Source organism: Rhipicephalus sanguineus, chromosome 1, assembly GCF_013339695.2.
Source record: "Rhipicephalus sanguineus isolate Rsan-2018 chromosome 1, BIME_Rsan_1.4, whole genome shotgun sequence".
NCBI classification, from domain to species: domain Eukaryota; kingdom Metazoa; phylum Arthropoda; class Arachnida; order Ixodida; family Ixodidae; genus Rhipicephalus; species Rhipicephalus sanguineus.
In genome coordinates, this window is record NC_051176.1 from 130,738,454 (window position 1) to 130,882,632 (window position 144,179).

The 144,179-nt window shown below is 47.5% G+C and overlaps 1 protein-coding gene across 1 annotated transcript; it reads left to right on the forward strand.

Annotated features, from left to right (window-relative positions):
* The first annotated feature begins 22,209 nt into the window (after positions 1-22,209).
* LOC119398057 (uncharacterized) lies at positions 22,210-95,898 on the forward strand. Its single transcript, XM_037665317.2, has 3 exons — positions 22,210-22,937; positions 84,212-84,373; positions 87,816-95,898. Exons 1-3 carry the CDS (start codon positions 22,865-22,867, stop codon positions 88,025-88,027), a joined length of 447 nt encoding a protein of 148 aa, XP_037521245.1. The 5' UTR covers positions 22,210-22,864; the 3' UTR covers positions 88,028-95,898.
* Positions 95,899-144,179: the final 48,281 nt, after the last annotated feature.

Genomic DNA, 144,179 nt, shown 5'->3' on the forward strand with positions numbered 1-144,179 from the left:
GATCCTGGTGGTGTACCTTTCGGTGAGTGCAAGCGTTGGCATAGGTGGCAAGGTCACCGTAGACTCCCCAGAGCATGGCTGCAACTCTTCTTCTGCCAGCTTGGTGCAGTCGCTGCTTTGTAAGAGAGTGACTTTGACCGGTACGGTCGGCATTGTGGAGCTGTTCGGGAAGCCCCCAGTCGTCTGAGGTGGAACCCTTTCTTTATTAAAGCTGCTGGCTCTTCACTCAACTCTTTGATTTCTGGTGGAAGGCGCGGCACGTCTCCTTCTGTTGTTCTTGTTGTAACCTTTGTCATGACTCATACCCACTCTGGGGGTTTGGCCAAGAATTGATTATATGATTTTTTTAGGCATTTTGAGTATTGGATATTGACAACAAAAAAAAAAAAGAGAGAGAGAGGGAAACGTACGTAAAAAGTAGAGTGCAATAATTGTTTTTCAGACGTTCTTCTTCTACTACTTCTTCTTCTTCTAGATCTCAGTAAGGGTGGCTTACCCATTACGGTCACTTAGCAAAAGCATGGGTGTATCATTCAATTTGTTAAAAGCTGTCAAACTTGCTGGGCTGTGACTCGTTTTCTCCTGATAAAAAAGTGACCAGAGAAGGTATGCCACCAAGCCTGACCTGTGCAACAGAAAATTTAGGAAGGGAAAACAGCAACGGAATTTCGTGATGGCGACCTCCATAATCTCTGAGGTGCAGAAATCGTTAAGCCACAGGAATAGAGGCTGCGTATAATCTGGATAAGCAGTAAGTACTGCGATTGGGCAGCCCCTTTTTTAATGCAAGAAAGCTAAATCTCGCTTACCGTGACATATGTGTTTGATGGGATCACACGAATGATTGTGTGTAAAGCGACGTCAATGCCAGTGAATCGGCAGTGTTGCTTAAAAACTAAAATTTCTGGCCAGGTATACTGATTAAATGAACACATTGTGGGTGAGGATGAACTATAGTAATATAACCAGCATTGGCGTAGGCAAATCACCAGATGAGTAAAGTGATGAGCACACATGTAAGGGGTTGCATGGTAAGAACAGCAGCTACTGTAATTGAAGCGTTTATATGCGTAGATCTCAATCTAGTATGACAAGCTCAGGAAGAAAAACACGAACGAAATCAGGCAACAGCAATGGAAAGGACCAGTCGAGTTCACTGCAGATTATTCCAATACCAGGCCTTTCATCGTAGTGCGATGCATCTGTTGAAATAACAACATTTGTTGGTGATGTAATTAGATGCTCCTGCAACAACACATTTAAAATGCCGTAAGGTAGTATTCTCGCGTGGTTTGGAAAAAATATACATCGCGCACTTGTACAGTCAGTTAATCAACCGTAATGTTTGAACAAATATAATTTGCGGCAGTATCTTGTTGCGGCAGTATCGCCTTAACTTTGCGTCTCGTGCTTAGTGCTTATCTCTTTGTTTCACCCAGTGAGAAATAAAAAAAAACGCAATTTCAGCATTTTTTTTTCACTGTACACCGCAGATCTCGGGAGCGGCCACTGCGGGTCCCCTTAAGAATTGTAGGAGCACAAACAATAGCTTGCGTTCCTTCAATCTTTGACATATCTGTAGGAACTAGTCCAGTTGTCGACACCGCGGCTCTCCATGCATATTGTGCGACCAGCGAAATAGTCCTTTGCTCCTATTTATAGTGTAAGAAACACATAAGCACCACGCATTACGTGCAGAGATTAAGCGGTCCACCGATGTATTAGATAGGATTTCATGTATTCCTGTCAAAGTCTACGCGCCGTTGTTCAAAGTTCGTCACTGCCTCGTTACGGGAAGTTCCATTCTGACGTAACAGAGGATCGCCTTTCCTGCGCGCCCGCAGCGCTCGGTTTCAATATCTCCATTGAAATTTCAAGATGAATATTTCAAATTACTTGGAATCTTTTGGATTTTTCATAAATGTGTATGCCATAAATTGAGACTCGCTAGGGATTTTCCCAAATAAGCAACGGCCCTCGGGTTGATAATGGAAAACGTCGTGCGATTCTTAATGCATTCGTTTAAAACGAGTCTAAGGCGAAAGCCATCTTCTTTCTCTTCTTTTTCTCATCAGTCTTTTGTGCTGGTACCCCACCCTGTCTTACCCAACCTTTCTGCATCTCATGTGATTTTTCACTGGCTCCCGGATCCGCTCACTCTTGACCAAGCCACGATATCGCATGATGAACTCATGTGACATTGAGGCCATGCCACTTTTGATATGACGACGGCACACATTCAGTTGAATATCGCGGGACTTTCGATCGGCCTTTATTACCTCGCTTCATTTTGTGATCACTCACGAAGTCTCGTGAACTATCGTGAGGTCTCGCTAAATCTCGAACTGCCTCAGAAGGTCTCGCAAAGTCTCGCACTCATGAGACATGTAAGGCTCTCGCCTTAAATGTTTTTGTGAAGTATTATCAAGGGAACTTTCGCAGCGGCAAAGAATTTCCGCTTCGTTCGCGTGCGAAGACGATTGGCGCTTTACTTTCACAGCTTTTTAGCAAAACAGCCATTGCCAGGACCTGCATGGAAGTCCGTCAGCCGACGAAGACGAAGCCGCCGCATAGGGTGAAATACAATTAGTATCATCATTATTCAGCATTAATTTTTCCAAGTAAAAAAGAAAACAATCATGTATTAGAACTATTGCTTCTTATTCATTAAAAATCTTCTTTATTCCATTATTTAGTTAGTTTTTCCGTATCACAAAAAATTACCATATTCTATTGGGAAAAATGCACTTTTACCTTTCCTTGCCTTTTACTTAATCTTTGAATTTACATTAATCACCGGCTTCTTGGCCAAATCCCCGTAGTGGTTACGAGCCAGATATAAGGAACAAACACGCAAGCAAGCAAGCAAGCAAGCAAGCAAGCAAGCAAGCTGCACTTACTGAGAAGAGGAAGAAGAAGAAGGTGCGCCACGCCTTCCGCCAGGAGCGAGAGATTTGAGAGAAGGGCCAGCACCTTTTCCCAAAGAAAAATCTGCACCTCAGACACCTGAAGGCTTCTCCAATTGAGGCCATAATGTCCACCGGACCGGTGGAAGCCGCTGTCCTGCAAGGCGACGACGGCACCGAGCGGGCACAAGATGCGTCGATGCCATGCTATGAGAAGTCTTCGGTGACTGTGCCTCCTACGCGAAGACTTTCGGTCATCGAAAGGCGCACTACACCAACGAAGGTCAGAGTGGTCGTGGTCGAGACCACCTCCTCCGAAAGTGATGCGTCACGGCCCTGCTCTGGGATGTCTGCAATGCTCCTTCGGCAGCCAGCATTTGCAGCTTCCAAGGGACATGCCGTCACAGCGGGAGCCAGACCTACTGAAGAGCTGGTCGTTATAAGCGCCTCCGAAGCCTCTGAAGCTGAGGAAGAGAAGGACGGCGACATTTTTGTCGTGTCGGACGCCTTTTCAGATGTGCTTCCAGAAGTGTTTCCTAGTTGCGTCGAACGTTCCGAGGATAGCTGGTCACGGAGCTGCGGCGAAACCACCTCGGAGAAGGGTGACGTGGTGCTAACAGATCTGTCCAGCGTGCCCTCTGCGCAGCTCACTGATCCCCTCGAAATGCAACGGGAATGGTCGGCGAGGCCGAAGATGACAGCACTCGACATGGAGGATGTGCGGTTCGAGCAGTTATATCCGAGCTACGCCGTCCGCCCTTCGGAAGAGGAGAGTTCATTGCCAAAGTCAGAAGACCATCTCCGGGCACCGGACACACCGGCAACTCCGGGGCGATCGGAAAGCAGGGCCGTCTTGGAATCTTACGGCTTCGTTCCTGCAGTAGACAGCCCACCTGTGATAGCTCGAGGACGCCATGTCGGATATGCTTTCCCAGGGCCAGAGGTGTCGTCACCCGGCACAATTACATCCTCTTTTTCTGTCATCACTTCCTCTAAGCAACCACCACTGCAGGCTCCCGCAGGTATTGATGCAGAGTGTGGTGCATAGCTCTTTGTAAAGCCACCTTTACCTGCGGCAACTACGGAGCACTGCCTTTCCAAAGGTGGCCAACACGAGACTGGGCACTGTAGCACTGCAGAAGAGACTCCAAGGGCACCCGAGCACAAGGCTGAGGTTGATAAGAGCCCTGGAAAAATGGTTGTGACTTCCTCCTACAACTTGAGGGAGAAACCAAGGGCTACGTCGAAGTATATAGGAAGAGCTATACGTTATCGCGCCCGCGATCACGTCAACTTGATTTCTCGTTCTCAGCCACTGCGGATGCAATCTGCTCATTAATAATCTTGATTAAATATTTCTGATATTATGTAATTTCCAATGGTTGTATGAGCCAATTATTAATTAATTAATTAATATCATTGATTCAGTCGTTTTTTGTTTGTGCGTGTTTCTTTGCTTGCTTCTTTGTGATTTAACAAGCCAGAACGGCATACGGGATGCGAGGGACGCACACTTTAGTTCTTTAAAGGGAAGCTGAAGTGGTTTTAGTATTCGGTAAAACTTCGTGCTTAATAAGGATCAAGATTATTGTCGACGATGTCGTAATTAATTCCAAGGTTGTTGCAGCAGGAGCTTTAAAATACGCGAAAGAAAAGTTTGTCTTGCTCCGCCCACGCGAGCGCGCCGAAAGTGTTGGCGTGGAAACGAACTACGTCATCTTCGGAACCTCTGCCGGAGCCGCACTGCACTCCGACGGTTCCGAACTGCGAGAGCGCTGTTTATGTACCCGAGGCTGAAGTAAGTATAGACACACTGAAAGTTCTGCAGTTGGATAACAATATGTGTCATAACGACAAGCAGCCGAGCGAAATGGGAACAAGCGTCAGGTATATTCAGCCGTGGCTTCCCCGACAAGCTGCGCCTGTGCGTCGTTGCCGGAGGCCACGCTTAAACAGTGCAGATGACGCACCATACCGAAGATGACGTCACCACGTTCGTTCAACATCTCAAGAAGCCCTGCGGCTGCAGCCGCAGTTTTTTGCCAAAAAAAAATGCTATTTGCGTTCATTTTTTAGAACTCTAATATCGGTTTTAGAATTCAGCAGCGATCGAACCGTGAATACCCACTCCAAATTAATTTTTTTTTCAAAAGTGATTCAGATTCCCTGGGCGCTTTTGAACCACAAAAAACTACGATTATTGCTTACTCCCTACTTGGAATGCCGCGGCCGGACAGGGAGTCGAACTCGTGGCTTTAAGCTCTGCAGCCCATCGCTATGACCACGTAGCCACCACCGGTCATGCGTGAAAAGGCTCCTAATGAGATTTAAATACATGAATTGTGCAAATTTTTAGCTCGGAATCCATAGCATGCGTGATTCTGCTTATAATTGATATACCCACCTTTGTAAGGTCCTATATCTGGTCCCGAAGGGCAACTTCTAGTGCCTTTCTTAATAGACCCTCACCAATAGAAATTTTCTCGTATGCTCAATGTTGACGATAATCTTGGCGCTCTCTAATTTTAACGCATCTTATCGGTTTTCCGCGGCTTTGTTCCGTGAAACTTGCGCCCGAATAAATGCGGCTGTACTTAATTTTTGTAATTCCTTCAATTACCCCGCAATTTTGAACGCTTCCGTTACGTGCTGCAAGGTACCTGCTGCATATGTCATTCCATTAAGTTTCGACTTGTACTTCTGTTTCAATCATTTCAAAGGTCCCGGTAAGTGTTAACGAAAATTAGCGATACTTTGATTAATTTTTTCGACACCCACATATAGTTTTCTTTTCTGCAGATGACGTTAATCGTTCCCGGCATTCCTTTAGTTTGAATGCGAACCGACTTTCAATTAATTCGCGATCGGTGCGGAAGCTTTGCTTGCGAACGATTCATGGTTTCTTTCTGCTTTGTTTACTTCCTTTGTAATTTTTTAACATTTATTCCACTTTCGAAAAGCAATTCAAATCGCATCAACAGATTCGATGTAAAAAAGAACTTGCAATTATCATGTGCGCCTCTGAGTGTGAGACTGGCCCTTCGGGCGCCTGCACATGTGCCTGTCGACTATGCAATTCCCCCACAGTAATCCGAATAACCTTACAGTAAACTATGCGCTGTTCTCTTCGTATTCCATGTAAATGGGAGGTACCGGATTCGCGGAAAAGTGGCTCGAAATTTATTTCCGTCTGCCTGTTTGAACACGTCCAAAAATTATGTCCCACCCGAAAAGATGAAGGCAGGGATCGATGTGGTCACGTTCGACGGAAAACCCAACAACTCTATATATAAGCTCCGGAGGACACAAACCCGCAAAAGGAACGACGTCGGCGTCGGGCTAGTCATGGTAGCGTATTTTAAGAAGTGAACCAAAACCGCGGACAACACGGAAAAAGTAAGAAAGACACCACGTGCGCTGACCACAGTTTTGTCTTTATTGCAGCAAGGCACAACCTGCCAAGAATAAGCAAAACGCAAGGTGTGCGCAGGGTTCCACATTTGGCAGGGCAGAGTTTCATCGCAGTGCCCCTCTCCCCACCCCCTCCTCCGTTGGTTGAGTTCAAAACACAAAGTTCTTCGCAATGGATGAAAAAAATGAAACTGAAGCGATGAGATGGCTCTCACAATCGCCTGCATGTGGTCCGTGGCTTTGCTGAGTAAATATCAGAAGTAAACAGTTTTTGAAATTTAAAGGGGCACTAATACAAAAATTTTCTTCTGGTGTTTTATTTTTTATTATCATTTCGTTTTTGCTGCAATATGTTACTGGGGTCCTATTAGTCATAACACGGCACATTGCTTGCTTCAGAGCGCGACAGATAATTAATTACAGAGTGTTTATTACCGACCAGTCTCAGTTCCGGTTCGGCAGAATTCCGAGAACGCAAGGAGCCGTGTGCGAGTAACGCAATCTAGCGTGTGAAACGGTACACAGAACTGTGATGCCCTTCCGCGATACCTGTATCGTCTGCTCGCGTTCTTTCGCTACCGCATCTGCTGCGTGAAGTCGTTGCCATCATCGTCGTCGTCACCCTAATCATCGTCTTATGGTGGCAACGACTTTCTTGAGGCTTCCACATGTTCGCCGCGAGCAGGGACTCGAGAGCAGCCACCGAAGAGTAGCCTGCTGGCAGAAGCGCGGCCAAAGCGCTACGTCGGCTATGACGTTTTCATTCTAGCTGCGCCAGCTCGGAGCTCGGCCGCACTGAGGACGTCTCGGAAGTTGGGGGTCACCTTCAGGTCACATTAGATGATGTGAATGCCGCGAGGTGCGGCGTATAGCGCTGGATCGCGCATGCGAACTTCAAAATTCATGTAAATTACCTTCGCTGTTGAGATTTGGTGGATGACGTACGCTTGTTCCCGGGAATCCATCCCGCAGGCTATCGCAGCCGCGAAATTTTGTGTCAGTACCTCTTTAATATGAAGGGTCTTCAAGCGCCATTAGCCTCACAAGCCTGCGTGGTCATTACCCTAATCTGCAAACAATGACGGGGCAGGTCCGACTGATTAACGACATGGGGCAGACTTCGCGTAACCCCCCCCCCCCCCCGTGCCACCTTCGTCCCCATAAGGAACAGGGATGAAATGTTGTTTGTCAGTTCGTGTCTTCACTTCGTCCCCGCCCTTTGTGCGCTACACCTATTTTTCTCAAGTAATGAACCAACTAGCTCAGCAACAAACTCTATTGAGGTCATTTCTAAGCAAAGTTCATAAAGCTGTATTCAAAACGCAACGGAAACGGTCAGCTCGTTATTTAAAATCGTGGTTAAGCTCACGAAGGGCCTGTAAAAAGCTCCTTATGAAGACATGACTTCTTTTTTGGTAAGAGATATTGGCGCCGTACTAAAAAACGAATTACCGTTTTAGGGAATTTTGTGTGCTTCCGTTACCACCGCACGTGAACTTAGTGGTATCTGCCTGAAATTATGCATGCTCTAAAGTCTGGTGGGTATACCCGCAATTTTCACAGTATAACGCGCAATTCTCGCTTCCTTCTTGCTACGTAGTGCCAGCAGATGACTGGCCACTTCAAGGTGAGCAACGAAGACGGCCTTTCTAGGTTTTCCTTTGATATAAAGGACTTGTATTAGTCCTTGCCACACGTCATGTCGTTCCAAATCGTTGGAGAAGTTATTGACGACGTAAGAAGCTTGAATTTCCGGAATTCGGTGAGCATCCTCATCGACTGTGCCATCTACATTCTGCAGTGATCACTTTGAACGATGAAGTGTCTGTGAAGAAAAAAAAAATCAGGGCAGCTACACACTAGTCGTGCCAAGTCTGAAGGAAGTGCGGAGCGGAGTGAACTTCTTTGTTCCTCTCTATTTTTTCCCTCTCTTTTTTGTCTTCCTTTCATTTTCTCTCTTCTCTCTATTTTTTTCTGTCATTGTTGTCTCTGTCTCTTTCTAATTCTTTCTTTCACTTTCTATATATATTTCTTTCTCTTTCTCTTTCTTTCTCTGTTTTCCAATCCCCCTCCCCCCCTCTCTCTCTATTTTTTGCGTCCGCTTTCTTTGTATCTCTTTCCCTTTCTGTCTATATCTTTCTCTCTCTTTCTTTGATTTTCTCTTCTGTTTTCTTTCCTTTCTTTCTCTCTAGTTCTCTTTCTTTATATGCCACGCTTCCCTTTCTCCCCTCCCCTTTCCCTCCTCCTTTACCTCGCTTCCCTTTCCCACCACCCTTGCTATTCTGTACTATACAACGCTATGTTTTGCTCTGCTAGCGTGCCTGGATTGCCGAGTGGTGCGCGGGTTCGAATACCGCCTCAAGAAATTTTGTTGCCAAGAATTTTTCTCTTTCTCTTCATTTCCATCTCTCTCTTTCTCTCTCTCTGTACTCGTCCTCTCACCCGTTCGAGCTATTGCATCCCACGCCAGACTATTCGGCGCAGCGGGAGAGCGCGCTCCGGGCGCGCATGTTCAGGGAGTGAAGCAGGGGATGAAGAAGAGGACGAAGAGAGCACGCACCGCCGAGTTATTCTGTTGCACGCGCTCGAAAGGTAGAGGCTTATCATGATGATGATAGTTTTTGCAAACGCGTAGCGAGATAAAGAAAAGCATAACAGTTCCGCTGTAACAAGGAATATAACTTGGCTTTTGTGTTGAGCCAGTACTTAGTGACCTCCTCCGGGCGAGCCCGGACAGGCGCCTAGAACAGGGGCCTCAAACTCACCTCAGCTATAGCGGGCCGCAGACAGACAGACAGAGGAACTTTATTGTGTCCTGGGACGAGGGTTCCTAAAAACCCGCGGAGAGCGTCGCCCGCGAAGGGGTCGGCAGCCAAAGGCTCCCGATCGCTTCACAGGCTCCCTGGACCGCCCGGACTGCGGCCCGCTATATGCATCGCAAGTCCGGATCTTGCGTATAACGGGCCGCAGTCGCGAAATTTTAATCTCCCGATGGGCCGCATAGTGAAGAAGGTTGAAGTGGGGGGATGGGAAGGAGTTTGAACAAAATGACAGCTAACGTTTCCATTTGAAAGGTCTTTCCTATATCTCGCACATGGGTCATTTCTGCACGGGACTTCGGATTTTGAGAAGCATATCGAAACTGATCTCCGGTTCCACGGTTATGTTTAACGCATGGTGAGCGGATGGGATGTCTCATGAAAAAATGCTTGAGGCCAGTCACGTCTGTGTAACTCATGAACATACTTATTTTAAAAAATACAAAAAAGATATGGTACGAAGACATTAATGTGCGGGCCGGGCCGCTAGCGAAAGGTTCGCGGGCCACGTGTTTGAGACCCCTGGCCTAGAGGCTGAATTTTCCGAATGTAACGTTTGTTGCGTGTTCGGATACTTAGATGACATTTTTATGACTTAATATGTGCATGTTAATAATCATATTTATGACATTCGCATAGATATCCGAAGAAAAGACACCATCTCATGGCTTTGCGAGTAAAAAGCACTAACTCACACTTATCGAGAAGACAGATGTCATATCCCATCTGACTGATAACGGACACCAAGTAGTTTTTCAGTGTGGCTATCGAGTCATTGTGACGATGAGCGCGGCGATCAAGATTTCCATCTAGCCCACGCAGAATACCGCCAATTTGTCAAACCCGTATTCTAGGACAGGCGCTGCGAGAAAGCTCCGCGTGCTCACACGCGAATGCCTTTCACGCGAATAGAAAAAGCCACACTTCATGCATACCCGCTTATATTCTCTGGGTTCGCCTTCAATTTTCTTCAAGACTTTCACGAAGAGACTGCGACTTTTTTTTCGTAGGCTGTGACTGAACGTCACGTTTTAACACTGTCAACCCGTTCCGCATCGGTAAGGCCGCATGGCTGCATGTAAACATTGCTTCGGCCGAAGAATAAACAGTCCGGCATATTTTCTGCCTTTTATTGCAGTAAAGGGTGAAAAAGAAAACAACAGATATTCATCATGTGCATCCTGTTAGAGAGACCGGCCTATGTAGGAAACGTTAAGCAGTATTGATGTCACTTACGACTGCACCAGGAAGACGGGCAAATCTCTACTACTATTCTTTTTATTGCTGCTAACATTTTTTTTTGCCCACAGTTTTCGCCGTACAGTCATCTTGCTACCTTGCCTAGTTTTCCTCACAGAAATTCCGGAACGCTTGTGCCAAAGTGTTACAGCGGCACACTTACAAAAATATATATCCCATGACTGAGCGCAACGTCATGCATTGGTTGTTTGGAATGTAATGACCCCATCATTTCCTCTTAAGGAGTGTTGTCTTTGTGCATAATGCACGCTCGCTTCGCTATAGAAGCGTCATGGAGCTTCGACAGCGCCACTACGTCTAACGTCTATCGTAATGACTCCAGAAACATCAGGAATCCTCCTCGAGCTATACTACGGCGTTTAATGGCGTACGCAGCGTTGCTCTAAGGAGTTTTTGACGACCAATTACATAAATATTGTGCCTGCAAGGAATGGCAGGCTGAATTGATTGGCACTTCATCCTCGAGGTGCCCCATTTTCGTGCTCTGCTTATGGAAGGCAAGCGACCTACTTTTTAGCTGATGGCCTCGTAAATCTGCGCCAGTGCTCCGTGCAGACCACACTTTTTGTGTGTATATATATATATATATATATATATATATATATATATATATATATATATATATATATATATATATATATACACAACACACACACACACACACACACACACACACACTTGATGGATTTACTCAGGAGTAACAGAAAAAAAAGGATTGCTTTTCATCTATATTTTACAAAGCACTTAATATGACAATTTCTCATTTTTACTTAAAAATTTCTGACACAGACATCAAACAGTGTATTACATAAAAAGAAATACGCGTTTTCTAACTAGCGCGTCGCGCTTCTTTATAAGTGTAGTGCGAAAAACTTGTTTTACTTGTTGAATATTTTGTTTTGTTTAATTGGGTTTCTGTTGCAGTCAAGTGAGAGTTCTGAACCGCGTGTACATACTGCCCATTAACAACTATAGTGCCTCTAAAAGTGGTCCAAAGGAAACATGCACTGTTGCTCGGGAATATTTAATCTCAGAAGAAACTAGCTACAATTTCAATTCAGGAGAAAGTAGATTCTCTCATAAGCCTATACGTCAAATATGGCAAACGGGATCTCCGGGAATTTCCCTCGAAGTGGAAGAAGAATCGGGAAATCGAAACTTTGGCATGCACACGAGCGCAGCACGAAGCTGTATGCAAATACGGGTTTCTCAGAAATATTCATCAGCAGTGCTTCCTTTGTCAGAAACCGGTCTGAAGGTTTCCGTTGCAAAGTGCGTGCTTATACTCTCGGATTCATTAGAATATCTTTTTTTCCTTATACATCAAGCTGTATATTCTTACAAATTGTGAGATCTTCCGCAAGAACGGATTATTTCTGGGCCAATTAATTTCTTAAGTATCCTTATTGCTTTTTGCAGTTGGGGTTCAGCTTTTATTTCAGTCAAACAGCGTGTCTTCAAAGTCCCCGTGATGTTCTTTTCGCGCGCTGCACTTTTGATGAATACCAAACTCTGCATGCCAGAAGTATTGATGTCAACCGGCCTGTAACTAACCTCCTATCTATTCGGCCGTAGTGAAGTGTCCTGTTGAACGACATGTTGAATTTTGAGGTGCTGACCAAGTCCTTGTTCTATCCAATTGGCCCAACGCTGTCATTGGTCCAAGTCGCCAGATGATCCAACGCTGTCATCTACGTCGCTGTTGGGGGCGATTGTAGGAATCTTTCATTATGAAACTTTAGTTTATTGGTCGTGTATATCACGGTGCGCAGTGTGTAGGCGGAGGCCGCGAACCTTGACAAAATACTTCAAATTTCTGTGAACGCGTCTGGCGACAGAGAAATCTAGACCTGTCCTCGGAAAATAAAAAGAAGAAGAAAAGAAAAAAACAGCTCTGTGCCCTAAAGCAGTTCCGTGAACTGGCATATGCCTATCGTGATAGCTTAGGCCTGCTCATTTCGGATCGGAATGGCCAGCAGCTCGACTCGTAATAGCTGTAGCTGCGAGAAAACAATCACCCATCGTCTCTGTGAATATCTCCGCTTCAGTGCGCCAAGAAAAGAACTTTCAAAAGTGTTAGATGGACTTGACAATCGCCCATTGTCGGAGGAAAGGGTGTTGGGACACTGGCCGAGATCGTCCTCAGCACAGAAGGCTTCGAGACCGTTGTTGCGTTGCTTGCGGACAGCTGTTCTCAGAGACAAACTTTAAGCAGTGTCGTATATCGTATTCTTCTCTCATCGCACCCCCCCTCCCCTTTTTTTCTCCTTCTTCTTGTTCTTTTTACTATTCTTTCCTTTTTTTGTAACATCTCCATGCTATCATCTTTTACTCCCCTTACCCCCTTCCCCAGCACAGGGTAGCCAGCCGGTCTGAGAAGTGGCTAACCTCCCTGTCTTTCCGTCTATTTCTTCCTCCTCCTAAGGCGGTTATCAAAGTACCAAACGGCCACGGGTGTTATCACGAATGAAAATATTACCTACGCCACGCGGCCATAGTTCGGCTGGGCGCAAAAATTCGATTTCGTTATACGTTATCGTTCCAAGTTCTTTTTGCGCCGTTACTACATGAAGGTCCTGAATGTGCAAGTTGCCCTCACCGTAGGTAAAACATTTATATTACTGGGATAACTACACGACCTTGCTCAGGTGTAGATGTACTATTGCCCTAGATATATTGTCAAGGTATCTTTAATTGTGATGCGTCTTTTTTTTTTTTCTTCAGCGAGGTGTGCGTGACAGCACTGTGAATTAGACTACGCCGAAGATTCCCTCCGTGTAGTAGGGTATGAAAAAGCGAAGTAAAGTATTAGTTTTCCATAGCAAAAAGAGATAAAGAAACAAACAAACATGTGATTCGCAGATGTCCACGTTGCTCCAATAAGCAATCTAAGACTATCATCATTCTAATTTTGCGCATGCCTACCTGAGGGCTTACAGAACATCGAAACATCGTGTCCAGGCTTCATGCCAGCCTTTTTCATCAAATCATCAGTAATTAAGGTGCAATTTTAGCTTTCAGGCGACCATAATTGTCGATTCCGTACACTGTACTTACTCTTCAATGTCATAAAGCCGCTTCCGAAAAGCTGTCTACGAAACATCTCTCGGAGGAGACGAACGTGTATAATTCGGAAAGGTGTGTGTATGGTAAAGGCCTTCAGAGTACATAAGTGATAATCATGCACATGTAGTCAGAGCTCTCTCTCTCTCTCTCTCACACACACACACACGCACACACACACACACACACACGCACACACACACACACACACACACACACACACACACACACACACACACACACACACACACACACACACACACACACACACACACACACACACACACACACACCCGCCCAACATCATCCAGGCTTTTCTACCGAGGAAGAACACTCATAAAGGCGATTTACTGCTCGCCTCTGAGCATGCCTTTGCTGCTCAAGCTCATGACCACTCAGGGGAGACTAGAAGCGTTTTAGTTTTACTATAATTACACATTCATGAGATTAAGTGGCTTGTCACTGTTCTTGCTCAAGTAAGTATTCTTTACACAATGAAGTTCAGCTCGGCTTCTTGGCCCCTCTTTGTTGGAAAAAACCTCAAAGAGTGTAAAAATACGCGAATGAATGTAGAAAAACAATTAGATGGAGCCGCGGCGGCATGGGAAACAAGATGAGGTAAACAGCCGCCGCAAATCAATAAGTATTGATCTCCTTGCAATAGAACACGATGTTATCTTCGCCGCATCAACCATCCGGTAATATTTTCCAATCTGTTATAAACGAAAGAAAATGAATGCGAAATTTTGGTGTAGCTATGAACGCGCGACTCCTCGGAGGAGAGCGCAGGTAAGGCGCACAGATGGTAACGTTCCCGCTGACGATAACACCGCTCGAGGGGCCCGCTAGGACCTCTGCTGGCGCGCGCGTCGAAAGCGTCGCACGCGTTGGGATGGCATGTTTGGTATCCCCCTGAACGAACCATCTGTCTGAGAGAAAGAGGAGACGAAGGAAAAGAACGAAAGACAGGAAATTCAACGAGACCTGTGTCCGGTTTGCTACCCTACACTTGGGGGAAGGGTATTAGATGATAAAAAGATAGAAAGAAAGATCGAAAGGAGTGGTGAGAATACGAAAAATCCGCGTGAGGTTAAACAATAATGCTGCGTTCCATGCTCGTTAAAAAATCCTGCGCTAATGTCGTTCGTTTGTAGGTCGGTATAATTCTAAATACTGCGCTTAATGCAGCTCCACAACCGTGAAACTTGAGGAAATGCTTAGAACGGGCAACCCAGCGATTCCATAGGCGCTTGCCACGGCCTCGCCAATCACGCGCTTGCCGAAGTGGTGGCGCCCTCTCTCGCGCGGTGCGGGTATCAGCCGCATGTTTCAGAAGCGTTTTTCGTGATTTTAGGTAAACTAATGCGATTATTCTTGGATTTCTTTAGCTTATATTATTTTAGACATTGCTGACTTATTTTGCACTGGTATTGACCATTGTTAGCCTTGTTTTAGGCCTGTATTGACCACTGCGTGACCATGGGACATGAGACGATGGATGGACGACAAGCCGTGCCTCTAAAGGGCTACGCACTTAAAGAAAGAAAAAAAAAAGATTGGTTCGTATCTTCTCAATTTGACAGTATTAGATGAATACCCGCCGCGGTGGAATAGTGGTTACGGTGCTCGACTGCTTACCCGAAGGTCGCGGAATCGATTCCCGGCCGCGGCGACCGCATTTCGATGGAGGCTAAATGCTAGAGGCTCGTGTACTTAGGCTTAGGCGCACGTTAAGGAACCCCAGGTGGTCGAAATTTCCGGAGCCCTCCACTACGGCGTCTCTCAATCATATCGTAGTTTTTGAATGTAAGACCCCAACAATTATTGTTTTTATAGTATTAGATGCAGGCCATCATGCGTTTCACATTCCACTCTAGAAGTTGACAGATGTATTACCTCATTACTAAATGACGGTAGCAGATAGGTCATGGTGCCTACTGAAGCCTTGCAAGTACTGGAGCAAATGCATCAAGTACCTTTTGTGCAAACCGAGCGTATGCGGTGATTTGAGCTTGCCGATGAACACGCGAAGTGTCTGTAGCAATGATTGAAGCACTATGATGAGTGCTTTGTCCTTTTCAGTCAGCTTGTCAGTCGAAGGTTCAGAGAGCAGCTGCGAAGAAGGTAGTAGCCTGAGTATGAGCATTACTTTACTGAGGCCACAACTTGTTCGTTGTGCAAATGTTCGTGCGAATCAGTTTTCTGAGCAGAATTAGTCGTGAAAAACATAGCCCGTGACTGAGTTAGAGTTTAAACACTGAATTACTGTCGGGCTTAGAAGGCTGTTCCTAGTATGCTCGGTACTTAATCGTCGGGTGTGTGTCGTAGTGTCTTGTGCATCCGAACAAATTGTTTCGAACTATTTACATCGCAGGTCATCACAGCAAAGAGGGATCTGGATGCGTTGTCACCTTTCTCAAGGGTTAACTGTACGAGTGACTCAAGCTCTTACTCGCATTGACTGTTATCCTGTGCTGTGAAGTTTGAATAGTGATTATGTGGTCATGCGCACGTATACCCCCCTCCCGCCTTCCCTATGATGGCGAAAGCCTTATATGGATCATGAGTAAAAAATTCGGCGTCCGGCGTTGACAACACGACTGGTACCAAAAGTCATGTGTGGCGCTTACCCACATTCCCTGGTGAGAATTAAAGTTACTTTTAAAGGCAAATCAAGTGTGAATTAAAGGTGATTGAAGTGGCGATAAATTCCAAGTGATTAGAAGTGATCATTAAAGTGCACAAGGTGACTGAAATGTGAATTAAAGTGGACTAAAAGCGAATCACATATCAATCAGTTAATTGCAAATGGGAATGAAATGTGAATTAACAGCGAATAAAATATTAAAGTGATTTAAAATGAATTAAACGTGACTCGTACGTAAGGGCATAGGCTTTCGTCTGCGCGCTTCATAACTGTAGCTAAAGAGATTGTCATTTTTTTTTCTTATTGAGGCGAAAGCCTTAGATGCCTCATGAAAAGCGAAAATTGATCGTCCCCTTCAGCGGCGTCGACACGAGCGACGCGAAAGATCAGCACGTGATGACGACAACATATTACGTCATCGTGACGTCACAGATCGCTAAAATTTGTGACGTCATCATGAAGTCTCTATGAAGTCACATAACGTGACTTCACATGATCACGTCTTAACCTGACATTGTCGCTTAGTCAAAGGTGGGCCGATCACGGAGGCAGTGCAAAACCAGGAGAAGTGCGGAAAGCTCGCAATGCCTCCGATCCTGGAGGCAGGACAAAGCCACGTTAGGTGCAGAAAGCTTTCGGAGGGGGGTGGGGGAGGATCAATACATCGACTGAGAACAAAAAGAAGGAGAAAATGGCTTTCTCCTTCGATTCGTCTTAGGCGAATGCATAAGGGACCCTGTGTGTTTTATATCTTCACATCCCCCTTTCCCTCTTTGTCGGGTAACAAACCGTATCAATATTGTTCTGGTCAACCCTCCACCCTCCCACCCCTCACTTTTCTGCTTTGTTTCGGCTCGCTCTGTCTGTTTCTTCCAACTGGAGATAAGGCTAGTCGACAGAACGTCACTTTACACACTTCTGATAAAGACTATTCGGTGAGTGCCTGTGTGGGCGACTGGATTCCGTATAGCAATGTTTCATTCACAAGCAGCGGGAACGTACTTCACGTAGTTTTCGCATTCGGAATTTGTAAGCAACACCGGAAAATACCTAGTATAGGCGCAAATTAGTGCACCAACAGACTAAATAAACGAGAGCACGTCACGTTATACTGAGCATAAATTACGCGTACGTTTTCTTTAGTATTTACTGTTTCGTTTACTTAGATGCATTTTTTGACAGATCATTACAGTGACCTATACGGACGGGAAGTGCATGCGGTGCATTCGGTTCGCGTAGTTTGCTCTGCACGAACACACACTGAGAGGCTCACGTTATGCGTCTTCTGCATACACTGAAACCTTTTAGCGCAAAAATATGTGATCAGTATAATCACACTTACAGCAATTACGTAATGCCTTACTGACGATGTAGGTATTTCGCAAATAAATAAATAAATAAAAAAATAAATAAATAAAAAATAAATAAATAAATAAATAAATAAATGTAAATTACTGATTGCCGCACTAAACAGACTATAGCGCAGTCTGCTGACCTTTGAATGGTGCGTCCGGAAGTTGTAAAGGTTGCAGAGTAAGTATTGTGACATGGGGGAGAAGACGGATACTGTTTTCATATGTACGATCACCTATAGAAGGATTATAAGTAAGAGTGACCTCATGGAGAGTTTGTCGTGCAGCCTCGCATCGTAGATACACCATTTAGTCTGCCAGAATTGTTTCGTGTATACGTGAAAGCCACAGTGTGTCTCTTCGGCGTCTCCACTCGTCCGGCTCCATGCATCGTTCAAACGGTGTCGTAAAAGTGCACAAAAACCAAACAAGCCTTACAGAGTGTGTACACTCGCCTTTGAAATGGATCGCGGTTTGGCTGATAGACGTGTGCAGTCAGCGACTGTGGAAAGACGGCGCGTAGCCGTTATCTTTCCGAGAAGAGCTCCAGACCGCGCCGCTGTGTACTTGAACCTAAAACTCTTTGACTATGGTGTTTCAGCCATGGCCTCAATACTTGCTTACGCGCCCTTCGCGATCCTCGTCCCGCGCTCATGTGATGTCGCAAGGCGACACTCGATGTCATTTCGCAAAAAAAAAAGGAAAAAGAAAGAAACAATCTCGCGTTTTGTTATTATGGGAGCATCTCTCAAAGCAATAAGCTCTTGCAGTAAGAAAACCCGATAATAGCTTATCTGCAATAAAAAATAAAGGGGTAACGTATACAGGGACAAACGGAACGTTACCGTTGAAACCCGCTTTATCTTTAGCAAACGCAAGATGTTTGCCCGAACTTCAGGATATACGAGACAAATTACATCTCTAACGCTAAGCCTCCAAATTGATTTACGTCCATATCAAATTTCGACCGTTCACTCATTCTCCGCAACAACGTTGGTGCCTCCGCCTACACAGTTAAACTCTTAGGTTACGAAGTTCACAAATGGCGGCAAGTTATATAGGCATCTAATTGCGCAGCGATGTCCTCTGGCGTATTTGATGATTGTACTATCTTAACTAACGATAATGCGTCATACTATCATAGCGTCATAACTAACATAACCACGCGTTATATGTGCGCTAATTTGTTTCCTTCTTTATGACTTTCATTTTCTTCTTCTTGGGAGAGCGTACATTTTCGGTCCTTCAAAAGAAATATTAAAGATCGTACCACCTGTGCGGTCACCAGGTACAGGGCCTCAATTTAAGTATTATTAATGAATTATTATTATTTTTATTATTATTATTAATATTATTATTATTATTATTATTATTATTATTATTATTATTATTATTATTATTATTATTATTATTATTATTATTATTATTATTATTATTATTTTATATGCATATGATACACAAAGACACAGAGAAAAGAGGGAGAGAGCGAGGTGGCAACTGCCGCCTAGAGGGGCACAACGCCTGCCTAGTTTTTCGGGAGGAGGGAAGAGATAATGGAAAGGAAGATAGGAGGAGAGAAAGAGGAAAGAAGTTAGGAAAGTAAAGAAAAAAATGACGCAGACCTGTACAAAAATAAATAAAAACACGAAAAAGAAAACTTCTCTAACGGGTGGCCAGATCCTCTCCCGTTCATAAAAGTCAGCAGGGCTCGATGAGCCTGCTCGCGTCGAGAAGCACACCCTCTCAGAAAGAGGTAAATCGTCAAGGGTCGCACACTAAAATCCAAAGAATCTATATTACTTAACCAGCAAGGCCCGCTGCGTAACGAATGGCAAGAAACAATAACTTGAGCGTTAAGTATACCACTCAACTTTGACTGAATGAGACTGTGCATTCTGTGTTTTGACTGTAATAAGAGCAACTGACTTCTTGGATTTTACAGCTTTTCTTTATAGCCTGAAGTTGATTTTTTTTTAAATTGTTCGAGTTTCCGTTCTGAAAGGTGAAGTCCTTGTCTTGATGAATAGTCACCAAGGCTTCAACGTTGCGCGATGACGCGCTCATTCCTTTATTATACGCGATCATGCAGCTTTTGACATGCCTCAGCATCACCGAAAAAAAAAATAACAAGAAAAAAAAAACGGTAGCAATTGGCCGACACAGTTGTTTACGACACTTGATCTATAGATAACTTTTTTTTGCCGTCTGTGGCAGCCTGTCATCATATATCTGCCGATATTACGGTGCCTCTTCAGCAGAGTAATACGTTGTTATTCCCCGTCCAGTAAACGGTTGCGGGTCTACGACTCATGCTGAGCCCCGAGCGCTGATGGCATGTTGTCATCGGCGTCGTTTCTGTTCAGAAACGGTAAACGGTAACCTCGAGATCTTTGTGTTGTTTGACTTTCCTGTATACGGGGGCACATCTGACCGATTATTAGTGACGAACGTTGCCTTTAAGATATCTTAATTTGGTTTTAAAGTAAGCGTGAGTGCTCACTTGACTTGGCTGCACCTTGCGACATCCTGGTATGACGTAGATAGAGGCCCCGTGTGACGTTCCACGAGTAAAGCAAGTATTGTGGACGTCACAGAAGGTTTGCGGGGCGCACGTGCACAATACGACGACTCCCATACCGAGGCACCCACATACTTTCAATCTCTACCGCGCGCGGGGCCCCGATTTGAAAACCGCGCTGTCAACGTCACCACAGCTTGAGTGCACGTGGTCTTTGACGCTCCCCCGCATGGGGCGCCAGTTTCTTGTGGTTTTTAGGCGGGCGTTTTGAAGTGATGCTAAAATGGTCACAATTAACTACGCTAGAATTAATTGTACGATACGCTAGAGCATTTACGATTTAATTTAGAGATTACCAGACACAAAGCTACAAATTACAGCAAAAAAGTCACCAACAAAAATTTCGCTGTCAGGGGTCCTTTAACGTCTTCTGCTGTCATCGTCACGCCTCTGTCGTTCGCTGTACTACACCTGGAAGAAATTTTTTCAGCGCATCAGAAACGCACGGACGAAAAAAGGAGGGACACAGCACGTGCGCTATGTTCTGTCCCTCCTTTTTTTTCACCTCTGTGTTTCTTAAGCGCTGAAAAAGTTCTTGATAACATGCGTTACCGACAAGGTCGAATTCCTACCCTTGTCCAGCAATGGGCTGTCCAGCAGGCCTATGAAGCGGCCGCCAGGTATTCTCTGTCGGTCCCTACGTGGGATACGCCCGCTACGCGCTAAACGCGTCCTGCAGGATGCAAATAAAGTTTTTCCAATCCAATCCACTAAGTGGACTGTCCGTTTGAGCGCGCGCTGATTGGACAAAGCTCGAGAGCTGGCGAGCCAACGCCACAAGTCGCAGCGACTATCCAGCCCACTCGAATCAGCATGCACTCGAATAGACTGCCCATCTATAATAACTCTTAGGAATAACTCCCCTGTTATAGACGTGTGATAGAAACTGCCAGATCGTTTTTGCATTAAGTGAAGGGGCACTTAAGGTTTTTTTTATTGATCTTTCACGGCCATAATATCACTCGTTTCTCCTCATCAGGGAGATTTGAGAGAACAGGAACTCGCTTACGTTTTGATTCCTTCATTCCCATCTACATATTGATAGGCCTTAGGAAGTCTCCATCCCATAGTTCGTCTGTTTGCACGGTATTTACCGCCAACAACAACAACAACAACAACAACAACAAACGTGATCGTGCACGGCAGTTCAACATATATTAAGGCACTAAGCATTTTTATACTAGTCAGCACACGCTATAATGTCGCTGCAGGCAATCTCGATCTGATGTTGGATATAGGTCACTTCAGAGTAAGCTGCGCAACCGTTTTACGCAATAGACGAACGTTGAGGGGTGACGCAAGGGTAACGCACCACTATTACTGATGTAAAGAAAAGTAAGTAATTTAAACGACGGCACATATAATTGCGAATGTCAGCACGAGAACTTGTGTACAGAAGTAATAACGCATTATCCTTGTTTATTGCAATGCACTAGGGGACCCGTTGATCATCGTACAAAGCGTGGGGGAGGGAGTGATTGATGTGAACATATACACATGCACATATGTTGCAAACATGAGAAACGGGAAAGAAAGAGAAAGCGAGGGAAAAAAATCCCTACTGGAGGGACAGCTGTGCTGGAAGGACAACATCGTCATGCTGTCGATTCAGTATTAACTGTTCCTGTCACCACATGTTGCCTTGAGATAGGCTCCCGTTTCATGAGAGGGTGAGGGTACGTAAAGGATCAATCTAGAATTCTTAGGATGCAGTGCTAGCTCGTCACGTTTTTGGGAAATTCTACGGAAAATCTTTGTAGCTCTTTGAATGCTCTCAACGTCGGCCGCGTTCAGAGCGCTAACAGGTGTATCCCATTGAATGATACACGTCACTCCATCGACATCGCGTCGGCCTTAGCCTGCTTGCAAAAGGGGGAAAACGAGAAAGCTGCGCCAGGCTGGCTAAGCGTTTTGCTAAAGACGGGACTCCTGAGGCAAGGCAGGAGTCCTGAGGCAGTCGCTCGTCAAGCAAGGTAGGAATACGCTACAGCCAATCAGCGTGAAACTAGCTACGAACAGAAGCGCCCCATCGTTTCTAGATGCCATCACCAGTCTTTTGAGCAGCGCTTGCGTCGAGAACGATGCACATCGATCGCCAGTGGGTGGGCTTCACTGCCGCGCTCGCACTTCCTTTGCCAGGGTCTCGTACAAAGCGCCGCGCGTGCCCGCCGCTGCGGGCCGTGAACGCTATCTGCGCTCGAGCTGCCGCCACAGAGTCGTCGACGTTGCCGGTTGATCAATCGATCAACATCCGGGCTCGCGCGGGAAGGCCCGCCCCGGCTCGCGCGTGCGCACCACGAACGCGCCGCCGCCGCTCGGACCCCGTATCGACCCCAGCGCGAGCGTCCCAGGTTTCGTTAGTTGACGCGGTCACGAAGGACGAGCAGCCGCCTACTTGGACCGGGAGGGAAAGCCAGCCGACGCTGCCGCCACTGTGCCATGTCCGATCTCGCCGAGCGCTCTTGCGGTTAAAACGCGCGCGCGCGCCCCCGAAGAGCTAAGTGCGTCTGCATCTGCCGGTGTACGAGCGGTACGGAGCTCACCTTCGGTACACCTCGGCCCCCTTTGGCGCTCGAAGTCACGTTGTAAGGCTCGCGCTTCCCGGCTTCGCTAGACCGCTCGTACTTTCGGGCTGCTCGCAAGCAAGGCGTCTCTTGCAGCGCACATACAACCCAAGCCGCACTGTGCACGCCTCGAGTGCGTGCGCGCGCTTCGCTGAAGGCCGTGCTCGAGAGACTGACCTGTGACTGCCTTCGTCGTCTGCTCGACAAGGAAAGACAAAAAAACATTTTTTTCCTTTGCCCTCCACCACCTGTGATCCTACAACGATGGCCGTCGCCAGCAGTACGCAAGTATCCCTCGTAGGAGTTGTTCTCTTCACGCTGGTGTTTGTGCACAAAGGTAAGCAACGTTTTGGATGTACCGCTATTTGAGACGATCTTCTTTTGAATTCCTTTCCTCGGTGTGCATTCTTTGACCGGCGAGACACTCCCACTGCGCGTAGCGGTGTTGCAACTTTGGGAAAAGGTCACCGCCTATATGTCGGTCGCCGGGGATATAGGTCAAAAGTCGAGGCGGAGAGGAAGGAAAAGGAAGAAGCGCGGTCTTTGCAGGGGCATAGCCGTATGTGGCCGGGCTGGAGCGCGTAATTCAAGTTTAGTAGAGACCGCGGTCGCTAAGGCAACAAAACGCGCAGCGTTCCGCTCGCAGAAGACGGCGGAACTTATCGAGACAGGCGAGGGGGGAACTCCGGGGGAGAAAAAAGAAAAATAAACGCAGCAAACAATCGCGCTTGTTTTCATTGAGGAAAACTTTCTGGCGCAGCGATGCCGGAAAGTCTTGCGCCGTTTTTCTGACTCGAGGACAGCGGCTGTGTGTACAACTCTATGACACTAATCGTAGCCAGAATGTAAACTATCATTTTGTGCTTTGTCCATGCATCAAAATGAGAAAACAAAAGAAAAGAAACAGACTGTGCACATCGAATCCCCGGGAATGGTTCCTTCGTTAGGCCTAGATGTGACCTTTAAGGCCCTGGCCCCAGTAAGCCGCTTCGATCAGCCTACATACGCCAGTCATATACATTACAGCGGTCCATATATACGACGTGCCAGGATCCTTCCGGACTCCTCGAAGTGGGCTACTTCCTTTTCGCTTTTTTTTATTCCCTTTTTTCCAGAGTAGCTCTATCGATTTTGTTTTCGCTCGCGCTTGTCGGTGTTAAAGGGCTTTACGACTGTCGCATGATATCCGTCGTTGATGTTTTACGGTCTTAAATAGGCAGGTTCCTAGACAGCCAGCTCATCAGGCGGCTCAGTAAGTGCGCTGAAGTTGTTTGCTATCCCATCTGGCTATTTGTCTCTGGGCTGCGAGGAACTGTTCGCTCGCTTGCACGTACAGCACGTTCGCTCTGCAAGAAGAGGGCATTCCTGTACGAGCTTCTGACACGCCTCATAAAATAAAAACAAAGCTAGGAAAGTGAAGCGCCTCATAACCCAAGAGTTTTGCGAATTCTTGTCGCCGTTAATGTATCGATGTTCGTTGCACGCTTGATTTTTTTTTAATTTCCGTATGAACTTATGACTCACTACTTGTCGGCCTACAGTGTAAGAGACGGTATTTAATACATTAGTTGCAATTCTAGAACGGGACTTTACCTTATAAGGGCCGGGAGGATTTCAAAGAAGAATCTCTAGCCTTGGAGGTTTCCTTGGGCTGATCAAACCAAAGAAGCCTTAAAAGCTGGACTCATGTGAGCAGATAAGTACGCAACCTTTTCAGCTGTGAAATCCACCTGTTAGCTGTTCTATATTACACTGAACGCGCTGTAATATCGGGAGACATTACTCTGTTTATATATGTATAAAAAAATGCAGCCCCGGTTGAACGCGACCGTCCAAGAAAAAAGAAAAAGAAAATTAATCGCTGTACGTCCCGTATTATCTCTTTCTCTCTTTTTTTTCTGAACACCCTTTAAGGAGTGAAACGTCCTGAATACTGTCGCCTCTCGAGGAACAGACTCTTTGAAGCCGAGGTACGTGCGTCGGTGAGATGTTATATTATAAAGGTATTTGAAGAAAACGATGTCCTGTTGTTCACAGCCGTATGGTCACTAGACTTTCTCACCCCGCGCACATCTGTATTTCACGTATCGGCAGTAAAACTTGTAAGTAGAGTTCTTCCAGTGGAACAAAGCCTTGGTGACCGAAATCATACTGAGCAGGTAAGTTGTCCTTGTGCGAGTACACTGGGCACCGCGTTCAAGCACAACCGCTGTTTCGAACACACCGCGAATAACTTTCTTGGTGAAAGCTCAGTGCGAACTTCGTGAGAGGAAATTGCCAGATGTACGTTTAAGTTCCAAAAGATTACTTTATTATATTTATTAATGCGTATAACCGCCATAATTTTTGCGATTGAAAGATTTAGACAAAGATAAATGACCGAGGACTGTGCAAGTTTGCGTGTATCACGTGCCATATCGGGAATGTTTTGACTCTCTTCCGCCCAGTAAGTGGTGCTACGACACTGCGGTAACGCGTCCCCGGAGAAAGGAACAACTGGGGTAATAGGACGCTGTCATGGCAACAACGCTGCAAGCGTCTGTGTCAGCTCGGTTGTTATGGCAGCGGCCATATATTGCACTACTTTGGGATTAACGTCTCTTCAAACGCCCATCTAATCTAAGCTAAGGATTCTTGCGACACCAAAATTTCGGAACAGAGTCGTAGCAGTTGCTGTAAGACACAGTTATAGTAATGAAACCGAATATGTTTGTGACATGTTTCTGTACATGAAAAAAAAAGGCGGAGCCTATTTCAGTTGCTACGTGGGGTGTATATGTGGATACAACGTGTAGCACTGTTGAATCGATAATCTCACGCATTACTAATTCTCTAGGTAATATAACGTAATAGGTTCCGCACATACGTGAAGGGTTTGAGCCGCTTAACCACCCATTTGTCTAACACTTCAAGTCGCTTCATGTGTAAAAGCAGATGTGTAAGCTATCGACTTGTTTCCAGCGGTAAAATGTAACCCGCTATCCTCCGCCCGCCTTGGCGCTTTCCATCTCGAGCAGTTTGGTCACTTGTGCCTTTTAAGTCGTTGAGAAAAGGCTCGACATGGGGAAGCGAACTAAAGAATTATGGGAAAAAAGCTGAAATCAAAGGTTAAATGCTCATTGTGACAGAAAAACACCGATTGCTGCATTGTCTCAAACAGTACTGCACACCAATCCCTGCAAGGTGACCTTGCAAAGGCTGCCATTGTATGGCGGCCGGAGCAAGCCTCATTGGAGGATGTGGGACTCTTCATCTTGCAGCTATTGCACGCTCTCTTCGTATAACCTGCCGCACTAATCGCTTCTCTTGCTGCGATAGACGACACTAACTGCCTCCTGAAACAATGCTCCTGATGGACGGAGAGAGATAAAGGTTATGCGGAAGGCAGGGAGGTTAACCGGAAGATAAATATCTAGTTTTCTACTCTTCACTAGGGAAAGGGATACGGAAAGGTAAGAAAAAAAAAGAATGAGAGAGAGAGGGAGGTAAAAAAAAGGCACAATGCTTGTGAATTGAGCAAAATGGTAGGGATCCGTGCTGCAAACACAACTTAGCAGTTATCTTTATTAACCAAGTTTTCGACCGTTGGAACGGACTTCACCAGGGTTTGCATAGAAAAAAAAAACCTTGATAAACGCTGGTCCACAGGTCGAAACTGCTTCGAAGAAACCATAAACACTAAGTTGTGTTTTTGCTCCATGATGATGATGATGATGATGCAAACTTTATTATCATCTCTGTCTTTCTCTCACGATATATAGAACTCGACGTGTTCTTGTTATCCTGTTTGTTCCTATTATACTTGTACTTATGTTTTCAGCTACCGTTCTCTTTTTTTTTGTCTGGCATTGAGGCGGCAAATGCACAACGGCACGTGACATCAAGCATGGCTATCTATCTATCTATCTATCTATCTATCTATCTATCTATCTATCTATCTATCTATCTATCTATCTATCTATCTATCTATCTATCTATCTATCTATCTATCTATCTATCTATCTATCTATCTATCTATCTATCTATCTATCTATCCTATCTATCTATCTATCTATCTATCTATCTATCTATCTATCTATCTATCTATCTATCTATCTATCTATCTATCTATCTATCTATAAAAATTAATATGCAGAAAACTAAAGTAACAGTAAACCGTCTCGAAGAGATTAGCGGTTTGCGATAGGTAGCGAAGATGTAGATATGATAAGGAAATATGTCTACAAAGGGCAGGTAGTAACCTCAAATTCGAACCATGAGACTGAAGTAACTAGAAGAATAAGTATATAACAGCTGCATCTTACCGGTACCTACCTACGGGGCAGAAACCTGGAGGCTTACGGAAAGGTTTCAACTTGAGGACGGCGTAGCGAGCCATGGAAAGGAAAATGATAGGTGTACCTTTAAGGGACAACAAGAGAGCAGAGTGGGTCAGAAAGCAAAAGGGTGTTAAGGACATATCAGTCGAAATCAAGAAGAAATGGGCATGGTCAGGGCATGTAGCGAGAATTCAAGGTGGCAGCTAGTCATTAAACGCAACTGACTGGAATCCAAGAGAAAGCAAGCGCGCCAGGGGGAGGCAGAAAGTAGGGCGGGCAGATGAGATTAAGAAGTTTGCGGTGATAACGTGATCGCAGCACGCACAGGACCGGGTTTATTGGAGAAACATGGGAGAGGCCTTTGCCCTGCAGTGGGCGTAGTCAGCACGATGATGGTGGTGATGATGATGATGATATCACAGAAAATGATATTCGGCATGCGATGCCCCGAATTCGATGCTTTATATTGACTGGCGTTACGTGCTACACGCAAGAATCTGCCAGGTCACGGTATCCTGACGCGGGGCAGCTAACAGTCTTGGACCGCATTACGTTGCGCAACGTTGTAGTTCACACCGATTATTCCAGGGCGATTAAAAAGCTGAAATTCATCTAGCACTAGGAAATACAGGACACCTTGTGCAAGAAGTAATGAATACACTGTTATTAGATGATCGCTAAGCATATTCTTATGAGAACACTAAAGCGTTTCTTTTGGCGTGGCAAAATCACTACTCACGCTGCTGCGACGCTGCGTCCACAGAAATCGAACGTTATCTGATACGGCGTAAAGCCTCTGAATCTTCGAAGTTTCAGGGGCTTCAATACGGCGGAGAACGGCGCGCTCCCTTTATAGGTGCTACGTCGGTGGTCACGTGTTGCAGACGTCGGCTACGCATTGCGCGGATTATTCCTATGCGCCTTCCTTCTCTCCCCATTGAGTCGGGACTTCACCTTGTGCTGCGGGGATTCCCCTTAGAGGTGTGCACGGGCTCCGGGTAGCCCGAAAGCCCGAGCCCAACCCGGCCCGCGGGCCGGGCTCGGGCGGGCCGACGTATTTTCACCTCGGGCCCGGGCCGGGCTCAGGCTACTTGCAGGTTTATCGGGCCGGGCTCGGGCCCGGCGCAAAGCCCGACTCAAGCCCGAAATATAGATAATGAGCGGGAATTGTTTTCTAGTACGCATGCAGCGCCTTTTCCGCGACCGCCCTTTACCGCTTTTCTTTTCTATTCGCTGCTTTAAACAAAAGGGGAGCAGGTAAAGCACTGCCTCTGTTGCACTCCGACGAACAGAAAGTAACACCACCTGAGCTAGGGACGGCGCCACCCGACTGTTCGCGATAGATTTAAGGCCAAATCCGATATGAGTGAAAATGCACGCGACAGTGACGAGCGACCCGATGTAGATCGCCTTCGTGCAAGCTGACGCTTGCATGGGCATACCCCATACAACACCGTGCCCCATACTTTTGATGGCTTTGGCGAGTGAACTCCATTGTTGCTGGCATGAGGCCGTCTACTTGTAATCAAAAGTGCCGCGCTGTCGCAGGTATGCAATGCAAATGAAATATTTCTTGCATGTTAGTACGTAAAACGTTTACCGTTGCCTCGCAGTACTTTTTATATGCACGTGGATAATTATTACATTATTTGTTGGTGTACAGCTGATGTGCTTAGTACATTGCTTAGTACGTCGCTGATGTACATCCGGTTCAGGTGTTTTGTGACTTCCGGGTGATGAGCTATGGTTTCCAAATGTGAAAAAACCGAGCGATCGCCCGATTTCGAGCACGCGATCCATCGCGCGAACTGCCCGTTTCGTCGCTCGTCGCTGTCGCGTGCATTTTGGCGCATATGGGGTTTGGCCTTTACTCGTAACTACTCTACGCGAACTCTGGCAGCACGCAGGAAGAGTGGATGTGACTCGCCGGCTGTCTCGCGTTCCGTTTTTCCTCTGCCAGCCAAGCCCGGTAAAAAGGACAATAAAAAAAATTGCCTTCGTTCTGTGAAAAAATCGCTCGATATAGAAATGCATTACCTGCTCGTTCAAATGTCGTTCAAAAAGCCGGGCCGGGCCCGGAATTGTGTTTTCGTACGTCGGGCCGGGCCGGGCGGGCTCGCAGCCCTTTGCCGTCGGGCTCGGGCGGGCCTTCGACAAAGTCAGCGGGCCCGGGCCGGGCTCGGGCTCGGAAATACGGCCCGTGCACACCTCTAATTCCCCTCTCTTATGCTGCGTCTGCAGGTGGTTGCCGCGCCAGTCGCTGGCGCCGGCGTCAGTTCCGTGAAGAGATGTCACGTGCTTTCCGGACGCGGATTTTGCGGACGCCTTTCGAACGCGCTTTCGCCAGTAGTCAAGAAACGCTTTCGCGTTAAAAGGAAGAGTGAACGAAAGACAGAGGGGTACCATTTACTGCGTTGGCTCGGTGGCAGTAACGTTCTGCTGCTGAGCGTGTAGTCGCGGGTTTGATTAATTCCCGGCTGTGGAGGCCATATTTCGACTTCGGCGCGCAATGCAGCGATGCTGCGCTTTCGGCGCGGGTTAAAGAATGCTAGTTGTTAAGAACCAAACCGGAGCTCTACACTATACTGTACTGGTTATGCGCCGTGCAGCTTCGGAATGTTACACTCAACCCGGATTCCTAACGCACGTGTGTTATAGATGTATGTGAGTTGTGTCGCATGACGAAGAGGTTGTACGGATACATCTGTAGTACACATTGACGCTCGACAACGTACACAGGTTGACGCACACAGTTGAGCGCGCATGACTTCTTCCGTAGTAAATGTAAACCGATCTCTTCGATCTGGGTACACGTTTGCCTCGTGAATTCGTGCGTCTTTCCCAGTGGGTCGGTAGTGTTCTTTTTTTATGCGAGAGGTGGAGAAACCATCCAGCGCTCATTGCGTCCTTTTGCGCCTTTGACCCTGACTCTCTAACGCTGCTTGGGGCTGCCGTGAAAAGTGAGAAAAAAAGAAAGCTTTTACATCCATTAGGAAGCTTCACGTAGGCGATGTTACGTGAACGGCACCGTGCATCATGGCCTTCTGCCTTCGTCGTGAGCTGGCATCGCGTTCTCGCAAAGGGTGGGTCAGCAGCAGCGGCCACGCCCCATTTGGCGTAGGGCAGCCTGCACGTCCGCCCCGCGGTCCATTAGGTCCACGTGAGACGGCCCCAGGCCCGACACGATGGTGTGCGTGTATATATATATATATCCCACTGGAGATGGACGGGCGTCTTATTCACTCGCAGTTCACTCGTTCTCGCACTCTCGCGATTGGAGCGACTTGTAGAATATTCTAGTATGGTGGCTCGCGTGTGGCTTTTGAGAACCGACGAGAAAGCGAAGACACCAGTGCTATCCCATTTTCTTTTTCATTCCTTTCCTAATCTATCTATCTATCTATCTATCTATCTATCTATCTATCTATCTATCTATCTATCTATCTATCTATCTATCTATCTATCTATCTATCTATCTATCTATCTATCTATCTATCTATCTATCTATCTATCTATCTATCTATCTATCTATCTATCTATCTATCTATCTATCTATCTATCTATCTATCTATCTATCTATCTATCTATCTATCTATCTATCTATCTATCTATCTATCTATCTATCTATCTATCTATCTATCTATCTATCTATCTATCTATCGTAGGGAGATTTCCCAGCTTATTTATTATCTAGATGTAACCTAAAATTTTGCTCTGTAAGCATTGCTGCTGTTGACGGTGGCGGTGGTGGTAGTGGTTTGAAGAGGAAAAGGCACCTAATTTCTGCAGCCCGGTCGGGAGCACGGCGCAGCGCCTGCGGGATAGGGAGATGGGATGACAGTGGATAGGAGAGAGAAGGTTAGAGGTGTGGTGGCGCAGAGGTCACCAGTACGAACAGCAGCAGGCCGGCAGCAAGGATAGGGGTGGCAAGGGCCCCGATCTCAGTGGTAGCTGTTGACGGTATCGCCGCAGCTCGTATACATTGGGTTTCCCATAAAATTCTTTCCCCTGTGCAGTGTAGCGTACCAGCTATGGTAAACTGGTTAACATCCCTGCCTTTCCTCTTGTTTTCCTTCCTGCAAGTGGGTTCGGCCGCACTGCAGGGCTTATGAGCTCCACACGGCGTTGGTGGGTTACAGGCCGCCGACATGAAGTTTTAGACAAGGGTCCGTTACGTCATATTGCCTCCTGACTGCTGCACTCGAAGCTCTCAGATATATTCCTGCGTATTCTGAAGTTTTATATTGGGCACCAAAGGAACAGGTGTTGCATAAGGTATCATCCACATTGAGGAACTTTTGCGAACGGCGCTCGGTTCTTCGGGTCTCTTAGCAGCCACTTTTACACGTGTATGTAGGATAATGCGTCGAGGATGCGGGGAAATAAGTAAGACGTATAGAGCGCTTTTTTGAGAAGTGGCGCGTAAACCAGGGCGCCTTTATTACTCCAGCGTCGCGATCGCTTCGAACTTGCGGGTGCTGTCAAGTGCAGGTCTAAGGTATAACGATCGGACGCGCGTTGCACCGCGTAAGCACAGCTTCGTTCGCATTTCTGCGCACGCACGCACTTCTTTTCCTCCTCTGATCTTTCTGTGCCTCTGTGTTCCGCGGAAACGTCGTATGTTGCCGACATGACTTATGCCCTGCGTTAGCAATACCGTGCAGTAGTGTGGAGGCTGCGTAGACATGGTGCTGAATAATCAGGAGTCTCAACTCAGAAAACGCTGTTCACCCCGTAAAAACCATCCGCAATTCGTTGGTGGCTTGTTTGTATCCCTGCTACATTGAGAAGAAAAAAAGGGTGAGTTTAGGAACGCGTTTAAGTATCGTCACAGCACTCACCGAAATTTTAGAAATCAAAATGAAAGCTAACATGTCATGAGCACATTGATGGTGCCTCCGAAATTTAGCCTTGGCTTCCCTTAAATACAAAGCGCGTGCGCTTGTGTTTGAGCCATGGTATGTGGAGTGACAGCGCGACAGCAGTCAGAGGCGGAACTGCAACAGTCTAGCAGTGCCGCTAATCGTATTCGTGCTATTATGACGCCATGCTTGGCAAATGCAACACAAGACTATACTTAAGCGACGTTGTACCTCCAAACAAGTATACACAACAGAGGGCCGGAGTTCCTTGAAATGCAGCGTAATTTGTGAAACGATGGACGTGGTTGTTCGCATTTACATATGACGTTTACTCTCAGACTGCTCCAACGTACAGTAATATCCAGGCGTATATCTAAACAAGTGCTGCTGTGGTATCGAGATACAGGTGTGTCGCTGTCAATCATAAATGACCAGCGCATGCTTATGCGCTCGCGAGTCACGGTTGAAACCTACTTCATGCTTCGGCGCCAAGATGAGTTGTTGCATCTGTTCTGTATAGATTCGGCAGTTGTGCACAGATTTAACGGTGAAGCCTTGTGTGTACGTTGTGTGCGGCGGTGTGCCGTGTGTGCGCGGCCGCGGCTGCACTGCGTGTTTATGTATAGCGTGGCGTTGCCCGTACACTATCGGCGTATACGCGCTGCCTGGAAGCCCTAGATTACAAGCGCGCCTGCTGCATGCAGATGGGGCTTCTGTGGACGCGATTCTGGGACACGTACCTGCAGCTTCCGTGCTCGAGCGACATTACGGTGCAGCACGGCCGTGAAAGGACCGTCGCGGTAGCGTGAGCGCGGCGGGGCTCAGTGGTTTTGATGCGCGCTAACGAATGACGCCAATGACGCGTGCTGGCTGGGATTTCTGGTCCGCTTCGCTTGTGATTCGGCTCATATAGAGTACCGTGGATCTTATTTGGCTACACGGGAAATCTGTAAAGCTTTTAGATACAGCAGGTGAGGAAGCGAGTAAGCCACTATAAACGTCTTCAGTGAATAAGCATTCTTTGCCCAGTTATGGAGCGCGCCCTCATGTGTGTGTGTGTGTGTGTGTGTGTGTGTGTGTGTGTGTGTGTGTGTGTGTGTGTGTGTCCCTTGGTATAAAAATAACTAAAAGGAAAATGGGGGTTGCCCGCACCACCAGGAAGTATAACGGGCTCGAGCCAATTTAATCTAAATGAATAGGAGAACTATCACCAACTAATCTTTGAAAAAAAAAACAACTTTGTTAAAAAACAAACATCAAGGGAATCACCTAGTGTGTGTGTGTGTGTGTGTGTGTGTGTGTGTGTGTGTGTGTGTGTGTGTGTGTGTGTGTGTGTGTGTGTGTGTGTGTGTGTGTGTGTGTGTGTGTGTGTGTGTGTGTGTGTGTGTGTGTGTGTGTGTGTGTGTGTGTGTGTGTGTGTGTGTGTGTGTGTGTGTGTGTTTCCGTGCGTGATAGACTAACAAAAACAGTCGGAACAGAAAGAAAGTAGGCCACTACAGGCGCCGCAACAAGAAACCATATCACACGGTTGGTTCAAAAAGACAACAGAACAGTAGTTGCCGCAACAACTGTATACCATATGTATAGTCGGTGCAGAAAGTAAGCGGGACCGTCGTACAGTTGCGTCAACAAGCAGTTATGCCATGTGCAAGAGCATAGCTTAGCGTGTCCCCACGCCACTCGAATCCTAGAACAACGCCCCTCGGAAACACACATACACGTCCCTTTCGAGGTGCAGATTTAGCAAATTCTGTATATACCGAAGTACGCGAATATGTATGCGTGCAACGTGTCTCTATATTTCCGTGGTCGATGTTGCAAGAAATAAAGGAGCTTAGCTTTAGCTCCTAGACCTTATAAGGGCACTAATTTACCCATAAGAACAACGAAAAGCACGCGATAAAGTGCTTCCAGAGCACCGAACGTTTTGCACTTTTTGGCACCTAGTTAATGAAGATCGTAAGTGACGCCTGTACAGGGTCGTGGAGTAGTAGACTCGCAACTCCTGAAGGCATACAGAGAAATGAGGAGCATAGAAGATGTCAGCGCCACGACTGTGCTCTGTGAATGAGGCAGGACAGCACCGTAGCGTTGGCAGTATATCATTAAGAAAGAAAAAGTGGGTCACTCAGAACAACGTCAATTCGATGCTCGATGACGCAAACAAATATGGGGCTTATCTGCGTGTACTCTCGCTGCGAGATTCTCTTTTTGCCTCCTTTCTTCCCACAGTATTTCGAGCGTTCCAAGCGGGAACCTTTATCTTGGAAAGGCGCACGAATAACACGCAGAAAATAGACCGTGATCGATGACGCCGTCGAGAGTTTCAAAACCGCAGCGCCGCGTCGTCTCGCGCCAAGGGCAGTTTGGGGTCGACGAGTTCCTTTGCGCTGAACGATGTTATCTTTCCCAACAGAAAATTGCCGTCCGGCTCGTAGAGTTTAGAATGTGGTTTCGACATCGATCTCTTCTCTCTAGAAAGAAAAGTGAAAATGCGATGAGAACGTTTCAGCGCGGCTGTATATACCACCGGCCTATTTTTCTTGTCCTTTATTTCGAAGAGATAAAGACGCAGAAAAGAAGTACCGCCTGTGACGGCGCTGTTCCGCCCTATGTGTAGGTTTAACTCTGAAAGGGGCAGGAGTTATGTGCGTGAGAAATTGCAATACCTAGACAGCTAATTAAGAGAATAAGAAACCAAGCTTTAGTTATTCTTTTTTCGAGCATGTTGCAATTGCGAAAGTGAAGTCGATCAGTATAAAGTAAGGTCACGCCTGCTTATAGACCAGAATTTTCAGGGGCGGGGGGGGGGAGGGGGGCTCAAAGTCAACCACGATGTAACGAACGACCACAATATAGCGCCATGCCTGTCCTTATCGCATACTTGCCGCCCGTGTTAGCTCGTCGTCAGCCGTGACGTAACCAAACCCGCAGCCCCTGTGCTGAGCGCGCCGACAGGCGATAACTATGTTCAGTATTATCTATGCTTGCTCTCAGCGTGGGTGCGAGAGTAAACGAATCCTCATATATATATATATATATATATATATATATATATATATATATATATATATATATATACAGTAAAACCTCGGTGATACGAATCTCGCGGGGTGACCAAAAATATTCGTATCACCAGAAAACATGGAAAACTTGTATGCGACAAAAGAAAGCTGGCATACGTTTTGATTCAGTGTTTCTCAGGGCCGCAGCGACGTCATGAACAGCTCTGAATGATTGCCACTAAAGTTTTTAAACGTGAACAATCATACCTGTACTCGTGACTATACGGTGCACACGCGTGTGTAATTAATGAACCAGATGTGTTGTGACCGCTAGTAGCCCCTTCCTAATCTTATTACGCTTTTCTGCATGACACCAAAGTACCGCGGCGAAAGTGACTCAAGAAGCGGTTTGCACGCGATAGATGAAGGATATTAATAATATCTGGGGTTTAACGTCCCAAAACCACCATATGATTATGAGAGACGCCGTAGTGAAGGGCTCCGGAAATTTCGACCACCTGGGATTCTTTAACGTGCACCTAAATCTAAGTACACGGGCCTCAAACATTTTCGCCTCCATAGAAAATGCAGCCGCCGCGGCCGGGATTCGATCCCGCGACCTTCGAGTCAGCAGTCGAGTGCCATAACCACTAGACCACCGCGCCGGGGCGATGTAGGAAAGAAAATTTTAGAATCGCTGTCCTTTGACGCTGTTATTTTCTTATCGCGGTGGTGTTGGGGGTGCTTCTTGTGAGATTTACGGCCATGCCCACACAATCGGGAGGTTTGCTCAAAATTCGGGAGTCTCCCGTGCATATCGGAGAGTTGGCAGGTGTGCTCTTTCGCCAAGACCGTCCGCTTCGTGTCTTGGGGTCTTCGTCCACCTTTCATGGGACTTCATGACGGACCCGCAACCCAAGTTTCAGTCTTATTTCATAGAACGTCTGATTCCGTGGACATCGCATGCATCGACGTGGCAGACAAGTGTTAATACATTGCAATGACGCTGCTGCCTCGAGCACAGGAGCACGCGTCAACGCGCCGGAGGATAAAAAAAAAAAAGGCGACCTCAACGTCTTTTGGAATCTAAACGCGAAGCCCCACAAAAGCCTCCAAGATTCGCGTGCGCTATCTCGCATGCAACGACGCACCGCTGATGGTCGCGCAGCGCGCATGCCCGCTCGTGACTGCCGCGCCTTCCACGACAGCGCGGCGAGCACCTGTTCGTACCTGTGCGCTAGCGTACGTTCGTATCAAACGTCGCGTAGTGAAAATCGGTTCGCAACAACCGTACTCCAATAGATTGCAGGCTAATGGGCCTTAGCCGGGACCAGCGAAAAATTCGTATCACCCCGAAATTCGTACGAGCCGTGATCGTATCACCGAGGTTTTACTATATACACACACAGCAGGAATCCTGTACTCTGTTATCAGGTGCAACACTGTAGAGGCTAGCGAAACTTCTTGCAGTAAATGCGTTCGCACCACCAAATAGTTCGATGTTTTTACCGCCCAGAATGTCGTTTTTTTCTTTTTTAGGCTGAGCAATAGGTGAAGATATCTTGTGCCTTACACAAAAAAAATCAGTTTCGCCGCTAGGGCGAAGCAATGAATGCGATAGCAAGAAACTAATGCTATACGAAGTGAGGCTCGCCAATGGATACTCTCAGTTTGAACAGCGCTCCTGTTGCAAAGGCGGCCGAAGCAGCGAAGGAAACTAGCGTGCTTCAAGTGTCGAGCTGTGACACTTGATAGTTCGCGCTCATCTTCTGTTTGTTCGTTTAGCGGCGTCTCTTGAGCTCGAGTGACTTTCGTACGCTCCGTAACATGAGCGCGGACATCACGGTGAAAGCTTGAAACACCCCTCTTCCCCTCACCACGAGAAAACCGCGCGAGCAGACAGCGGAAGGCCAAGGTTCTCCCTGCGCAAATATAGGGAGCTCGCGAGCTCGCCGACGACTTTTAAAGGCACCCGTCGCGCTCCTCGCGTCATCTCGCTGGTAATGAAGAAACGCTTATAAGCGCTGGCCGTCTCTGAGTCCGTCCAGCCGTAAAGGGTGTGTATATAACGCTCGCCGTTAGCTACGTGGAGGACCTGCGTTCCGTGGCGTAGTGGTTAGCGCCACTCGCTGCTGAGCAAGAGGTCCCTGGTTCGATTCCGCGCTTCGGCAGCATTTTTCGGAATCATTTTTCGTTGGAGCTTTTATATATATATATATATATATATATATATATATATATATATATATATATATATATATATATACGTACTTATACATATACGGTGCATGACGGCGACGGCAAAATCCAGCCGAGACTGTCCACATAATTGCTATCGCAATAAAAAAAAACACATTACACGGCTATCAATATGTTGTTCCGCACTACGTAGGGTTTCGTTGTTTTTTTTTTTGTGGTATCGCACTTGAAGCCGGTCGCGACGGCTCACGTGCAGGCTCGTGCTTAGCTCGCACGAGCACTTACATCCACGAAAGCCGATTACGAGACGTGCGGACCTATACATTTTGCTGACCGCACTTCTCGCATAGCTACAACAGCGTTGCACTTGATGTGCGAGTCGGAGTGTAATACTATCGCTGTTGTCGAGATAGAGATCCCGGAATGTTGATAAATGGTTCACTGTTGTTCCATTAAGTTTGTTGCCAACTGCTAGGTCAAGTGTTTTTACGAGGCTGCGTATTTCGTACCACATTTTAAAGGGAAGGGGATAGGAGAGTTCAGGGAAGCGATTCGTGTTTCGCTGTTTCTGTAGCTGTCCATGTTCACAGCAATCATTTTAAAGGAAATAACACCCTAGCCAAAAATTACACCATCTCCCACTCAAGAGAACCATGAGGGTATGCAATGCAGCATTGGGGGCGCACACCAAGTTTCCGTTACGTTCACTCGGCGTTTCCGTTAGTGTGTGATGTTTTTATTAAGTGTTTGTGTTATCATTACGTTGTGTTTGTGCGTTGCTTTCCGTTAGCGCCGAGTGAACGAGTGGCGCCGACGTTGACGTTACAACTCATCTGAACGGGAGCGAAGCGAGAATGACGGAAGCCGACCGAGCGCACGCGCTTATATACACATGAAATGGGGGAGGGAGAGGAGAGAGTGGGTTACAGGCTGTATTTGGCTGCGCGCGGCCGCTTCACGTGGGAGGAGAGGCTGCGCCGCGGGTGTAACGCGGGGGAGGAGAGGAGAGAAGGCGACCGAACAGCTGCGTAAAACAGGAGAATGGGAGAGAGAGAGTAGGCGCATGCGCAGTGGAGCGCGGACGCCACCACCGCCGCCGGACACAGCCCCGAGCAAAAGCTGCTTCGCATCTAAAATAATCACCCCCTTTTTTGTGTCTGTGTGAACTGAGAATGTAGCTTCCGTTGGTTTCCATTCCAAGAATAGGGCTACATTTGAAGTTCAAGCGGTGAAGTTTTCGATCGTCGGATGGAAGGAACACGCTCCGCAGCCTAGCGTGCGACAGTCAGTCCGTCATTTGGTGTTCACTGTGCTGCTGCACAGCACTGTGACGCATTTTGCGCTGATCTCGCGTCTGTGCTATCTCTTTTCCTCTCTATTTCTGACCTTTCTACTTCCGTGTATCAATGTGCAGTAGCAAAGCGGATTTTCTACTCTAATTACCGTCCCTACTCTTTCCCTTTACTTCGTAGCTCTATCTATCTTCGAGCTAAAAACGAGCCGAGATTCAGGTTCCGATTATGGCGCTTCGTGTCATAACGTTTTCAAACTAGAACGGTTACAGCTGGAAACGGGATTTCTTTTTTTTTTCTGTCCCTCAGCTTCGCCGCATTGCGAAGAAAAACAAAATTTCGCCCGTGGACAATTGCGAATGGGGATCGAGCTCCCGACCCCGTTGAAACGTGTAGTCGGGAGCTAAACGTATCAACCACTGAGATGTACACACAGCGCGGCATTTGCGCTTGGCAACTTGTTGGATGCTTTCGTGCGGTGCGCTGGCTCCGAGGATATAATAGTAGCGTCATCGAGAACGAACAGCAAGTATTACGGTGAAGGGCTAGTTTTAATTTGTTAGACACAATCTTGATGAAAACTAATCGCGGACTATAGAATTCGTGCGGGCATCATTGTAAAGAAGCTGTTTTCGTGGTGACCGCCATGTTGCGCGGTTCAAGAGGAAAGATGGCGCTATCCTCTTTGAAACTCCGCTGCTGCAGCTCTAAATGTCTTCAAAGCCGGAAATAATAATCGCGACGTCTGCTAACTCTGCCTCGTTTTCTCACTTTTTAAGAAGATTTGCGGCCGTATAAGAAGCTGCGGGTATACAGTAAAGTTCGCAATCTAAAAAGCATGTTCTGCGCGAGAACCATTGTGCAATCGGAGTGTATATGCGACGCGCAAGGCGAACCCGTGTTTGTGTGATGGAACAGGATTAAGTGAGGCTCGTTACGTTTTGTTCTGTGACTAAGAGATTTTGAATGTTTGAACACTCTTCATGGCGACTTGCGAATCCGCCGTGGTTCAGAGATGACGCGGCTTCGCGGCGCAGACCAAACTGAGCCATACCTTGACAAACCGCAGCTATATGGCGGGCAAGTAGCGGAAAACGGGGCCGCGTTTCGTTCGTTTGCTCATTCCTTTTCATCTTTGCTTAGCTGTTGAGCCGATTTATCGTGAGCGCAGGCATACTGTGCCTGGCAACTTTTTGAAGAGCACCGCTGTAAACATTGGCAGATGACGGACAGGACGTGTAAGTTTATCTGCCAGATAAGAACACCGGTGATCCGTATGGGAAGGTATACAGCGCGTAGTCGTGGCGAACGTACAAGATACACAGTAAACGGGACTCGCTACAGAGCTCATGCGCACGTGAAGCCCTTGGTAGGCGGGGCAATATACAGAGGAGACACTTAATTTAGAGACAGGAGGAGTGGCAAAATCAGCCTGAACGATGCGCCTATGACGTAATCCGGCAAAAAATATTGAGAGAGAGAGAAAGAGCAGCAAGGACTGTGTATGACTGATGGTATAAGGTGTTGCATGGGTGAAATTTTTATAAGATGTGGATTAGGCAATTCAGAATAGCATATGAATGTTTAGCGCTGACTATGAGTTGTAGATATTTGACGTTAAAGCAAAAGCGCGACCTTTTTAGGCTTACTTTCTGAAACAAAAAAGTTATTTGCTTTATGTAAAATAAAATAATCTTGTTCCTCTTCATTCATATAAAAGAGCTTAAACCTTCTCGGTAATCTGGTACTGGGTGTCAGAAATGACCGGCAGCATCAGTCACAAGACTACGACTGTTTAACACGAGAAGCAAATGAGAGCCTGCTGAAGTAAGATGTACATAAACAAACAAACAAACAAAAAAATAGCAAACCGGCTTTTTACGCGCTTTTTTTGGCACTTAGTCGAACGGCCCCTTATACTGTAACGAGTACGAACCGTGGCGTGGCGAGGCCGGCACACGACGGTGTGACACAAGTGAGGACAGGAAATAGCGCTCATACCGAGAGGGGTTGGCGAGATACGATATCTAAAAGTGGCTTCAAGTGCCGGCAGAGGTAACGGAGATTGTAACATGTCCACTTTGAGCTAACGCCGCTCTGATGAAACAGACTGCGTTGTAGAATTATTCTTCCAGCACATTTTAGGAAATGCGCCAGGAGGAAAAAAAAAAGAAAGAAAAGAATGGTCACATAATGAAAAGAACCGAATCGATTTTGACCACATCGGACCCTTTAATTGACATGCAGCCATGGAGAGCTACGTGCGCCTTTTTTTTTTTTTTCGTTCCTCTTTGATCTGGATGCGACCACGACTGCAGATAATTGAGCCCGCTAGCCCACAGCACCTCTGCCACTCCAGACATCGCGACGAGTCATATATTAGGGTTTTCGGTTGGCGTGATTAGAGATGATTAACAGGCTTTCAAACCTGTATGGGGAAAGCTGCAGCCAGTGATGCTATACACTACTTGCAGGACGCTCGTAGCCGTGGCACGGTCTTTCACTTCTTTGCTCACAACAGTTTTGAACAGTCTGCTCCAGAAGAACCTGCTGTATGGCAGGCTTTCTTTAGCTTTCTTCTCTACGGAAGATAATAACGAGAGAGAGAGAGAGAGAGAGGGAACAGACACGCGCGAGGCATGCACTTACACCGAAACAAATTGCTAGGATTCTCCGAATCCGCCACGCTTCTCATTCTTGACGAAACTAGACTGAGTCTCAGGGTTATCCACTGAAGCTTATGAAACCTATGGAATACGCGCTCCGAAATATATTAATAGCGTATCTCTCTCGCGGCGCCTTATTATTATTGCCTTGCATTCTTTTACTGTCATTTTTATTTTTATGTCGAAGACCCGCCGAGTGCCATTCTACCCCGTGCTCGCGCAGGCTCTTGCTGCAGCGGACCCGAGCCACGGGGCCACCACGTAGCTGCGGACGGCGCGGAATTCAATTTTCGGGGCGTAAGGCGAGAGGTGCGCGGCAAGGAAGAGCGCGCGGAATCCGAGGACCGCGCTCGGCCAGGGCTGTTTGCCGAAGGTCTCCTCATTGCGCGCGCCAGTGAGCTCGCGGACCGCAGTTAAATAGAGAGCGGAGAAGAGTGAGGTAATAAAGTAAGGGAGAACGGGAAGGGCGGCGAGGAATGGCAGTCGATGTAGTAGACGATGTGCGATGCCGGGCATGCCGCGTGGCAGAAAAGAAAGAGCCCTTCGAGGCGATTCACCCTCGGCAAAGAGGAGCTCGGCCGAAGGGACGATAAAATGGTTTGAAAAAGTAGGCATGCGCGTTTGAGGGATACTAGACGATGACTCTTCACTTAATACCGAGAGAAAATAAGAAAATCGATAGCCTGTTCACGTCCAAGCCTTGAACCGTGGGCGAGATGGTTGTGATACATCGTGGTGGTGCGCAGAACTAAACATCGACATAGAAAAATAAAAGAATGAGCGAACTCTTTTCAACGTCTTCTTTCTTTTCTTGCTAAGCCAATGTTACTATATACGTGCACACGGCCGCAGTGTGCCTATATAGGTTTAGCGTGTATAATGGAGTATGGGACGCAGTAACGTTAAGCATATTTGCTTACGCTGGAATCGATGCCACGGTGTACGGCTATCGCGAAATGGCTCACTCATGCATGCACGAAATGGCACTAACCTGTTCGTTTGTTTGTGGGAGTAATCACATATTAGGGTTCGTGCAGCTTATGCTGAAACTGTATCAATGCTAGAACTACTATGAAACCGTATTGTATATGTAGCGCACTATTGGGTTTCTGCGGCTTTTCGTGCTGTCTCATAACTTTCAGCTGTGACAGCGAGAGGTGCTGTCATTTTCCGCACGCTAAGGAAAGTAACACACTCGTAAGTGCGTTGGATAGGGAAGCACCTATATTGAACTCTTACTTTTCTTGTGTACTCTTGAAAATCCGGTCCCCGGTCGAAACGCGTCAAATAAATGTATTTTTTGTTGTTGTGAGACGTGTATATATATATATATATATATATATATATATATATATATATATATATATATATATATATATATATATATATATATATATATATATATATATATATATATATATATATATGTTGGCGAACGTGGCCGTAGGAGTAGTAAACAGTGAAGTAGGTCCTCCGCGAGAACAGTCACAACGGCGGTGTTTATTTGTATAAAAAAAGAAAGGAATTAGTTTGATATATCGGATATATCGGACATAAAGCTTTTATGAAATTATTGTATTTGCGATGAGAATGTCAGTGCGCAAGTCGGCTTCACGGCGCCGCCTCCTGATAATGTAAAAAAGATGCCTTCACGACAATAGTTTTTTTTTTTAACTTTGCATTTTTCCGCTGTCTTTATGTAGTTGGTAATGAGGGGCTATATGCAGGAGCAGGTTATACTCGAGAAAACACGGTATGGATGTAAATAGCGCCTCAAAACCTTCATACTGAGCTCCGCGTACCCGTCGGGCGCCGGAAGCATCTACTCGGCCTTGTTTTTCAATATCTCTCTGAGCGTGCGTCTCGGGATGCTGTACGCAGCCGTGACGTAAGGCTCCTTTTCCCCAAAGTTCTACGGTATTGATTACCGTCAGCTTTGCGGAGGATAGCAGATTCTCATGTTTTACGGCATATGTCGCGTTAAAAAACGACTGGAGAAGCGAACGGCAACTGCTAGAGCCGGGCCGGAGGCGCAACAACGAGTAATCATCGGAGCTGGCATACGAGCGCGATGCCAAGCGGTAGTTTCTGCTCGCTCCGCGCAGCGTCCACCTAATCACAGCACTCGGTCTTTCAAGTACGTACATGCGGGAAAGACCCCTTCCGTGAGGAAAACCCAAAACTTTGTGAGGGAAAGCCAACTTCCCGGGACATTTCCCGCTGCCTGATGTTCAGTATATCAAGTGTTCCGGCTCTTTTTGTTCGATGTAGCCGTAGATTTTCTTATGCATTGTCGCGATCGAAAATATTTTGGTATGAAGGATAATTCTATTAAACCGAGTTCGATATATAGTCGGGTTTGACTGTATAAATATAGTCTCGCACTGTTTTGCGAGAGATATCCTGCCAATAAGGATAAGAACGCATTTGTTACGGTGTTAGCGCGTCTCGGCTGCAATGCAGAACCACAGCTACATAGTCCTTCTCTCCCCGTGCCTGTCTTTCATAGCTAACGCGGCTAGGTTTGTTTAAGAAGTTTTATATGTCCGTGTCAGGCTGATGATGATATCTCCCTGCAATGGTTTAGAAATATGCTGAAGAACACGACGCCAGCCTATCATAGCAGCCAGAGAGAATGCCACGTTCTCCAGGCGTTTATTAGTACATGTGACGTCGGCAGAGTGGCACAGAAATTAAGGATTCAGACTGCTCATTAGAAGGTCCGAACTTTTTCTTCTTGATAAGCCTTTCGTAAGAGGCATTGGGTTTGCACCGACGGACATCAACACCGCTGCCAGGCATCAAAATAATTAGCTGAAAGACCAAAGCGGACATTACTTTAGAAAAAGGCAAACGTAGTTTATTCGAAGCAGTCTTTTAGTATCTGGCGTCAAAATTCGCTATACTCCCCTTTTCTATGAATGTAAGGGGTTGAGTTTATGGAGGAAGGAAGTGTCAGGGAAACCCAAGCCAACCACACTGCGTTGGAAAGTGTATGGCGGTAGTGACCTCTGTTTCTTTTTTTTTCGCAGAGGATTACTAAGACTGCTGGGTCAAAAATGCGCGGTCCAAGAACTACGGAGCCCGAGAAGCTCTCGCTACTCGAGGCTTCCAGAATACCGGGATTTCCTCTCGCAGCACATTCCGCTCGCGACACAAGCTGTGTTCGCAGTGTGGTGTGCGAACTTGCAAATTGTGTTTTTGTGTATGCGAACTGCAAATGTGAGTGTCAGCGAGCCAGCGAGCAACACATGCTCTCTTTCATGCAAAAATGGCGTGGGTCTTCTTCGTCTTCTTTAGCGGGCAAGAGAAAGACGCAATGGCGCGTCTGCTTGATTAAAACCTTCGCAGAAGTTTCGTACGTGTCGTTCTGGTGCGCGTCAGCAGAGCTTGAGTGGCTCGCCGCAGTGAAAGTTTGAAGCTCGCGCCCATCTGCTACGGGCGAGATGATTGGATTGGCCCACCAAGATGGCTACACTACTGGCGTCACTAAATTATAATTGTTGGGGTTTTACGTCCCAAAACAACGATGTGATCATGAGGGACGCCGTAGTGGAGGGCTCCGGAAAGTTTGACCATCAGATGTTCTTTAACGTACATCTAAATTTAAGTACACGGGCCTCTAGCATACTCGCCTCCATCGAAAATGCGGCCGCCGCGACCTGCGGTTCAGCACTCGAGCACCATAACCAACAGACAACCGCGACGGCGTCAATATTGTGGTAGAGAACGAAAGTATTGGTATATAAACACATCTTAGCGGTTATATTTTGTGGTAAATCATTAACGTAAGTTAGAAAGAGGAGACGGCTCAGGATTGTACCCAGCAGCACGTCGGAGGAAACTGTAGCAACAGAGGAGTCAGAAGCATTATAACGTACACGTCATGGGATTAACATTAACTGACCTATGGGCTTTATAATGGGCCACTAAGCGCGTACGTTCGCGTTTACTTTCTTTGTTAATTGTGTTGTCAACAATGGCCAAAACCGCGGTGTAAAAGCGAGTAAAAGGAAAAAAAAATAATGTGAGTAACTCGTACTATAGAGGCGCAAGGCTGTCACAGCGGAGAGGGTGGTCTCCTAGCTAGTACCGGCTTGGCTCAATCTCAGTTAGACTTAATTAGCCTAATTAGACTTAATTAACATAATTAAACATAACCGACACAATTAGGTCACATGAAGCTCAAGTATCTCGGGCCGGCTTGGTTCGATCACACACAACTAGCCTTAGACTTAGTCTTAATTAGCACCACTTACACATAAGTGGGCTTATTAGGCTCGACTCAGTCAGTAGTAATTAATATTCTCCAGAGCTTGGCTTCACTAGCCTCATTATGAATTCGACTTGGATTGCCGCTTTCATACCCGTTCCTGATGATGACAGTTTTCTGGTGACGCAAACCGGCCTAACAAAAAGCTTAACAGCTTCGCTGTAAAAACGTTCTGGTAAACTGCACGCAAACTTTTTGATAATCTTAACTCACTTAGCGCAAGGAACAATAGTAAACTGCAAGGGGTTTACGCGTCAAAAATCGCTATATGATTACGAAATACGCCGCAGTGGGAGACTCCTGATTATTTTTGACCACCTGATGTTCACCACCGTGCAGCTAAATTGGAGTACACGGGTGCTCTTGCATTCGGGCTCATTTGAAAGGCGGCTGCCGTGGCAGTTGTCGAACACGCGTCCTCAGTCAAGCAGCGCGACACCTTACCTGCCGCGGCAGATAGTTCTAGCAACACTACATGACTACGCAGTACGTTTGAAACTTTTACGCGATCTTCAGAAACGCACGCAATTCTCGTGCGATCTCACGCTGGAACAGCAAACAACAACACACATCGCAAACGGCGTCAACCTAGGTTGTCAATGGCTAAACACTTCCTCAAGTATACGCCACAGCCACTTCAAATCGTCGGCCCCTATTATAGTTATCAGGTCATTCACCACGGCGTTTTTAAACTCGTTTTCCTTTCACTTGCCGAGTAAAATTTCGAACCTATATTGACTGCCTTTGAAGACGAACGTGGAGTAGTGGCAAAGGACCTTCGCTCGAAGCTGGTAAACGCTAGTTCGATTCCTCACGCCACCGCGCGATTCCTTGACGATTTGTGAGGACCGGTCGAAGTTATTGTGAACGTTGATTTACTTGGCATACATAAAAGATCTGTTCGCAGTGATTAAAAGTTTGATAAATTCATGCACGCTATGAATCCGAGTCTTTGCCTTAGCTACTGCACTGATTATTATTATTATTATTATTGTTATATTATTATTATTATTATTATTATTATTATTATTATTATTATTATTATTATTATTATTATTATTATTATTATTATTATTATTATTATTATTATTATTATTATTATTATTATTATTATTATTATTGCTGCTGCTGCTGCTTCGCTATTCTTTTGCCTACCACAGCAAATTCACATTCATGTTCACGAATTTACAATATCCGTCAGGTTGATTGCGTCTGGTTGCTTCCAGAAAAAAAAGAAAAAGTTACGTCTATAAGAAGAACCAATAAGGATATGCGTTGACGCTTCAAAGCGCGCGCCGACAACAGGAGAACAATCGAAAAAGAGAAAACAAAATCGAAGGGATCCGGTTCATCCGTGTGAACTGTGTCTTTCTGTATCATACCCCTGTGACCTAGTTCTTTATTTCTGTCTGCGTGCATGCATGCGCGCGCGCGCGCGCGCGTGTGTGTATGTAGCATGAAAGAGCACACAATGCACACACGTACTGACGATCAGCAAGGCTTCCGAAATGAAATATGAAATTGGCTATTCGTCGTTCCGTCGACAATAAGCCTAGCGAAATTGAAACAGTGATCAACGCCCGAACAGAACGTCATTCAGACGGGCAATTTCCCGTCGTCTGTGCCTTTGCTCCTGATTATATAGTACATGTACGTTTTTATCCGATTCCAAAAAATTATGCGCGTTTTTACCGAAATTTGAGGGAGGGGGGCGCTCGAACAATGCATGGCCGCCTGGAAATATGTTTCGAGAACCAATAACAAAGGGGGAGCCGCTAGCAAAACACACACACACACACACACACACACACACACACACACACACACACACACACACACACACACACACACACACACACACACACACACACACACACACACACACACACACACACACACACATGCACACACACATACGCACACACACACACACGCAAAATCAACCCAAAAAAGAAGCCGGTTTAAGGGAACTCCTTTTTTCCCCTAAATCCCCTTACAAAAAAACTTATAGCCAATCTGCAGAAATTCTACAGACCACGAATCACCCCTGATTCGGAATGCGGAAAGAAAAGTGACAGACTTTCTGTCACCCCTTGTCACCTCCCAGTAGGCAATTGGAACACCCTTTCTGCAGAAAGTCTGCAGAACATTTGTAGCCGCCAAGATGTAGCATGCCGGCAGAATGTCTGCAGAATTTCTGCAGCATTTCTGCAGAATGTGTGCGGAGCTTTGTCGCGGATGAATAAAATAAATAAGAGCTACCCTTTGCGTTAGCACCACGAGTCAAGTAACATGCAGCATCCAGGGGTAGAATACCGTACATACACCCACCAACACACGACCACAGCGTACATGCAACAACAGCAAAGTAAATACCGCACACTCGCGCTTCGCAACCTAACACCGACCACCCGGTATATATAGCCATGGTATCTTGACCTGCCATGCAGTGCCGGTGGGAAAACTCCTACGCTTCAAAATTTTAAATTTACGCGTTCACAGAATGCATGTAAATTTATGCTGGATGTTAGGTAGCCATAAAACACACAGACCTGTTAATCAACACCCGCCAAATGTGCAATGCTATTTTAATTAGCGAATTACAATTACCAGCTGGCAGGCTGTCGCATGGTGCTCCGGAAAAGCTGCAGCCTTTCTGCAGAAATTCTACAGACCATTAACAACCCAGGTGCAGAGCACGTGAAGACAAGTGACAGACTTTCTGTCACCCCCTATCAGTATGTGACTGAAAGGTGAAATCCATTTAATCATTATTACCAAATGTGTCATGGTCCAGAATATATAGATAGATACATATATATTATACACATCCACACGCACGCACTCTGGGCGCTCATTATCAGAAAGGTCTGCTCGGGGTCTGCAGAAAATCTGCAGACTAGATCTGCAGAAAGGTCAAGTCTACAGGGAGGTGACTGGAGTGACTGGGTGGTGACTCATAGGTGACAGACAGGTGAAACCAATTTTTGTAAGGGTCTAACTTTGCGGGAGCTCTCGAACACTGTATGCCACCTGGAAAGATGTTTCAAGAACCAATAATAAATGGCGAGAGGCTAGCAAAAGATGAATGTTTTCTTTTTGTTTAGCTTCTTGCCTTAGTGTGGCGAGATTCAGTTCAAATTCAGCACATTTGTCGAAAAAGGTAGCTCCACAAAAACAGCTTTTTGAACATCGCCCACGAATCAGGGTTGAAGATGAGTTCTGTCAAAATCGTGAACTGCGTTACGTCAAAACTAACATTCATGTTGTAACACATAAATTATACTGTCGGTATTGCAGATAATGCGAATTCCCTTCCACTGGCTACCCAGTTTCACCTCCACAATTTTTTTTCGCTTTGTGATTTGTTTTGTGCTCTGCCACAGCAATTTTTCGAGTGAGCGTCGAGTACGGTCCTACATTGGAGAAGCAATATGGGAAGTGCTTTCGAAGCACGCGCTTTATGGAAACCCTGAGTGTCGATCGTTGTCGTTAGAAGAAGCATATTTCTGCGCGGGAAAATTTTCTGAGGCATTATGTTTGCTGCATGTGACGTATAAAAGACACCGCAGGGTAAGGACTGGCGTATTACACACGTAGGCGTGGATTCGGAGGTGCAAAAATATCAGCAGAGTTTTGTGCGGTTCGCCATTAAAGGGCAACAGCTCTTCATGTTTTTTACTTTCTTATTAAAAAATTGTAGCGCTACTTTAGACGAGGACAAGAAGAAAGGTACATGACAGGACGGGCGCTAACTCCAACTATTTTTATTGAAACAACCGCACAGTATTTTATAGCAATAAATGCAAGGCACGCATGCGCAATCATGAGGAACAGAGGAAGGGGTGGATTCGTGCACGCTATCGCTTTTTGTTTAGTACCTCAAATTCACTAGCACGCAATGATATAGATGTGGTGCTGACGCACATGTCGCCTTTCTGTGTGATGAAAAACGCTTCTGATAGTTCGCGAGCTACTCTATCTTTACTTCTGCTTAGGATTTTTATTTTCTCAAGCCGTGGTTCACAGTTTCTGCAAGCGCTGCAATGGGCGGGTAGAATCTACCCGCCCATTTGTTTCAATAAAAATAGTTAGAGTTAGCGCCCGTCCTGTCATGTACCTTTCTTCTTGTCCTCGTCTAATATAGCGCTACAATTTTTAAATAAGGATGTATCACCAACTAGCCCCGCAACGTGTTTTATTAAGCTCTTCATGTATAATCATGGAATGACTTCAACACAGAGTGTATGCGCGGTGGCCGAACGGCTAAATGCATCGCGCCACGGAACGAGGGGTCGCAGCTTCGAATCTGCGGTCCCACTCAAACCGTATTTATTATTTCTTTATTTGCACCTACCTCGAATTTTCGCTCACAGGCAACGCTGCTTTTTCGCTCACAACTAGAGACGCCGTCGCCAACACCCACCGACACCTAGACCGGAATTTCTGCGAAATGAGCTCTTTGACGCTATCGCGTTAACATCGGAATTTATTGCATCACGAATCGACTGCAGCAAAAAGTTTTAGAATCCGTCAAGTACAGGGATTTGTCGCACGCCGTCAGCGTTTTCTCTTTCCTTTCGTCCCAGCGAGCTACGTCCGTTGGTCAGCGCGCTTCATGACCGTGAGCGCTTTCTTGTTTTATTTGTACGCGCGACTCACTTTCAGTGTCATGTGAAGCAGTTGAGTTTATGGGTATATGACACCATTTTTCGAGAGAGGAGCGAATGAGTTTTAGCTGACTTTGAAATTTATTGTTAATTCCATATATAATGGAATGTTTGACTCGCATGTTCGCAGGAGCCTCGGCTACCAATCGGCAGCATTTTTTGACCATGTTCAAAAAGTGTTAGTACCGGGCCCCGTTAAAACTATTTTCCCGCTTTGACGGGCTGTATTTGTGCTCCAGGAAAACGTAATTTATTGGACCAATGTGCAACTCCTGCGTACACCAGGTTCCTTTAAAGTCCTTTGATAAAAACGAAATTATTCGGTTCATATGGAAGGTTTCTCTTAAAATACCTCAATAACATGTTTGATATTCTGAAGAAAAATAAAACAACAAATGATTCGCATACTTGTGAAGTAGTGATTCAGTTTATTTTTCTTTTATATGAGCGATTCGATTGTCTTGTACGGTACAAAGCTCTCACGAGAAGAACCGGAAAGAAGAAAGACGACGCCTGTAAATGTCAGCAAATGAACCTATGGAATACATATGGTAATGCTATACTGATACGATAAGCACTATGCACACCAAACGCGAAGGGGTCCACTTGTGTATTTTAGACGACTTGCCCATTTTCGTGGTCATTCCATGACCACTTTGGAAAAGGCAAGACGCACCTTTTTACAAAGTTCGTCACGGGAAGTTTCAATCTGACGTAACACAGCGGCCGCATAACCTGCGCGCCTGGAGCGCTCAGTTTCGATATCATCTGGATAGGGGCCTTCAATTTCGATGATTAATATCTCAAATTACACGTGTTTTGTGGAAGTTCTCAAAAAATATTAGGCATGCCATAAATTGTCACGTCCTGCAACTTTTCTATTGGAACAATTGCTCACAAGTTAATCATTAAAAAGGTAATTCGATTTTTCTTAATTATTCATTCCAGTGTAAAAAGTGCGACAAAGTATTTCTGCCTCGACGTAGAGTTCGTGTGCGAAGATGACAGGCGCCTGACTATCACAGAATTATTATGAAAAAATCTGTATTGTCTAAAAAAAAACCCTGTCTGGCATTCACCCTGGCATTCCGAAGTGCAGTGGAGTAGCCGGAATATAACTAAATCCCAGGGAAGCGCATATGTTCTATATTTTTTCGTATCCAGTCAGCCTGAGCTGTTACGGCTCTGTTACGTGACTGGGCTCTCCATAGAGGCGAATAAGGCACTTTCCTGGTGCTACCTATATAATTGCTATCGCAATAAAACGTATACGTTTTATTGCGATAGCAATTATATGGACAGTCTCGGCTGGAAAATGTCCGTCCCCGTCGCCGTCATTTACCGTATATGTAAAGTATGTATATATATAGAAAAGCCATAAAGAAAAATAATTCAGAAATTCTTTCCGACGCGCGGAATCGAACGGGCGACCTCTCGATTTGCAGCCCGCCGCGTTAGACGTTAGGCCACGACAGCGGCGCGCTATTTGTATACACCATGTAATTCAGCATGCCTTCTTAGTGGCTACATAGATGGCGCGGCGTGCGCGCGCCGCTCCTGCGATCGCCGTTGCTCTTCGCTCTACAGGGCGTGGTCGCTTTCGTGCGCTTATCTCGAGGAAAGAAGGGGCGGCTGGTGGGGTGCTTCGCTTCGCTCGCTGCAGCGGCCGCGTTTGCGAAAGGAGCGCGCTGTTCAAACAGAAATAAGTAACAAAAGTGACAATTAGTTCGCGCTCGTCTTGTGTGTACCTGTTCGTTCGTTTCGTGCATCCTGCTTTATGTTTCAGCAGTGCGCTTCAAAGTGTCGAGCTGTGACGCATTAGTTCGCGCTCGTCCTGAGTGCGTTCTTTTCGTGCGTCCTTTGGGCTCGAGCGACGCGCTGGCAATTTCGAGCTGCTTTCCATTCTTCGCGTTACATTACAATTTATTGCTATCGCATTCATTGCTTCGCCGTTGCGGCGAAACTGTGACTATTTTGAATAAGTCAAGCAACAACATGTGTAAGTGCAAGGCGCACGCGACGAACGTCGATATAAATGGGGTCATATACTATAACCAAAGAAAAACTTTCACCTGATGCCCGAGATGTTCACAAGAACGATGCACGCACTGATGTATCACGAGCAACCACATGTTTTTTGTTTTTTTTTTACGCTGAAGTTATAACTCATGATATCCAAATTTCTTTATTGAAATAACTGAAGTATGAGAAAGCTCACCAAATAGTTTACTGCAGCGTGGATGAAATGGAAGGAAGGGGCTCGAGTTCTTATTTTCCAAAAGATGGCATAGATTAGAAGTATGGTAGCAGGAATATTGCTCGCTGGCACAAATCACCCGACCTTCCTACTTCAGTTGAGGTGAAGCCAAAGGCGCCCGCACTGACCATATACGCGGTTCTGCTTCGTTATTCATCGCTTATAGATAGGCCTCGGTTGGCGGAAACGTAAAAAAGCTTGCCTCCGACTATTTATCCGAACTGACTTTAGAATTCCGAGCAATTAAGGTTCAAGTTAGTGCGCCTAAAGACACCGAAATATCGTTCGCCCGTGTCACGCAGTGCGGGTAGCCGTTCATTTCGTGTACCACACCAACGGGGAAGTGACGCTTACGCAGCGCGTCTCTGTTGGCAGGGCCTCTGCCCGAGTAGCCGTGCCCGACATTCTCGCGCTCACCATTGGAATTCATCTCGGCGCCCGAACGCCCGAGGAACGCCTGCCCTCCGCGATACGCTCACTCAAAGCCCGTTAGCAAACAGCGGCGTGCGGACCGCAGCGGATCCGGAACAGCTGAGGCAACGCTTCGCCCCGCGCTGATCCGCAACCCACTTTTCTTACTGCGGACGCTACAGTCCTGCACGGGCCGCAGCGTATGACGCCATATCGACAGCGGAACCGCGCGGTGGGGTTTGCGGCACGCGTCCCCCGCTGAGCGCGTGCCGCCAGGGCAGGAAGCGGGATGAGGGGCGCGGACACGAACCCGCTGCCACAACCTCCTCCTCACTTCCTCCATTTTACTTTTCCTCTTCTCTCTCTCTCCGCGCAGCTCAAACCGCCTCCTCCCCCAAACAAAGCGGGAGATTTCGATTCTCCCCCCTCTGCCTGTCGCACGACTCATAGTGTGACTCACGAGACAACAGCTCGGTTGTGCAGCAGTGAGTAATCGGCTTCGATAAATTACTGCTGCGCGTTGCGAGGCGGGTGGGTGAGCGTAAAGCAGAGAAAGGACCTAGGGAGAAGGCAAGTCGCGCGCGCGGACACTCGAGCCGAACCTCTTTCATTTTGAACCCGGAATTTCTTGCTGATCGGAGAGAAACGTCCAAAGCGTCAGCTTCTTCCCCGTGCACGCTGGATTTCCGTTATTGGTGAGAGAGCGCTTCTAAATAAACTGTAGAACACATCCGAACGGCAGTAGTGGCGCGCGCGCTGCCTCACATTTCCCTTTTATTTTTCTTGTTCTCCTTCTTTCTCATACGCGCGCACGCGCACATGCTTCATATCTGCGGCTACTCCTTCTTCGATTTAGTGGCCGTCGGATAGTTTCTTAGTGCACGTATTCTCTGTGTACAAACGTGGGAGGAAGATGATTAAAGATCTGCGGGGATAAACACGGAAGAATATAACGTTCTCTGTGCAGGAGCGATCCTCGCGTTTTTATGACTCCTCTGGCGGGATACAGCCACCGCGCGATATGTCACGAAAAGGCGCAACAACGAGAAACAAAAGTATAGTTTGGCGGACACGATCTTTAAAAAACATAATGAAATCATCTGCAAACGAAAAACTTCCTTCTACCACTCCCTGTCGTGCGAAATGCAGCTACCGGTATAGGGTGTTTCGGCGCTGGCCGAGAATCCGGGAGCGTGGAGGCGTGGGAGAAGGGAGGGGGTGCGGCCCAAGGCTTTGTCTCGTGAATGAGCCGGAGAGGAAGGAAATCAGCCCGGATGCGCAGGGAAACGCTGCGGCGGATGGGGTCCGGAAAGCGACGGGAAACGCGAGGACAGCGATGCGCCTAGGATCCTTTCCATATGGCGCAATGATGAGTCCGCCATAGCGGGCGTATACTCTCTCTCTGTGCAGACGCGGGTGAAAGATGATTAAAAAACTGCGGCGATAAATACGGAAGAAAAGAACCGTTCGGAGATTGATAGCGCAGTGCGACGGAGAAGATGCGCGCGGGTTGGTGTGTATAAGAAAGGGAGGGGAAAGAGAAATCAACTTGTTGTGTTCTGAAAAGGCATCGCTGTTCAGGAAGATGTTCATCGCTGTTTCGCGGCTGTACGGGGGACTCGAGAATCCCAGAGTCTTCCGTGCAGTGGTGCGAGGGCCGCAAGCGGACGTAGATGGCCTCGCCTATGGTTGTTTTACTTCGCAATACATTAATAGTGCGCGGGAAAAAATGCATTACGTTGTGTAGTAGTTGTATATAGCCCCAGTCTACAGCGGTGACAAATACATACACGATCGGAACACGTCGGCTCTTTCATAAGGGGAGAAATGGAAGAAATCAATATGGTGATAGATGATTCGCGAAAGTTTCGTGCGCTGAGTCCAGGTTTAAAATGATGCTCTTCGCTTTTTATAACACTGGTACCAGTGAACAACGGTGCACTTGAAAATTTCCAAGTGACACATTGGGTACTGTGGAAGAGTACCACGTTCCTGAGGAACATAAAAAGAGGGACATGACTTTTAACATACATACATTTCATATGTGCCACCTACCTTATTACATATATACTTACAAACAAAATGACAAAATGGTGAGCTATAGTAAATGCCCCTGAAACGCCAAGAATTTCGTCTGCTGCTGGGCTAACTTGTTTGCTAGTGCTGAAGCACGCCAGCTTTATTTAATTCGTGCCTCACACCGCACATTTTCATTCTACTCTTACTAATACTGTCACATTTTCGCCGCCTGCTCTCTTTGGTCTCCCGGAGTCGCCACGATTATGCATTTCAAAACTGATCCGTGGTACACGTACTGCGGCCGTTGTTAGTGGGAATGCCGTCTAAGGTTGCTTGTATTGGCCGAATACAGCTAGGCAAGTGGCTGATGGAGAGCTGTTAGTGTTATTCAAAACATTTTCATTGCGTCATACTAAAGGGAAGGAAAGAATTAAGTTGGGAAGGAAAAGGTAACGATATCCCCGACCCGCGTACTGTAAATCCAGTCAAATCCGTTGCCTCAGTTTAATGACGTTGAAGGAGGAGCTGTCTTCCATGAACATTGAATCCGCCTTTCGTTGTGCGCAGGTCTAGCGCAGTGGCAGGCCCCTGAACACTTAATCCCCCCCTTCTTTATCGGCTTCCAATCCCGTTGGACGTATATGACTTTAGTTTCTTCTCGACAGATTGGACAGCGCTGGCTAGCGTTTTGTCTGTGTCTCGTATTTCATTCTATAGTTGCCGTTCGCCGTATCGGCTTCCCCCTTGCTCTTACCTCCTGTGGAGCACCGCGATGGCGCGCTGAAAACACACACACACACACACACACACACACACACACACACACACACACACACACACACACACACACACACACACACACACACACACACACACACACACACACGCACGCACGCACGCACGCACGCACGAACGCACACACACACACACACACACACACACACACACACACACACACACACACACACACACACACACACACACACACACACACACACACACACACACACACACACACACACACACACACACACACGTGCTACAGAAATCGTCGTCTACAGCATAGAACGTCGCGTTTTGAGCGTTTATGGCTCAAAACGTGGCGCGCTTTAAAGTATAGTGCTAAATTAAAAGGTGTTATTTAGAGCCACGCTTCAAACTTAGAAATTCTTCGAAATGATCGCTATTGACGCTGATTCGTTCTTTAAGTGCGCCATCTCAGCAAAGACTGCGAATTCAGAGGGAACGTGCACAAGCATCAGCCATGAAGCGGGGCATTAAGATATCTCATTTTGAGATGTGCAGCACTCAACATTAATTTGGCTCTCGCGTACCCGTGGCCGTCGAGTTGCGCGCAATCACCTGCGCATCCGCCGCTCGTACATAAGTTAATACTTCGGCCGCCGTCGCATCATCTTAATTGACGCTGTTATTTTTTTAATGAGAAGCTGCGCATATCGATCTCTCACGATGACTGAAGAAATATAAACTACCATTTGTGGGACAGAGTTTATGCGGAAGCTCCCAAGTAACTAACACGGAGCCAGCATCAACGTTCAAATTTCTAGTTTTATTTGGCGCTGCGAGAACTCTAACAACGCTGGATACTCGCGGCATCTTAACTGTGGATGAAGACGATGCCTCCTTTATTAAACGGCCACTTATACCAGGCTTGAGCATTGCAGATGGACTCGTGGCCGTCATTGCGTCTGCAACGTATCACGCGGCTACATGGTGCGGAAAAAGCTCGGATTTTAATGGGAAACTCTTGCGTCTTTTTTGTCGAGTGATGTTCGCTTCCAGCTAGAGAGACCACATGTATACAAATACCTCTAGATAAGGCATACATCTTGCAGTACCCCTAATAATGGCGCATGACACTTGTCAATGATCCAATGAAGAACGCGTGGTACCGTCACTGGGAGTGTGTGGCGTAGCAGAAGAGGACACAGGGTCTCTTCCCTCCTTGACTTTGTACGGAGCATCTCGGCGACCGCGAAAATTCGCTTGTATATAGGATCCCTGTGACTGCTGTCGCAGTAAATGTAGGCATGGCTCTCAACGAAAACATGCTGCAGCACTTCGGCTTCGATATGGGAGAAGGCATGGAAGAATAATAGTTCCTTGCGACGCTAGTTGAGGAAAAAGAATGTATGTCCACATTGGGCAGTGATGTTGGCCCTCGCCCCCCCCCTCCTTCCCTGTATCATGGTAACGCAATTATTTATGACCGATTTCGAAAAAAAATTGTGGTAAGGCGGCGCTTGTCTCACGTGCCCTACAACTTCCGGTGTATACTACTACTACTAAGTGGTTATTAAAGTAAACAAAAAGGGTGAAGATAAAAGCACCGCCCGTAACTGTCTGCCCAGTCGGCGACACCTCAACAGGTCGGTGCGGGGATGGGGAGATGGGAATGAAAGGTAGAGAGAAGAGAAGAAAAAAAAAATGATAGTGAGGACCTAACTTTGCTATTGGGTCTGGTGAGGATAAATCATGCATCACTCTCTTTCTGCCTGAACTTGGTGGCAACGTTTACATCGTTTTTTCGATAACGAAAGTTAGCTCATGCCCGAACCGTAAGTGTTGAGGAGAGCTGCACGCACGGCCTCCTTTGACCGAGTCGACCGGACCGGCACCTATGTTTAACTCCATCTAGAATGTTGTCGAACGTTGGACTATACTGACCTCAGCCTGGAAAAAAAAGGAAAAGACGCATCCGTAGCTGCAGATATCAGCAGATATAGTGCTGGTGCCGCGGCGATCTCCGACAGGCTTGCAAGTGGTCAGTTGCACGAATAAAGAAGGTCGCAGTTCTTTTTTTTAATAATTGCATTTCTTTCGAGCTCTTCCTTCGGTAAGAACAGCGAAACCTAAGTATGTTTCAGCGGTAGATCTTCGAGCAACAAAACATAAAACTCGGCGACATCGTGGTTCATCAAGGATGAGTGAACAGCAGGACGAAAAAAATTCGTCGAAGAAATGATACTCCCTTATGAGGTACTTGACCACAGCTCTGTACATGTTTTCATTACGCGATATAGTGGTTAGTGTGGGCAACCGGTCTCTTGCGCCACGTTGTAAATGGAGCGAAGTGCAGCGCGACTCGCTAAACAAGAGATTGCGAGAGCCAGCGCGTGGGCGCGATTCACAGCAGCCACCGCTGACAGACCTTCCAGATGACGCGGGCCACTCTGGCGCAATCTCGTAGTCTCCTGTGGCACTTAGGTTTCTTACTCTCCTTTTGGTCATCCTCTCCGCGCTCCGTGTTAGCTCTCAACTTTCGCTGTGTTCGTTCTCTCGGTGACGACGGACGAGGCACGCCGACGCTCAACACAGGAACGGGCTCCTACGAGCTACGCTTTGAAAAAAATATATCCACAAAAGAGGACAGACAGAGAGAGAGAGAGCCAGAAGGCAGCCCGAACGCGAGAAGAAAATTCATGCAGCAAGCTGATGTTCGTTGATTCTGGAAGAAAATGAGTGTAAACCAGTTTTGTCGAACGACATATACGAAGTGAAAAAAATATACAAGTGCTACAGGGCTAACAAAAAACAATCAATAGAAAAAAAGAAAGGGTACTTATCAAAACTTCCATTCAGTAAATCGAAATATTTTGTGAAATACAGTCGCTTCAACCTATTCTTGTTGGCTATCGTACGCATCAGAGAAGAAAAGGACTCAGCAGAGCTTACAATCGATAGCTGTACATTGTGTATCAAGCAACGTGCTAAAACGTTTTTATTTATTTGTTTCTTGTTCTTCCGCTGCCGTGTCCTTATTATTTGGGTACGTAATGTAGGCGCTGTTACGGCGAAGAATATGTGTACGTATAATGAGGTACAGCCACCGTCTTCATTGCTGCTGCATTACTTTCCACTTTCCTCTATCTTCAAGACGTGAGCGAATAGCGCTAAACACGGGACGGAGAAGAACGACAGACGCAAGAAAATTCTGTCTGTCGTTCTTCACCGTCCGTGTTTAGCGCTGTTTGCTCACGTCTTAATCATGTACAAACCAGCCCAGTTAAGCGCACTCCTTTATCTTTGGTATCAACTTGACACCAATTCCATTAAAGGGGCCATGACACCTATTTTTGTTCGTAATTTTTGTTATATGGGTTAATCCTTGCGCGTTCACAAAAAAAGCTGGTAAAATTTTAGCGCATTTGGTCCCGGCTGCGGTGCTCCTCAGGACTATCTGAATAAAGTTCATTGTCTGTCTGTCTGTGGTCCAGCACTTCATTTATGCGAGCGGCCTAAAAGTCAGGCAACACTGGCGCACTCCCGAGTCGTGACGTAACAACAAGCTGCTTGCTGTGCGAGCGTCAGCATTCCGGCGAACGATATTGTTCTGCGCTCAGCTGCGCGTGCAATCGAGTTAGTTCAGATTTGTTCAGCTTGGCATTGAAATTGAACGATTTGCAGCGGCTGAAACTTTGGTAGAAGACGACGGCTCCGCTAAATGCCGCACATGGCGTCACACACGCTGTGTCAAAATGGCGGCCACCGGCGGTTGGCGGTCTTTGTGACCGGCGACTTCAAGGGCTTAGTTATTTGCACTGAAATATTCACTTAGTCTATTTTTCATATATGTACAGGCACAACAGGCCCCCTACTTCTGTTTTTCACTGAGAACCGCAAATCGGGTGATGACCGAGTCATGGCCCATTTAAGCAAAGGTAGCCTTTTCGGGGCAGAGGCTACGTCATATGTACAAGGAACCTTATCGAAAGCGTTGTGCGTCAGAAGCCCCTAAGCTTTGTTACTGTCGTTTCGTCTCTGCAGTGCTGTCTGATCTAACATTTCTTTTCTGACTCGACAGTTTTTGTTTCCGTGATTTTCTTTTTTCTCTTCGTTACAAACTGAATGAATCAGGATCGCGCTCACGCAACCGTTCGACGAGCGTCTAGGCTTTTCGGGTTTTCTTTTCCATGGTCGTTCTTTTTCGGTCCACATTCAATAGAAAGCTTCAGTACTGCATGCGTACGCTGCCTCCGTAACGGCGTTGCAAGAACGCCACGTTTTGCATAGAGCGCGTGTGCAGAACTTTTGCTTATACGCAGTATGCGAAACGAGGCGTTCTTACGTACACAACGCCGTTACGGAGGCAACGTACGAAGCACTAAAGCCTGCTAGTAATGCAACAGCACGCCGATGCAAGGAAATTTCAGGGCATCTGCGATATCACGGAAGATCGTTTTCGTACTGCTTAGTACAGCCTATAGAGGCTGCCGCTCGCTGTCACCGTTCGCATGGCCCTTTAAACTATCTGTCTAGCTAACTGCGCGTCGCCTGTGCCTAAATTAGCCAAGCCATCGCCAAGCCGAGGAGTAGCCGCCGCCTAGCCGTCGCCATAGCAACCGCCCCAGTTTCTTACACCGTTCAATAAAACTTGCTGCTGGGCGAGTTGGTTCATACTTGCAAGGAAAGAATACTGATGCGCACACACATAAAAACACGGACTCAGGAGACTCGGACGAGCGCAAACTTTCAACTAACTTTATTTTTCGTCGTCAACAATATATGCCATCAGTCACGTGGTCACAACGCTAATCGCTTTTCACTGCCAGATCACAACAAGCCACGCAAGAATCTCTTTTCACCATGCAATAAGGAAACAGTAGACTGGCTAACACACGCGTTTCCTCTAGTTGAGATAAAATAGGATTCCAAAAGTTCCCTTGCGGTGCTATCTTGGCTTCGGCCCAAAACTTTGATCGCTCGGAAATTCGGTGCGCACATGCAATGTCGGACATGCGCTGGTAAATGCGCGTTCTCTTTATTAATTATGGTCAATTCATGTTCCCTTGCACGAACGTTGATGCACCTTCCGGTCTGCCCGACATAAAACTTTCCACATGAAAGCGGAATCTCATAGACGACACCAACCGCGCAGGCTACAAAGGCATTTCGTGCTTCATGCCACACACTCCAGGACTCTTCTTAGCCGAAGAAATTTTCGGGCAGAGCTTTGCCAGCTTGCACGGGGCTGAAAAAACCATCGGCACATCGTGCCTACCCGCAACCTTCTTCAGATTGTGAGAAGTGCGGTACACACACACACACACACACACACACACACACACACACACACACACACACACACACACACACACACACACACACACACACACACACACACACACACACACACACACACACACACACACACACACACACACACACACACACACACGCACGCACGCACGCACGCACGCACACACAGACACACACACACACACACACACACACACACACACACACGCACACACACACACACACACACACACAAATGTGCTCGCGCCCAAGCTGTATCAATGCGCGGCCTGGTGTTCTCGTCGTATGCACGGCAAGCTATAGGACTCGGCGGTTTTGCGGTGTGTTGTCGATGTGTTCTCGTTTCCTCGTTGCGATTGCTGTCACTTGTGGTGCACTGAATCATCTTCGCGCTGTGGTAAACATGATCTGCTACTGGAATGAAGTGCTACGCTATCGAAATGCTACGCGCCGACTGGGACATCGCCTGAGAGGTGAGTGTAAACAAGGCTGCCATCACTCCGCGTGATTTTACCTGTGTGGAGTTTATATGTAACGATCACCGCTTGTTTAACATTCACGTTCTGCGCGAACAAAACATGCATGATTGATGAGCTCGCGCGATACAGCGTCGCAAGTGCTGCCCCGCCTGCTATAGAATTGCAAGCATGATGGTTGGGCGATCGAAACGTGGTAACCTCGGTGAAGGCTCAACATTAGCTGTAGCAAGATACAGCTGTTCAAAAATAGTTTTGTTTTCAGTGCTGCCCCAATAAGCGTTGTTTATCAGAAATATTCGCGACTTTTTAAAAGAAAATTCACGTAAACTCCGCAGAATATCTTCTATTGCAAGGTAAACAAGTCATTTGGGAAGATTGGCTGTTAAAATAGTATGTCTAGCTAAAGGTTTAGCACCGCTAACACGGGCAGTCGGCGACGGCATCGGCGATTTCGCTCGTTTGTAGCGATGCTAGGAATCATTTAATTTTCCTATCTCTCAAATGAAGAGCAAGCTTTATTGATATAATAATAATATCTGGGGTTTTACGTCCCAAAACCACGATATGATTATGAGAGACGCCGTAGTGGAGGGCTCCGGAAATTTCGACCGTCTGGTGTTCTTTAACGTGCACCTAAATCTAAGTACACGGGCCTCTACCATTTCGCCTCCATCGAAATACGACCGCCGCGGCCGGGATCGAACCCGCGACCTTCGGGTCAGCAGCCGAGCACCGTAACCGCTATACCACCGCGGCGGACAAGCTTTATTGATAAATAAGTGGGCCCACTAGCGTGGCGCTGTGAAAGCGTGAAACATTAAACTCGAGGACGGGTTTTTCGAACTTCATAACACATTCTGAACTGTTCCATTGCACTATATTACAGGTTCTGTGAAAGAGCAGTTTTCGTCTAATTTTACGCATGCAGCATTTCTAACAGACGCCTTGTGACGTAACTGCAAGTGCACGAACAGTTCTGCCGGAACTATTAATGCTTCTGCAATTACTTTTTCAGGAAATCGATGAATGAGAGCGTTGCGCCTCCTGAGAAACGTCTTCAACATCTTGCAGCTATGAACACGCCCTCAGCAGCTGTCGATGGTGCTGTTGGACTTCCTGACGTCGGCTGGACATCATCCATTCGGATAAAACATTGCACTTTTCATCGTCTCTCCTGTAATGCAGGGAAGCCATCCTATCTTCTGTATTCAACAAAGTTGTTCAATTTATGTGTGCGCACGATGCTGCAGAATTGACACGAGTCGTTGAATAAACTTGGTTGTTTCTTTAGAAGTTTTCGTTTTTTTTTTTTGTCATTAAACAGACATTTTCGCTGAACGATATAACCAACCGTGTTCTGTACAGTGAGAAGCGAGCAAGCTTGGCACGTCGACGGGAGCATATATGAGAACGTTTATACATACATACATTCATCTAGCGCCCAAATTCGCTCGAAACACGCGCGCAGAAAAACCAATCCAAGGCATTTTACATTTTCATGAACGTGATCACCGAATGGTTGCTTGCGAAACACTGAAGGCAGAAGTCTAATATAAGGAATCTTGCTACCTTGACTAACATGGCAGAACGTGCAGCTTCCAGACGGTGCCTGTACATATCGAGCCCCGGTAATATTCACTCTGCAACGTACTGGCGTGTGGTATGGTGGTTAGCGTACGCGACTGCTGAATCAATGGTCACGAGTTCGAATCCTGTGTGTTTGTTGTGAATTTTCTGTAGTTTTCTTCTGAATTTATTTCTGTGTATTAATTGTATATGTCGTCAAATGCGTGTATCAACCTCCGAATTCTCGGTAATTCAACCAGAAACTGTAATAAATTGATTTTTTTATCGAGAAGGAGCAACTGTTAGTTCCATCAGGGGTAACAGTTCGTCCCTACGCAGCTGCCCTGCAAAAAGAGGAGTAGATCAGTTACTCCCTAAAAGGGGTAACTTTTACACCTCGACATTTCGTCCCTCAAAACAACTGAGGACTATCAGTTCGTCCCCTGACAGTTACTCCCTAAAGGACGAATCGTTCATCCTTTAGGGAGTAATGGTTGTGGCAGTCCAGTTACCCCCCAAAAGGACGAACCACAGACCCCTTTTCGTCCTTTGCGGCTTAGAGTGTGAATTGCGGCCCTGGTGTCTTACCGGAACGGGGTGCTTTTGACTCTCGCAGGAGAGCCTCTGCGACTGCCGTAACGAGCGTGCAAGGGTATCCGGCTTCCAAGACTCGCCGTACTTGATTTCTAAAGCTGTCCTGCATGGCACGTGAGCATGACTTTCCAAGCGCAGACCCCAGACAAAGCTTCACTATCGCCCGCTTAACTAGTTTCGACTGCGCTGAATCAAATGGCAGCAGACCCTTCTGCGCTCGTGGGCTGTAAGACCAGCACACGTGAGTGCTTAAACAGAGCCTTAAATCTAAAAACTGCAACGAGTTATTGCAAGGGATTTCATGGGTAAAGGTCAAACCCTTCCCGCACTGCTGAAACGCGTCAAGGATAGAATCAACAGACTTGTCAATATTAAAATCAATGGGTTTCTTTAAAAGTATTAAAAAATCGTCTACATATCTAAAAACTATGATAACATTAGTTGTCTCTAGGATGTTAGACAAAGAACGATCCACGTCCGCTAAAAATATGTTACACAAAGCAGGTGCCACACAGGACCCGATGCAAATCCCTTGTCGCTGCAGATAAAACCGGTTGTGGGCTACATCGCATCGGGTCCTGTGTGGCACCTGCTTTGTGTAACATATTTTTAGCGGACGTGGATCGTTCTTTGTCTAACATCCTAGAGACAACTAATGTTATCAAAGTTTTTAGATATGTAGACGATTTTTTAATACTTTTAAAGAAACCCATTGATTTTAATATTGACAAGTCTGTTGATTCTATCCTTGACGCGTTTCAGCAGTGCGGGAAGGGTTTGACCTTTACCCATGAAATCCCTTGCAATAACTCGTTGCAGTTTTTAGATTTAAGGCTCTGTTTAAGCACTCACGTGTGCTGGTCTTACAGCCCACGAGCGCAGAAGGGTCTGCTGCCATTTGATTCAGCGCAGTCGAAACTAGTTAAGCGGGCGATAGTGAAGCTTTGTCTGGGGTCTGCGCTTGGAAAGTCATGCTCACGTGCCATGCAGGACAGCTTTAGAAATCAAGTACGGCGAGTCTTGGAAGCCGGATACCCTTGCACGCTCGTTACGGCAGTCGCAGAGGCTCTCCTGCGAGAGTCAAAAGCACCCCGTTCCGGAAAGACACCAGGGCCGCAATCCAGAAGCCGCCCTGTAGTGTTGCCCTACATTCACCGCACTTCTCACAATCTGAAGAAGGTTGCGGGTAGGCACGATGTGCCGATGGTTTTTTCAGCCCCGTGCAAGCTGGCAAAGCTCTGCCCGAAAATTTCTTCGGCTAAGAAGAGTCCTGGAGTGTGTGGCATGAAGCACGAAATGCCTTATGTAGCCTGCGCGGTTGGTGTCGTCTATGAGATTCCGCTTTCATGTGGAAAGTCTTATGTCGGGCAGACCGGAAGGTGCATCAACGTTCGTGCAAGGGAACATGAATTGACCATAATTAATAAAGAGAACGCGCATTTACCAGCGCGTGCCCGACATTGCATGTGCGCACCGAATTTCCGAGCGATCAGAGTTTTGGGCCGAAGCCAAGATAGCACCGCAAGGGAACTTTTGGAATCCTATTTTATCTCAACTAGAGGAAACGCGTGTGTTAGCCAGTCTACTGTTTCCTTATTGCATGGTGAAAAGAGATTCTTGCGTGGCTTGTTGTGATCTGGCAGTGAAAAGCGATTAGCGTTGTGACCACGTGACTGATGGCATATATTGTTGACGACGAAAAATAAAGTTAGTTGAAAGTTTGCGCTCGTCCGAGTCTCCTGAGTCCGTGTTTTTATGTGTGTGCGCATCAGTATTCTTTTCTTACACCGTGGCTCAGGGACAGCGATTTCAACACATTCAGAGTGGCAAGTTTTGCGCGTATTCTGGATCCACCCGTCGCCGTCTCTCGGCTGCCGCTTCTTCGGCCAAGCACACTGGATCCCATCGCCGCCGGCGTTGTGATTCCCGTGCTGCAGCACGACGAGCTAAAGACCAATTAGCTTCGCTCTGCCAAGCTTCGCGCAACTTAGTGCAAACTTCCCGAATTTTTTTCTACAGACAAGAATTAGAAATTTAATTCTAAGCTGCTTTCTGAGTCTGGCGTTTTTCGCTTCAACCGCAGCACCCAGTATAGATAATGCGTCACCCACTCTCTATAATCCCCGCGTTGCACGGGTGGCTGGCAGGTCATTTAACGAAGTTTCCACCACTGGCGTACGCGAAGCCGGTCGCCCCTTTTGTATGCGCCACGACACACGCACGCGGGCTTGAAGGCAGTATCACGCGCGCGCCACAGAAGCCGGGGAAAGAAAAAAAGATATACGCGCTCATTTGGCTCGGTGATCGCAGCGCCGCGACACATGTATCCGTAGCTGGCACGTGTCAATCCGGTTTTCGCATTGAACCCTGTATACGCGCCTCATGAGCGAAAACAAAACTCAGCGAACGCCGGGAGTGTAACGAACAAAAGGTTGGTCGCTGTATAACTTCCCCACCACGCCATCTCCTTTCCTGCGACCCTTCCTTGTTTCGCCCTGTCATGCGCAGAAGGCAGAAAGAGAGAGAGAGCGGTAGCAGTGGCCGCGAAGTTACTCCGTAACTGTCATTCTTTTTTGCACACACCAGCTATGTGCGACCGCCGGCGCACGTGACTTTGTGCAAACGCACGTTGCGTTCCTTGATGGTTAGATACAATAGTAATCGCAGTAACGAATGGAAACAGGTAAAGCAGAAAAAAGGATTCCGCTTTGTATAACGTTTCGCTTCAGTGGGCTAAATATAAGAACCATATATTAGGGGTGCAACGCCGCACGGCCTATCCCCAATACCGAACGGTGACTCATTCTTTTAACTCCATGGCCGTTTTAATGCGCTATACAGGCTCAATACGCACGCGCAACCACGCGGAAATTCGTCCCATTCGGCAAGCGCAGCGCTTATACGTATGTCGTCAGCTGGGCGCTTGCCATAACCATAGGGGGCTAACGAGGACCGCGAATTTTGAAGAAAAAATGACAGAGAGAAAAGCTGCTACATTTCACGATTTGCAATTCGCCAAGATTGCACTGCGCCACATGTCAGAAATACACGGAGGAGCGACGGACCTTGCAGTTTTTTTTTTTTTTTTTTTACCGAAGAATTTTCGCAAACCACGAGCTTCGTGCTTTGTGAAACTGACGCGGATTTGCTCCGAGAACCCCATTCGTGCTAATCAGCGTATATCCTATGATAACCACCGAATGGTGCGTGAGTTACGTCGCTATTATAAACTAAGGAAGGAAGGAAGAAAAACAAGATGTTTAATGACAAGAAGGAGGAGAGGTCGGCCTGGAAAGCGTGTTTCTAGCCTGCTACCCCTCACGGGGCTAAGGGGAAACGGAAAGAAAAATGGAGGTACGATGATAGGTGACCATGGTACGGCGCAATGAAATAGAAAGACAGAAGGCAGGGTGGTTAACCAGAAAAGCCTCTGATTGGCTGCCCGACGCTGGAGGGTTGGCAAAGAGAAACGGGGAAGACAAAAAAAAAAAAAAACTGGCATTCGATTGGAGGGAGGATGGGCTGAATACAAATCAAATGTTTCATAGCTCCACGATGGCGTAAAAGCGACGAATTACCGTACTAAACATTGCACGCAAGATGACAGGCTTCTTCATTGCACGGATTTAGAACGACAGAAAGTTGACGCCGCTGATGCCTTCAATAGCTAATCGACGGCACTTAGCGTTGGTTCTTTGCTCGATTTGCCTCCGGAACACTTGTTGAGATTCAGTCGCGGGCTTACTATGTTAATATGTTGAGATGTTGGAGAAAAAGTAAGGCGAGGTGTGAGCTTTTCTTTTTTTTTTATTGCACGCTCGTTAAATAAACCGAGCTGTCGTTTGAATGCGTCAGGTTCTGTGGTTTTTTTTTTTTTTTTGGCTATTCGCAGGGAGAAGGAAAATACGAAAACCGAGCGTTCACTCTTCAGAAGGAACGGACGGGTCAATGGGTCGTGTTTATTGGTGGTCTCTTGGTTTTATATGAAAAAAAAAAGTTAATATACGAACATTGTTAGTATTACCGCGTTCCTCTCTACCTCTTGCAGAAGCGACTTGCTGATTTGGACCACAGACATCTAAAAACGAAGCACGCGCAGTAGAAAAAGAAAATGTTTTCCCTGTATGAGCGAGTACGCTTAGAATGGGTTACGTGACGCCTCGTCGCTTCACGTGCAGCTCTACCACGCAGAGCAGTGCTCAGGGGATCGAAGAATTTTCTCCCCGCCACTTTGCGTTATTCCCGCGGAGACACGCCCTTCCTCCATTATGTACTGCGATCCCTCTCCCGTAGCTGGTCCCCTTCATTCCTCTCTCCTTTGTGTCCGAAACGTACGCGGGCATGATTCATGCATTGCGATGTGACGCTGAAACAGCGCGACGTTGAATGCATACGGTTCGTTCGAAGTGAAAGTGCCGCAGCGGTGGGGTCTTATAGGCGTTATTGATATGGATTTCTATGATCATTGCACGTCGAATGGCGCCTGAGGCTCGAAACTGTCTGACAACGACGACGTTGAATAAGTACACAGAACGCATGACTGTAACGTGTCAAAGAACCACTCGATGCGTAGCCCATGCGCGGTCCATGCTAACCAGATTTCTTTTTTTTAAATTATTAAACGTATTGAAGGAGACGTTGGTGCCTATAGGTATGGCTCCGGCTACTCCTCTTACATAACAACTTGCTTCATGAAGTTGTCGATAACCATACAGTAATGCAAAATTCACGCACGAAAATGACCATTCACAACAGAAATGTTCACACGTCATAAACAATGTTCACAGTGCTCACGCGTCAACAACAACGTTGACAGACAAGAAGCGTCCGCGCTTTGCAGAAGAGTTCATCTTATACAGTTCTTTACAGAAGGTGATCACGCAACAGTCACCGGGCACTTGCCCGCACTTTAAACACAGCTGTCATGAAGCACTAAAAACACTCGAGAACATGCGAAACATGCGACCAGAAGTATCTGGCAATAATTAACAATGCGAACAATAATTGTTTATGGGAATCAGTATACTTAAGATGTTTCTGATTCTTGAAAAATCTGCACTAGTGCGCGCTCAGCGATGTTTTGAAAAGTTTCTGTTGTCCATAGGCCCGAAAATTTTGCTATGTGATAGTGGCTGTTTATCCAACCTATTTAGCTTTTCTAAAAATTTCTGATGCGGAACAGCATAATTTTTACAATGTGGAAGAAGGTGTTCTATGTCTTCTACTGCCTGTTCACATGTGCATGTGGCACAGTTAGTTTTTATTATCCTGTACAGGAAGCTCTCAGTGTAGGCAGTGCGTAGTCCATGAATTATTGCGTTTACAGAAGGGGTTATTTTAATCGGAATATTAAATATTTTGTTTGTTTAATGCTCGTCCTCACGTATACGACTAAACGACAAAATGCTGTCTGTTTTATCACTACCTTTTGAATTCTGCGGTTTCAGTATAGGGGATAGTATAAAGTGAAGATAATTTGACAGTTAAAAAACAAAGAAGCCGACCTGTACACAGGGCGGATGTAAATGGGCAAGAGCAATTTCCTTGCCCCCGTGCTACTGAGCTTAATTGCCCTGATCCAACATCTTTAAGGCTTCGCTTGCATGAGAGGTGGCTGCTTAAATAACTGTTTTGTTACGCGAGGTCAGCCTATTCTATACCATGACACTAATTCGCGCCTTTTTGAACATTATGGTATAATTTTACTGCTTTATTGGTATCTTATCAGGCTATCATTCTTATTGCTTTCGAGTGCTAAACATACGACGTGTTTCTTGGCGGTTGTCAGTGTATGAACCCGAGGAAACTTCAAATGTGCAGAACAGTGCACGCGGAAGCATTCGTGCTTCGGGATTCATTTTTAGGCATTTTTGTCGCATATCTTACTAATAAAGAGCTCCTAAACCACTCCCAGTTCAAAGACGTGGCAGTGGTTTCTCTCTCGCCTTCCCTACCCTTCCTGCAGGCTATATCCCCTCCTCGCCACTTATTTCTTCATAAAGCACCAATTGGACAATGACAGCACTGAGCGTCGAGCCTATGAGGATTTTGCGCTTGTCGGCTACACGCTGTTACCTCCGTTTGCGCAGTCGGAAACACACAAAATGAAGTGAAATCAGTTGATCGCGCACGATGTAGTCATGCGAGACAAGGAGGAACAGAGTGGAGTTGGGGGGGGGGGGGGGGGGGGTGACTGCATGGCAAAGCAGGGTAGGAGGCAATTGACAACCGATCTTTCTCGTATATGGACCAATCGACAGTATGTACCCTAATGACGTCACGTGAATCACCGTTCTGGCGTCACGAAGTGCGCCAGAAAGACGAGAAACGCCAAGAGAGAATAACATGCTCGTTTTCTGTATATTCAGAGGCTGTTTACGGGCCCTTTAAGCCTTTGCGTTCCAGAATACGTTGAAGGCAAGACACTGGGCCCGTTATAGCAATTCTCAGAGTGGCCTGTAGGTTCGATGAGCATTCATAAAATTTCCACTGCTGTGCGGTATCTATAGCTGTATCGCTGCATGCGTCCCACACAAATAATAATCAAGTCTGCACAGCGGACGGCCCGTAGGTTTTCCAGACTGTGATGTCTGCGGACGGCCCTTTTGTTGCACACATTCTTGTTTGCCCCAAACGTTCGAGTAAACGGCCGGCGTTGGTGGCAATTAATTTGCACAAAGCGGTAACGGACTGAAGCAGGCTGTGTTGCTGGAACAATTGCCAACCAAATGAACCAGCTCTGCGCTTAAAATATACCGGAAAACTTGAGTGGTGCGACCGACTACTGGCGACTACTAACAGACCAGCGATCTGCGCTGACTAACACTCCTAGGTTTAAATGTACATATATAACCCATAAAGAGGACAGGGGGATGACCGGACGCGTTATTCGAAGGTCGCAGGTTCGGTCCCTGCCGGCGGCAGGTTATCTTTTCGTCCACTTTCTTCACACTTATATTCTAATTACTACAAATAACACCTCCTATACTTTCCTTGGCGTTATCGTCTGTTCTCATTAATGTTGTGTCTAACAAAGAAAAACGAGCCCTTAAAAGTAAACTTCAGACACAAAGTAATTCTTAATATTCCCGCTTGTCCTCGCCATCACGTCTCATACTACTCCACTCCCTTTGTGGACACTTACAGGCCAGGGGAAGATTACGCGAAATAAGCCTCCTTGCTTCTCTCTCTCTCTCTTTCAGGAGAACAACTGCACGGCTGTGCGTGCACACGCATGGGTATAGTTTGAGTGACGGTGGTTCTAGCTTCACAGATTGGTCAACACTGTAGCCAGTGCGCTCTTACGCGCATGCGGTTGGTGCATCAACGATTTAGCGCTTCGGGCGCCGAGATGAAGCGTGAAATTCCTCGTGACACCGTTATACCCACTATATACTGTTTGAAGCTCTCCTGCAGAAAGAACAGCTGCGGGCGCAGCATCGAGTTTGTGGTGCGTGTACTCTCGGGCAGGCGCTTTGAAGACATGCGGCTCCCGAGAAGCGACGGTCGCCGCATGAGCTCGTTGCGCATGTCAGACGACGAGCGTGACGGAATCTGAGTGCAAAATATACAGCGTATGTGCATGCTATTAATGTGCTGAAAAAAAAAATTGCTCATATGGGGGTACTATAGATAATTCTATAGGCCACTTTAGTTTCGATCCGCGGGCTTTATCTTACAAGCATCTCGCAAGACTTCCCCGCAGTGGTGCCAAGTAGACGCACTGGAGCATCACCGACCGAAGCTGCATTCGACTCTCGCCGTTTCGAAACTGTCTGGGTTCTGAACTCAGAAATTCTGTTGTCAGTGTTGCAAGTCGACGGCGGGGCTACGTGTGCCCCCTGGCCCCTCCTCTTCTATTCTTTCTTCTTTTTCTTTTTTTTTTTTGCCCGGCTTACGCATTTGAACGGACTTGCTAGCGTTTCATCACAACACTATATACTCTATTTTACAATGCATGCGTCTCTTGTCGTGCGCGTGTGTTTGGAGCGTTACATGCCATAGTTTTGCTGGCGTGCTCGCGTTGAATAATTTCGTACTTGAAACTGCGTCGTCGTAGTGAATAATTTCTTACTTGAAAGCGTGTTGCCGCCGCCTCTCATTGGACTGACTATGAAATACTACAAAGGATTTTTGCAAAACCCTGAAAACACGCTCGGGCTAGCGCTAGTGCGATGATCGATTGTGTCTGGAGCATTAAAACTTTTGCTTAGGTTTTATCACTGCAGCACACCAGACGGCGCCGGTGACTACGGGGTTAGCGGCGTGTGTCCTTTATCTGTTTAACCTCTATGCCATTAATACGACTGCACGTCGCTCAGACAGATAATATGGTCGGCGTGCAGGAATGTTTCGAACTCTGCCAAAGGTTCCAGTTGGTGGCCATTAACGGATCCCTTGAGAAACGTCTTGCTCAAGGCAGCGGCTCATTGAAGCAACTGTGCTCGAATGGGTGCGGTCTTACGATGATTTCAAGCAATCCCAGGACTGAATGGCACCCAGCCTCGCCCGCGTCAAGCGTAGGGTGCAGCAGCGATGCGATTACGTTTTGCCCATTTCTGATAAGATCGGGCGTTCCATGTTGTCGGCGTACGTGCCGTGTACAATTATCGACAGAGTTTGCACCGTGCTTTTGCGCAAATGTGCTCGCGTAGAAAACGTGTTTGTGAGAAAGGTTCACGACGTCATTGCGGTTTCACTTCACTCTGGTACAGGGAGGCTGTAGTGTTCACAGGGTGAAATTCATAGTCTAGAGTGGCGCGGAATCCAATTTGGCGGCGATGATATCCGCCGGAATAGCACTTTCCGCGCCAGTCGGTTCCAGACCGATTTTTCGCGGCCGCTGTCGTTGGATTCTTTCATCGCGGACAAATAGTCAGCGCAGTGACCAACAAGCACACACACACAAAAAAAGAAAGAAAAAAAAAAGCAGACTCCAGCGAGCGGAGATAACCGTGCAGTTCCTAGCCGCATGTAGATCCGGGATATACCGTGATTGCTTCCAAGTTAGCGCTTACACAACACTGTATGACATTCTGCCGCTAGTGAAAACAACACACCCAAGAAAGACACGAACACGACAACATGGGCGGCTCGTGTTCGTGTCTTTCTTGTGTGTGTTGTTTTCACCAGCATACAGTAAGCAATACCAACTAGGCCAAGAAGTTTTCCTCAAGCTTACAGAGCAGATGGCGCTAACAGTATACTGTATCACGTTTTTGGTGGCGCAGTTGGCAAGCAGTGTGAACGACGCCGAATTTCGGCGGCAGGAGAATTCCGTTCGCTGCAGACGCCGGATTACCCAGTGTGAACGTGGCACATACCCGCTAGGACATACCCAATGGCACATACCCGCAGGAGTTTTCTGAGCGCTCCAACTACTGCTACTACTACTGCTACTACTTTTACTACTACTACTGCTACCACCACTACTACGGCACAGGTAGACTAGGACAACTTCGCTGAAAAAAAAAATTGTCACCCACCACGATCAATGCGGGTATCGAAGTCAGATGCCACTGTGACAGTATGGGATTGGTAGCTGGATGTGTATGCAGCCCACTGAGCTATCACGTAACATTCAGACTCGGTAATTTGAGTGACACCTGCAGTCTCTATAAGTGGTGGAGTCTGCGAATGCATCTCGGCGGCTACAGCGGAGCAATACTGTTGGGGACAAAAACGACGCTACGCGCATTTGAAATAAGCTGTCATTGAGATGATCACTGGTACTATGAGCAAACATGGCTGCTCTTTTAGTAATCCGTTTCACAGCTACAGAGAAATCGCTCAAGTATGTTTTTTTTTTCTTTTCATAGAGCTGTGACTCAGTTAAAGAGCATCGCATCATCAGTTTGATGTAGTCGGCGCTTCACTTTCTTCTATCTTCTCCCTTTTTCACGGAAAGGTGTTTCGCGCCACAGTCAAGCATATCGTGTCATCACTTAAGCTAGTGTAAACGAAAGAATTTTGGAAGTTGTTTCGGGATTTGTTTACGATCGCCCCCGTGAACCAGGTCTTAATGCTGCCCAATGGTTATAGGAACTTTACCGCGTTCAGGTTAATATAATAATATCTGGGGTTTAACGTCCCAAAACCACGATACGATTATGAGGGACGCCGTAGTGGAGGGCTCCGGAAATTTCGACCACATGGGGTTCTTTAACGTGCACCTAAATCTAAGTACACGGGCCTCAAACATTTTCGCCTTCATCGAAAATGCAGCCGCTGCGGCCGGGATTCGATCCCGCGACCCTGCGTTCAGGTTAGCGCCTTAGCCTATACGCCGTCAGTCATAGTTCACAAAATGACAAGATCACGTGCAACAATTGCATTCCTTAGAGAAGTTTTGTTTATCTGTGAGGACAAAGAGATATAAGAAGGGGGGTGGGAGGCTAAGTACAACAATGAATAGAAATGATATGTCCTTTCTGTTCACACGGATAGTCTGTGATATACACAGATATATACAAATAGTCTGTGAGTGGTCACTCCAAGTGCGCGTTTTTTTTTCTGTGCTGACCCGAAGGTCGCAGGATCGAATGCCGGCCGCGACGGCCGCATTTTCGTTGGAGGCGAAAATGTTTGAGGCCCGTGTACATAGATTTAGGTGTACGTTAAAGAACCCCAGGTGGTCGAAGTTTTCGGAGCCCTCCACTACGGTGTCCCTCATAATCATATAGGCTTTTGGGACGTAAAACCATATCATGGGTGTTTTCTTTCTTCAGTTTGGACAAAGTGTTACGAATTCTTCGACAAATTCACTGCCAAGATATTTGCATTAGCAAATGTGCTTCATAGCAGTGCAAGCATAAAGTCATTGCGAATTAACATAAAACGTTGCTCGCTTTCCGGCGCTGCCCGAGAAAGGAAGCATGCGGGAACCCTCCTGCTTCTGTCTGACCTCAGGGCCTCGCCGTAAGAGAGAACTAAGTGCCAAAGCGACCAAGCAGTTATGCGTCTTACTATTTTTGAGACGTCCAGATATTGCCATCTGGAATATGTATACATATAGCATTTCTAGAAAAATAACTTTCTCAGGGGGACAACTTTTAGAGTGTAGTCATATATTTGCACAATGAAATCACACTCAAGGGACAGGTGTAAAAAAGGGTACATGCAACAATCAATACGGTGACACATCAACTTAGATGAAAGCACTACGAAAGACTTCATAAACGGTAGATACCACAGTCACAGACGTGTTTCCTTGCGTAAGGGCTCAATGGAATTGCGTGCTGGCTGTTTCTTCACGTCCCGTTAGCATGTTTTTTTCACAAACCTTTACATCCCCCTCAAAAGATCCCAGGGACAAATAATTCTCATTCCAGCCAGCAATTCTTCCGCCGCACTCATTTGCACAAGCTCTAGTCTTTCGTCCGTGCATCGATCCGTTTACACGAAGTTTCTCTGAAAGGAATAACACACTCTTCACCAGGACGCAAGAAGGTGCCGCTGTTGTCAGTGTCTGTCAGTAAGTGGAACGCCGCCGCCACTTCACTTGGAATGCGGGTCGTTCCAATTCACACTGGCCACCAGGATATCGTAAGCTGCTGCCGGAGCCTTGGACGCGACTGCGGCCACAGCAGCTGGTGTTTTGCCTCCACCAGCGCCCCGACTCGCGCCTAGGCGCTGTGTGTACGCTGTCGCGACGAACGCCTCCTGCCTGGCTGTCATGACAAGCGTGCCGTTCGCACTTTTGACCAGGAAGGGATGGCTTTTTTTCGCCCGTTTTCCGAGTCCTGATCCCAGAATTATTCGGGGCATCGCGGCTGCTGGCTCCAGTGACTTCAGGGAGGGAGGGTGACCGTCTCCCGCAGTGTCACCGTCAGCAGCAGGCTTGTCGCCTCCGAGCTGGCCAGTCATATTCGTCCGAGATGCAATGTATAGGCGCATCTCTTCAGCGTTGCGCTTCAACATGGCGTAATTGCTGAAGGAGTAGGCCAGGACGCAGACGCATGCTAGAATGACGATGCCGAGCACGGCGACGACCGCGTACAGGCCCCCGCGGTTGACTTGCACCACCGGCAAGTTGACCCGGGTCTCGAGCTCTGACTCCATGGCGTGACCGGCTGAGTCCCAACTACGACATCACGACTCCATCCTGAGCGACAGCTAAGGCCGTCTGCACCACAGCAATGGATTCAGGCGTTGCGCGTCGCAGTTCGGGCCTATGGAGGCTGGGCGCGGCGCGTGCACTCCAGTGCTGGCGATGATGACCAGCCTTAAGAATGGCGCGTACCCACAATGGGAGATTAACAGAGAATCAGGTGGCCGCGGGGAAAACTTGTAGCAACGGTACTTGTAATGCCTACAGGAATGAAACGAACAGCTGAACAGAGGGAAAAAAATGGAACAAAGAAGCTTAAGTACGAACTCGATTTAATTGAATAATTATTTCATTCATTAATTTGTAGCCAGGGCCAAAAGATAGCAAAGAATGGTGCTGGTATACACACCGACGTTCACAAAGTCGACTTCCGCACTTCTAAGCGTAGACTACCTTTTCCAACTTTTTTTTCTTACTCACTTCAGAGCGGCTCCTGTGTACTCCACTGTCTGAGGCAGTTGATGACGACGATTCCTTCGTTTTTTTTAACGGATGGCAAATACCCACCACGGGGGATAGGCCACAAACCAAGTGGCAGTGAAGAAATAATAACGCTAATAATACATAAAGAAATAACGACAGTTACTGCGCTCTTTCTCTTTTCATAGGCATTTCCTCCTCCTCTTTCCAACCCTGCTGTCATCAGGATATTCGTCGACTATTTACAGCATTAAATATTTATCGGTTCTCTCGGCTTTCGCTTCGTGCAGCATGATAAAAAATAATTACGACAACTACGCGGCGTGACAATAATAAGTGGAAACAAGTACAGGTTATTAGGTTAAGAAAATTAAGATGATAGCTCGCAGGAAGTCGTCGCCATCGAATTTTACCTAGCTTCGGTACCGTTTTTGAATAAATTTACTGCAAGTACTCGTGGCCCGAGTGGAAAACAACGACAAAAACGTGTCAAAATAGAGAGAAAGAAGAGAAGAAACCACGGGAAAAAAACCGTGTATTCAGAAATGTGCCTTAACTTGAAGACGCGACTTGACTCGGTCAAGTCCGGATAAAGGAAAGCCTGTCATGAACACGCCCACGGCGCTCTTTCCGCTTCCTTATGCGGCTTTACGAGAGCAGTTACGACGACGTCAAGCGTTCAGGTTAACTCGTGGTTTCTGAATACAGGGGTAAGAGTTGAAACTCGGTCGTACCAAAAAGTATAGAGAAAACAGACCCAAGGCGACCAATCAACCACTTTGTAAAAGACAAGAATAAAAGCGCGAAATAGAAAAAAAAAAGAAAGACAAGAGACGGAGATGGATGAGCCTGAGAGAGCAGCAGTCAGAGACAGAGAAAGACAGTGTTGCGAAAATGGCGCGAGAGAGTAAAGAAAGGAACATGGAATGAGGGTGATGGAAGAAACGGGAACTGTTCGCAGGAAAATACGCGCTGGATTTCCCAGAGACTGCTAACGAGACCAAGAAGACGTAGCAATTTTTCAAAAGCTTGCGCGAAGAAAGGGGCCGTCTTGGCGTGATAACGAAAGGAGAACGCAGCCATGCGCACACTTGTTTATTTTTGTTCGTTTCTATGCTTTAAACAATCACTCGCTGCGCGTTCGGGAGGTCTCTATTTCGGTCGCTCGCATTACCTTCTTTTCTTTTATCGCGCTTGAAACCTTCAGACGACAGTTTCATTCTTACTCGTTACTCGACGATCTCGAAAAGAAAGAGTAGTTTGTGCCGTTTCCGACCAGTTGCCTTCGGAAGGTGTGATTAGACTTGGAATATAAACCCTTTGTTAAAAGTATGCACGTCACTTCGTACGTGGAAACTAAGGAGGCCTATATTAGGGTTTCTTGCTTCCGGCGCTTCACAACGAGTAGCGCCGCTCCGCTTGCGTTATCACCGGAGCTCGTATTCAGAATAGCTCTTACGCTATAGAATACCTTTGCAACTACTAATTTCAAGCAATTGTAATGCTGGAGAGATAATTAGCGAAAGAGGTGAGCTCGTGGCCGATAGCATTTGCGAACAAGAGCTTTCTGCGAGTTCGGGGCCTTAGGATGCGCCGGGCATGTGTGATTACTGATAAGAAAATAACGAAATCCCAGTGACTGGCTTCGATACACTGTGGAGGCCTAGATCTACTCCTAATCTCTATTGTACTGCTCCTGTCAGCGTAAAGGATGCCAAAAATAATTGAGGGCAGGAGCAGTTTCTATCCTGGAAATATCTGGAGCACCCAGTATGGGCAGTGATAGTTCCATCGCACGGTCTGGTCTGTCATTACTTCGGCAAAAAATGCCGGGCCTGCGCGGAAAGCGCGGCACAGTCACAGCGAAAGCTGGAAGAGCGGCATTTCTAGAGCCCGTTATAAGCTCTCATGGGGCAGGTACTCTAGCAACGTACCTACTCCGCCCACAAATAATAATTTTTGTGAAGTTGGGAAGCACCCACCACGACATTATTCGTCATTCTGCGGAGAAGCGAGGTGCCATCTGTAAGGCATTACGTGCACTTTGTTGATGCGACGGTTGATGACGATGAAGAATTATGGCTGAGCTCTTTGTAATGGGCTGGAAGCTTTAAACGACCCACTAGTTACGTAATTCGCATTGTGTGACGCCCGGTTGAACTTTCCCACCACGCTTTATACCATACGTTAACGTGAGAAAGAGAGAGAGAGAGAGAGAGAGAGAGAGAGAGAGAGAGAGAGAGAGAGAGGGGGGGATTAACTTTATTGAGACCCTGGGGAAATGGATCATGGGAGCCTTATGGGCTTCCTTGGCAACCAATAGAAGCGCACTTGCGAGGAACCCACTACGCTACAAATCATCATAATTTTTGTGAAGTAGGGAAGCAGCCATTATACAATTTTTCGTCATTCTGCGGAGAACCGTGGTACCCGCTATAAGGCATTATGTGCACTTTGTTGATGCTGTGCCTGATGACGATGGAGAATTATCGCAGAGCGCTTTGTAATGGGTTGGAACCATTCAACAACCCCCTCGTTGCGCAATTCGCAATGTGTGACGCCTGGTTGTTATTTTGCTCTTCAACCACACTATATTACATATGTAAATGTGGTTCCTTCCCGACATAAAGCCTGTATAGGGTCTTTCTGCAAAGCAGTTCCAGGCACCGGCATGGCTCTGAGGTAGGATACTGGGCTCCCACGCAGAAGGCCCAGGTTCTAACCTCGTTCCATCCCGGAAGTTTTTTTTTTCTTTCCTGTGATAGTGGTTACGGACACCGGCAGCGGCGGCGGCGGCGGCGGACAACTACGGCGCCAAAAACGGCCATTGTTGTGATCTCATAACAGCTTTCGCTGTAAAAGTGCGTGTTTCCTGAATGCACTGCTAGAGGAGCAGTGTCGAGTGCTTGACAAATACGTAGCCTTGCTGATGCATCCTTATCTGCTTTATTTACTTGCAGCCTGGCTCAGAGACGTTAATATCATGAGTGAGTCAGGAGTGACCGAAGAATACTTCTCTGCAGAAAGAGCGGCGTTGCAGAGAAACCAGCTTCCAAGTCTTCTTTCCTGCCAATCTTTGGAGCTTTTGATACGCATGACAAATGTCAAATAGATGCTCATATTTCGGAAATGCAAGAAATAGCAGCGGCTCGCGATTCCTGTGTAATTGGAACTGTCATCTTATTGCGCTCATGGTCAGCGCCGTAGTGGTTGCACTGACGACGCTGGTTCGCCCTGAAAATCCTGGGTCGTTTATCCGTACACATATAACCTGTTGTAGCTTTGAGAGCAAATGCCGCAGGTAAAGCGCGTAAACGCACTATGGACTTTTCATAATACTGAGCTAAACAAGAACAACAAAAACAGTGATGACAAGAACAACAAAAGCAACAACAACAAAACAACGCGATATTGAACTGCGTAGAAGTGGACTACGCGTGTGATCATCCATTAACAACGAATGAAAGAGGCGGTTGAATTACTAGGCAGTTCAACTAGCTATTGTTTCTCTGGGCAATCATTTCGTAGAGTATCTATGCCATAGCAAGCGATGCGTGTCTGCAGAAACTTAGTCCTCAACAAATCGGCTGCAGAATAAAAGAAGCACAAAAGTAAGCGTCAATAATAAAAAAAAGAGCTAGAAAATGCGGAGAGCGATAGCTATACATTGGTAGATCTTTAATGTGATACTGGTATCGTTTTCCTACACACTGGATCCGTGTTTACGCGTCATCGCCAAATCTTCGTTTTCTACATGTATTTCTTTTCTCCACACACAAAAAAATTAAATTACGCCAACGTAAGTAAAGCGGACCTCATATTTACTCATCAAAAGTACGAATTGGCAGCATTTAGAAAAAAAAAAAAATAAAGCTGTATGGGTGTGTGCGCTTAATTAACGAAGTTGTGCAACATTTTTTTGTAACTTTTCCTGAATCGCTAACCCATTCATTCATTTGGTAGGCCGTCCTTGGCATTATTTATCTTGTCGGCAAGAAATTCCAAATCGACGCATCATTATGAGAGCCACTGGGGCAATAGCTTCCCCTTGACTTAGTAAGGAGCCCCGATTATATTTATCTCGGCGTCCCTGGCTTCTCCTCGTGCTGCCGATGTCACCACAGACGTGACCGCGATTTTCTTTATTGACAATTTCATCGCTCGGCTTTGCAATGTCGAAGAAGGGCGTATCGAGTTAATAGTTACTTATTAAAACTGTGTTAATTAGGAAATACTTGAATAATGTTATTCCTATCTAGAAATGACCATGTGGAGACTCAAATGTTACCAACATAAGATTGCCGTAAGTTATACTATATTTCCCGATGAATCGAGTCGGTGCGAAAATAGTGAAAAGGGCGGGAAACAGAAAGTCAACCTGCAAAATAAGCGTCGCGGAGTGAGAGCTGGTACAAGGCAAAGGCACTACTTGTGCAAGAAAACGAAGGTCATCAATATTCCGGTGTGATTAGTGCCCCATGGCCGCGGAAGGGACAAAGTGCAAAGCAAGCACTGATCACTGCTTTTAATTATTTTGTTCTTCCATCCACCATATCTTTTATTTATTTTTTTTTGTACCAACGCCACTATAAGGAGGTCTCCCTCGGCGATCTTTCAAGTTGTATGCCGGCATTATACCGGCTGCAACGAGGCTTGAAGGCCACTTCAGGGTATTTCCCCAATAGCGAACGCCATTAGTGAAACATTAAGAAAAACGCCCCAGGCGACACACTCGTTGCAGTTAGGCTCGTGTCTTTGCAAGGCGCCTGTCTCGTTAAGAAATGTTTTCACGTATCCATTACGGCGGGCTGAGAAGCAGTCAGCCTGCCAGTGAAACATGGGCACATAAAAACATCTTCTCCCTGCATTGTCACGCAGTCTTCCCATCCTTTATTCAGCTGTCCTCTTCTTGGCACTCGCGTCAGTGGGTAACTGGTCAGGTCATTGTCATTGGTGCCGCTGGTTCTAAAAAAACTGACAAATGCGTGCGAAAAATTAAAAAGACACGCGCTCTTTATTTCTGTTGGCTTATATGAAAACCTCTTGGCCATTTGAGTTGTTGATTCGTCCAGGAAAAAAAAAAATCACTTTTCAGTTGATCGATTATTCGCGACGAACCCATCGTTACGAGTGACTCACGCCTTCGCCTTTGTGTTCCGGCTTGGCCAACGCTTTTATAAGAACGTTCTCCGCTGAGGTATTTGTCGAGTGGAGAGGGTGTGCGCGAAGTTAGAGATGGCGTGGGTGCGATTCTCTCGCACACAGCCTTTCCCACGGCTGCCAGCACCTCAGGCTCGGCATATCGGTGCCTGCGCGCTTCCTAATTAACTCGGGTCGGGCAAAAAGTGCCGCCCGCAGTGTTGTGAGGCGCGGCGTGTAGTATTTGTAGGGAGGAGACAGAAGAGGAGGAGGCGGTAGCAACGTGCGCGGACCGCGAGAGTGGCTGAGTATAGGGCACGGCGAAGACGCACCCGGCGGGTTGATCCGAGAGTGCGACGAGGGAAGCCAATAAAGAAGAGCCCGAAATCGCGTTAGCAAGCAGATGATGAGTCAGAACGCGGATGTGGTGGAGGAGGGTTGTGGAGACGAAGCCAATATAAACCGAAATAAAGCAGAGAAACGAGAGCTAATGCACCGACGGAGGAAAGTACGGCATTCTTTTTTTTTTTTGTACGAATTAATGCGGAGGCTGCATAGAATGCCCAGGTTCTTTACTTTTGCGCTGACAGGCTTTTCGAGAAATCCGTCCAAGGAGACGAATAAAGGCGGCGGACAGTCAGCATTCATGCGGAACGGTGCACGCTAAGCTCGTCCCAAGGCGATGGATAAACTGACCGAAGTCGTGCTCTTGTATCGAGACTTTCGGTTCTTGAGTTTTCTTTATTAATTGCTTCTCTTCTGTTAGTTAGGTTTCATCTCGATGAAGATGATGTCCTACAGTACTATTACATCACACACGGCGCATATTTAAGTAAGGACGAAGCGCGCCGTAACGCGAGAATGGACGTCCCCGACTTTTTTCTGGGCAGGCCGGCATAGGCGTGCGCAGGATACCCCTTCAGGGGGGGGCGAAGGTTCGTCGCAGCGCTCCCCCCCCTCTCAATTATATCAATGTATGGCGCTGACATTGCGCCCCCCCCCCCCCCGAGTCGCAGCGCGCCCCTCCCTATTATGTCAATGTGTGGGGCTGACTTTGCGCCCCCCCCCCGCTATTAGGTGAATAGGGGGGGGGCGGCCGCCCCCCTGCCCCCCCCCCCCCCCCCGTGCGCACGCCTATGCAGGCCGGTATTCATCATACCGAACTGGAACCACTTTTACAGCATCGTCACCAGACGGCGTTACAGCCTTCCGCGAGCATCCTGTTGACGGTTTTATTAGGGGCGAAGCACCTTAGGGTCTCAGCGTGTCGGCGAGCATCGTGCATCGTCGTCTGCTGTCGCGGCGTGCATTGTCGTCTGCTGTCGGGACGGTCCATTTGCTTGAGTGCAAGAGAGGGCGCCACCGCCTCAGCGCTCGCCGTGTGGCGAGAGAGAGCGAACGGCGCGCGTTGACCATTGAAACACTCTTTCTTCGATGAACGCTGAACTACCAGCGCGCAGGGAACGAGAGCGCGCCCTCGCCCGCGAGAGACAACGCCGACACAGGCAGCGTCTGCTAGCGAGTTTCTTGATTGAAAAAACCGACTGCTCGCACTGCACAACCGTTCATCGGCCACCCCGTATATATAGGCACTGAATCGTGACCTGCAATGTAGTGCCGGTGGAGATTTCTCTTGTGGGTAGTTGAACAGTAAAGATTCGTAGCGTGCACGTAACTAAAAGCGGACTGCCGGTCTCTGTGTCTAATCTTTCTTCTGTCTCTCATTGCCCATTAGCAGTGATTTTTTTGTCTTACCTGTTACTTGGGAGCTAGCCGCTAGGCGCAACGTAGTAAGTCACTAGCGATGCAGTTGTTCGATAGGAAATCAGCGTGACTTCATTCATTTTTATTAATAATATCTGGGGTTGAACATTCCAAAACCACGATATGATTATAAGAGACGCCGTAGAGGAGGGCTTCGGAAATTTGGACCACCTGGGGTTCTTTAGCATGCACCTAAATCTACGAAGTACACGGGCCTCAAACATTTTCGCCTCCATCGAAAACGCAGCCGCCGCGGCCGGGATTCGATCCTGCGACCTTCGGGTCAGCAGTCGAGCACCATAACCACTGGGCCACCGTGGCGGGGCTTAATTCATTTTTCCTTCGCTTAGGTTATACTGTAAGCGTGTTGTGCACTTATGCGAAGCCACTCAGGCTGCACATGTGATGCCAAGCTTTCGTGCGCGCAGCGAACTTCGCTTGGACTCGTTTGGCCTTGGCGACCAGTGTGACTGGCTGCGACGTTTTCTGCCGTCGATTTAGCTCTTACATTAATAACATTAAGGAAACAAATGTCAGAAAGAAACCAGCATACAGCGAGTACTTGCAGAAACATTAAAACATTCATACCGTGCTTCTCAGCATGTAAGGTTATGTTCCGACCCATAAGGCTATATTCTCAACATGAAGCGTCTTTTAAGGTGTCAATTTGTTCATAACATAGATGTTGAATAGATTGCGCACGAATATATACAAATACAAAAAAAAGGCTCGCAGCTTTTTTTATGCATGAATAAGTGACGTGTCATTGTACTGCATCGACAGTTCCGGTGGTTTTAAGCGTGTTTTTCGGGAATGGCACCATGAGAAACTAACAAGGCATATAGCAATCGCGAAGCAAAAATGTCATACGACATGTGTATGGCGGGCCCCATTAACTGTACTGGTGCTTCTAAACTCACTTTTCATGGCTTAAAACCGAACATTCACTGAACTCACTTTATTTAAAAAGGGGCGGTGAAGCTCATTCGTTATTTTGCGTGCTACAGAGAAGCGATGTAATAGGTGTGGCTCCCCGGCACTCAATCGAGTTTTCTCTCACTCTTTATCAGGCTTGGCAGCAATGACATTACAGTAATGAAATTCCAGAATTTTAATTACTTTTTGCCATAATCGGTAACGCAAAGAATTACTTTTGTGGGATGATAATTTAGAAAGTAATGAATTGCTTCAAGCGAGTGATTTCACGAAATTACTCATTACTTTCCTAATTTGTTTTGACTAAGATATAGCGTGTCCGCTTCCCTTTATAAAGGATTTATGAAAAAAAGGAAATAAAAATGCCAAAAGTGCCGAACAACAAGCGTGAGAATTTGTTAAAGTAATTTCAATGTAATTTCATCGCTTTTCAATAGTAATAATAATGCCATTGCTTTCGTCCAGTTGTAATTTGTAATGTTTTTAACTACATTTTCAAAATTTTCTGAAAAATAATATAAGTTAATTACTTTTGAAGAGTTATTTTGCCATCTCTGCTCTGTACGTGCAGGCTGGGCCATCTATTGCTGGCGCTGCAACTCGGCCTACGACCCCAACTGCGCCGACCCGTTCAACAACATCACCTCGGATCTCGTCAACTGTGACATGCGCGTCAAGGAACACCTTCCTCCGGGTACCCGGGCGCAAGTGTGCCGAAAGATCGTCCAGAAAGGTGAGGGGCCGCACGACTGCGCTTCGTGAAAGGGTGCATGGCATTAAGTGTCCACGCCACTTGCTCCCGGCTTGGCGCATGGCGGGAGATGCTTACAAATGCAACACGGGCAGTGGAGTTTCCGACATGCTATAGTTCTGCGGCGTGTCAGCCAGTTAAAGCAGAAGTATAAGCCTAGTCACTTTTAAAGCCCTTTTTTGTGCTGTCGACGTTCGAGCTTCACATGAAAAAAATTGGCCGCGTATCTGCGTGCTTCGCTGCAAATGTCGTCTAAAGACGATAGAAGAGGCGCTGCGTTAAAGTCACTGGAACGGGAAAAGTACCGCGACCGTCGTGCGCGCCGCCATATTTGGTCCAGCGCCGCCGAAGCTGCGGCGGTGCGGTGTTGATTTCACGTGGAGTAACGCATGTTTTACGCATTGCGTGCGCTTTTGCAGCCCCGAATGAAGCATACCGTTGTTCTCTAACTGATTAGGAAAGAAATAGCGGCAATTTTCACTTGCCTACATGCGCACGCACGCGTGCTAACGCGATAAAGAAATGCGAACTGCGCGGCATTTACGCGCTCGGCTGTCTGGATTTATTAAATGCGAAGCATTTCTTAGCGAATTTCTGTGACTATCTATCTATCTATCTATCTATCTATCTATCTATCTATCTATCTATCTATCTATCTATCTATCTATCTATCTATCTATCTATCTATCTATCTATCTATCTATCTATCTATCCGCCCCCGACTTTGTGCTGTCCTGGCCGCTTCGTTAATGGGAAGTACACCAAATTTGGTATGACATAAGATGACTGTATGACAAATTTAAATTAAGGTGATAACATGAAAATAATGACATGTATGCCATGTACGGCATGATTTACATGCCACGCTCATGGTGCGCTCGCGACCGCTTCGATAGCTTGACACACAACAAAATTAGTATGGCGTGACAAAAGTGTATGACGAACATGAGTGACTGGTTATAACGTGCAAATCATGACAGACATGCCATGTAAAACATGATTTACATGACATGGTTTCGGGGCGCTCGCGGTCGTTTAATGAAATGCATATATACCAAAATTTTTATGACGAGCTATTTCTGTATGACTAACGTTAGTGATAGGTGGTAACATGAAAATCATGACTTCCATGTCATGTACGGCATGACTTACTTGTCACGCTCATGCTGCGATGGCGGGTGGTTCGCTAGCTTGAAATGCACCCAAATTGGTATAGCGTGAGGTGACTGTATGACGAACACGAATGACAAGTGGTAACGTGAAAATCATGACGGTATTTATGTTGGTCATACAGTCGCGTCACGCAATACCGATTTTGGTGCATATCAACAAGCGAACCGGCCACGAGAGCATCATGGGTATGGCATGTAAATCATGCCATACATGACATGCGCGCCATTATTTTCATGTTACCACCTGTTATTAACGTTCGCATTACAGTCACGTCACGGAACACCGATTTTGGTGCATATCAAACAAGCGAACCGGCCTCGAGAGCATCATGAGCATGGCATGTAAATCATGCTTTACATGACATGCGTACCATTATTTTCAGGTTACCGCACGGTATATATGTTGGTCATACAGTCACGTCACGCAATACCGATTTCGGGACATATCAAGCAAGCGAACCGGCCGCGACAGCATCAGCCATTATTTTCATGCTACCATCTGTTATTTGTGTTCGTCATACAGTCACGTCAGGCAGTACCAATCTGTAGCAGTCAGTTTTCATGGCGCGCTGATCATTATATGAGCCCAAAGGCGTCAATCTTACGCCAAACATAATAAAATGTTATTGTGCATGAACCTCCTGCGACAACCACGCGAAACAAGCTGCACTAGTGCAGGGTAGGCGCCAACATTCCCCGAAACACCCGCGAATTCTCAATGAAGCGCTTACCTCAATGCGGGTATCAGTCGTGGGAACAAATCTTTCCCGCCTAATTCTGTGCAGCCGCACAGCCCATCGTTTGGCATCCTTTATCCCGCTGGGAATGGCAAAGAGGGCCTTAACTGGGCATTCTTCGATGCCTCGATAGGCTTTCGATGAAGTCTCAAAACGATACGGGATGTCGTAATGTTCCTGTACGCTTTCCTGAGCCTATAAAAACAATCGCCCTCCAAAGCGCCGTGCGTCTGCGGCCGGGAGACACTAGCGAGGCGAGCGAGCTGGACCATTTATGTGGCGAAGCCGCCGAAAGGGCGCGGCGGCGAAGAGAAGAGGAACGCGGTACTTTTCTCGTTACAGTGACTTTACGCTGCGTGAGATATGAACGCCGTTTGGCAATACGTCGGGAAACGTGAATGCTGTGTTGCGGGCTGGTAGTCCCGGCGCAGCAGCAGGCGAAGACCGGCGGTGACCAACGCGACCGGCGGGAACGCCAGCCAGCCTGAACACGCCGAAGCAGAAGAAACGTCCGCACTCAACGAGTACTCTCCACACACTCTTTTATATTCACGTCGCCTGGGTAAAGCAGGAATGCCTGAGCGGCGCCCCATGGTATTCGTACAGTGCAATACTGAACCGAAACCGAAACACAACAATGAGCTCGTGCAGAGGGCACGGAGGAAGTCAAGTTTCGGTGCAGTCGCATTTTCAGCGCAGCTTAAGAAACTAGGGTTTCTAGAATTACGTATCTATGTATTTTCTATTAAAGGAACACATCACCTAATACTTACCTAGTGATGTTGCGCCTCAGATATGCGTAATGTTTGCTTTTTGATCAACAATGTACACAAGTATGAACCTGGTCAGCCGTTCACGATGGCTGGCCCTTGGGCAAGTGGTTCAACTTTGGCCGAGTGGCTGAATCGAGGGACGTGCCGACAAACAGAAAGACAAAGACAGACCAAAATTTCTGCGTTTAAGTTGCCCAAGAAAGACTATCGTCTTTAAAAGCGACGAAGGCTCTTCTGAAGTTCTTACGAGCAACCCGCCTTAACGCTGCCGTGTTTGTGCGTGGGTTTCTACCTATCACCTTCTCTCTCTCACTCTCTCCGTCTCAGTTTTTCCCTTGGCTTTCTGTCTCCCCTTTCCCAGCGCAGGGTAGCAAACCGGATATTTATCTCCGGGTTGTGTTCCCTGCCTTCCGCATATCGCATGTATATCTCTTTCTTCTTTATGCTTTCAGAATTTATTAACTCAAGGTGATCCCAGAGGGGCCCTGAAGAAGTATAAATATACCTACATTTTTGCTCGTAGAACACTGGAAGAAATGGTAGAACGTGCTAACAGCGGCAAGGATAAGTTCCCGCAGTATTCTGTGGGCGCCTATCCTTCCAACCTTAATTCCCTTGGCGTTCAAGTTTTATTTTCGTTTTTTTTTTATTATTAATCTTTGTTCGCTCGTTTCGCGTTTCTCTCCCTCTTTCTTATTTTTTGTGCTTCCAAAGTGGTGACGCTCTGCTTCTTGTCTCGCAGTGTACAGCGACTTTCGCACTGTGCGCGACTGCGGATGGCTCAAAAGCGACAAGGAAGGCACCGAGTGCATGCGCCGAGCCGGCACCTTCAGCGTGCTCATGAAGTACTGCAGCTGCGACAAGGACGGCTGCAACGGCGCCCGCCGGCCTTCGGCCATCTCCTCGTTGCTCATGGTGGCATCGCCGTTGCTTTTGCTGCGCCTGTTCAAGTAAAGCATGACAGCCCCGCACCACAACGTCCCCCATTGCGGGACAACACGCGCATCGCCGCGAACAGCGACCGCCGCTTCGTGGCGTGCCAGAGCAACACGTGACACGACGTTGCCGTGGCATGCCAACGTGGCCTGGTGCGTCGCGGCGTGGTGAACGACACGTCGGCTGCCTGCCCCACGGTGTGGCGTGACCCGTAGGGCAGCACGCGGCGTTGTCGACGGGAGGACTACTCCGCGATCTCGAAGGCGTGCAACGCCACACGGGAAAGTGTGATTTGCCTCTGGACGCAAACTACTACGCCGAAGATGTGACAGGTGGCTTCGTGGAGGCCCTTTCAACTTGGCCGAACCACGTACGGCCAAGTGTGGCCGGCGGTCTGTAGTGCGTTTTGTTGTCGGGTGTAAATTTGTCACGATGCTTGAGGCTGTGCATCTTGTGGTGGTAAAACGACACGCGCTGCTCTTGGGCGTCGTTCCTTGTGCACGCGAACGGGCAAGGCGCTCATCTATAGTTGTGGAAGACTGTACACATTACGCCGCTTGACATCTGAGCGCCACTGTTGTGCTTCTAAATGTCCCTCGGTGGTTTGTTCGGGTTTTATTTGTTGTACCGGCGCTGTCACTCACCTGTGACAGCTCGAAGCAAAGACGGGACAAACGGGAGCAAGGCAAGCAACAAGCTAGTCAAGCAGGTGTCGCCGAACTCACAGGGAACGCTGCTCTCGGAATCTAAGTTGTGCATGCTGATGCGCTGCTTCGAAGCGTCGTGAACAGCCCATTAGAGAGTACCTTACAATGGAGCCGTCGCAATGCGCGAAGGAAAACAACTGCGCTATCGGTACGGCCACAAAATCTTCAGTGTTGAATCAGTCGCTCATCACAAGCTACGCGAGTCATCTGTGTTGGGCGCACATAAGATGTGACTGCGATAAACTGCCATGCCTCTCCCGACGCCCGCGTCGAATCACGAAAATACATGGGCATCAGGGCAGGGCACCTATAAAAATATAAGCGGAAGGAATGTTCACGCTAGTGCAGCAGTGCCTCAGTTGCATGTATGAACGGCGTTTACCAATGGGCAAAATACTCTTGCCCTCTTTCACCAAGTAATGCCACCGGCTGAAATTGCAAGGTTAGCGGCTGCGATAAAACTAAAGATTTGCGTGGGTGACGCCTTTTCTTTCTTTCTTTTTCTTTTTGCACACGATATAACGTTCATATCTACGTCTCACCAGAGCCTTCAGGGCTACTCGCTGAGCATTGCATCCGGGATTATCCGCGCGAAGGGAACAATCTTGCCTGAAAACTGCCGCTATTTATTATAATTATTTTTCGGTGCTTACAGTGTCGGACGTTGAGCTTTACGGACACTAGAAACACGTTCTCGTGCTGTGACGATATTGGCATCCCTCTCATTACCCCCCTGTTTGCTTAGCGGACAGCCCGAATAACCGATGTCAGAACGAAAGAATTGTAAATGTTGAACTAGACTAATGTATTGCCGCTGCGTGCAGACAAACGAGCGTTCTTCGTCACCTATGTTGTCTCAGCCGGGTTGTATCCGCCTGCGAGGTTACCGCATGCGTAATACGTAACTCGCCACGAGTTAGGTCATCGTTGTGGCAACTACCACAGCTGTGACACCGACGTTCAACTGAGTTGTCCCTTCAGATGAGTTCATCTATGCATAGGTACAGTGGTGAGTCTCTCATGATTCGTCCCGTTGACCGCAAATGCTTCGGCGCTGCGCACGGGTGCCCCCTTGTGGAGCTCTTGTCACCATCACAAGCCGGGGCAGCGTTGCCGCAAGGTGCAGCCTCTGAATGTAAAACACTCGCACAGTGTCGCGTAGTTAACAAGGCCGACTTTCCGGAAAACTCGCCTGTAGCACCAGTGCTCAGCGTGCGTCGCGAGTTAAGGCAAACACTTATTTGTCGTGTGAGCGTAGCGGTTCACAATGACATGCGTTTTGTGTAGTGGAGTCGCATTTGTCAAAAGCTTTAATCCGCGCGTGAGTAGGAGCGAAGGCCTCGGAGGTGCCAGCCTACAGGAAAATTTGCAGGATGGCTGCGACGAATCACGGACAAGTACTTCCGAACTTTCGAGCGAACGGCCTGAACGCCCCAATGTCATAAAGAGGCGCGAAAATTGTTCAAGCTGTCCGAAACCTGACGTTGGCGATTTCTCACGAAGGCCTCGATGTGCTCGTATAGTGCTAAACTCAAGTAATGCTGGGTCACGCAAGCTGGAGTTGACGTTCGTTCACGCATTTTATTTTCTATTTACAGAGAGGTGGATGAGGCTGAGTTTAAAAGCAACCATTTGCGGCTCGTAAGATCCTCAGCCCCCCCCCCCCCCCCCTCTGCACTATCACTTCTCATTGTTAAGAAAACTGGAGCGATCGCTACACGTTTGGCGGCTTCACTAGTTAAGTGTATACCAGTCTCAGGGAACGCGTAGAAATGAAATAATCTACTCGTTTCCTTTTGTAAAGACATTGTGACATCGGGGCCGTGACAGGCAACAAAATTTATTTGCCGGTAAGACAGCTTGCACTTTGTTCGGTAGACGGAAGACTCTACGTCGCAAAGATAGGCCCGGCACCTTCGGACCTCCCGTTCCCCACCACGCACTCGCAGCCCGTCGATAGTAAACCACACCGTCGTCACTACTCCGCTTGTACATAGTGTGCATAGTTCGTGGCTGTCTTGCTTTTCTCAGTGTTCATAGAACGCAGCAAGTTCTTGTGTGGCAACGCAGCTCATTGTAGATGAAGATGCAGAGAATATAAGCAAGCCGTGTTTCGCCGTTGTTTTAGCTCCAATCGTTTCGAAAGGGACCGGACTGCGGGTCCGCGCCAGCTTTCACTTATGCTCACATCGCACTAGTGCGGCTTCAATCATGTTTCTGCAAAGCACAATGATGTACGACGCTTAGCGTGGATGACGCCTGCCGCAGCCTGCAAACTACACACAGGCCGCGAACCTGACCCCGTGGTATTCGGGTGTATCTCGCCGTACCTTGTAGCGTGTAAGTCCTTCGTGTGTTCTTTTTTTTTTGGTTTTGTTTGTGATTAGTTGCTCTCCATTACAAAGGAGGCAAAATGTGCGTGCGTCGTGAGAAGATGTTTTAGGTTTGTCCGTGTTCAATTTCATGAAGAGAAAGAAGAGAAAAGAAAAAAAACGTCTTTGTTGCATGCGTTCAGGAAGAAGGCACGGTATGCATGCAGGTGTGCGACGTGCTGGAATACATTACAGTCATCATGTACCTGTGTTTACTGAGAGTGTTCATTTGTGCAAGTTTCTTTCTGTGCCTCATTTTCGTAACGTTCGTAGATGTGTGAGCTCTAAAGATAACTCCAAAGGATGTTTCTTTGGGAGGAAATGTGGCCGCATTGGCTCTCTGCAGATGAGAACAGAATGCGCGACACAGCTTGAACTGCTTGTTTAGAAAGAAAATCTGGTGGAACTCCTGCGCCTTAGCGAATGGATGAAGAGTTTGATTTCTCTCTACGTGCCATTTCAAAATTTGTCGTTGGATGCTTGCGAAAGAGAATATTACTCATGCCGTAACTTAAATGTAAGATGTCCTCATCGCTTCACGATAGCTTATTATCCGTTACGTTCTTCAACGCTCGTGCGGTGTGTCCCGATTCGCCTTGCGTGCGAAACAAGCACAATCCTGTTTTACGTAGATCTCAACTTTTACACCCCTGCACGGACCCTTTTCGGAAAATAGCGAAGTTCTTCTTGCACGACGAACTGAAATTCGGCTTGAGCACATCATACTATACGCACTGCACGCGACTACTGAATGCAGCAGGTATTATTGAAGAAAACAGTGCGTATGCGCATAATATGCTCGTTGCTGTGCGAAAGGACCACCACACGGTACTTGCAAAACAATGCCGCCTATACAAACTAGAAAGTCGAAATGCTAGTCAGAGTCTAACAAGGTCAATAAAATATTCGCTTTCCTTCTATAACAAGGAAAAAGAAAACTAATAGACATATGGTTAATAGTTCGGAAGTTCGTAAACTAGTTACTGAAGTATTGAGCACGTTGCATAGGACACGTAGGTTTGCGAGCAGCCGTGCCTGCTCCCACTGCAACGGTTTGTAGGCGGGTCGAGCGACCAGGTCGCTGGTCTATTACGACGTCAACGAACGTTTTCTCTCTGCGGAAAGTTGAGAACCCTAGAAAGACGGCGTCAAATAGACTTCGCGCACGCTCTTCGTGTGGAAGGAAGGGCGCTAATGACAGGAAATAAGGGGAAGAAGTGCCGCCGGTTATATTACTCCTCCGTTTATTCTCCCGCCGAAGAAGCCGGGAGTGCGCACTCTTCCATAACCGCGATATGATGGTGATGATGATTGCCTTTATTCCGTCGGTGACAACGAGATGCTTTCTGTTCATCCAGTCAGTTCTGCGCGCTGCGAGCGCCTGGCGAATTGAATAAAAAGGCGTGGGACAAACTGTGCAATAGTTACCCCGGTAAATATCCATCATCCGCATCGCGTTCTGCCCCGATAGGCGGCGAATGTGTCCTCGTATAATGGATGAAAAGGGAAAATAACAGTAAATAACGCGTAAGTTCTAGGTCATAGACACACTCGTTTGAACGTGTGCGTCTCGTAGTGGAGCACTGAGCTGCGGAGCACTCTTTGCACGGTATAAGCGTTAAAGCAAGGTAATACGGAACTTCCGATATATGTATTGGTTGTGACGTGCCACCTTAGAACACCTTACAGTACGTATACGTTCGGTCGTTTTCAAGCCTGTCATGCACCGCAACGCACCACTGTGGTTATACTGTTCCCCGAGAAGTGTATAAGCTTGGTGTGCGTCCATAGTGTTCGCACTTGAATACGAATGGCGAGAATGCGCGTCAAGACTGCTACGCGCTGGGCGAATCTCTCGACAGCGTTCGAGCTTGCTGTAATTTTTGTTTTGTGTGTGTGCGTTACGTTCCGTACTATCGGGGAGGGAATTGTTGGTTTGAGAGTCAGGATGCGAACGATTCTACTCGAATACTGTTCAGCTCAAGCGAGGCAAGTGAGAAAAGGAAAAAAAAAAGATAAGAATTACAGAGACGTCAGTGTTTACGCGTACAGCGAGAGAGACGCAAGTAATAATCCTACTTAATCACTGCCGTGTTATCTCCGCCTGCTTATCCACAAGCAAGGTATACCATAGGCGTCTGTAGCCGTCAGGAAGAAAAGTGTAAGCACCTAGCAATATTATACGCCGCACCGCGCTTTTCGTCGACTGCTTCACTAAAGAGCATACAGGCAGAATCACACAGTGTAGGTATGAAGGCGTCACGTGATGAGAGACGCGCAATGACTTGTGCTATAGCAAATAAGGGACGAACATCGCGCTTCAACGTCGCGCTGTTGTTTCGCCGCATCAAGTAAAAGGGTAGCGTATTATATAGCATGAGCCGATATAGAACACTCACCTCGAGCATAGGCACGCAGAGCTTCTCTTTCCTTTGTTTTTACCTTCTCGCTTTAAGCACGAGGCCGGAGACAAGCGCAAGAAAGTGAAAGACAGGGGACTTGTGATCAGCTGCAAAATACGTTTGCGCAGGCTTAACCGCCACTGCGCTGCACCATGCATTGTAAAACCGAGAGTTTACGGCAGAAAATCTTGAAGATATGTTTGATATTCCAAGACTTCCTAGGCATGCGTATACTTTTGCGTTAACCCCGTTCGAATGTTTCTGGATCATTCAAGATGATTAAATGAAAACCTGCTTTCCTTTCTTGTTTTTTTTTCCCGCGGGTATTCTATGAAAACGAGCTGTAGCTGATCGTATGGCGTTACCACTGGACGCGTAGTACAGATTAGCACGTCGGTTGACGATAGATATTTTCTGGTTCCACAGGGTGTGGGCTATGTCTTATGTGAAACATCAGGTCAATGTACCTCACTTATGCGCAGCTGGTCACGAGCTTAAATTGAGAGATAAAGAAGGAAAGAAGCGGTAGCATGTGCTCCTTCCTGCGCTCGAATACTTTAGATGTTTTTAGAGCTTTGTCGTGTCATCTTTCACCCGCGCCAGAAAACCACAGTGCTGTAGAGGCGCTCGATTTTTCAGCCGATGCTTAATTGTTATTTGAATCCGCGGCGCTAGAAAGGGAGGCAGCCGTGCCCTACCTTTGAACATTCCAACGCGTTCACATAACGAAACTGTTGGCATTTAAAACAAGAAAGAAACGTAAGGAAGTACAAAAAAAAGCAATGCTTTATTCCGTCCCAAAGTGACCTACATAATGTGCTCTCTGCGCCTGAGGTATGAAAGCGCGTAGATGACCCCCATCAGGACCAAACTTACTTAAAAAAACTTTCTTTGTTTTGTTTTCACACTTTGCTGCGTTGTTGCCGGGTTCATGTGAGATGCAGCTTGCTCGTCTTCTCTTCCTTGAGGCCGAACCAAAACGAAAAGGAGAGTTTAAAAATGTCTTCCGTGCGCTTCCGACCATCAGCGATCATCCCTCTATTTTTCTGTGCACGACTGAAGAACGCCGGCTGCCAGAGCCGTACCCAGGTTAGAGAGATCTGACATCACCCCCCCGCCTCCCCCCAAAAAACAAAAAAACAAAGTCATCGCTGCCTGCTTCTGAATGCAAATTACCGATGGAATAACTTAATATGCGTATTATACTATATCTATGCGAGCGAATTCCCTTATTTGTGCGCCAAAATAAGCGCGTATGAATAATTCAAAATAGCCGCCGTTGTCACCGCTAGAACCGCTCCAGAATATGATTCCAGGGTACGGTCCTGCCGGCCGCTAAAGTATTTTCGCTGGTTGCAACAGCTCGCCGCATTTGGCATTTCTCCCGGAAGATGGAAGGGAAAACCAATCAGTGTTTTCACGGAAGACGGCGCCTATGGCTGAAAATAAGGCCCGGTGCTGTGGTCTTGTAATGCACGAACCCGTATTTATCTATACAGCCATGTTACTCCTCTGAAAGCGAGATTATCTGCGTTGCCGAGTATCGGGAGTGAGCGTTGGGCTTGCAAAGAACACGGTGGGAAATATCTATTCTTGGGTTTTCTGCGTGCATGCCTCGAAGCGAACTTATCGGAGCGAGAGTCGCAAGCAGCGCGCCAACTCTCGACATCAAAGTGGAGTCAGCCGCCAACATTTAGAGAACAGAGTAGAGGCTGCGCGAGCTAAAGTATTGTTGCTTCTTGATTTTGTGAAAGTATGCTCCTGGTATTTTACGACGGAGAGATTCTTTGGGGCGTTAATGTCCGGAACGAAACTTCAGCGGGTATGCCTCAGTGGTCACACTTGCTTAGATATGTGTTTTTCGGTGCGTTGCAAATTTTACCATGCGCAAGCGCGATCAGTAGGTGTTCTCATGAGTATACCGTATCGGCGAGGTGACAAAGATAGATAAATGCTCGTTGACTGTGCTTCGACTGCTTAAAGCATCACAATGGTGTACGCGACGAAAATACCAGAAGTACCACGCAGTGGCGGTACGAAATGTTGCCCTTGGAATGACTTTGTCAACGTGTTCTTTTTCTTTTTTTGTTCTCATTCTGCCGTTCCTGTGCTGCTATTCTTTTTTTACAAGACGTAAAGAAAAGCGCTGGTTCGAGAAAACAGAGCTACCAGAAGCAAAGACTGGTACTATTTTTGTTGCCCCCCCTGCTTTTACAGGTGAAGAAAATATATATACACATATTATCGCTGTGCGCCCACCTTTTCTTCGCCCCTCAAAATCATCGTGTGCTTAAGAGGCCAGCAGAAAAAAAGCGCCGCAAGTGCACAGCAATGTACCGCAAACCATGCTATCACCTTGTGTTCTAATGGTGTAATAAAGCGTCATACAACAGCTTGTTGGTTACTTCTTTGAAGTGTCGGGTCACGTTCATTCGCATGCTTTCCACAGGTTCGGTAACCATTTCCTAATTGAAGTCCTTGCGGTTTTCTTTTATGCGGTCTGAAATAACAATTAGATTGGGGCTAATTAGTGTTTAGTGATAAGATCTCGCCTCGTATAGACGCATGCAAATTACCTTAAAGACCCCCCCCCCCCCCCCGCCAGTTTCGTGCTAAACAAGTGCTAGGAGTATATATAGCGTGTTGACTAGGCCTGATATGTATGTACACGTGGAACTGTTGAAATTTCAGACAGAAGGCAGCGTGCCCTTCCTTTCAGAACGAGTCGCGTTTCGAGCGAGAGTGAAAGTCACCGGCACGAACTCTGCATGCAACACGCACCGATTTGGACGTCATCGACCACGGTACGTGATATCGGCTCATCATCCAGTACGGAGCAGCGTTCAGTGTCGCCACTTTAAACGCGTCTTGAAGTAAAATAGAAAGACAAGAAGCAACAAAAATAAAAAAAAGAAGAGGAGGTGAGTATCTCCGCGAGGATGACGCGCGATCCCTCGGCTCCGGCACACGGGAGAACGCAGGTAAGGAACTCCGCTTACGGAAGCTTTCCGATGTAAAAGGAGAGAGCGTCTTTGTTGACAGCACACTTCTCGCCTTCTGGCGGCAAGACATTTCAATCTGTTTTGACTCCTCCAGTAACGAACCGATTCAAGCGATTGCATCAGCAAAGCGCTTCTCAGACACTATAAAGCAACTTCTAGCGCGTTACCAAAATTTGTAGGGGTGTGCGAATATCAAATTTTAATCTTTGAAGCGAATTCGAATAATGAAAGCCAAGTGCCTATCGAATCAAATATTTTTCGAACTTTTACAAAACAAACATATCATTTTTTCACCAACCAGACATGAAAACGTAATTTTCCTGTATAGCAAATACACAGGAATCATAGGATAACCCTTCATCATAAGATAACCCAGAATAATGCTGGGTTTCCTTATTTTTAGACATTTCTTCTTAATTTCGTAACGGCTCCCCACCTGTTTCGGTGGTTTTCTTAAGGATAATTTCGGCCCTCTATTGCAACAACGTGATCAGCCTCATACACAGTGCCATGCTCTGGCAACTCCACTTGAATACTGACACATTTGCAAACGCGTGATAGGAGGAGGAGGGGGGGGTCAATATCGAAATTGAATCTAATTTCACTAGTTGTGCATCAAATTTGGCGGAATTTAGCACAGGTATGTAATTCTCTGTGCTGATTTTAATACCAGTTCTGAAGTTTAGCTGTGTTCGAATATTTGGAATAGTAAAGGTTCCTTGCGAATCGAGTCGAATGCCGAACTATTCGAATCGCATATTCGAAGTTTCGAATATTCGCACACCCCTAATGATTTGCAAGCGGGCCTGGTAAAGGGTACTTTTAGAATTGCAAAAAGAAAGATTTAACGTCTACTGCGCTTATCTAAATTCTGCAGGAAAATCGCATTGGATGGTCCGATTCATTCAACGTATCACGCAAGAAATGGTCACTTGCTTCACTTGCCAAGACAGAACTGCAAGTTTACCTTGATCTGCTCCCTTAGAATGTTCCCCTTGAGCACATTATGGACACAAATCTGTAAGGCCATGCTTTGCCATTTTGCAATCGCCAGGACTGGCATAGCCGCCATGTAAACATCGCTCGCCTTTGCGAGCGACGAGGAGGAAGGCAAATTCGCAGTATTTTTCTTCACAAACAATAATTTGTGAGGTTTTGCGCGTCAAAAACACGATATGATTATGAGGTACGCCGTAATGGAGGGCTCCAGAAATGTCGACCATCTTGAAGGGGCCGGGACGCCCAATTTTCGATCATAATCTGTGTTGTGTGGGTTGACCCTTGTGCGTTCACAAACACGCTGGCGAAATTTTAGCGCATTTGGACGGGAACTTAATATATAATTGAATATTTTTGTACACACACGAGCGGCCTGAGAGTCTGGCAACACTGGCGCACTCGCAAGCCGTGACGTAACAAGCTGCTTGCTGTGCGAGCGTCAGCATTCCGGCGAACAATATTTTTCTCTGCTCAGCTGCGCGTGCAACCGAGTTATTTCAAGTTTGTACAGCTTGGCACTTAAATTGAATGATTTGCAGCGGCTGAAACTTTCGCAGAAGACGATGACTCCGCTACATGCAGCACATGACGTCATACACGCCACGGCAAAATGGCGGTCGCCTGCGGTGGGCGGGGTTTACAGCCAGCGACTTCTAGAGCTCATTTCGCACTGAAATATTCTTTTACAGTCCATCTTTCTTATATGTGCAGACACAATAGACCCTCTACTTCTATTTTTCGCTGAAAAGTGCAAATTGTTGAGTGACGGTGTCATGGCCCCTTTAATGTGCGCTGACATCGCACAGTATACCGATTCTCCACAAACAAGGCAAACAGCAATGCCCAGCGCTAAAATAAAGAATTCCGACCTCAAAACGCGATATTGCTGCAAAAATTCGCCATAAGCGATAAGAAAAAGCAGTAAGTGCCTTTGTAATATGATTTTAATGAGAAAAAAAAAACGCACCTCTCGGTATTAGCGACATGCGCCATAGCACTCACCACCTAGCGGGCGCTCCTGGAAGCATCATATACAGGTTCAGCCTTCACGCGAAACAACTTAATCATATTACGGCGTGTTCGAGACGTTGCTGTATAGTTCCCAAATGGTTGCCGTGCCACCACCAACATGCCCGAAGAGAAAAGAAAGTTCTGTCGAAAGACTATTTGTGTACCGAAATACATGCCATGAGCGCAGCGCACTTTCACTTAGGCAGGCACTTTATTAATTTAAGGATGTACGCGAAAACAGGTCATGTTTGTTTCGTACACCAGCCTTGCTTTTACTGATGCTCATATAAAGCGACAGGAACACTCTATAGCTTACGTACATTTGCCCGCATGCGTTGCAGCAGCGAAGCCTGGAGTACATTCACGATGGACACAGGTAGTACGTTATGCCTGCTTTTGTTTTGCGGTGCGTGCCGACAGTGTTGTGTTTTCATTCAACGCGTCGCTTTGGCAGTTCACCTGCTCGCAAGAAATTTAGGATCAAGTGCAAATAGCGTTAGTGCTGGCTTTTGGAGCATTCTACCTGCGCACGTCACCGCTAGGCTCCTTTTCGACACTGCGCACGCAAATGAATTCTGTTGCAATAGATTTGTTTCCAAATGAGGGATTTATGCTTATACAAATTGATTTGTTGAATATAAACCATCGCGAATATATGGAAACCTAACGCGGTTAACTAAAAAAACACGCAATTTGCTCCGATCACTTATTCATATTTCACGTTTTAATGACCTGCATAGTCGTAAACAGAGTTATTCGCGCGGAAGTAAATCGGCTGTTTCCTTAAGTTGAATTTCTCGATGGCCTAGTACGCATATTACGTGAAACAAATTCTGACAGAAACTCCTTATTGGGGGGAGAGAGAGAGGAGAGAGAGAAGCAAAAGGACAGGGAGATTACAACCTCCAAACGCCCGTCCGGTTTACTACCCGGCAACGGGGCAAGGAATAAAGGGGCGAAATGGGAGAATTAGGGTGTTTTCATATAAGCGCGGAGCATTCTTGGGAGCGGGTTATTGGCTAATGCTATTTTGGTTCGATCCAACGATGTCGACGGCGCATTGTTAATAGGGTCCCAATCAGAGATGCCTCAAAGAATATTACGTGAAGCTGACTTACCTAATATAACCTAACCGCCCCCCCCCGCCCCCCGCCCCCCGCCCCCTGCCCCCACGTGAGCGCGCATATGAGGAGAATACTCCGCCAACCTGAGGCGAAGAATCTGTTCATCGAAGCTATTGGTCATGAGCTCTGGCCTAAACTTGCATAGACCGCCCCTTTTTACCAGCCTTGAGCGCGCCGACTCATAAGGGCTTACTGGCACGCGGCTCGCATCAGATGCGTTCATCGCGGAATAAAACCTAATATTCAGAAAGCTTAAGCTTTCGTCAGACGGCAACTGATGCGGTAAAACTAAAGGTGACAACACTTGAAGTTATACGCCTCTCAAAACAATCAGAACCGCATTTAAGACTTTTTTTTTTAAACACCCGTGTGAGGTACGTGAACGAGCTTTGCACATAGCGGCACCGCACACTCCGTGCATACGAGGCTCCCGATATAACGCTGCTTGTGCACAACTAAAGAGTTTAGAAGGTGACCTTGCGCGAGTTGTGAACACACGTGTATCTGTCGCGCGCTAATTTCTTCGCCAGTTTTGAAAAGTAGGGTTGTCCCAAAAGCCGCGTGGCGTGCCTACTAATGGTCGCGACAAGCGACGTGCTCAGCCCGCTCTACAGAAAGACGTCCTTACGCCACGCTCGAAAACGGTGGTGCTAAGCGCGTTTCACTCGCAGCCACGGCCGCAAGTGGAATTCATTATCGCTCGTCGCGAAGTTGTTTGCATACGCCGTTCGCTTCCCCGCTCTAACGAGCTGAGACGTTTGCGAATGTCGCGCTCACGTTGCTTCATTCTTTTTCCCCTCTTTCCAGTCGGTGTGACCGTGTTTAAACGCTGAAATTTGAGACCGTGTCGTCGTACGGTTAGGCGTTCGTGCATGTGCGTTTGCTAGTCCGCTTCTTCTTTTCTTTATTTTTCTTCTGGGTGAGGCATTTGGAATTACATGTTTCTGTCTACTAATATCGACTCAATGTTTCTAAACTTTAGAGAAGAATCAACAGGGCGTATCAAGGATGGTATTCTTAAAACCGCTATCTGATTCTGCTCATTTAAGATCCTACCCAGCAGCTTTTACTTTCTGAACCTTCGACTTATCGAGTGTGATATAATATACATTTCATTATAGTATTTGAATAAATAAATATTTGCTTTTTTTAACTGCCGTTAACTGAGTCAAGGGATATCTACACGAAAGGCGTTAGCACGAATTGACACACGACAAGGCGTATCTCCTTCCTGGAAAGGATCCCTGGAGGAAAGGGAGGTATTCGCACTACATTGTAGGCGAAAAGGCTCGTACACTGCCCGTCAACAGCAAAAACGTTCTCTATAAACTTTGTTACCTTCGCCGTCATTTTTATCGTTACTTTTTTTTGCCTTTAGAAGGCGGCCTAACTTCTTTCGCAATGAACTTATGTTGGAGCCACACCTTCATGCACTTACACGCAATTCGCTCCGTCGTAGATGCAGCCACCCTGTCGCATTGCCGTGCCAGCCTCGAGCAGCTTTTGTTCCTTTTTTTTTTTGCCCGGCCATACAGTTTCGTCGGTGCAGCGTACGGACTCAGACCCATTAAAGGGCTTATGAACGACCCCTCGGCATTGGGGGAAAAGACATCCTGCGGAAAGCAGACACTGCTATGAACAGCTCAGCCAAATCTTGCAGTCGTGCGCGGCAAGGAGTTTACAAACAGAGCGCGAAGTTGCCATTTTCTCAGGCGGCCTTTTTTCATACAGATGCCCGTGCTCGCTCTCTTCGGAGCTGCCGGCACCTGCTGTTTGACGTCACACAGCCGACAGCAGGCTATTGGCCAATAGTCGACATAAACAAAGAGTGGCCTTAGGATCAGATGCGTTTCTTGCCTCGGGGTGCCGCCACGTGCCAGTGCCACGCTCCATAGTCTGCTAACATCACACAGCAGCCACACTAGCGCGCATAGGAGTCACAACGGGAGAGAGCGATCGCGTTTCATCACGCGCGCTCAATATGTCATGACACGCGCTGATGTAACTTCTCTCTCCCATGTCATCCCTCCCTGTGCATCTTCAAACGCGCTCGTCGGGACGAGAAAAGAGAAAGCGTTTAAAGCATGCGACAAATCCCTGTAACTTCGATCGTTCATGAGAGATTTGAGAGATTTTTGCGGCAATCGATTCTTGAAGAAATGAACTCCGATACTGAGGTTGTTCGATTATTAGCCTACTTCGAAAAGTTATTCAGGACCCCCTTAAACGCTGGCATGATGTCGTGCACTCAGAATTTTTTACGCCTCATGTTTATAAATGCGAAGCATTTCTTAGCGAGACTTTGAGCGTTTCTATCTCCGTATCTATCTATCTAGCCGCCTACGGGGGCTCTCGTGATCGCCTCCTTATTTGGTGTAGACCAAAATTGGCATGGGAGGGTAAGAAAGTTTGACAAATATGACTGTCCAGTCTTGACATGAATAACGCGAAAATCCTGTCGCGTACGTCCTCAAACCCTTTCCTCCAGACACGTGTGGCACATACCCGTATACCACGGGCCACGGTAAGAGGGTATACGCCACAGGTAATTGACAGTTTATATCTTCCCAGGAACGACATTGGTAAATTCAATGCGAGAGCGTAGAGAAAGACCAACATCGGCAGCGTTGACTCGACAAATGCAAATAACAGAAATTGGGATCGCCGAAGGAATCGAACCCAAGCATTCTGCGTGGCAGTCCGCTATTCTGCCACAAAGCCACACCACGTCTTGAAACTGCTTTGGAAAAAGACCCTATATATGCACGCGTAATGTCGGTGCAACGCCAAATGTGGATGCGGTGCTGGCTATGTAATTTTATAACAAAGCAATAAACATTACATATTGTGAAGCAGGAGTTGGCAGCCATGTCGTCGCCGACAGCACCTGTCGCTCCACCAGCACGTTGAACGTTGAACGAAGCACGTTGAACGATGAAGTACGTTAAATGTGCTTACAATATGTACTCATATGATACAGGCGTCATGCCGGGTTAACGTCAATTGTGGTTGCAGTGTTGGCTCCGCTGTTATAGGAATACATTTGTATTCCTACGATTCAGCAAGTTATATTCAAACGTTGCTCGACCCCGGAGGAATACGCTAACGAAAGACACGTATAATATTCACACTATCTCACCGTAAAGTGCACTTCGTTTCGATCATACTGACGTCTGCGCTCTAAAGTGAGTGCTGACGTTACGTCAGACCGTTAGTTACCCTTTAAACGCCAGTGTAGTCGACGTGCCTGGTAAAGCCACGATGTGCACACAACCACTACGCTTACAAAAACACGTCGATCCACCTCGTAACGTTTAGCTCGAAGCGAAAAAATGCAGCATAGACAAGTGCTCGCTGATTGCTTCGCATGAAACCGATTCCCGCAAGGCGTGGGATCTGCCAAATTTCTTTTTATCATTTCTGCACTGATCATAAGCGGATGCTTTTAATGTTTTGCCAGTTTCAGATTAAACAATAATATTATTATTTCTGGGGTATTACGTGCCAGAACCACGATATGATTATGGAGCACGCCGTTATGGAGGACTCCGGATTAATCTGGACCGTCTAACGTTTTTATTTAGTGTTAGCTTACACCTAAGTACTGGGGTGTCCTTGCATTTCGCCCCCACCCGCACTGGTAGCTTAGCACGTAGGGTGTCGCGCTGCTAAGCTCGAGGGCGCGGGTTCGATCCCCGGCCACGGCGGCCGCAATTCCACGGGGGCGAAATAGCTACGAAACCTATTTTTCGTAAGACGTTCTTTAGGGAAACGTAAAAGGGGTATCCTTCAAACGACCTTAGTTCGCCCGTCTGTCAGTGGTATTAACATCACGTCTATTCTTGTCCAGCTGCATATATTACCACCGCTGAGGAGGCATGCTCAGCTCACGCCATCAGCAGACAGTGTATGTAACACCTGACGACATAACTCCGCTGCCGACCGAGCGCAACGTGAGGGCACGTCTCGCTCGTTTCACATAGCCACGCTGACTACGCACATTTCGTGCGTCTGCCACTAAGCGCTTATCGAAAGTGTAAAATCAGCGTACCATTTCTCCGCTGTACCTCAGGGCGTGTGAACTTCGTGTCGGCGGAGCGCACAACTGGAATCGCTGAGCTAAAAAAAAAATATTTAATTATCTCCTACAGACCATGACTACACTTTTAACTTTTAATTTTTTACGCTTTTATCGGTGTACCTTTGTCCCGTGTATAACAAACAACCTTATCTTTGCGACTATAAAAATGTTTACTGCAAGCGACAGCGAAATTTAATTATATCCACGACGAGCAAAACGGTAGCTGAAAACTTTGTAAATAATTCTGAACTGATGGCGTGCGCAAATATCTCACAGGAGAACTTTGCGGCGATTGTTACGAAAGTGTATTTGTAATGCATAGATGCGTTTAAATAGTCTTCTTTTTTTATTCACACTACAGAAATGTAGAATGCTCAACACGGACACCTCCGATATTTTATCACTTGCGGAATTCCTCTTGCATATTGCTAACCGCGGGTGTTCATTGCATCTCATTTTGTTTTGCCATCTCCGTATTTTCTACTCCACATTCCTGCGACTGTCGTATGAGGCTACAGTATGTTGAAATAAGGAAACAAATAAATTAGTTTTCTAGTCGTATCTTGCAGATTGTTGGGTATCGGGTGTCTCAGCATGCGGCTGCTTCTGCGCAGAGCTGATAGACGGAGCGGACAAGGCGACGGTGAGTTAAGGCAAATTTATATACATATAAACAGAGGCGTTACATATTCGGCACTGGGGCCGACAGCTTATGGGGATCGCACTGAGCTGCGACGACGACCCGGTATTTCTTCGTTCACTGTCCCTCTCTCCGGGCAGCTTGGTTCTTTTATAGCCCTGACCGATTCCTTGCATCAGCCAGTAGTTCGAAGCCTCCAATCAGGAACTGGCGTTGGTCGCTGGCTGGAATCGGATCCGTGGATGAGAGGGCTTGCCGCACGTTGCGTGAGAAATTTCCGTCGGTCGCGCCAGACGCATCGCAGGAATTGCCGGGGGTTGCATGAGACTCCTGCTTTATTTGGCCCCCGTTTGCATCAGGCACCTTGCTGGTGTTCACGTTGGTTGCATCAGAGAGTGTATCGATGTTGACACCACTTGCGTCAGACGTTCTAGCAGCTTGAATGTCTTGCCGAAGCAAGGAAGTTTGGGTTGGGAGCCCTGGCATAACAAGATATAATCGCATTCACTCGCCAGAAAGAAAAAAAAAGAAAATCACAGTTTCACCTCAAGGGCGAAGCAATGAACGCGATAGCGAGAAATTGTAATGTCACAGGAAGAGCGGGAAGCAGCTAGAAACTTGCTGCGCGCTGCTCAAGCACAAAGGACGCAGGAAAAGAAAACACACAAGGCGAGTGCGAACTAACAACTGTCACAGCTCGACACTTGCAGCGCGCGGCTCGAACGCAAAAAAGGACGCACGAAAAGAACGCACAGGTATACACAGGACCAGCGCGAACTGTCACAGTGGTTACTTGAACTAGCGCCTGCTTTGGTTATTCTAGCTAGGAGCTCACGCCTTCCGCAAACGCGGCTGCTGTAGCGAGCAAAGTGACCTTCGTGCGGTCTATAGCTTCAATGCAAACTTTGCGGTGAAAGCACAAGACGTACAAAACTCCCCCTCAAGAGATAATCGCGCGAGCACTGTCGACCACGCCCTGTATGTCAAAGTACAAGTCGAAGGCGCACTTCCCAACTCCGGCGAAACACTAGACAGCTTTAGAATTGGAGACCCAAGAAATTTGCGAGCCGCCAGGACGCATGCGCAGAACGCAAGCCACTGTCGGACCCTTGCGCTCGCGTTGTCCCAAGACACTGCAGCGCCTTCCTTTGTGCGGCAAACATAACCGCAGAGCGCGTAACTTCAAGAGAATAAAGACGGTGCTCAGTGGCACGTGAAGCCACGGCTCGCGTTCCCTGCTGGCGTCGATTCTGGTCATTAAGATAAATCTTCATATGGCTCTAGTTGGTACATATTCCTGAGGCTAAAATTACAGCGCAAACGCACTTCTTTGTCCTTCTTACTTCTTTGTCCCTGCACCCATCTGAATATAATTTCATGTCTTCGCGTATCTAGTACACTATCATACTTGTTACACGTTTTGGTTTAGAGCTATTGTTGTGTGCGCATGTGCGGTAAGGTTGCCTTGGACTTGTATATGCATTGGCGTATGAAAGAATAAAGCACTTGTCAGTCAGCGCTTGTGGCGTACGTTTCTTTTCTTCGTGGGTGTCTTGTGCTTTGCGCTGTAATTTTAGCCTTCGGATTCTGGTCACGGCGTAAGATATATACTGTGAATCTGGTTCAGCCGTCTCGTTTCTTCCCTCCTGCGGCATAAGCCTACAAGAGCCAAAGCGTTACCACTATAGCTCGCGCCACACTCCAAGGAAAAAAGGTGTCCTTTGACTCTCCTTTTATACATGTGAGAGTCCCATGTGTAGCATTACCTGTAGAGAGGCACGTTGACTCCCTTTAAAAGAGTCGCGCATTGACTCTCTTTTGGAAAGTCGTGAGTCCCACGACTCTCCTAAAAAGAGTCAACGTGCCTCTCTAAAGGGAGTGCTACACATGTGACTCTCGCATGTATAAAAGGAGAGTCACAGTTTTTAGAGTGACCACGAGCGACGGGACGCTCTTTTTTCCTTGGCCGACTGGCCACGAGAGGCGCCGCGGTACAACACCAAAATGTAAAACTAGCGTGGGTCGCCAGTGATGCGACGGAAACGCAGCGTTGGCAAGGATGCAGCATGGCTCGCGTGCGTTTCACCTAACGCTGCGTGCGTTTGTATTCTGCCGTTAGTATTTTGGAGAACGAATGACGCATGGCGTAATGGAGCGCTGTGGAGTGATGGGTCGCAGGTTCAAATCCCCGGTCGCGCGCTTATATATATATATATATATATATATATATATATATATATATATATATATATATATATATATATATATATATATATATATATATATATATATATATATATATAAAAGCCTTGTTTGTAAGCATCACTAAGTCTTTCCAGAAAAGATTTGCTCAACTAACTCAGCAAACCAATTGCGAAAAACCATTTCTCCCGCTTCCGCCAGTCGAAATGTTGGAAGGCTTCGGTTGCTAGTGTCATTCTTGATTTGTTCTCTTCCACCTTTCTGTGACGACTGTGTTCCTTCTGGATATCAGCGAACTCGACTCACTGATAAGTAAGTTGTTCCCCTGTGTTTTCTGTCACTATACTCCACTGGGATGATTTCCTTTTCAGGTTTGTGAGGAGCAGCAGGGAGTGTGATCGAGGTGTCCACTAAGCTAAAAAGGGCAAAGCCTGGCGCTATGCCATGCATTTTCCTGCAGAGTGCCCCGCGTACATACCTCGTCGTGAGACAGCACCACGTGAAGGCCCAAAGGAAAAGTGGTCGCCGAGAAGCTGAGGAACTCCACAAGGCACTTCAACTGCCTGTGCAAGATCACGAAGAAAGGAACTTTACAAGCGTAAAGGCCGCGTGCTACAGGAAAAAATTCCGTGCTTCGTCATTCGTCAGTGTTATATTCCTCTAGAACAGCAAGCATGATGACAAAGCATGCAGCCGAAATATGGCAGTGTAAAAAAGTGCGTGTTTTGAATTGTCTTTCAGTGTGGTTTAAAATGTAAAATAAATGTTCAGTGCTTTCTACACCTTGTACTTCTACATGCGCTTCACTTGCTTGAAATAGCAGCCAATACAAACAGCATTAGCGAAGTTCATACAGAAAACGGTTTCTTACATGTATGAGCAAAGCGCCGCCTTAAGGCGTGAGGTTACAAACTGAGAAGATTTTTCCTAGCCTGTAGGCGCGGCATTTTAGTTAGTCATTACGCGTAACCCGACCGAGCGAATTTAATTTTATTTTGTAACAACTCGCCGCTTATATGGAGTGAACGCTAATGGTCGCCAATTTGTCAGGACAATCTGACCTGCGCGACGTCCCCCTGCTCAGAAGGGGGGGGGGGGCTTCTGTTTTTTAGGTGGTGTTGGTCAGACACGAAAATTTCAAACTTCTACGGATAACAAACGAGGACGCATTCACACCGGCGTCTGGCAGAGGTCGCGCGACCAAGTTAATCACAAATGGTCGCTTCGGTCGAATGGCGACCGTTTTGGAATAGCCTCACAGGCCGATTCTACAATTACGCGATTGGAGTGGCAAAGCTGCTGAACCAATCAGCGGCACAGTAGCGCGACGTCTAAATACCTGCGGCATTGTATATGCTGAAGCTTACTTTACGCGACCATCGTTGTGGTATAGCAACGACAGACCCGAGAAAAAGACGTAAACAGAGACGGATGGAAAATTGCGGTCGCCAGTGTGAACGTCGCTCGCCGTGAGTAGCTCCTCGATCGCCAGTCACGGACTTCCGTCAGTCGCCCATGTGAACGCCGCCTAATATGTTAGGTTTGACGTCTCGCAGCTTCTGACTGACACCAGACAGATGCAACCTGTCTTGTACATACCAGATTTTGAGGCGTTTGATAAAATCAGCAAATGAAACGGAAACAACAAAAGTTTGTTGTGAGAATAGACAATACGAGTTGACGTCTTTTCCCTCAACAACAGCGCTCAAGCCTAATGTTTGGTGTATAGCGGATGGAAAAGCGGCGAATTGTGATCTCATTCTGCCACTGGGGGAGAGCGTCCTGTTGTAGCACACAGTGACTGCGCATCAACAGAAAAGACACCGTAGCGTAAAGCACCCGCAGCGACACAAGATGCGAGTCGCCATACGACGCGGCAATGCGTGAAACTTATACTGCCGACGAAAAGTGGAGTTTATGTTTTTGCAGCCTATAAGTCGCCATTAAGCGGTTCGTACGCGTCTGATCGCCATACAAAGGCTGTCAGCTACGATTCATCGTGTGCACGCGTCAGCTGTTGAGAGATAGGATGCGTGCCTGAAGAAAGGGACGTGTGAAGAATGACTGTTTACGTAAAGAAAGCAGAGAGGAGGCGCATAAACTCTAATGCATAACAATGTTTCGCGTGTTTCAACATTCACAACACGTTCTAGAAGAGGACTCATTTTTTGTAGCAGTATATTTTAATTATATTCTGAATCACATTACCGAAGTAAAAAATGTAGGGGGTGTTTCAACAGCGAAATCTTAGAATGGAATTAACATATATGGTAAAACTTACCCTCGAATATCGAAACGAATACCGAAGGTGCCCCATTTCTGGACAGAGTCAGAATTGAATGTTTCTGCAGAGTTTCGTTTGGCGACAGAATGTTGATTTGCATTAATTGACACTTCTACTACAGTCAACAGGGGACTACTTGGCCAACTGAGAACCTTGTAAATAAAAAAACAAAGTAAAATCGAACCTTGAAATCGGCAGCTGTGAAACAATGTAACGAAATAACGATAACGGTAATAACCCTTCAGAAGAACAAGTCAGTACAGTTGACAAAAAGTTACCAATCGGGATTAGACGCGGATCTTCCTCGAGCCTGAGAGCAGTGCTGATCAGCCGATGAAAGTATAGGACGGTGGTATGTACATAAAGAATCCTGGCTATGGGGCTGCGAACAGTCCTGAATTTTGTGTAACTGTACACTATTTAAGAACGAAAAAAGAAATTTCCCGTGTTACAATTTGCCTTCCAGACAAGTACTCATATCGTCATAGACTACCTACACTTGTACCCTTACCACAACCGTTTCCAATTAAGTATGTTTTTTCCCTGCACCTCAGGACTTACAATAAAGTCTCGCATCCATCCATCCTGTGCATATTAGTTTGGCTGAACGCTAATTCTTCGGCATTATGCAAGCATTCATTGATGTCACCGCGCACAAGCCTTTTCTGCACGCAGAGCTTGTTTCTTTCTTTTTCATAATTTCCTGTCAGTTCTTTGCGTTCTCCCTTTTATATCAGCCAAAAATAGGCCTTCGAGTAGCTTGTAGGGGGCCCTGGGTAGCCAGAAATCGTAGCCTGGCGACCACGGTGTTAGAAGTACAGGTGGAACGACGCAGCACCGGCGCCGTGCGCTCGCTGCGTCGAACTTTAATTCCTCGGCGCCGTCACGCCGCGAGGTGGCAGGAGCAGTCAAGAGGCTCACAGCGGCGCGCGCCGGCCTCTCTTCCGACCAAGCCACGGTGACGAAGCAGTTGTGGCCACATTGCTTCCTCGTTTAATTCTTGTTGTGCGATGGCAGGTCATGCTATTCGAGTGAGAAAGCCGTGAAATGGGCAAAAAGTGCTTTGTGCCGCGGTGCAACTCTGTGTACAAGACCTGCACTGAAAAGTCGATTTTTCTGCACCCTGAGATGCGGAACGCCTGAATGTTTGGCGCCATGCGATTCCGCGCAAGGACCGCGTGCTGCAGTCGACTGATTACGTGTGCGAGAAGCACTTCGAGCCGAGGTACATAACGAAGACGTGGGAAGCAGTGTACAAAGGGCACGTTCTTGTGAGCACATCACGAAAGGCGGCTCTGGCTAATGACGCCGTGCCGACGAAGTATTGAGTTCGTTTTGAGTTCATCGTCTTGAGTTCATCCACGCCGTGAGTTGGCCCGTTTTTTTTAACACCTACGTGCGTTTGCAGTCTTTCTCTCTCTGTGCGAAAGCTACGCTTGTTAACAATGAGAATATATGGGGTTTTATGTGCTGAAACCACGTTATGATTATGAGGGACGCCGTAGCAGAGCTCCACAAATTTCGGCAATGTGGTGTTATTTAACATGCACTGACATCGTAGAGTACACGGGTCTCTAGCACGCCGCCTCCATCAAAATGCGACCGCCGCGGCTGGGATCGAACTAGGGAACTTCGGTCAGCAGCCGAGTACCGTAACCGGTGTACCATCGCGGTTGACAGGCTACGCTCGTAAAGACTCCGCACACCGCGATCGACGTGTTCCTTGAAAGACGAAATAGTAACGCTGTCTTCGGGTGACTATGCGAGACATAAACAGTGAAATATATTCCTCAGTTGGCAAGAGAGAAGAATCGGAAACATATATCCACCATTCATAATGTCTCCCCTTCTCGCAGTGCCAAACCAGGATGCTTTTTCATATCCTTCGTCGGTGCCTCAAACTTAGCTGCTGGCATTCGCTAAAATTCAGTATTTTATGCACGACCAGCTAAACAGTCGTATTCGTGACACATTTTTTTATCCGCGATCAACGACCGCAAATTACTTCGAATGTTCGCGACAGCAAAGACACTGTGCATTTTCTGTTGTAATACTACGGCTAATGCGGTATTTTTTCTAACTATCTAAACTATACTTCTACAAATAGAACTAATTTTTGTCATATTTCAGCGTGACGTCACTGTCATATCTTTAATTGTCCGAATGAGGAAAGCATATGTTGAATTTGCCACCGACAACCTTCGCGGTGGCAAATTCAACATATTCAACAGGTAGCGGCTGTATCGTCCAAATTTCGATTTATTCGAAGCTATTATTTATTTATTTATTTTTGCGCTCGTTATAGCGCGAACGCACAGTTTTTTTATTCATTTCGAGGGGCGGTCGCGGCTCCGAAGCGACCACGCCTGATACCGCTCTTGAGCCACCAGTAGTGTAGCGCCATCTAGGGCCCTGTGAACAAGACGCCACAAACCGCGGACAAAAGTTCGCCGCTTCCGGAGGCGCCGTCGGTCCACCTATAATACTTCTAACACCGTGCTGGCGACTATGACGTGACTTACTGATATTCACAGTATATACAAAGAGCAGAATGGAAGCATAGTTTGAAAGCACGCAGTTGCACAACACACGAGAGCGCATGCTGATAAGAATTGATAGGAGCAAAGCACGTATGGCGAAAGACGGCTCACATCTCCTGGTAGAACTCGGAAATTCACGGCACGCGCGTTCCAGGGTGAACGAAGCAAGAGCACAGAACGTAACTCGGACATGGTGTGTATTGAGGACGGCTGACACAAAGCACATATATTAGAGCTATATGTGTTGTATGTTTGTTTTGTTTGCAGGGAAATGCGCATTCCTCATTGCACGCCTCATCAACCAGTTTTCCGTTACTTTCATCCCTTTTATTGGTAATTGCACATTTCTACAGCAGCAGTTAGATTATATTTATAAGGCATGTAGCATAGCCGCAGCAGAAATGCTGCGGTAACTATAGATGATCATTTACCGAATACAAGGCCTTCCCTTCGTGAGGCTCCCGATGGAATGACACGGTGGGTCTTTAAAGTGAGCTAAAATGTATGTAAAAAAAACTCACAGGTTCTCTCATGCACTCAATTAAGACGACTGGAAGGCGAAAGCCATCTTCTTTTTCTTCTCAATCGATGTATTGTTCCTATCCCGTCACCCTCGGAAAGCTTCCTGCACCTAACGTGGTTTTTCACTGCCTCAAGGATCGGAGACACCTCACCTTGTTTTGCACTGCCTCCGTGATTGGCCCACCATTGGCCAAGCTACGATGTCATGTGACGACGTTATCATGTGACGTTACCGTGACGCCATGATGATGTCACACATTGTAGCAATCTGTGACGTGATGAGGACGTCAGATGGTGACGTGATTACGTGATGATTTCTTGCATCACTCGTGTTGACGCTGCCGACGCGGGACGCCAGCGAATTTTCGCGTTTTAAGACGCGTCTAAGGCTTTCGCCTTAATAAAGGTGTGTTTATGGGCTCATTCACACTGGCGAGTGGCAGAGGCAACGCGACCGAATGAGGACGGTGACCTATTTATGTACACACCGGCTAGGGTGACCTGCTCGTCGCCACACCGAAATGCCTCGAGGCCGGTGCCGTTCATGTCTGTCGCACCGCCATCTCCACGCAAAACAGGCAAGGCATACTGTTCCTTGCATCTGATCACTTCACAACGTTTGCGAGTGTAGTCGCGTGACCGAACAATCGAGCAGCTACCAGCCATAAAGCAACCATAAAATGACAGTTTGCGACTGTTTGCGACCATACGCGACCAGTCGCTTTGCGACAAACTTGGTCGCGGAGACCGCTGCGAGTAGCCGGTGTGAATTAGCCTTCAAGTTACAATTTGAGCAGGTTGCTTTGTTGGCCACATTCATGTCGGTTAGAAGCCGACGATGCAATCGTGAGCGCTCGACTCACTTTTCCTAGATTAAAACTAATTATATACGCTCATTACATACCAACGTCAACATTATACCGCATGGCACAAGGTATGGCGCTGGCGAATCCGTGAAGGGAGCAGACAACGCTATATGGAGCCGCGCACAGAACATACAGGGAAAACCGAAAGGCAAAGTCCACAACATCGTCAAAAGTTGCGTTTATTTCTTGACGGTTGATGGCTTGCCGCTAGTGTGGCAAATTCCCAGTCGTGAACGAGGAGGAGATATACAGGGTGTTTTTAACAGCGAAGCTGTTATGCACGACAGCTGTTCCCCGCAAGAAACCTCGCCGCGCCGCTGCCTAGCAACCACCGACGCCACAGCTGCGCAACACCTGGCCTCGCCTCGCCTCGCCACTACACCAGGTGGTGTGACGTCGTGCCAAGCCGCGCATGCGCCGAAGCAGTAGCAACGAAGAAGCTGCCGTCAAGCCGCGGTCGGCAACGGAACCCGCCACGCCTAGCTACCGCGACAGCTGATGTGACGTCATGCCAAGATACGCATGCACCATAGCAACAGCTGCGGAGGAGCCGCATCGAAGCTACCGAAATGAATAAGTTTGACAGCGCTAAGTTTAAATAAAAAAAATTGGCAGGTCCCACGTACCGTGGGAATCGATGTTATGCGAAGCATGCTCGGGATGGTGACTATGGCGTAATTTTTCACATTGAACGAAACGTTACGGAAAGGCGCTAGAGAAATATGGAAGTGGTATACGCACATTCATATGTTGAAGAGTCGCAAATCTATTATATGACCAGTTGTTTACAGTTGCGTAGCGATGGCAACAGACACATGGGTTGTACCAACACCAGAAGCGGTAAGCTGATATGTAGTGCTTATATTCATCAATACTTGATAGCGCGAATCCGAACAGGACAAAGAAGGTCCACAAACGCACAGGACAGGTGTAACTCGCAACTAAGCTTCATTCAGGAAAGTTTCCCTAGATATATACACAGCCGAATGGCACGCGCAGGCGCACTGCACGTGCGTTACAGTCACAGTTACAGTTGTTATGCTTATACTTGTCCGTTATGACGGAGAACGCACGCACGCTTCACGAACCCATGTGTATGTGTAGAAGGGGTTTTTGACAGTTCTCGAGCCAGTTCATCATCACCATGATCAGTGAGCACCAGCAGCTGGACCGGACTTGTTAATCGGATACGTTCGTGATCGCGGATACGTGGGGTCTAAGTGTAGTGAAGTGCGAGGTATAGTACAGCTGGCGGAAATCCTGGATGTCTCTTACGATGAAATGATCTATGATGCCTCCTGTCGTGGACATGGCAGCGAGGTCTTTTGATGCCCTCTCCACATCCAATCCGTCTTTCACTTAATATAAGGACCAAGCATTTTTGGGTCTTGATGTTGAAGACACCGGTAACGATGAGAGGCCTGGTTCTCTCAGCAGATTTATTGCAGGAAGCATTGACGCCGGTTTTTGCGTAACCCACGTGGATGGTAGTTGAGCGTCCTCCAGGGGTGTTCTGTCTTCAGTTTCCTCACTTTCCTTGCGTCCGCCGCGGTGGTGTAGCGGTTAAGGTGCTCGGCTGCTGACCCGAAGGTCGCGGGTTCGATCCCGGCCGCGGCGGTCGCATTTCGATAGAGGCAAAATGCTAGATGACCGTGTTCTGTACGATCTCGGTACACGTTAAAGAATACCCAATGGTCAAGATCTCCAGAGCCATTCCCTACGGCGTGGCGTCTCTCATATCATATCGTGGTTTTCGGACATAAAACCCCAACAATTATTATTATGATTCCTTTCCTTGCGTGTCAATGTGTGTTCGCGGTTACTGTGTTGGTTGAGACTTTGTATCACCTGTGGCACATACCCGCGTAACATGAACTCTGGTATGCGGGTATGTGCCACACGTGACTGAGAGAAAGGGTTTGATGACGTACGCGACAGGTATTTTGCGTTATTCATGTCATGACCAGTGAATCGTGTTCGCCATACACTGATCCCCTGCTATGCCGATTTTGGTATATTACAAGTAATGGAGATGACCAGGAGAGCGCCCAGACGTAGGCGGCTAGGTAGATAGATAGATAGATACGTAGATAGAAACGCCCAAAGTGCCTGAGGTTCGCTAAGAAATGCTTCGCATTTAAAATGAAGCTTGCACTCGGTCGCGCAAGACTTTATAACAATGAAGCTTGTCGATCCAAGAACCATAAGAAGCTGAAAAATAGCCTTGCTTAAAAGCCAAGTTTGAAACCTAGCGTTAGCCAAGTGACCTAGTATGAGCCGATAAAGCCTCCTACTTGGATCGACCAGCTACACTGTTATCAAGTCTTGCGCGGCCGAGTGCAAACTTTTTTTTTTTTAGACAATGCATATTTTTGATAAAAGTCCTATGACAGTAAAGCTCCTGTCGTTTTCTCACACGAACTCTACGTCGTGGCGGAAGTACATTGCCCCAACTAAATTGACACTGCTGTTACTAATTAACAAAAACTCGCTAATTAACTTTTTATTTATTGACTTGAGGGCAGTTGTTTAAGTAGAAAGTTCTAGTGCATGACAATTTATGGCATGCCACGCCACGGTGGTCTAGTGGTTATGGCACTCGACTGCTGAGCCGAAGGTCGCGGGATCGAATCCCGGCCGCGGCGGCTGCATTTTCAGTGGAGGCGAAAATGTTTGAGGCCCGTGTACTTAGATTTAGGTGCACGTTAAAGAACCCCAGGTGGTTGAAATTTCCGGAGCCCTCCACTACGGCGTCTCTCATAATTATATGGTGGTTTTGGGACGTTAAGCCACAGATATTATTATAATTTATGGCATACCCATTTTTTAGAAATCACAAAAATTTTACGTAATTCGAGATATTCATCATTGAATTTTAAGGGCGATACCGAAACTGACCGCGCACGAAACGCGACCACTCTTTTACGCCAGACCAGAGCTACCCGCGACAAGGAAGTGATGCAATTTGAATGCAGATGCGTCGTGGCTGTATCTTTTCGTGGAAAGCGGCAAGTCATCTCCCTTTAGCCAGCGGATCACCTTACCTTTGCGTGTGGTGTTTATCTGTTTCTTTCGAGCTGTGCGCAAGAAAAACGCAATATCAACGTTTTCTTTGCCTGTCAAACATAAAACTCAGGAGCAGCCACTGCGGCGCGTCTTCTTTGCAGACTGGCGAAATAGTTTTTCGCGCCTCCTTGTAGTTTATGAAAGAAACAGATAAGCATCACAGATTGCACCCAAAGAATAAGCTGTCCACTAGTGTATTTCAGAATGATTGCTGACTTTCCTGACCGGGTTCCGCTTTGGCTTTGATTCAAAATTCGTCACTTGCTTGCTACACGTAGCTCCGGTCTTACGTGACAAAAAGGTCGCGTTTCCTGCGCGCCGGGCGCCGTCAGTTTCGGTATCGCCCTCAAAATTAAATGATGAATATCTCGAATTACGTGCAGCCTCTGTGATTTCTAAAAAAATAGGTATGCCATAAATTCACACGCACTACAACTTTGCAATATAAACGCCTGCTCTCACGTCAATAATTGGGAAGTTAACTAACGAGTTTTTGTTAATTAGTCGCAGTAGTGTCATTTCAGCTGAAGCAAAGTATTTCCGCCTCAACGTGGAGTTCGTGTGTGTAAACAACAGGAGGTTTACTGTCATAGAATTTTTATTTAAAAATCTGTATTGTCCAAAACAACACCCTGTATTTCCTAATTGCAGTGCAGACAGCACAAATTCGGAAAATACTTTCGCGCATCACGTTGAAGTACCTATATATATTCGCACATTGAATCGGTCATTGTCCGTAGAAATACGTGTTCCAGGACTCAGTCAACACCTGACCCTATTCACATCAAAGAGAGTCTCCGCAGTTACACCACCTCAGTGAAAATCTGCAGGTATTGCACTGCCCCGAGTCTTCGGTGGTTTCGGCTCTGCAGCGGTCGGTGTGTCAAAGCTTCTGTGCGGATTAAATACGGCCATGCCCTCACTTCAGACGGGCGCGTTAAACCGGCGATCGAGACGATAACGTTGTCACCACAGTAAGAAAAAAAAGAGTATGCGTGACTCTTTTCGGAGAGTTCTGACTTGCCATGTATAGGACTCGGTTTAAATAGTCACGGTGACTCTCTTGGTGGGTCAGGGTTGGCTCGCTCTAGGAGAGTCCCCTGACCGTCTAGGCAGAGTGGAAAGACTCTCATCCGAAGGATTACGTTACCACTTATAGGGAGTCAGACGACTCTTGCCGGTAACACACCTACGGGGGTCAAGTGAGCCACACCGAAGCGTCAAGCGACTCCACAAGTATTTTAAGCTACTCCTTTGACCCTTGCTCTACTTTTGCGCGACTACTGTTGAAAATAGTGGAGTATTCATTTTAAGCAAGTGCAATAATACTTGCCGTTCTGCCCAGCGACTGCAAAAAAAATAGTTCAATTTTAGCATTATTTTAATAAAACTCGTCAAAACAACACATACTTTCTAGCAAATTTATATAGAAAGCGCGAAAAGATGGTCTGTGATTTCCAATTAAGAAGTTAAGGTATTCTTCATTTACATGCTTGTATGAGTATAGCCAACTAAAATGTGTGACTGTGATGTGCACAGTGTCATATGGTGCTAAATAAACAACAGAAATTGGCATCATGTTTCCATATTTATTCTTATGATTAAGAATAAATCAAGAAGTGGTGACGGCTGGAGACATCAGACTTGTGGCTTGCTAGGTTGTCGCTCCTGTTCAGCGTGAGCACCATGAAAAACGGTATCTGGAAATGAGAACGTGATATTATGATGAGAAAATGAAATTGCAGTAAAGGTTTGCAAAACCTACCCAATAAGTGGTTCACACAGACATAATAAAGGCTAACAACAAAACAACAAATGCAAACAGGCATGGTCAGGAACCAAGCTTTTTGACGTCGTGATCAGACATGTCATATGCTAGAATTACCGCACATAGCTCCCACAATCACGCACACTCACTCGATTCTGTAATAACACCCAACGTCATCGCAGTGTATGCAAATCACGAAAACAGCAAACAGAAACGAGGGAAGAGTGCACGGCCGCGGCTGCACCAACGCGCGCCGTCGAAAGTCTAGAGCTTTTTCACTTTACCGGTGAAGCGTGTCCAACTTGAATGACTACCGCGTACGTTCTGGAAGCACCGTACTATATCTGCACCTCAAACTACCGTCTTTAAGCCAACAAAAACCATTATATATAGTGTGTCTGAACGTTCTGTACACAGGCATTTTTTTTTTCACGTTCCCACGCGGCGAAGCACGCTACACACTCAAGGTCGATGGAAATGTTATGAAGTAGACTAAAGTGCATCTCAAAACGACATCTTGCACATTCAGTAGCGCAGACACAACGTGCGATCAGCAAAAAATGACCCTTGATAATTGTTTGCATCGCTCACTATAAGGGAGCTTGCACAGCAGGGGCGTAGCCAGAAATTTTTTTCGGGGGAGGGGGTTCAACCATACATTATGTATGTTCGTGCGTGCGTTTGTATGTGTACGGGTATATACACGCAAGCAAAACTGAAAAATTTCGGGGGGGTTTGAACCCCCCCAACCCCCCCCCCCCCCTTGGCTACGCCCCTGTTGCACAGCAACGCGCATAACGGTGGCAACTCGTTAACTGACAGCTTTATTTGGGCATCCGCAACAGCCCTGCGGACACAGGCTGCTGTTGGAAATGGCTGGCAGATAACTTCCGCAGAGCTGCTGCAGCCGCCCAGCTAAAGCTGTATAATTAGTACCTACGAAAGCAGTACACTCACCGTTAATTGGCGCCCGTTGTTCCTGTCCGCAGCTCCAGGAATATTCCGTCCTCCAAGCGTCACCGCGTCACTTCGTGCACGGAGCCGGCGAGCCGGCGTCAACACCAACACCACCGAAGACGCGCATGAACAGACACACAACCCGCGCAACCAACACAACCAACACGCAATGCATTCCAATAGACGAGGAGACAGAGAGGAAAACAGAAGCGGCACGCCACCCGCGGCACGCACCGCGTTTCCTCGCCTCCGTCGTCGAGCCAACGCGCCACAACGGCGCCAAAGGGCAAGCGGGCAAGCGCGCGATATGTATGGCGTATACGGCGGTGCCGCCAATCGAAACGCGCTTCAGGAGAGTCCCGTGACTCCAGTCGAATTGCGAACTCTCTTTCTCTGCCTGTACCTTCCAAAAGGGGTCAAATGGACACCCGAAGAGAGTCACGCGGCCGTGACCCTCTTTTGACTCTTTTGTTTCTTAGAGTGCAGTTGGAACGCGAGAACTCTCCGCTGGCCTCTCACATCTCGAGACAATGACAACGCAAGCCGAATATTGTTATCTTCAAGAATAGCCTGGACCGAAATATCACTGGGTACTGCAATTCCCTTCATGCATGTGAGATGAGGAGGAACGAGAGTGTTATCTGCAATGTTCGATGCAAGTAAGCAATTCAACTAGACACTGAGCATTTGATGACTTACAAAGAATGCCAGTCCTGTCAAAAGCGCCTCACCTGCGAGACGTCAAGAAAAATGTCCGTTTACGTTGTGCTGCTCCTCTTGGAAAAACTTCAGGCTCACTCAGCCGAATGGCCACACCATTTATAGGAACGAGCGTCACGGGCTCTGCGCGCCGTTCCGGAGAAGACACCAGAGGCATCGATTCAGTTGGGTAGACCATGGCCGACCTTGGCCTAGACCGGAGACCAGCCTTTCACGGTTTCTGAGAAAAAAAAAAAAGAAGAAGAAACCAGTGAACAAACCTAAAGGATAACGAAGTGCTATAAGAACAGTTAAGTTTGGAGAATACCCTTACGGAAAGTTTAAGCTCGAAACTAAAGCTTCCTGCTTCCCAGGCGCGGATCAGCCAATTGATCTGGCTCTGTTCGTGCTTCTTGTTCCTTAGGGTTAGAACTTGGCCACTGGGGGTATAGATCATATATAGATATTGTTAATCTAATTTTGAAGTGAATAATGCCCTATAAATAAAAATGGTGTAGAATTTTCATATATCATTTGTTAGCTTCCAGTTCGAAAATTCTCACCGAGGCTTTGCGAGTACTTCGACACATCTAACAACTTTACGACGACTTATGTACGTATTCAGGGCACAAGTGAAACAGAATATACCATCACTTCTAAAAGGTACTTATGAATGACATCACATATAAATGTCATTCCTTTTTTTTAGATAAAGCCATCTTTATTTTTTCTTGATAACGGTACGCTTTCTACGCGCGATTCACTCACATGCCCTTTTAGTTGAACGAACGCCTGTTGAGTTCTTGAGCGCAAACAGCGCGATGGGGACACGGGGACAAGACCTAGACGGTACATGCGCCGTCCGCGAACAGTGCTGGACACGTCTCGTTTTCAGCCCAGTGTTGCTTTCGCGCTGTTCATACTCGATATGGATTAGAAGCTATAGCCAAGTCTGCCATCTTACTAAGATCTCGTGTCTCCTGCAGTTCAATTGTTAGTGTGTATTATGGCATTGGGCTCATCTACCGCAGTTTCGATTTCAGGCCATAAGTCGACAGCAAAGTTCTCACTGTGTTGCATATTCATCAAACGTACACGCAAGGACATCATTTCTCGACAATTCGCCTAAGGCTCCGAATACAGTAAAACCTCGGTGATACGAATCTCGCGGGGTTACCAAAAATATTCGTATCATCCGAAATTCGCATCACCAGAAAACATGGGAAATTAGTATGCGACAAAAGAAAGTTGGCATACGTTTTGTTTCAGTGTTTCTCAGGGCCACAGCGACGTTATGAACAGCTCTGAATGATTTCCAGTAATGTTTTTAAACGTCAACGATCATACTTGTACTTGTAAATACACGGTGCATGCGCGCGTGTGTAATTAATGGGCGAGATGTGTTGTGCCCCGTGACCGCTAGTAGCCCCTTCCTGATCTTACTGCGCTTTTATGCATAACACCAGAATACTGCGGCAAAAGTGACTTAAGAAGCGCTTTGCACACAATAGATAAGATGCCAAGCACCTTCGCCAAGCACCTTCGCCAAGGCTGTCCGCTTCGTCTCTTGGTGTCTTCGTCCACCTTTCATGGGACTTCATGACGGACCCGCAGCCCAAGTTTTAGTCTTGTTTCATAGAACGTCTGATTGCGGAGACATGGCGTGCATCAACGAGCACAGGAGCACGCGTCAACGCATCGAAAAAAAACAAAACAAAAAAAACGCGACGTCAACGTTATTTGTAATCTAAACGCGAAGGCGCCTAAAAGCTTCCAAGATTCGCGCGCGCTATTTTGGAGGCAACGACGCAGCGTTGATGGTCGCGTAGCCCGCAAGCCAGCGCCAGCGCGTGACTGCCGCGCCTTTTGCGACAGCGCGGCCAGCACCTGTTCGTAACTGTGCGCTAGCGTACGTTCGTATCAAACGTCGCATGGTGCAAATCGGTTCGCAACAACCATACTCCAATACATTGCAGGCTAATGGGCCTTAGCCGGGACCACAGAAAAATTCGTATCACCCCGAAATTCGTACGAGCCGTGATCGTATCACCGAGGTTTTACTGTATTTCGTACCTACACGCAAACCTCTGCATGCTGTGCTGTTCACAGCTTTCAGCTTAGAAGTACGGGTGTGCGACTATTCGAAAGTTTCGAATATTCGCCGAATATTACATTCGAAATATTCGTATTCAATTCTAAAATCGTGTATTCGAAAAGTTTCGAATAATCGATAACTTCGAATATTCGAAAAATTCGAATATGCGATTCGATTATCATGCATAAAATAACTTGTCTTCCACATTTCTGCTGCGTTCTTATCGTTAAAAACGTTGCCGAGAGGAGCGATAAACATCGTAAGTACACGGAGGCACGATATCTGCCTGCGACGAGCGCCCCGATACGTATGATTTATTGCTGGTGCATCTCCGACGTGCAGCGCTGCTGGCGATCATGTAACCGTACATTTTCAATATTATGCGGCCGTAACGTGCCGCACTACCACTCGTTCACTATGCGGGACCACTTCTGAAGAAAGACAGTGACCCACGTGACTGGTGGCGGACTGTAGGCACCTTCAGATACCCCAGTCTGGCAAAGCTTTGCCTCATGTACAGTAGCGCTCAATGTTACTTGCAACACGGCAGCGCGTGGCCTCATGAGTTCAAAGATTGCGCATGGCTTCGACCTCTTTTCATTTCAGCAACTAAATTATATTTTCTTATTTGGAATTCTCCCCGAGTGTGAGAACAACGTTTAGTTATGGAAATAAGGGCTAGTGGAAGCCATGGGCAGTCTTTGAACTCGTGAGGTCACGCGCTCCCGTGTTGCAAGTCATATTCAGCGCGACTGTATCCCTATACCAGCCACTTCTGTTCCAAGCGAGCATGCCTTTTCAGTGGCAGGGGGGGGGGGTGTCTCTGTTGCAAGGAAACGCCTGCTGCCTGATCATGTGGAGCAACTCATATTTGTTCATGATAACATCTAGTCATTACTTTCATTGTGCCGTCATATTTCCTAGTGTTGTGATGTGCATTGTGCTAGCCTGGACATTGTGTTCTGGAGATAGCAGTGTATGTTGTGTTGCCAGGCAGGCTGGTAATGTTTTTTTTTTTTCAAATAGCTACATGTTAAATAAAATATTGTTACTGTGGAGGCATTTTTTCTTTGATATTCGATATTCGATTCGATATTCGAAGGTGGATATTCGTATTCGATTCGTATTCGAAAAATTTGATATTCGCACACCCCTACTTAGAAGGCTTCTTCGTACATTGTGGTAAAAATTCGCTTGCGTTCACCGAAAAAATAAGAATAAAAATTCCTATTCTGCTATAAATCGACGCTTGTGTGCCTCCTTCACGCTCACACTTTTACATACGGGATTGTCTTAGTTTTCAAACAATGTAAAAACACTTCTGCGGCTCTTTTTGAGTATAGTGACGTGAGGAGGAGACCTTCAGATACGTGGAGAAATTAGCTAGATCGCTTACCTTTCTGCTTATTAAACACAGAAAAAAATATAACAGAATATAAAAAATAAAAACAAAAAGATAATGACAGACTTTCTGCGGCTACCTATGTGGCAGCTTTCAAAACCTTCCCTTCACCCCCTTCACCTCATCCCTTGATTCTTCACTTCATTCCATCCACTTCATTCCATCCACCCGCCGAGGTGGCCTAATGGTTATGGTGTTCGACTGCTCTCCCGAAGGTCGCGGGATCGAATTCTGGATCGAAGGGACGCGGTGGCCGCATTCCGTTGGAGGCGAAGTTCTAGAGGCCGGTGTATTTAGATTTAGGTGCACGTTAAAGAACCCCAGGTGGTCGAAATTCAGGAGCCTTCTACAACGGCGTCCCTCATAATCATATCGTGGTTTTGGGACGTGAAACCCCAACAATTATTATTATCTCTTGGAATTTCCTACTGCCACTTTATGCTTCTGCACATAATTTCAAACAAAGGCTTCAAGAACAACAGCACTTGACCAGAGCGGATCGCCCTATATATTTATCTCAGAGGCCTTTCTATAACCCAGACTCTTGGCCTGGCGAGTAACAGTTGAGCTACATAAGCAGTCGTGTGCTGAAGATGACCTTCTGCGGTTGATCATTTTCCTTTAATGATCCTTCCAGTATTGCTGTAACGCAGTGGGAACAACCTGGGGCTGGTTACTCTTTTTGAACATTTTACTGGGAGCACACTTCCGTGAGTCAAGGTGAAAAAACAGCATCCATGACTTGCCCATGTGTGCTGGGCAATTTATCCGCCACAGACAGGCTGATAAAAGGTAGACTGTAAACAATAAATCCGGGAGCAGCAACGTGCAGCGGGGTTTATTGTCGCCGTTCATATACACCATCATCGATCTATGCGCACCAGAGCGCGCATCACGTGCCATGGTCAGCATGAACAAGCACGATACAGGCAACACCACCCAAAGGCCTACACCTCACGCCGTGGCAGCTCCTGGTGCGCTACGTCCGCCACATCCAGGAGATGATGGCACTCGCCGACAATTTACCGTCGGAACACTAATTTCACTAGCTTGGACGAGTTCAACTTGATTCGTTTGGTTGGTTTGATGATGCGGGTGTGATACTTAAAGTATAATAATGACAATATTACTAATGATAACTAGAGGCAATTAGGCAGTTAAAGAAAGGAAAGAAACAAAAGCTATTTGAAGACATATAGAATAGAAGTTCGATTTTGTAAGAGAATTTACAACAAAGAAGAACAAGAATTATATCCAATAACCAGAGCAATTTTTAAAGGGGATTTGACAATCACCCGTTTGCAGCGTAAAGCCAACACGAAATCCATACGAATTTCTCAGACAGAAAGAGTCTTAGTTGACCAAAAGGTCCACCAGGTCCGGGGATCGAACCCGCGACCAGCGCCTTTGCGAAGCGATCGCTCTACCAACTAAGGTAACCAGGATGCTAGCAATTGGCAGCGCGAAGGCGGATTGTCAATTTCCCCTTTCATAACCCTACCGCCACCTCGCGGGATTCCGCAGAACTCATTTTCACCAATTTTTTTTGTGCGTTTCAAATGAAACTGTACATTGCAAAGCAGACCTGCTTGTAGCTTAAAGGGGCCCTCTAACACTTTTCCAGACTTCGTTGTTTTACATTGCTTACTTGCGGGTTGCGTAGACTGAAGACTGAAGAGATTACTGCGCAAGAATGGCAGTGATAGGGGCACGCAGTCCGAAGTTGTTCAGCCTAGAAAACTCAGAAGACAATAAAATGGACGCCTACCCTCAACTTGATTTTCGCGGGGTCATACGACCTCGTTTCACCCGCCCTGTGACGTTTGAAGGCTCCCCAATGAGATGAACTGAAAGATCCTACGTACGGGAAGCTTGCATATCATGTTGCCCGTTATTTCAAAAGTATTGAGGACGCCGTTGCGATCGTAACAAACAATATGGTGTTTGGAAAGTGACTCGCTCGTGCGAAACGAGGTAGCTCGCGAACGCCTATATCATGTTTTGTAGTTTTAGTGATTTTTCTTATTGCGAGGGCGTCTAGATCGACGCTCTTACATTTTTTTTCTTCAGTTTCTGCAAATAACGGCGCCTGGAGCGTCCCCCGCACGTTTCCTCCATCGCCATGGCGTTCGGCGCATTCTTTGCTCGGCGCTGCAGTTTTAAAGCTGAAAAAGTCTAAGAGCGTCAGTCTATTCGGCGTTCAGTGAAAAAGCATGCTAAAGAAAAACGAAACCCAATCATAATCGTTTTTTTATGCAACGCCACGGTCACTTCTGACGTTACATTTATCCAATCACAGGCCAGCGCTCTGTGTCGTCATATCCACCCGCAATAGTTCTGGCGGGCGCTACTACGCGTTGATGCGGTCGGCACCGATGTAGGCGCTTCAAAGAAAGTGTCGGAGGACCCCTTTAAAATCCCGGACCTCCACCCCCCCCCTTGAACAAAAGAAAAAAAAAAGAGAATATTTGGGGAAGTTAATCTAAGACCAATTTTACGAAACGAAGCCTAGAGAAGTGTTTCTTTGTATGGAGAACCAGCGTATACGGCACAGTAAGATAGAAGTGATACATCGTCTTCGGTTCATTACACCGCAGAAATGGCAGAGGTGGAACTACTTCACACCAGCCTTGTGCAAATGAAAATTGAACTACCAGAGCAATCTCGCAAACGTAACTTCTTATTGAGTTAATGGGCACTATTTAGTTGCCAGGCATACAGAGAAGAAAGAACTTGTCTCGAAAGTAGTATATGCTCAACTTCCCAAGCACCGCTAGATCTCAGGAATATACTCGGACCTACGTCTTCTCCTTCTCAGCAACGTAAAATTTTAAAATTTCTGTTCCGATTCCTCGAGGACATTCACCGAATTGATAAACTGTAAATTAACTTACATCAGCATCATTACGCTGTGACATGTACATACCACGATCATATTATCTTCTTTTTTTTCTCCTTCTCCTTTTCTGCCCTCCTCCTCCTAGGGCCTTTCTGTCCTCACTCCCCTCCCCTATACAGAGTAGCATGTAGGCGCCTTTAGGTACGCCGGCAGAATTCTCTGTTTTTCATTAAAGAGCTTTCTCTCTCTCTCTCTCTCTATAGAATAGCAGTTGCTGTAACCCAAAATTCGATAGTGGTTGTTTTGCAGAAGCATGATTGAAGCGTAATTTTAATTCATCTTGATGTCGCGCAAAAATTAAAGAGGGACACCAACCATGAAAGTTTGTAAAAGACGAGGACGTTTCGGCTCCCGTAGAGGTGCTTTGTTCACAATGAGGATGAAAGCGGAAATGGTCCGGTTCAGGGGCGTAGCCAAGGGGGGGGGGGGGTTCAAACCCCCCCCGAAATTTTTCAGTTTTGCTTGCGTATATAGGCACGCACACATACAAATGCACGCACGAACATACATAAAGTATGGTTGAACCCCCCCCCCCCCCCGAAAAAAATTTCTGGCTACGCCCCTGGTCCGGTTATATTGGTTTTAAGCTGCGAGGCAGCCAACGTGCGTACACGTGTGGGAGGCTGCCGTCATTGCGATTACGTGTGTGCGCAGTGGTCTGGATTGTAAGAGTTTAAGAAATAAAGCGGGAAGTCCAGTTATTTTCTGTTTTTTTTTTGTAATGTTTGCGTTCTCCCAGTCAACATCATGGCGAATTGCTTTTGCGTGTTCGTCCAGAGCGTTCGATGATACGTTCTCTCTCTCTTTTTTTTTTTACGTGTACATGTGCTGCTTGAATTTTTGCTGAAAATTGCCTGTCTTGCCGTCGTAACATCGATCACTGTCTGCGCGCGGCATACTGTAGACAACGACTGGGAATTTTTCTTTTGACAGCTTGTCTTTTACGTTTCCAAAGGAGTGCCTTAACACTTCTGTTGGCACATGCGCTACCTGGACACTGCAGGAGCGTAGCGCACGCGCCAGGTGCTCGCTGATCTGATGAACATATAGTCGATAGCGCAATTTGAAGATCACCGCATGAGCGCCTACAGCGGCCTGTTTCGGAACATTCAAAATCAGTATTCAGGCACGTAGGCAAGGGGGGGGGGGCGCCCCCCCCCCCCGAAATTCGTCCGGCCTTCTATATTCCCGGGCAACTTTTGTTTTATTTTTGCCATGGAAATACTTTCTTTCGAACAATTAGGCCTTACCCCCCCCCCCCCCTCCGCCCCGAAAAAAAATTCTGGCTACGTGCCTGTCAGTATTTCACATTATATTCGCCCTTGTTGTCTGTTCCATGTGACTACAATCACCTCCAGGACGAACTCGCCACCCTTTCTATTTTCAGCTTTCCGTTTGTTGTGATCAGCGTAGACTTGGCTGGCTCTTCGAAGACGATAAGAAAATTGGTGGGAAAGATCTAGTAAGGCTGGTGCTTGACACTGCTTCGTTTGAACGACTTGCTAAATCGCACAAAGTATAAAATCGTCATACTGTCTTCGCCTGACAATACAATTGTACGCCCTTGCAATTTTATTGCGATAGCAATTATATGGACAGTCTCGGCTGGATTTTGCCGTCGCCGTCGCCGCCGTCATGCACCATATATGTATACGGTATGTATATATCTATAAAGTCCCCACAGAAAAATAACTTAGAAAAATGCTTCCGAAGCGCGGAATCGAACCAGGGACCTCTTGCTCCGCAGCGAGCGGCGCTATCCACTACGCCACGAAACACAGGTCCTCCACGTAGCTAACGGCGAGCGTTATATACACACCATTTAGCGCTGGACGGACTCGGAGACAGCAGGCGATAATAAGCGTTTCTTCATTACCAGCGAGGTGGCGCTAGGAGCCCGACGGGCGCATTTAAAAGTCGTCGGCGAGCTCGCTCGCTTCTTCTTATATTTGCGCATGGGGGAAGCTTGCCCTTCCGCTGTCTGCTCGCGCGGTTTTCTCGTGGCGAGGGGTAGAGGAATGTTTCACGCTTTCACCGTGATGTCCGCGCTCATGTTACGGCGCGTACGAATGTCACTCGAGCTCAGGGACGCCGCTAAACGAACAAACAGAAGATGAGCGCGAACTATCAAGTGTCACAGCTCGACACTTGAGTGAGTGAGTACGAACTTTATTCAGGTCCTGAGGTGAAAGAAAGCGGTGCCGAAGGCCCCGTCAATCAGTCCGGCGGCTCCACCCAGGTCGGGGCCGGTAGACAGAGTCCTTCGGCGACGGCCCGGGCCCTCTGGACAGCCTTGAGCTGAGCTATGAGCTCTGTGCTTTGAAGCGCTGAGTCCCATGACGACTGGTCAGAAAAATCTGTACCCGCGTTGGCAGGGCACAGCCAGAGCATGTGCTCGAAATTGTTGTATTCGTGGCCACAGTATGAGCATACAGCAGGAAAGTCAGGATTGCTCCTGCTTAGTGTCGTCGGTGTTATGTATGTTCGAGTCTGCAACTGTCTGTAAGTGATTGCTTGTGCTCTGTTGAGCTTTGTGTGAGGAGGAGGAAAAGTTCGACGTCCTAACCTATGATGAGAGGTGAGTTCGTGGTATGACACGAGCGGGTCTTTGTTATCGAGGTTCCTGCAGGCTGCATTGAAGCGAGGGGGTGGACCGCAGGCGCGGAAAGTGAGCTCTCGCGCCAGTTGGTGTGCCCGCTCGTTTGGGTTGCAGGAAGAAGATCCGGAAATGTTTCCCATGTGAGCCGGGAACCATGTAATGTGTGAGGACGGGAAATTATCTTCGCCCCTTTCTTGGTAGAAGAGCTTGTTGACAACTGTAGCTGCCTTCGAAGAGACGAGGGCAGCCGAAAAAGTTCTTATGGCTGTTCTGGAGTCCGAGTAAATGATAGAGGCTCCCGTGCAGCTTTGAAGGGCCACCGCAATGGCCATTTCTTCTGCTTCGTGGGTGAAGTTGGTAACTACCGTGGCTGCGTTGACGAGCGAGCCATGGGCGTCCACCACGGAGACGGCGTAAGCGTCTCGATTCCAATATCTTGCAGCGTCAACAAAGAGGCGACACGTGAAACACGCTAGTTTCCTTCGCTGCTTCGGCCGCCTGTTGCAAGGCGGCCGCCTTGCAACAGAAGCGCTGTTCAAACTGAGAGTATCCATTGGCGAGCCTCACTTCGTATAGCATTAGTTCCTTGCTATCGCATTCATTGCTTCGCCCTTGCGGCGAAACTGTGACTTTTTTTTTTAAATATCGCGCGAGCGTCGACCCCAGGATACGGTAGCTTCTTATATCAGCGACAAGCAGCGAGATCAGGGACACGTCGATCAGCGTGATACCGGCTTTCTGCACACAAGCTGGCACAGATAAGGCTGACCGCGCATATGCTTCTCGTATCCAACAGCATGGCAGACGGCCCTCGCGCACAAGTGTGCTGTCTGCCCTTGCGCGTCATGTGAGAAATGCCGTTGCTTCTCGCCTATATTATACGCTGCCATGTCCAGGCGTCAATGCTCACGCGATATCATTAAAAAAAAACTGGCTTATCCCCCTTTCCTAGGAATTGGTATAACACGAAAGTGAAACATGTCTTCACAGGGGTAGTTGAGCGTTTATTGCGCATTGTTTCGCCACAAGGGCGAAGGAATGAATGCTATAGCAACAAATTGTAATGTCACGCGAAGAACGGCAAGCAGCTCGAAACTTGCAGCGCGCTCTAAAGCAGAAAGGACGCACGAAGAGAACATACACAGGACGAGCGCGAACTAACAACTGTCACAATTGTTACTTCTTTGTGTGTGAGCAGCGCGGTACTTTCGGAAACGGGGCCGCTGCACCGAGCGAAGTGACCTTCGTGCTCTCTGTAACGTCAACGTAAGCTTGTGGTCAAAGCAAAATATGTACATACCACCCCCATCACGAGGTAAGCGCGCGCACTACAGACACCGCCTGTAGAGGTGCGCTCGCATCGCAACGCGCGGAGCGACGACCTATAAAGCGGGCCTTGCGCGCTCTGCGCGCCATCTCGCTAGTAATAACAAGAACACGCTGAAGCCACCGAGCTCTCAGTAGCGCCAACGGCAAATGGTGTATATAAATAGCTCGCTGTTAGCAAGCTGGAGAACGTGCGTTCTGTGACCGAGTGGTTTCGCGCCGCGCGATACGGAGCGAGGGGTCGCAGGTTCGACTCCCGGCAACGGAACTTTTTCTTAGTTTTTTCTTTGCCATCTGTTAGGGTATATTTTACGTCACCTTCATGACGGAAATACGTCAGTGGAGCCGTGGTGGACCCCGGCATAAAACACTTTCGTGTAAAAAATTGCAAGGGGGTACAAATGATATTTGCATTGGGGTATAACTGCTGCAATGCCCGATGAGATTCCAGACCACTTGTCGCAATAAAAATGCCTCGACGACATAAAGAAAAGGATTGAAAAAGCACCCTCTTCGGAGAGGAGTGATCGCAGCTTAAGGAACAGCAAAAAGAGCGAGTGAAGCTTGCCTGATACCTCCGTCTCCTCCAAAGAGGATTCTGGGCCGTGGCGCTGTTCTAGCAGTTCTAGTTCTCGGTCGACGCTCTCGCGATAACCTTCAAATTGCGTTAGACTGCACGGAACAGGAACAGGACTCATGGGACACGAGTTGACAGTGCGTGCAGGATGTGCTAGCTGACGTTCCACGGAGTGTATGAACGAGTGAAGGTTCCACGAAGTGCACTGCGTGGAACGTCAGCTAGCACATTGTTCACGCACTGGCAACCCGCGTCCCATAGATCGTGCCCTTGTACTCGTATGTTCCAAAGATCAGCGAGCTCCAGGCGCGTGTTCTACGCCCCTGCATGCAGCAGGTTATACCCAAACTGGTAGCGAAGTTTATATAGAAGCCCACATGTCAAGAAAATGGCGGCAGGCTACAACCGTCGCCATCTGCGTATCGGGGGGCAACAGCGAGCAAAAAGTAAATATAAGGGACGTTGCAACCGGAAGCGGGAACGATGTCGCGCTTTTACGCTACGTGGCACGAAGTTAGGAAATACTTTTTGAGGGCGCTGCTTTGATACGTACGCGATATTTTTTTTTCTTTGCGTCTTTACCGCTCACTAATGGCCGTGTGCGAGAGAAGAGGAAGACGAAGAAGAAGGCTTTGAGAAGTGAGCTGTATTGTATTATCCAAATATTGCGCTTGTACGTGTACATCTCAAGTTTATCTTTCTGAAATTCTGGTAGGTGATCTCCGACAAGCGCGGTATCGACCACACTGGGAGCTATCACGGAGGTTCGGACCTGCAGATAGAGAGGATCAATGTCTACTACAACGCGGCATATCATACAGCAAAATGCTTTAGAGATAAGGGGCGAAAAATGCGATGATGCTCCATGAGCACAGTATTACAATAGTTCAAAAACTCACGTTGTTGAATCAAGGGGAAACCAATGGAGCGAGAGACCAGCCGTGAAAGAAAAGCTTTTGCGGTAGAACACAGCGCAGCGTTTCTTCGCGTAGCGTGTCGCATTCATCGCCAAGATGAGCGGCAGCACGTCGGCCGTTCGCCAGCAATAGCAGTCGGCAGTCATACGAACGCTTCTCTACTTTAGCTTCGGTGAAGTGTCGCGCCAGGTAACAACATATTGCCACGTGCATTTCTTATTATTACGTTTGCTGCATTCGGTTTTCGCCCACAAGAACTGTCAGCAACGCTCAGCGCAAACCGCGCCTCATTGTTCGAGAAGATTCGCGATGATTGTAGATCATTTTGTTCTAGAGATTGCGCGACAACCAGCGATAACGCTGGAATATTCTACGGCACATGCATAAATGCCAACGCGCTTCACCGCTTGTCAGTTGATCGACGGTCGACGCTCTGTTCGCCGCTATCAGTGTATTGCTGTAGTTTGGCATTCAGTTTCCCGGCCACAAGTTCGGCCAAATAAACAGTTTCATCTCGGACGTGCTGAGTGCTGTCTTCGTCGACGTCACGACCCCGTGACATCTGGTGGAGGTGCTGTTCGTCCATGTTCCGGACGCCCCCGTCAAGCCGTGAACCAAGCCCGAGTCGCAAAGAAGACGTCGACGCCAAGGCCGAGCAGGGAGCAAGCCGCAGGCAACAAGGTCTACCGCCAGAGCACGGGCCTCTACCTGAAAAGACCCGGCAACCAAAGACCCTGACCTCGACCACAACGACGATGACAGACGCTGTGCACCCCGCACCGATCCTTCTCCGGACGCCCAAGGAGCCGCCAACCTTCCGCGGATGGTCGTTCGAATACCCGGAAAGCTGGCTTGAAGCGTACGACCGAGTCGCGATTTTCAATGCCTGGACCAGCGAAGACAAGCTACGGCATGTCTATTTCGCTTTGGAAGACGCCGCTCGGGCCTGGTTCGAGAACCAAGAGCGAAGCCTGACAATGTGGGACATCTTTCGCACCAGGTTCCTCGCGACATTCACGAGCGTCGTCAGGAAAGAGCGTGCTCAGGCTCTGCTCGAGACCCGCGTGCAGATGCCGAACGAAAACGTGGCGCTCTTCACGGAAGAGATGACAAGGCTGTTCCGTCACGCAGACCCTGTCATGCCCGAGGACAAGAAGGTCCACTTTCTTATGCGGGGAGTCAAACAGGAGCTCTTCGCCGGGCTGATGCGCAACCCCCCATCGACAGTTCAAGAATTCGTCTCGGAAGCAACGACCATCGAGAAGACGCTCGAGATGCGCGCCCGGCAGTACAATCGCCGCGCATTTCAAGACAGCGCAGCTGTTCATGACCTCGGCTCCGACGACTTCCACGAAATGATCCGAGCAATCGTGCGAGAGGAGCTGCGAAAGCTTGCGCCGTTTGCACAGCCCGAAGTTACGTCGATTGCTGACGTCGTACGCGAGGAAATCACACAGTCACTGGGTGTTCCTCAGCCGGCACCGCCGCAGCTGCAAGCCATGAGCTATGCTGCTGCAGCCCGACGCAACGCCCCCCCCCCCCCTCCTCGCCCACGTCAAGACGCCGCGCCACCCCAGCAGCTCCGCCGCCAGGCACCACCGCCACCACCACCACCGACGTCATACCGCCCGCCAGCCGGCCAGCGATCCGCGCCGAGGAAGACCGACGTTTGGCGCGCCCCTGACAACCGCCCGCTCTGCTACCACTGCGGGGAGGCCGGCCACACGTACCGCCGCTGCCAGTACCGACAGATCGGACTACGCGGATTCGCCATCAACGCGCCGCGCCCGCGGCCAGGCGAACGGCCTCGCGACATCGACGACTACCTCACCGGAACACAGCGGCAAGAACGACTTCCTTCCCGCTCGCCGTCGCCCGGCCGCTACATGTCACCGCACCGCCGGCCGTACACTGGCCCAAACTGGGGCCGGTCGCCTAGCCCGTATCCGGAAAACTAAGGGCAGCAACCGATGGAGGTGCGGTTGCTGTACGACGAACTACCGAAGATCCTCCGCCGCCGACGACGACGCCGCGACGAAACCTTCAGAACACGACGCGAACCAGACAGGCCCCTGACGACGAAATCTCGCGGACCGAAGACCCGACGACGCAACATGGAAGCGGCGGAACACACCGACGCAGCCGTGACCCGACGCCGCGACCCAACCGCAACGCAACATAGAGTTTCCTGCAATACTTACTAGAGGGAACTCTGGCGCTAGTGTCTATGGGAGGTGCAATGCAACGCGCTTCAGCCAGCATGGGAATCATGGGTAGTACACGGATTTGTCTAAACTTCGTTCTTTCGGCTCCGTTTGGCTCCGCGTCGCCTGCATCCGCTTTGTCGCAAAACGAAGTTCAGCAAAAGTCAGCAGTTTCACTTCACCACTTTAACTTCTTTAGGCTCACCGATTCAAATCTGGTCACGAAGTTCACAACGATCCATTCTTTTATCCGAAAGAAAACCGAAACACAGCAATAAACAAAGCCACAAGTGCGTTCGAAGCCCACAAGCACGAAGACTAGACAAATCCGTGTACTACCCATCATTCCCATGGTGGCTGAACGATCGCAGCGCCAGAGCTCCCTCTAGGTCATTTTAGGAAACTCTATGCAACGCAAGACGACGAACTACCGACCTCGACGTTCTCATCGACGGCCACAACGTCACCGCTCCCGTCGATACTGGAGCCGACTATTGCGTCATCAGTGGGCCCTTCGCCACGAAGTTGAAGAAAGTTAAGACTGCTTGGGAAGGCCCCGAAATTCGTACCGCTGGAGGCCATCTAATAACGCCGTCTGGAGTCTGCACAGCAAGAGTCACAATCAATAATCGCACGTATCCTGCGAGTTTCGTAATCTTGCAACACTGCTCCAGGGACGTCATACTTGGCATGGACTTCTTAAACCATCACGGCGCCGTCATCGACTTAAGAACCAAATCAATAACCCTATCGCCGGACAAAACGACACCGCCGGATATGAATCCATGTTAACATTCCCTGAACGTGCTCGAGGATCAAGTCACCATCCCGCCTCACACCGGCGTCATAATTTCCGTCAGCACCGAAAAAGCTGAAGACATCGAATGTTTCATCGAGAGCGATCAGCGTTTGCTGCTAGACCGTGACATTTGCGTCGCAAGGGGCATTGCTCGGTTACATGAAGGAAAAGGAAGCGTGATGCTAACGAACTTCAGCCAGGAATACAGACACATGAGCAGGGGCACGACGATTGCATACATCGAAGAAATCTTGGCCGTCAGCGATGCGTTTGCCTTTTCAGATTCTGACGAAGCTATGACGACGAGCCCTGAGCCACCCTTCGACGTAAACCCGAGTCTTCCCGCTCGCCAACATCAACAGCTTCGACGCCTTCTGCAGGAATACAAGGACTGTTTCTCGTCGTCATCGCGGGTCCGACAAACGCCCCTTGCTAAGCACCGCATTATAACAGAAGAAAATGCTCGACCACACCGTCAGAGTCCCTACCGGGTTTCGACGCGGGAACGGGAGGCCGTTAAGAAACAAGTCGATGAAATGCTACGCTCCTAATACAGACCTCCCATCTATTCCCCTTCCACCTCAACCCCTAAATACTCTCCGTGCCCGTAAAAATGTTCTCCGGCAGGATACACGCGCTCTTATCCCACCGTGTGTCTGCTCTCTCCCCCTTCACCTTACTAGGGCGGAGGAAGTTGTGCTTAGGAGGCTTCGGGCAGGGGTGGCCCTTACACCGGCTGTTATTTCAACATGGAACTGGTCGCATTTACCAGTTGGTTCTACATGCCCGTACTGTTCTGTTCCGGTGATACAAGCAGATGCATACCACCTTATATGGACATGCCAAGGATTACAGTCGGAACGCTCCCGTCATCTCCTACAAGCTGGTCTTCGCTACAGTGACACAAACAGTTATGACCGATGGATACATGACAACACATTCCACAAGACACTTCTTCACTTCATACACAACACCGGCCTAACGGCGCACATTTAACACAAATATACAAAACAAATATTATGCCTTAAGGGCAAGTCTATGTCGCAAATAAAAAAAAAAAAAAAAAAAAAAAAAAAAAATGCTACGCGACGACATCATCCACCCGTCCAACAGCCCGTGGGCGTCTCCCGTGGTGTTAGTGAAGAAGAAGGATGGGACCCTACGTTTCTGCGTCGATTATCGTCGCCTGAACAAAATCACAAAGAAGGACTTGTATCCTCTCCCACGGATAGACGACGACCTGGATCGACTCCACAACGCGAAGTACTTTTCGTCGATGGACCTGAAGACCGGCTACTGGCAAATCGAAGTCGACGAGAGAGACCGAGAAAAGACCGCCTTTATAACACCGGACGACGGCCTGTTCGAGTTCAAGGTCATGCCCTTCGGTCTTTGCTCGGCACCTGCGACTTTCCAACGAGTCATGGATACTGTATTAGCTGGCTTGAAGTGGCAGACTTGTCTTGTTTACTTGGACGACGTCGTTGTGTATTCCTCGAACTTCGACGAACACCTCCAGCGACTTCAATCCGTACTTCAAGCAATCAAGAACTCCGGGCTCACCCTGAAGCCAGCCAAGTGCCACTTCGCGTACGAGGAGCTCATGTTCTTGGGTCACGTGATCAGCAAAACTGGAGTGCTCCCAGACCCGCAGAAAACAGCTGCCATCGCCGCTTTCCCGCCACCCACCGACAAGAAGGTCGTGCGCCGATTTCTCGGCTAGTGCGCCTATTACAGACACTTTGTGAAAGACTTTTCACGGATCGCCGAGCCATTAACGCAGCTGACGAAGACGGACGTCGAATTCAGGTGGCAAACAGCGCAAGTCGAAGCATTTCATGAACTGAAGCGACGCCTGCAGACGCCTCCGATACTCGCGCATTTTGATGAATACGCCGATACGGAGATTCACACTGACGCAAGCAGCGTAGGACTCGGCGCCGTCCTTGTGCAGCGGACGGGTGGATTGGAAAGGGTTATCAGTTATGCTAGCCGGTCGCTGTCTAAAGCAGAGATCAACTATTCCACAACAGAAAAGGAGTGCCTCGCCATCATCTGGGCTACGTCAAAGTTTCGCCCCTACCTCACGGCAGGCCCTTCAAAGTTGTGAGCGACCATCACGCCTTGTGTTGGCTAGCTAACTTGAAGGACCCTTCAGGTCGTCTCGCACGATGGAGCCTAAGACTTCAAGAATTTGACATTACTGTCGTGTACAAGTCCGGAAGGAAACACTCCGACGCCGACTGCTTGTCTCGTGCCCCCGTCGACACACCACCGCCCGACGACCAAGATGATGACAGCTTCTTGGGCTTCTGATGACAGTGCCGACGACTTCGCCGAACGACAGCGAGCCGACCGTGGAACTGAAGGGTCTAGTGGAATACCTGGAGGGCAGGACCATCGTTGTCCTAAAAGTATTCAGGCGAGGATTGGCATCATTTTCCTTGAAAAACAACGTCCTCGTAAAGAGGAACTTCTCTCCGGCCCGAGCCAGCTACCTTATCGTTGTACCTTCGGGACTGCGACCAGAAATTCTGCATGCCCTGCACGACGACCCGACGGCTGGACACCTCGGACTCTGTCGCACGCTCGCACGAGTACAGGAAAAATACTACTGGCCGCGCCTTGCCGCCGACGTGACTAGCTACGTAAGGACGTGCCGAGACTGTCAGCGACGGAAGACACCGCCCACAAGACCAGAAGGCTTCCTTCAGCCGATCGAGCCTCCTCGGCCACCATTCCAGCAGATCGGATGGACCTCCTGGGGCCGTTCCTAACGTCGACTTGCGGAAATAAATGGATCGTCGTGGCTACCGACTACCTCACCCGCTACGCCGAAACAAAAGCCCTGCCCAAAGGCAGTGCCGCTGAGGTAGCCAAGTTCTTTGTTGGGAGCATCGTACTTCGACGCGACGCCCCAGAAGTTGTCATCACGGACAGAGGTACGGCGTTTACGGCTGACCTAACTCAGACGATCTTGGAATACAGCCACACAAGCCACCGCCGCACCACCGCGTACCACCCACAGACCAACGCCTCACCGAGCGTCTAAATAAGACCATCGCCGACAGGCTGGCCATGTACGTCGACGTCGAACACAAGACGTGGGACGCCATCCTTCCGTACGTGACCTTCGCGTACAACACGGTCGTACAGGAAACGACGCAGATGACGCCATACAAATTGGTCTACGGACGGAACCCGGCAACGACGCTCGACGCCATGTTACCAAACGTGACCGACGAGGAAAACATCGACGTGACCACCTACCTACAGCGCGCCGAAGGAGCACGACAGCTCGCCCGCCTACGGATCAAGAACCAGCAGACGACTGACAGCTGCCGCTACAACCTTCGACGACGCCACATGGAATACCAACCCCGTGACCGTGTATGGGTATGAACGCCAATACGCCGACGAGGACTTAGTGAGAAGCTTCTTCGACGATGCTTCGGACCATACAGGGTACTTCGACGCCTCGGCGCACTCGACTACGAGGTTGTCCCTGACGGCATTACGAACTCTCAGCAGCGCCGTGCGCGACCTGAAGTCGTCCATGTCGTGCGACTCAAGCCATATTACGCGCGTTAGTGAATCTGAGGACAGTACTTTTGCCTTAATATTGCTGTTTATTATTGCTAGTGCTTATTCTTTATTGTACTTTCTTGCTTTATTGTTGTTATTTATTGTTGCCTGCATTAGCCCCCCCCCCCCCGTGTTCTGCTTTAAGCATCGGGACGATGCTTTTTCAGAGGGGGGCATTGCCACGTGTGTTTCTTATTACTTTTGCTGCATTCGGTTTTCGCCCACAAAAACTCAGCAACGCTCAGCGCAAACCGCGCCTCATTGTTCGAGAAGCTTCGCGATGATTGTAGATCATTTTGTTCTAGAGATTGCGCGACAACCAGCGATAACGCTGGAATATTCTACGGCACATGCATAAATGCCAACGCGCTTCACCGCTTGTCAGTTGATCGACGGTCAACGCTCTGTTCGCCGCTATCAGTGTATTGCTGTAGTTTGGCTTTCAGTTTCCCGGCCACAAGTTCGGCCAAATAAACAGTTTCATCTCGGACGTGCTGACTGCTGTCTTCGTCGACATCACGACCCCGTGACAATATATGCAATGAATTCGGCTATGGACGATACGCCTGAAATCACTGCGCAAAAGTAGGCTGTACTAGAACAGGGGAGTGCTCGGAATGGCCGTAGCACCAATGTACAGAAAGTGAAGCCCAAACAAGGTGAATCCACCTGCGGCGCTGCGATCGGTAGTCTGCAATGTGTCGTCCGCCGAAGTGGTGCAGGGGTAGAATGCCCGCTTCCCACTCAAAAGGCCCGGGTTTTAGTCGCAGCTGTAGATCGTGGGTTTTTATTCTTAGTGTCACCTTTTATAGCTGTGTTGGTTTTCCTCAGTTCCTTAAAACAAGCTTCTGTTGCTACGTATTGCTACAAAAAGTAACGTAAAATGGGAAATCTTGTTTGACTATTGCATTCGGGAAAATCTCGCAGGCCATACTTTACGTTTTTGTTCAATCCAGGGTGGTGGCGCTGCAAATAACTGCGCTCACTGTCAAATTTATTCTATGTTGCTTCACATTTCGCGTTATTTTTTTAACCAACACGTAGCAAATGAAGCTAGTTTTAAGAAACAAAGGAAAACCAACAGCTATAAAAGGAAGACCAATACAGCTATAAAAGGTCAAAATAAGAATAAAAACCCACGATCTACAGCTGCAACTCGAACCCAGGCCTTTTGAGTGGGAAGCGGGCATTCTACCCCTGCACCACTTCGGCGGAGCCGCGCGCAACTCTTAGACGACACATTGCAGACTACCGATCGCAGCGCTGCATGCGGATTGACCCTGTTTGGCCTTCACTTATCGTAGCTCGTTCCGAGCACTCCCCTGTTCTAGTACACTCTAGCAAAAGTGAACGACGATGAGCGATGCCATGTTGAAACGACAATGCGAAAAACTAGAGTGTACTAGAACAGGGGAGTGCTCGTAACGGCCGCAGCACCAATGTACAGAAAGTGAAGCCCAAACAGGGTCAATCGACCTGCAGCGCTGCGATCGGTAGTCTGCAATGTGTCGTCGTTTAAGAGTTGAGCGCGGCTCCGTCGAAGTGGTGCAGGGGTAGAATGCCCGCTTCTCACTCAAAAGGCCCGAGTTCGAATCGCAGCTGCAGATAGTGTGTTTTTATTCTCAGTGTCACATTTTATAGCTGTGTTGGTTATCCTTTGTTTCCTAAAACTAGCTTCAGTTGATACGTGTTGGTTCCAAAAGTAACGCAAAATGTGAAATCTCGTTTCGAGTCTCATATTCGCGAAAATCTCGGAGGCTATACTTTACGTTTTTGTTCAATCCCGGGCGGTGGCGCTGTAAATAACTGCACTCACTGTCAAATTTCTTCTATTTTACTTCACATATTGCGTTACTTTTGGAACCAACACGTAGCAACTGAAGCTAGTTTTAAGAAACAAAGGAAAACCACTACAGCTATAAAAGGTGACACTAAAAATAAAAACCCACCGTCTACAGCTGCGATTCGAACCTGGGCCTTTTGAGTAGGAAGCGGGCATTCTAGCACTCCACCATTTCGGCGGAGCCGCGCCCAACTCTTAAACGACGACACATTGCAGACTACCGATCGCAGCGCTGCAAGCGGATTGACCCTGTTTGGGCTTCACTTTTCGAAGCTCGTTCCGAGCACTCCCCTGTTCTAGTACACTCTAGAAAAACTAAACACAAGCCCACATTACCAGACTGCCTGCATACATCCGCTATTTCTGGCGACAGACCGAGAAGTCATGCAGTCAACTATTTAGCAAAACGCCAAAATTACCGTACATTGCTAGTTCATTTTGTCACATTTAAAATAAAGATGATGGAAAAAGAGTTCGTTGAGTTTTTTGTTTTTATTATCTGTCCCCACCTCACGTAGTCGCGCCTATTCGAATGCCGGCGTTGCTGTTTGTGGCAATAAAGTTTCCGCCTTTTTTCGTTCCACCTTTCGGGGCCGACATGAATGGACTCTCAGTGACTGACCTTGCCTACAGTGTACAGGTAGAACATATGCCAAAAAAAAAGTTAAGGCTCTCTCTTGTAAACGTAAAATACAAGCTGCCGAAGGAAAAATTCCCAGGCGTTGTCTATATATACAATACCAAGTGCGCAGACAGTGATTGAAGTTACGTCGGTGAGACAGATAGTTTTCAGCAAAGAGGCAAGCAGGACATGTAGAAGTCAGAGAAAAAAAAAAGTCACAGTTTCGCAGCAAGGGCGAAGCAATGAATGCGATAGCAAGAAACTAATGCTATACGAAGTGAGGCTCGCCAATGGATACTATCAGTTTGAACAGCGCTCCTGTTGCAAAGGCGGCCGAAGTAGCGAAGGAAACTAGCGTGCTTCAAATGTCGAGCTGTGACACTTGATAGTTCGCGCTCATCTTCTGTTTGTTCGTTTAGCGGCGTCCCTTGAGCTCGAGTGACTTTCGTACGCACCGTAACATGAGCGCGGACATCAAGGTGAAAGCTTGAAACATCCCTCTTCCCCTCACCACGAGAAAACCGCGCGAGCAGACAGCGGAAGGGCAAGGTTCTCCCTGCGCGAAGAAGAAGCGAGCGAACTCGTCGACGACTTTTAAATGCACCCGTCGCGCTCCTCGCGTCATCTCGCTGGTAATGAAGAAACGCTTATAAGCGCCTGCCGTCTCTGAGTCCTGCTATCGGTAAAGGGTGTCTATAATATAACGCTCGCCGTTAGCTACCTGAAGGATCTGCGCTTTCTGGCGTAGCAGACGCGCTGCGGAACGAGAGGTCGTTGGTTCGATTCCGCGCTTCGGAAGCATTTTTCTGAATTATTTTTCTTTGGGACTTTTGTATATATATATATATATATACATATATATACGCTTATACATATACGGTGCATGACGGCGGCGACGGCGGCGGCAGAATCCAGCCGAGACTGTCCATATAATTGCTATCGCAATAAAAAATCACGCCATATCCACGAAGTGAAGGATGATTAAGGAGCTGGCTCGGAGATAATCGGGTAAACATTGCTCCGTAGAATTCATCTACTGTCATAAAAAGACGTCACACGTTGTTATAGTAGTGATTGTGCTCAGGTTGTTGTCGAACCACAAGCGGTCGCAGACCTTGCAGCTGTGGCCGAACGTGTGGTCGAGGAAATCGCGCTTGAAGCGCGCGTCGGCGCCACCAACTTGAGGTAGCGACCGCTTTCGGCGCTTGGCCGCTGCATCCCGCGCCCCTACCTCTTCGAGGCTTCCGCGCTGCTTCGGCTTCGCGGGCTTGTATCTCGGGGTCCGCACGACGCTGACGTCTCTCTGCGGCCTCGCGAGCTCTCACCGCAGGGTCTTGGCGGCGAGCCCACGTTGCTGCTGCCTTGCGAGCCCTCCGCTCTTGTTCTTGTTCTTGTTCACCTTCAACTTTGGCTCACTGTTGTTGTTGTTGTTGTTGTTGTTGTATCCTCTACAATATGGCTCTTACCCACTCCGGGGGATTGGCCAAGAATTGATCTTATGGAATTTTTTTAAGTATTCGCTCCGCCGCCTTGTCGTCTTCGTTCATGTTATCAGTATCGAAGCGCACTGCCGGAGTGGAGCGAGCGCAGCGTGCTACAGTTGGCTATGCTATATGTGGTTTTTCCTGCGTTATTATCATCATCAAGGCTCTCGAAGAACAAGAGGAAGAAGACCTCTCTTGCGCGAGCGTGCGCATGCTACAGTTGGCTATGCTATATGTGGTTTTGCCTGCGTTAATGTCATCATCAAGGCGCTCGAAAAACAAGAGGAAAACTTCTCTTTCGCGCGAGCGTGTTGATGCTGCAGTTGGCTATGCTATATGTGGTTTTGCTTGCGTTAATGTCATCATCAAGGCGCTCGAAGAGCAAGAGGACGAAAAATTCTCTTTCGCGCGAGCGTGCGCATGATACAGTTGGCTATGCTGTATGTGGTTTTGCCAGCGTTAATATCATCATCAAGGCGCTCGAAGAACAAGAGGAAGAAGGCTTCTCTTTCGCGCTAGCTGCGCCTGTAGCGGTCGCCTCAGGAACTAAGGTTACCCAAACCTAAAGGGTGGAGGTCTCCCGAGGAGATAGATATTGGGATGCGAACGTCATCCGGGTGCGAGATCCCCAGGGTTCGTTCTCTCCGGGTGGTAGGCATGATTATTGAAGCTAACGGTCAGCACGGGCGTACTATAGATAAGCTTACAGGGTATGCTTATTCCAAGGGTTTCCATTAAAAAGGGGTGGCTTAGGGAAGATAATCTAGTCAGGCTATTTCACGCGTTCCTCATGAGCCATGTGAATTATGTTACTCCCATGCACAGATATAAGAAACACGAAATTAACAATCTGAACACGCTCATCAGGAAGTGTATTAAGAGAGTCCTCGGACTCCTTATGCACACAAGCACAGAGAACCTAGCAAGACTTGGCATACACAACACATTGGAAGAAGTGATTGAAGCTCAGCAGACCGCACGTATTTCCAGACGCTCGTCTACGACGGCGGGAAGGGGAATCCTGACTAAGATCGGGCTATCTCCGACGACGTTAACGGATAGGAACATTCAGCTTTCGCATAGTGTGCGGCAGGCTACTACAGTCTGCCCTATTCCAAGGAACGTGCATCCAACTTTCAACGCTGGCAGGAGGACGGCTCGCGCCTCCGCGCTTCTGCAGTACGCGCATGCGCATGAGGCAGAGTCGCGTTTTGTAGACGCATCCTAGTACGAAGGCGACTCCAATCGCTTTGTTGCTAAGGTTGTGGACATAACGGGACGCGTATTATCAGCCGCGTCAATCAGCACGTCGTCGGCTTGTAAGGCAGAGCAGCTGGCCATTGCGCTGGCAATCCTCAGGGTCGAATAGGGAAGAGATTTTTACGTTGGGTTGGCCAAAGTTAATGAGTTGGCCCATGCCCAGGCGCGAGGTCTTGCCGGCCGCGCCGGACACTGGGAAGCCGGTGTGCCGGGTGGGACCGGCGACGGGCTTGGTTCGGCCTTTTCGGAGGCTGACCCACCCCGCTTTAGGGGTATTCTCTCCGTCTTTAACGAGATCACTAGCCACTACCAGATGAGCCGCAGGGCTTTCCCCTTGCCACATCGAAATCTCACGAGGCCCCAGGCCGTGACTCTCAGGCTTCTGCAGACAAAGTCGTATCCCACACTCTCCGTCTTCAGTAGGTACACAGAGAGAGGTCTCCCCTCTGTGTCCCTACTGTGGGGCGGTTAGCGACATTAAGCACATGCTCTGGGCGTGCCCCTCTTTGCAGCACCACACAGACCAAGGCTTCACGGAGGAAGCCTTTTCTACTTTCCTCACGAGCCACAACTGGTTTGATCAACTCCGGGCGGTTCAGAAGGCCCATGATGCGGTGGTGAGGCTTGGCCTCCCTGTGTCAACGTGGGAGCGGCCCGCAGTCTTGCCCCTATAAAAACGGGGTGAAGATTCTTCCGGACCCGAATAAAGTTAACTGTCTATCTATCGAACGCTGTGGCCGAACACATAGAAGCAACTCGCCGTGATGCAGACTGGGATAATGCAAACATAAAGGAAAAGAACTGGACTTGTAGTCCTTTTTTTTAACCTCTTACAATCCAGACGACTGCGCACACAATCATAATGACGACAGCAGCCTCCCACACGTGTACGCACGTTGCCTACGTCACAAGTTAAAGAAAATGCCACCGGACCACTTCCGTCTTCATGCTCATTGTGAACAAGGCTCACGCGTACGGGAGTGCAAACGGCTGATTTTTATAAACTGTCGTTCGTTGGTGTCCGTTTTTAATTGTTGTCATGTATACTCCCGACCGGAGGGCTTTCCGTCCAACACTCGTCGTTATGCATATTCCTCTGCTTTGCAACTCGATGCGCCATTGCGCGTAGTTTATCTCTTACCAACTTTTGTATTCTTAACGTCGGGTAAGGTTAGAACTGATAGTCAAAAAAGCATTTTTGTCTGGATACTTCTTCAACAGCTAATTATTTACGCATATTTTTCCTCTCACTATAGCTCCTTCTACAAACCAGCCAGGAAGTTGAAGTTGTGTAGTTCACGCAAGTCCGCCATAAG

Coding starts and splice junctions, on each gene's coding strand:
- LOC119398057 (XM_037665317.2), top strand. CDS start 22,865: ATGGCCGTCGCCAGCAGTACGCAAGTATCCCTCGTAGGAGTTGTTCTC. Junction 22,938..84,211: donor GCTGGTGTTTGTGCACAAAG/GTAAGCAACGTT, acceptor CTGTACGTGCAG/GCTGGGCCATCTATTGCTGG. Junction 84,374..87,815: donor CCGAAAGATCGTCCAGAAAG/GTGAGGGGCCGC, acceptor CTTGTCTCGCAG/TGTACAGCGACTTTCGCACT.